General features: G+C 35.7%; 1 protein-coding gene across 1 annotated transcript; it reads right to left on the reverse strand.

Annotated features, from left to right (window-relative positions):
- Window positions 1–30472: 30472 nt before the first annotated feature.
- On the reverse strand, window positions 30473–117969 carry LOC149772473 (kinesin-like protein KIF11-B). The gene is made up of 25 exons (XM_089947778.1): window positions 117823–117969; window positions 113286–113513; window positions 111052–111193; window positions 103854–103973; window positions 102291–102415; window positions 99054–99144; window positions 95095–95240; window positions 94535–94631; window positions 93462–93557; window positions 91550–91638; window positions 84253–84340; window positions 80621–80830; window positions 70966–71173; window positions 67389–67561; window positions 66750–66878; window positions 62266–62433; window positions 61357–61434; window positions 56062–56123; window positions 55182–55281; window positions 52548–52631; window positions 51231–51326; window positions 49489–49711; window positions 46830–46987; window positions 42847–42987; window positions 30473–40651 (listed from the first exon to the last, which is right to left on the reverse strand). The coding sequence occupies exons 1-25, from the start codon at window positions 117876–117878 to the stop codon at window positions 40490–40492; spliced, it is 3270 nt and encodes a 1089-aa protein (XP_089803904.1). The 5' UTR covers window positions 117879–117969; the 3' UTR covers window positions 30473–40489.
- Window positions 117970–125481: the final 7512 nt, after the last annotated feature.

Below are 125481 nucleotides of genomic sequence, written 5' to 3' on the forward strand. Positions count from 1 at the left end.
TACCGATTTGTCCGTTGCGCTGCACGTTATTTACGGACGGTTCTACAGTTAAACTTCTAGCCGACAGCAATGCGGTATGTCCAGCAGACAACTGAGTCGACCGTCCAGCTGGCAGTCTAGCGTACTCTCCGGTCGTTTTTATTCGCAAGATAAGCCATGGCACATGCCAGCAAACAATTTAACAGGAGAATCACTTGGTTGCGGCTTATCTGTTAGACAGATATCGTGACACTTAGAAACGATTATAATACCTTTTCAATGCCTCCGGGAATGTTCTACGGAGATATGGAGGTAATGTCTAAATAGGACAAAGCCCCCACTAGGATATCCTCTGTGAATTAGCCCATTCAGATCCCACAATGGAACGGTCTGAGTTCAGTATTAATACGGATGGCAGGGAAATAAATCGCGTGTTGCCGACTTCCAAATGCCCACCACCACCAACAGTGAGCCAAGCCAATAACGTGAAGGCCTCGTTAGACTTGGAGGACCAGCACGAATATCACCTCCTTCCGTCTACTACCGCAGTCGGCGAAGATAAAGGCAATATCAGACCGTTTTTCAAATAAGATCCGTGATCCGGGCAATTGTAAGGCATTCTTTTCAGAAAGCCTGCTTGAGAGCAACATTTTCGTCATGCTGTTGTCGAATAAATTTACCTCTGAGTTTCTTACATGAAAAAAAAACAATTGCGGTGGTGACTCTGACAAGCCCACTGTTTAACAAACTGGTCAAGAAATTTTTTTATGCCATCTCTGAACTCGAGCTTAACATTGTGGTAAAATCTTCCATGTTAAATCTAGCATAGCTAGCAATTTCTTGACTTATTGAACAGTCAAACAGTGATAATTATCAAAAGACTGACGATATCAGACACTTTCAGGCATAATTTCAGAGGAGGTATTGGTCATAATGGACCTGATAGCCAATTTGTACATTAATGGACCAAAATGACTCTTTGTTTCCTAAACTGAATCTATCGTGGGTTTAGATCAGTGCAATACTCTAGCCAGATCCTTGCTGAAGATGCCATCATTCTACAAGACATGCCTTCTGATAGATTTTGCTTCGGCATGCAAAGTAAGTACATATCATGCCATTTCAATGAACCCGAACTATATCCAGTTCATGGTCGTAATGATCTAAAGAGTCTTTGGAGCTAAGAGCAGGTTGCCATCAGATGTCAATCAAATGAATAATACGCTCGGCGTACTCTGCAGTCTCAAAAGATCAGATACTCCTTAGGATGACTCCTGCTTGTGCGATTAGAGTGATCTCTGCATGCCTTGTGTTAGGGAGTAACATTTAAATCCCAGATATAATAACAGGTGTTGGCTGGCATGCACAGTCAACCTTCACGAACTTGTAACCACCCCGTGATCTAACTTCGTATAGACAATAATTTAATATAGTGGGTCCAGCAGCTCCGGTCCAGACGACAACCAGGTCAAGTTGGTGTCAGCACAACCTCCTCAAGGACATGGATTCATCGCTTTCTCTGGATTCGTCCTGAATAGTTATGGAGAAAAAGAATTAATTATTTTCTTCTTATCCGTATATTGTCTTCACAAGTTACGTGACCGTTGTTTGCGCTGCTCTAATTTGGGAGCGCGGATTATCCTTAATAAAGGGAATCCAGCCATTCTTCTCCAAGGGTACACGCGGTAGTGTACAGTTACACTTTTAGTTGAATCCACTATAAATCAAATTTGATGTATTGCATTAATCGAACAAAATCTCTGAGTCCTACCTCTCATTCGATGGTTTCATGACACCAAAATTTAGACTGATTCACTTTCGTTCCTGAATAATAACACAGTTTATTTCTTATGTACTTCAACCAACTGCTGAGTGCTGTTTTACAAAAGCTCAATCTTCAAAGAATTTGTCAGCTTTCTGCAACGTATTTCCGTGGCGATACAGCCCTTAGTCTATTCACTCACCACCCGAGTAAACATGGTGCAGGAATGCATATCATCAATGTATTTCAACCAACCTCCGATCTTGGATCACTTGCCTTTGGATCCCATTTTGACGTAAATTACCACTATAACCTTTTGTTTTGTTTTGATAGTCAAACTAAATGTTTAATTGTTTCTAAGATTCATACCAACGACACTAAGCAAATGAAGAGATGCTCTGTTAGGAATGCACTATTTAAAATGAAGTACTTTTATTGTTTATAGATTTAACCATCACAAGTTAAATTGAACATGTGGCAAAGATCATTAAAACCATTCAGGTCGAAAATGCTGTCAAAGAGACATCATTCATATGTTAAGACGATTTCTGAATATTTTGAAGTGGGCGAGTTTAACCTAGCTTTCAGGTTTGTAGCATGACTAAGTTCACAGAAACTAAATATCTGCTGATTCTTTGTATCTCAGTTACTAAACAATGTTAATAAATCAATGGAAGTCACTAAGCAATGTTAATAAATCAATGGAAGTCACTAAGCAATGTTCATAATTCAATAGAAGTCACTAAGCAATATTCAAATATCAATGGAAGTCACTAAGCAATGTTAAGAAATCAATGGAAGACACTATGCAATGTTCATAATTCAATGGAAATTACTAGGCAATGTTCAAATATCAATGGAAGTCACTAAGCAATGTTCAAATATCAATGGAAGTCACTAAGCAATGTTCATAATTCAATGGAAGTCACTAAGCAATGTTCATAATTCAATGGAAGTCACTAAGCAATGTTTATATATCGATGGAAGTCACTAAGCAATGTTCATAAATTAATGGAAGTCACTAAGCAATGTTCATTAATCAATGGAAGTTACTAAGCAATGTTCAAATATCAATAGAAGTCATTAAGGAATGTTTAATATTAGTGGAAGTCATTAAGCAATGTTAAATGTCAATGGAAGTCACTATGCAATTTTCATACATCAATGGAAGTCACTAAGCAATGTTTAAATATCAATGGAAGTCACTAAGCAATGTTTAAATATCAATGGAAGTCACTAAGCAATGTTCATATATCAGTGGAAGTCACTCACAGCAATGATCGCGTATCAGTGGAAGCTACTAAGCAATGTTCAGATTTCAGTGAAAGTCACTCAGCAATGATCAAATATCAGTGGAAAAATCATTCAGCAATGATCAAATATCGATGGAAGTCACTAAGAGATGTTCATATATCTACGGAAGTCACTTAGCAATGTTAATAAATCAATGGAAGTCACTATGCAATGTTAATAAATCAATGGAAGTCACTAAGCAATGTTCATAATTCAATAGAAGTCACTAAGCAATATTCAAATATCAATGGAAGTCACTAAGCAATGTTAAGAAATCAATGGAAGTCACTATGCAATGTTCATAATTCAATGGAAATTACTAGGCAATGTTCAAATATCAATGGAAGTCACTAAGCAATGTTCAAATATCAATGGAAGTCACTAAGCAATGTTCAAATATCAATGGAAGTCACTAAGCAATGTTCATAATTCAATGGAAGTCACTAAGCAATGCTTATATATCGATGGAAGTCACTAAGCAATGTTCATAAATGAATGGAAGTCACTAAGCAATGTTCATTAATTAATGGAAGTTATTAAGCAATGTTCATAATTCAATAGAATTCACTAAGCAATGTTCAAATATCAATAGAAGTCACTAAGCAATGTTTAATAGTAGTGGAAGTCATTAAGCAATGTTTAATGTCAACGGAAGTCACTATGCAATTTTCATACATCAATGGAAGTCACTAAGCAATGTTAAATATCAATGGAAGTCACTAAGCAATGTTCATATATCAGTGGAAGTCACTCAGCAATGATCAAATATTGATGGAAGTCACTAAGAGATGTTCATATATCTACCGAAGTCACTTAGCAATGTTCAAATATTAGTGGAAGTCACTAAGCAATGTTAAATATCAATGGAAGTCACTAACCAACGTTCATATATCAATGGAAGTACTCAGCAATGATCAAATATCAGTGGAAGTCATTCAGCAATGATCAAATATCAATGGACGTCAGAAAGCAATGTTCAGATATCAATGAAGTCACCAAGCAATTTGAAACCGATTCATTTCTGGATCAGAGCACAACATTTATTCGTTTCCTCCAAGAGGTTCAGACTAAAAACAAGGAATTTTTGTTCAATTGTTTTCTCGAACACAAACCGCTTTTATTAGATGGTTCTGCACAAGATATCCTGTAGTGCTACAAACAGTGGCGATCTGCTAATGGACCGACCATTAAATTTTAATGAAAACAAATATCCCGGACCATAAACATTTTACAAAAAGTAGTTTTTTCTGATTTATACTAGCAAAGAACTTTATAGATTATATTACTTTTTTCAGTAAAAATTATATTGAGGTTAAAGAAAGATGTTATGCACGAAAGAAAATCAGTCACATATTTCGTCTCCAGCCCCAAGAATCAAATGGTCTACCCCTTACACGTTACTGAATGAGAGTCAGATAGAAACAATTTCGTTTGCAGATGGAATTCGTCAAGTAGATAATGGGATCGTTCTAATTCTAATCAAATAACTTCGATAACGTGTTAGGAGAAGACGAAGAATAAATTAAACTTCGGTTCGGAAGAAACGTACGTCATCGGTAACGATGTTCTTATTCAGATCACTCAAAATGTGTTTCGCTAAAGTAAAGCACATCAGCTTCCACGCTCGTTATTTAATCTTATTCAAACGTTCACGAGATAAATCTGAACTCCCAGCAAAGACAAACCACGATAACTGACACGGACTGCTTCAATGGCAGGATTCAAACCAAAATTCCTTTGGTCGCGTGTCTGGCACACTATCCATTTGGTCACCACGGCTTTCGGATCCTCAGTACGAAGAAGTTTGATATGGAGAAACGTAAAGAGATGTCATCATTGTTAATAAATGTAGTTAACAAATTACTCCAACCATACTCCATTTCAGGGTCACCCTGTATACTATATACAGAATAAGAGTAATAGTGATTATTGCCAACTTCTATATTTTGCGTTTTGTGTGTTTATGTATTTTGTGTTTATGTATATTCACAAATAAACATCGCCCTCCCGCCACATCGTGGGGCTCCGAGTGGCCGAGTGGTCTAAAGCGCTCTCCGTTACGGATCACTTCCATCTCACCTCTGTCTGCGTGGGTTCGAGTCTTGGATTCGGCCAATGTGGGTATGTGAGAAAGCTTGCCAGTAGCTTCTCGTGGGTCGGTGGTTCTTTCCGGGGTTTTCCAGGGTTCTTCATCCACCATTTATACTGGCCGCCATGTATAGCCTATCGTGTGCTGAAAAATGGCGTTAAACCACACAACACCAACACCACCCGCCACATCGTAATGTGCGATTGTATGAATACAAGTCATATGGTCTGTACTCTTGGAAATAAGCCTTGTTGTTAGCCTTTTTACCTCACAAAAAAAAACTGGCGACAATTGTCTTCAGTAAATATACTATAATAAAAAGTATTAAATAATTAGTACAATCACTATTAAATTTGTCGTCAGTGAGAGTTCTCTAACATACTTAACTCCTTTTCACGATTCATCCATCAAATCAAATAATATATTTATTGACGATAAATTTTACGCCGATTCGAACTCTGTAGGATGAATCTCCATCACGATACAAATCACAAACGAGAGAGAGAGAGAGAGAGAGAGAGAGAGAATATGTTTTTTCATAGTCCTAAAAAGATTCTTACAACATTCCAGTGCGATCTATCCACTCAATTTCGTCCTGTAAACAGTATATATTGCATAACCAAGCTTTGCTTTTCCCAGAGAGAGACAGACAGACAAACAGAGAACGTTTAGTTAAGAATCAAAAGAAAACAAAAGCAACATATGAAAATTAGTTAAGAAATCCGTACGAGTCAAATTGATGGTTTCTTGGTGTCTATAGGCGAAGTAGAGAAAATTTAGTTTTGTTTACAATTAGTTTCTTTTCTATTCGTCGCCAACACACACACACACACTTCTTTTACCTTCAACCCTTATGTGAGTTGGTATAGTTGATGGTCAGTAGGTGTGGGTGGTGGTCAGTAACACTGAATTGATTAGTATGGGGGGGTCGTCAGTAGTTATGTGTGTTGGTCAGTATACATATGTTACGTGTTAGTTGGTAGGCATGTGTGCTGGACAGTCCAAGTGAATATATGACACTCGTATCTCTCCGATTGGACTATTGTTTCGTCTCAACGTATTATATGGGTCGATATCGACCGAAACTTTAAATGTCCTGAAGATTATTCAGATTTGTATATTGTATGAGTTGGCAGGTAGCGCCGTCGGGAACTTTTTTTCTTCTTTATTTTCCAGCTGAAATGTTCATAGTATTTTCACCTTCAGTTTACTGTAACGGGGACAATTCTTCACAAAACTGATATTTAGGAGCAATTAAGGATGGAGTTTGGCAAATAACATAACAGGTCCCATAACGGGTCTCTGTAGCAAAATAGGTGTGCCTCTAAAGAACTATTATTGAGCAGGTGATTAACATTCGTAGGGATTTTAAATACTTAGGCGATGTGTTTTCTAAGAACGTGTGTGTGTGTGTGTGTGTGTGTGTAATTTGGATTTTCAAATAGCTTTAACAATTTTTTCAGTCACATCACTAAGATGTTTGCAGTGTGGTAGTTCATAGTGATGTCTAGCAATGGGGTATCATGCCTCAGACATGCAGCATCATTCGAACCCGCGGCCTCACGCATCAGAGGTGGATGCTGTAACCACTTAGGCCACCTCTTTTCTAAGAAGGAAAGTTTTCAGAGGGCAGTAAAACACATTACTCAACAAGCCAGAAAAGCTAGACATTGCATCAAAGAATTTGAAATTGTATTATTTTGATAATACTGTTTTACCTATTTTATTATATAGGAGCTAGGTGTGCAGGTTTGAAAATACAACCAATTTTTTTAATTGCATAATAATCTTTTTCAGAATACAGTGGAGCCTCGTTAATCCGGACACATTTCTTCCCAGTGAATATGTCCGGATTAACAAGTTTTCCGGATAATTGAATTGGGTGAAAATGCTTCTTATTAGATCTCTGAGCTCACTTAATGGCATGTCATCTCCATTATCAATATCTTCGACAGTTGTGGTTGGTGTCGGTATGATCTGTACATGTCTAAAGCAGTTTGAGATTGTTGTTTGTGTCTCTGAACCCCACGCTGTCACTACCATGTGTATTGCCTGCCTAATGTCCAATGTTTGAACCTTGCCTTGCTCAGCACAATGTAATGTCTAACCAGTTGTTTCCTGTCCTAAGCCTTGAATGCATGTATTATGCCAACGTCCGTTGGCTGAATTATTTGCCGTTGTATCTGGCCAAGGGAAGTGTAGTTTTACTTTGCGTAATCGAATGTCCCCTTGTGTGCGGCTTGCAGCGTTGTCTACAAGTAAGATGACGTTGCGTTTGGCTTCCCTCATCTGTCAATCGAAGTCATTCATCCAGTCAATGAAAAGTTCTGCCATCATCCAAGCTTTGCGGCTGTGTCTGTATGTCACGTATGTGTCTGGACTATAAGTTTTGCCAAAACACCTAGGTCTGTTGACTTTAGTGATGACAAATGGCTTCAATTTGATGGTCTCTATTGCGTTCACAGTGAACGTCACGGTGATCCTATCCTTTGACATTTTGTTGCATTTAATATTGTGGGTTGCTAAACTGTAGTTTGGCCCCAGTTGGAAAAACAATCCAGTTTCTTCCAGGTTGAATATGTCTTGTGGGTCGTAGTCTTGCAGTAGTCACTGCAGTTCTTCTCTGCCGGCCTGCACTTTGTTCATGTCGGCACTCTCTGCTTCTCCCTCATACAATTTGCGTTTGATGCCCCGCCGATTCTTGAAGCGTTGTAGCCAACCACGAGAATAGGCAACTTCAGTGATGCCGAGTTGGTCTCCGAGTATCTTTGCCTTGGCAATGAGCATTTCATCGTTGACGACGGCCTGGTGGGCCGAAATATGTCTGAGAACCACATGACGACGGCATCATCGACTTGTTGATATTTGGCGTGGCGAGCGTGGGTTAGGTCTGCTGAGTTGGCAAGTACGGACAACCATTTGTCCTTGTTTTTTATGATCTCCACAACTGTCGACTTGCCGATGTCTAAAGATGAGTAAACAATAATATGCTGGCGAATATCTTGAATGGTAGCTTTTGGGTGATCTTCTTTGTGCTGGCAAATCTTTTTTATGCTAGCCATTATCTCTACTCGTCTACGCTTGCTTGATGGTGTCGCCATAATATATGTAAAAGGTACAACGAATACAAACTGATATCTCGCAGCTAAATGCGCTATGGTAAACTAATAAAATGCAGTCATTTTTATAAGTCGTATTTTACAGTTGTTACAACTACTAATGAGCTGATAACTGAAGGCTACATTTTATTCGGAAATGAAACCCTATACTGTCACACAGCTTAAATCAATCAACTGTATGCGTACAGCCATCAATAAACTGTGATTGTTACATACAATTGGTAAACAACAAAGAGGCTTAATGACACACTTAATTTATTTACCATATGTTATGTCAAAAAGCGTGGACGATTTTATCCCAGTGTCTTTATTTAATTATTAATACCCCCCATCGGCGATTAGTAAAACATACAATCGCTGGTGTGTGGCCACGCTACTTAGTTTTTCCACACACATGATCACGTGATCAATTGATAATTTTAACATACCACTAGAATTTGACCAATCTGAGATTGATACATTAACACCTCCAGATCTGCGTAGGTGAATCTGTATTATCCGACTGACTGTATTTTCTTATACGATTTTCGAATTTTCTTTTTTTTTGGACAGATTATTTCCAGATTATCGATACAAGTTTTAAAGTAATTTTACACTTTAGTCCCCGATTTTGATCTCCGTCCGGATCGCGGATTTCTTGATTAACGGAGCTAATGAACGTTTAGGAATTCCGTTCCCGTTGAATTATGCCCGGATAGCGAGGTTTCCGGATAAAAGGAAGCCGGTTTATCGAGGCTCCACTGTACTTACAAAACTGGTCAAAAGTATGCCGATCCATACGTTTTACCTAGTTGATAGGGAGGTAGCTAATATATAATTTTATCAAATCTGGAATAATAGGATCATGGATTTAGGTTATTAACGGCAAATATACTCAGTTATCTAGACTACTTTATCAAGCACATTCGTACGAGACTAATGTTCATTTCAAAACTTACGAATGGTTGAAAATGTATTTGTAATAAATACATTTTGGAATAGCAGATCAATTTAAATATGATTTTTATAAACAATCTTCAAGGAACAAAACGCGTGATTTCAAAAACTCTACACGACCTTTATATTCGAGAGTGGTATATAGTAACCTAATTTTCTAACTTGTATTAAAGTATAAATTTAAAAAACTGCCAGTTACTTGTTTCAAGAAATGTATCAATACAACTTATACATTTTATGACTTTACTAAGTTCACTGACTTCTCACTGAAACTGGTTAATGGTCGAATCAGGAAAAATGCAGACCGTTTTGAATGTTATTCGAATCTTTTAAAATCTAGCTTTTAAAATTATGCAAATTAAATCACCGAAGTAGTGAATAGGGTCACCCTAGCCTCAATGGAAATTAGCATTACAGGACCCCTTGGGTCACTCTAGCCTCGATGGAAATTTAACATGGGGAAAAATCATGGGTCACTCTAGCCTCAAGGGGAATTTAACATGGAAAAAAGTCTTGGGTCACTAGCCTCAAGGGAATTGAACATGGGGGATAGAGTTTGGGTCTGTCTAGGGACAAGGGGAATTTAACATGGGAATAAATCGTGGGACTGTCTAGCGTCAAGGGGAATTTAACATGGTGGGTCTGTATAGCGTCAAGGGCAATTGAACATGGTGGGATTGTCTAGGGACAATGATGGTAGAGGGTCAAACACAACAGAGACAGAGACATACATACACTAGTACAAGCGTGAGATTTATATATAAAGCATTACCAAGACCTGAAATCTTGCTGGGGTGTTCAAAAATTTGCATAATTGTAATGATGCTATAAATAGCTATAATCAAGGAAATGCTCAACGACAAAATGGATGTGACTAAAAGTAACGCTAAAATGACGAAATTGTCCCAGAATTTAAAGGAAAATAAACATATCCCGAAAATTAAGTTACAATGGTTTAGACTAAAATGGATAAAATTAGTAACTACTTACAATATCAACTTGTGTGACGATCGTGGATAAACACCCATGTATCTATTTATAGCTATAATCAGCTAAAATTCCTATGAAATCCCACTATCTATTTATACTACAACTTGTGGGTTATTCCTTTGGAAAACCCACTATCTTTTTATAGCCTCAGCTTGAGTGACGTTCCTGTTTATGAACTCTAGTAAATATGTATAGCTACAACCTGTGGAAATCCCCAAGTCCATATTTATAGTCTCGAAATTTCCAGCGTCAGTGACGTCACTGTACTGAACACTAGGGGATAAATGTCAACAGTGTTGCAAGTGGCTGACCTGAATACACGCTACTGCAGGTAGGTAGGTAGAGTGTATCTGATAGGGATAAAGTGAGTTTTATAGGGACAAACAGAGACCAATACACACACACACACACACACACACACACACACACACACACACACAACGTACGCGCGCAGACATACGCACACATACACACACACACACACACACACACACACACACACACAGAGGGAAGAGGAAAAAACAAACCCCAAATATACTATCAACACAGAAGGGAGATAATACAAACCCCAAATAAACTATCCACACAAACGTACGCGAACGCATACAAACCCCAAATATACTATCCACACAAACGTACGCAAACGCATACAAACCCCAAAATATACTATCCATACAAACGTACGCGAACGCATACAAACCCCAAATATGCTATCCACACAAACGTACGCAAACGCATACAAACCCCACATATACTATCCACACAACGTCGCTAACGCGTACAAACCCCAAATATACTATCCACACAAACGTACACGAACGCATACAAACCCCAAATATACTATCCACACAACGTCGCTAACGCATACAAACCCCAAATATACTATCCAGACAACGTCGCTAACGCGTACAAACCCCAAATATACTATCCACACAAATGGACGCGAACGCATACAAACCCCAAATATACTATCCACACAACGTCTCTAACACATACAAACCCCAAATATACTATCCACACAAACGTACGCGAACGCATACAAAACCCCAAATATACTATCCACACAACGTCGCTAACGCATACAAACCCCAAATATACTATCCACACAACGTCTCTAACGCATACAAACCCCAAATATACTATCCATACAAACGTACCCGAACGCATAAAATTCCCAAATATACTATCCACACAACGTCGCTAACGCGGACAAACCCCAAATATACTATCTACACTCGGGAGGAAGAAGAAAAAAACAACCAAATATACGATTTACATAACGTACGCGAATACACACACACACACACACACACACAGGGAAGAGGAAAAAAAAACAAATATACTATTCACACAGAAGGGAGATAATACTAACCCCAAATATACTATCTACACATGGAAGAGGAAGAATACAAATCCCATACCTACTATCCACACGGAGGTGAGATGTAAAAAAAATAAACCCCGTATCTACAATCTACGCAGAGGGAAGAAGAAACAAATAACCCAATATACGCTATCCTCAAAGAGGGAAGAGGAAAAAAGCCATAATATACTAACCACACAGAGGGAAGAAGAAAAGCATTATACACTATCCACACGGAGTGAAGAAATAACCCTTTATATATACTATCAACATAGAATGAAGAAAATAACCCATTATATTCCATTAACACAGAGTGAAGAAGAAAAAGTTTTTTGAAAGCACCTAAACCCTCACCTGCAATGACCAACTCTGCCAAGCACCTACACCCCACCCCACCCCCAACACTACAAAACCCATTTAACCCGTTATTTTATGGCATCAGTGTGTGATTTAGGAAACATCAAGACACAAAATGATGGATGAATAGACTGACTATTGTTTACCGACTTGCATGCCTAAAGAGCGTGCGTGAAGGAAAACATCCTTTCATTTCAATTCTAACTAAAACATGTTCCAGAGGGATAGAGATAGGTGAAAGAGCACAATTTCATAAAGTGTGAGTAAAAAACAAAACACGTCATCCTTATTATAGAATGTCAAGACTAAGAGACACTTACGTTTTCTTTCTGGTCTATTCTCTTTTAGAAGTTAGTGTGAAATTTCACATCAGGGCTAACGCATCGGCTCACATTGTCAATTTTTCCATGTCTTTACTGGCACAAGTTCTTCATCATCTTCAATTTCTTCTTCTTCTGAATCCCTCTTCTCTGTTTCGTTTTGTTTCTGTTTCTTCTCTTTACTCGTAGGGCACTCTGAATCCCAGTGTCCTTTCTCCCGACAGCGATATTAGGCATATTGACTTTTGTCTCTCTTTCTTAGACGAAGCAGGTATTCTGGAGACAAATACCCATTTACCTTTGCAGATATAGCAAACTTCATCAGCACTTACACACTTTCGTATGACTCTCATCAAATCAACGACCAAAAGAGTAAGTTTTGTTGCCACTTTCGCCCGTGAATTATGCTTACGTATGACTTTTAACAAATATTTGACCAGCAGGTCGATCTGTGCTGACTCTTCCATCTTCTTGATCGTTTGAGAGTGGAATGAATACTCCGACGCTAAGACACTCTCCCTATGTACAGGGACCTGCTGCGTATGAAGCCTAGTCAAATGTAATTTTGCAATAAGATGAAACGATTTCATTGATAAAGTAAAAGGCAATGACGTGCCGTGTCGCCTCACACAAGAGCTGAAGTGTTAGCTCAAATCCGTGTCAGCGATTTCGAAGACGACATAACTGAGCTTTCATCAATGTTCTCCACATATGCCACAAAACCACGAGTCCTGCTTCACGCCAAAAGAAATTTGGTTCAGTCCGTAAAATATAGTATCACATCTGAGAAACGCAAAAACGAACTTCCAGAAAACTGAGAACGACGACTTACACCTACAACGTAAATGTATGAGTTCAAGTAGTGCGTAAAACTTAGTCAAATTAAATTTTTATAGTCAAGACGAAACGATCTCTTTTCGAACAAGAAAGCAGACACCAAGCGACAATGGCGATCCGTGTCACATAACACTTTTCAAAATGTATATTATCAGAGGTTTGTTCTAGCGATCTACACGGTTAAATTAAATGTTGATGTATTTTGCAATAAGACGGACACAATTTCCATGGGATCGCCCATGGTACGATTGTTCGTGCATTAGTTTAATTTTTAAAAATATTTTTTTATATAAATCGCCTATAGGATAGACTCAGTAAAGCATGGCCATTCTCGTCACTGTCTGAATAGCTACTCAAGTCAATTCGAAGCGAACGCGGTAAGAAAATAAGTATAGCCAATGAAATGGCTTACAACGGGTGATGCATTGTTTTGTTCTAGGACTGTGTGGCATAATAATCCCTGTGTTCTTGCGTTGTTACCATTACAGTGCAGACAGACTGAAATGTGAACTTACAAGCATTCTTTGTGTGTGTTGTACCATTTCTTCTTACCACATCAAAATACTGAGCGTCACAGTATTGGTTCGCTTTTTCAAGCTGACCATTTTTTTTATATCTCACTTAAACATTTTAATATAAACACTCACACTCACATCGGTAGAGTCAGAGCAGACGTGTTACAGTATTGAGGGGCATGTTATCTTTTTTTTTCAAACTAATAAATTTGGGGTTTGTATGAAGTAAAGAACCGAAAGTACAGTGAAACTCAAGGATGATGACCCAATCTGTCTGTCTATTATTGTGTGTATTTACTTAAGAAGAAATATGACCTCTAAAACACAAAGAGATACGGCAAGCATGATTAGATTAAACACAACGATGTTTTCCTTCACGCCCGTGTAATTTAGAGTTTCAATCGTCTTTGAAGACAAACTTGGTCTCTTTTTGTAGGGCTTGAAATAATAAAAAAACTGAAAAATCTTAAGCACTTTGCTATAGATAATTTCATCAACAGACTAAACAACATAAATACCGTTACAACAATAGAAAGCCTTAAATCTTCTATCAAAAAGAAATGCATGAAAAAAATTAAAGATTAACGATAACTAACCAATGAAACCGAATTTAACAAAGGCAATGACATGTGAAGAAATGCCTCTCATTTTGGAAAGGTAGGCGAATGTACTCTGTCATGCACCATCAACTTGAAAAAAATTATAAACAGAGAGAAACCTGAACTCAAAATTCAGTTGTTTTATCTTCTTCAAAATTGTTTCGTTTCTTTTTTCTTTTTTTGGAACAAATCTAAGCACTAATATAGAGTGGAAAAGGGAAAATGCACATACAAGCTTTGATATTTCTGAAAAAAAGAGGGGATATTCCTAACGTTCATAACCACCTATATATGCTTGGACTTGTCTGTGACTTATCCACAAAACAAGATGTACATATTTCTGGTCAAGCTGCAAGTGTGTGCGTGTTTTTGAAAATGGTAAAAATTGGATATACAATTTTCTCGTGACGCTTATAAAGTGAAGAGTCTGTGCAAGTGTCAAAAACCAAAGTCATATAAGTTTTGTATTTTGTACGGCTTGTAAAGATTTCCACTTTAGAAAATGTGAAGTATCACAAGTTATTATCACAAACAGAAGTGGAACGTAGGGGGCTTGCAAGAAAGAAAATAACCCAGACAGTTGGTGTCATCAAGAGTGCTAGAGACGGTACCCGAACTTGCTTGCTTGCTTACTTGAATTAAAGTGATTTTCGCTCTAATGGAGCATGTATCACTGGTTTAATAACGCACCGCGTGATTTCCTGGGGAAGGAAAGAGAGCCTCATCCCCCAGGCTTTTATGTACTCACAGACTATTTTTAAATTTAGCCACTTAGGTGTAGGACTAACTAGTCCTTAACAACCTGACTGAAAGGCTTTAAACCTGAGTGGGAATTGTCTCACCACACTCTCATTTTTCTGTCCGAGCGTGGTAAAGGAGGAAAAAGGTGCTCAGCAAGACAGCCATGGATGTTAAGTACTCACCAAAACGCTAGCCCGTACTTATTTCAAATCAAGTCGTGTCACCAAAAGAGACGACGTGTACAACATCAAAGGCATTGTCAAACGCAGAAACCGTAAAGTGGGCAAACGACGTGTCAAAGACGTCAAATTACGTTGGAAAGGATATCCGCCCAGTTTTCATTCTTGGATCGACGCTTCGCACGTCATCGACTATAAAAGGAAGTGACCATCATTCCCTTTCACACAGATTCAGCTACTGCGATCACTCCTTCACCCAATTCTTCTCTGCAAGATTTAAAAAAACAACCCTTGTGGGTGTGGTATGGAGAACGTGTGCCTAAAACGCAAATCGTCTTTTTCTGCCAAATCTTCGTGGTGTATTGATCATCGGTGCAGCCATTGCCAATTTGAGTTTGCAACAAGGAGGCAGACAATTGTGGACCATTGTATTGAGCAGTTGCATCGGTTACCTGCTTCCTAATCCCTTCCTGAAATTCTCCTCGAACGGGAACAACGGGAACCTTGTGTCCAGTGTCAGTGCCAGTCACCACTCCAACAACAACCCCATTTTGGGCGGAGACACTCCTCTGACTTCCAGTAACACCTCGGAGAGCCACAAAACTCTGGAATTATGAGTAATAACAACCAATTTTACTTAACCTTACCCAGTGACAGTTCCATGGAGGTGTTTCCCAAGAACACGTTGTGCTGTTACACGGTCAAATTACCTCAGACCATCCAGTTAGATCAAGAAGCCCATTGGGAAGTGGCTTTAATGGAAATCATTCACCCAACACAAATCAAAAACATCACCGAAAAGCAAAACACTTTCGAGGTAGAAATCCCGAATGCCCATTTGGAGGAAGAAATCAATAAAATCGGGTTTTTAGGGGACACAAGACCAGCCAGCAATCCAGCCTTCATTATCTACACCTTGAAAATTCCTTCAGGTTCTTATTTTAGTGGTGAACATTTGGTGGACACTATTGCGGACAGGTTCAACTTTGCCTTTGGCAAAGCACTGAACAGAGCCAAAAAAAGTGTGAAGATTGAGTACCATAAAGTGGCTCATCGTCTCATGATCAAATTTCAAGATACGGACACATTGTCCCTCAGGTTCAATGGTAGTTTGTTTGAAATTCTGGGTGGACATGCAGAAATGGTCGCAAACAATTTGAGCCCCAAGATCAACAGTAATATGGATTTTTACAGAGCTTTTGGAAACCCGGTAGAACTGAACCAAGGACTTAATTTGATCTTTGTGTATTCCGATGTGGTGGAGTACAACGTGGTGGGACACACCTCTGTGCCGTTACTGCGCGTCATTCCTATCAAAGTGGATAGTACCACAAACAATGACCAGGAAGGTGCAAACACCTATCACGTACACCGTGAATTTGTACATCCTCACTATCTGCCCGTCAGTAAGTCGTATTTAGACACTGTCAACATTGCTATAAAAGGAGATCTGGGACAAAATATTCCATTCTCCAAAGGGAAAGTTACAGTGAAACTCCAATTTCGAAAACGGTTCTCTAACGAATTGTAAGTCAAGACAGCGACGAGTGACATTTTCACCCTGTAAAATCCGGCCAGATGCATATGGAATTTCAGTTTGCAGAAAATCTACGCGCAGATAATACGGTGAACGTCATCCTGTATGCTGAATTTGACAATACGATATAAACCAACAGTTTGAGAGAAGTCATTCTACACTATTAGAAGTCATGGAAGACTTTTATCAATGTTTATATAGTAGGGATTCTTTGGACATGGAATGTGAAGATCCTGAGGAAGGAGAACCCCAAGACAAAGACGAAGAAGTCATCATGATGAAGTTTAGATGGTCAGAACAAGACTCACATTTAGTTTCCTGTTATGCTATAGTCTTGACAGAAAAAAATTAAGGAATTGATCAAGAAAGGTTGCTGTGGATGTCATAACGATCATCCCAGTCAAATTCAACACGATAAATGCCTGATGCTGAGTCAAGAAGAAAAATTGGACGAATATCTGGACGAAGCTTGGAGTCTCATCTCGGAAGAAGACGTGTTACAACAGTGGAATAAAGGCTTGCGTGAACATTATTGTCCTCCATTAACAACTCAAGAGATCCATCGCATCGAAGCTCTCTTGGATCAGAGTTGGGAGACAAGGCGAAGAAACGGTTACTTTTCAGACATTTTCAAGCAAAAAGTCAGGATCGAATTGATGACTTATTATTACCTGTGAAGAATAAAACAACACACAAATGGATACCTGGGAACTTTATTACCTTTTGAACCACAGTTCGTACACTGCTTCTTGGAATCCTGTCGTCTGTGCTAAAGATGAACTCCCTCATCGCAAACCTCAAGGCCATCAAGCTTATGTGATCAACACGGACGACAGTCATCTCTCAGGAACCCACTGGGTAGCCGTCTACTTTCCTCAAGAAGGATGTGTGGAATATTTCGATTCCTATGGATTGCCCCCTTTGGAAGACGATATCATTGACTTTATGAGAAGAAATGCTCAGACCACACGATTCAATAATGTGAAATAACAAGGCACATATTCCTTGGTGTGTGGACAATATTGTGTGTATTTTCTGCATCATCGTAGTCTGGGCTATTCTTTAGAACATTTAGTGACTTATTTTGATCGTCATTCTTCTAGAAACGATGAGAAAGTAGATCGATGGTTTTGTGACCAGTATGCTTATCTTTTGTCTCTAACTAGGAAACGTAGTGTCCATCAATGGCCTAATGACTTACATCAGTGGAAATCACAATTTCATTCACAACGTTGTCAGCCCTGTCCAAAATAATGTGTAAGTTGAAAAAAAATGTTTGTGATTAGAAAAAAATGTTTGATGTTATATTGTTGGATTATTGTTAAAAAATGTTAGAGTTGTTTGTTAGTGTTAAGTAATTTGGAATAAAAATGTTGTGTTTTGAAGAAAACAAAATGCCTTTGTGGTTTGTTTAACTATAGGTATCCTGATTCATGCTCTTTGACTTCTCTCTATCCCTCCCATAACACTATTTGAACGGTTCGACTCGAAAACCGTGTAGTAATGATTTCCTTCACGTCCGCGCTTTGTAAATAAAAACGGGGCAGTCTCCAGTCTGCCCATCCATTGTCGACTCATCTTCCTACGAAGATGTGCTCAAGATTAGCCAAGTTGATCGAAGCCTATGTGAATTTGCATAGGGTCATGACAAGTCTGATACCGAGACCTGAAGAGAGAGACAATATCATAATGTTGAAAGTCACTGAAGACCTGAAAGAAGAGCTCTTCAAGGAGGAATTCAAAAAGGAGAAAGAATAATGGACGGAGAAGTACAGACTTCATAAACAGCAGAGAGAGCAGCAACAGCAGCAGCAGCATAAACCTGACAGAGGCTTTGTCGACTGTCGTATCGACACCAAAGAGTTCTTCTTCTCTTTACGAAGAAGCAGACCTTATCCTGTGAGAGAGCCTGTCGTCAGAGGAGGCCGCCATCTTATAACCTAAGCGAACGCCATAGCTTCAAGTTCCCAAAAAAAAAAAAAAAAAAAAAAAATTTTTTAGGGCTACCCCATACTCTCGAAAAGAAATAACATTCCATTGCCTATGATATGTTAGTCAGTTAGAAGAAAAAATACAGAAGTGAGTCTATCAGCACATGATTTCTTTATCTTGGTTAGAAAGTGTGACTCTAAGTTGTTCGTTTCCGTCGCTTATCAAAATTTTAAAAATAGTAATGTTCTGTAAAAAGTGAGTGAGTGTTTCTTTTAGGTCTGTGCGGGTTTTTTTTGCTGGTGATGATATGGATAATGTAAGATCGGGTACAACGAAATTAAAAGAATTAGACCCAGAACTCGGTGTGGAGGGAAGAAATATACGCAACAGCAGCGGGAGCAAGAAATGCAGACCTAGCCAGTTAGCACTCCACCCACCTCGAGAACACAAATAACATCTAGTCAACAGCCGACTATACCTAACAAACAACCCGCCCCGGAAAGAGTGGTGGCAAAACAAAGGGCCAATTATGTTAGACAAACGGTATGGCAAACTCAAATGTAATTATCGGAGGCACTACGTTCTTTTCTCACTCCGATACTACAGGCAATCTCAGCTGAAAGAACAACCACAACAACAATAACAAGCGACAGAAACCATAGCAGTGGATTTGAAACTATCTACCTCAACTGAAGTATTAGTATCAGAACCAGAAGAGGAAATTGAGGCGGTTGAGGAGGAGGAGGGGGACGCTGAACCTCGTTGAGAAGTACACCGAAATGGGGCTAGATCAAGCATTGTATGACGTCAACAAAGCAGGGCAGTTTATTAGAGCCATACAATACGTTGCCTACAAATCTCTAGACACCTTTAAACCAAGACCTTCTCAATGGGCATTAGGGGTCAGAGTTCTTCCCCAATTCTACAGACAAGCCTACACTGGATACCCCCTCAGTCAACTGGTAGAAGCCGCTGCTTACATTACCGCCCATCATGGCTACGCATTTCCTGATTTCAAGAATCATGAGACTAGGAGTGCGGGAAAGAACGTAAAAGCAAAAGAGAGACGTGTTACCTTCTAACAGAAAAACAGATTTTTTTAGGGCTCCAAAACATTGCTTATTATTAAATAGGGAACCATGTTTGGCTTGGTATCCCTCCTTGACTAAACTATTCTCGAAACAAACTTGACCCATTGGAACACCGCAACAAACTTAACTTTTTAAACCTAACAATGACCAAACTGGTATATGTCGCTTAGACATAATAATTTAAATAAGATCAGTATGGCTATTTTTATGTACACTAAGTACTAATATTAGACAGATATGTTAGGAAGTAGGAAATTTAACAGACTCGTTAGATTTGAACTAATTGCACAGGTGGTTAACACATTATTGGTACTTTTTATTGTCCATTAGCAAAAACGGGACTTGATTTGAAATATGTACGGGCTAGCGTTTTGGTGAGTACTTAACATCCATGGCTGTCTTGCTGAGCACCTTTTTCCTCCTTTACCACGCTCGGACAGAAAAATGAGAGTGTGGTGAGACAATTCCCACTCAGGTTTAAAGCCTTTCAGTCAGGTTGTTAAGGACTAGTTAGTCCTACACCTAAGTGGCTAAATTTAAAAATAGTCTGTGAGTACATAAAAGCCTGGGGGATGAGGCTCTCTTTCCTTCCCCAGGAAATCACGCGGTGCGTTATTAAACCAGTGATACATGCTCCATTAGAGCGAAAATCACTTTAATTCAAGTAAGCAAGCAAGCAAGTTCGGGTACCGTCTCTAGCACTCTTGATGACACCAACTGTCTGGGTTATTTTCTTTCTTGCAAGCCCCCTACGTTCCACTTCTGTTTGTGATAATAACTTGTGATACTTCACATTTTCTAAAGTGGAAATCTTTACAAGCCGTACAAAATACAAAACTTATATGACTTTGGTTTTTGACACTTGCACAGACTCTTCACTTTATAAGCGTCACGAGAAAATTGTATATCCAATTTTTACCATTTTCAAAAACACGCACACACTTGCAGCTTGACCAGAAATATGTACATCTTGTTTTGTGGATAAGTCACAGACAAGTCCAAGCATATATAGGTGGTTATGAACGTTAGGAATATCCCCTCTTTTTTTCAGAAATATCAAAGCTTGTATGTGCATTTTCCCTTTTCCACTCTATATTAGTGCTTAGATTTGTTCCAAAAAAAGAAAAAATAAACGAAACAATTTTGAAGAAGAAAAAACAACTGAATTTTGAGTTCAGGTTTCTCTCTGTTTATAATTTTTTTCAAGTTGATGGTGCATGACAGAGTACATTCGCCTACCTTTCCAAAATGAGAGGCATTTCTTCACATGTCATTGCCTTTGTTAAATTCGGTTTCATTGGTTAGTTATCGTTAATCTTTAATTTTTTTCATGCATTTCTTTTTGATAGAAGATTTAAGGCTTTCTATTGTTGTAACGGTATTTATGTTGTTTAGTCTGTTGATGAAATTATCTATAGCAAAGTGCTTAAGATTTTTCAGTTTTTTTTATTATTTCAAGCCCTACAAAAAGAAACCAAGTTTGTCTTCAAAGACGATTGAAACTCTAAATTACACGGGCGTGAAGGAAAACATCGTTGTGTTTAATCTAATCATGCTTGCCGTATCTCTTTGTGTTTTAGAGGTCATATTTCTTCTTAAGTAAATACACACAATAATAGACAGACAGATTGGGTCATCATCCTTGAGTTTCACTGTACTTTCGGTTCTTTACTTCATACAAACCCCAAATTTATTAGTTTGAAAAAAAAAAAGATAACATGCCCCTCAATACTGTAACACGTCTGTTCTGACTCTACCGATGTGAGTGTAAGTGTTTATGTTAAAATGTTTAAGTGAGATATAAAAAAATGGTCAGCTTGAAAACGCGATCCAATACTGTGACGCTCAGTATTTTGATGTGGTAAGAAGAAATGGTACAACACACACAAAGAGGGCTTGTAAGTTCACATTTCAGTCTGTCTGCACTGTAATGGTAACAACGCAAGAACACAGGGATTATTATGCCACACAGTCCTAGAACAAAACAATGCATCACCCGTTGTAAGCCATTTCATTGGCTATACTTATTTTCTTACCGCGTTCGCTTCGAATTGACTTGAGTAGCTATTCAGACAGTGACGAGAATGGCCATGCTTTACTGAGTCTATCCTATAGGCGATTTATATAAAAAAATATTTTTAAAAATTAAACTAATGCACGAACAATCGTACCATGGGCGATCCCATGGAAATTGTGTCCGTCTTATTGCAAAATACATCAACATTTAATTTAACCGTGCAGATCGCTAGAACAAACCTCTGATAATATACATTTTGAAAAGTGTTATGTGACACGGATCGCCATTGTCGCTTGGTGTCTGCTTTCTTGTTCGAAAAGAGATCGTTTCGTCTTGACTATAAAAATTTAATTTGACTAAGTTTTACGCACTACTTGAACTCATACATTTACGTTGTAGGTGTAAGTCGTCGTTCTCAGTTTTCTGGAAGTTCGTTTTTGCGTTTCTCAGATGTGATACTATATTTTACGGACTGAACCAAATTTCTTTTGGCGTGAAGCAGGACTCGTGGTTTTGTGGCATATGTGGAGAACATTGATGAAAGCTCAGTTATGTCGTCTTCGAAATCGCTGACACGGATTTGAGCTAACACTTCAGCTCTTGTGTGAGGCGACACGACACGTCATTGCCTTTTACTTTATCAATGAAATCGTTTCATCTTATTGCAAAATTACATTTGACTAGGCTTCATACGCAGCAGGTCCCTGTACATAGGGAGAGTGTCTTAGCGTCGGAGTATTCATTCCACTCTCAAACGATCAAGAAGATGGAAGAGTCAGCACAGATCGACCTGCTGGTCAAATATTTGTTAAAAGTCATACGTAAGCATAATTCACGGGCGAAAGTGGCAACAAAACTTACTCTTTTGGTCGTTGATTTGATGAGAGTCATACGAAAGTGTGTAAGTGCTGATGAAGTTTGCTATATCTGCAAAGGTAAATGGGTATTTGTCTCCAGAATACCTGCTTCGTCTAAGAAAGAGAGACAAAAGTCAATATGCCTAATATCGCTGTCGGGAGAAAGGACACTGGGATTCAGAGTGCCCTACGAGTAAAGAGAAGAAACAGAAACAAAACGAAACAGAGAAGAGGGATTCAGAAGAAGAAGAAATTGAAGATGATGAAGAACTTGTGCCAGTAAAGACATGGAAAAATTGACAATGTGAGCCGATGCGTTAGCCCTGATGTGAAATTTCACACTAACTTCTAAAAGAGAATAGACCAGAAAGAAAACGTAAGTGTCTCTTAGTCTTGACATTCTATAATAAGGATGACGTGTTTTGTTTTTTACTCACACTTTATGAAATTGTGCTCTTTCACCTATCTCTATCCCTCTGGAACATGTTTTAGTTAGAATTGAAATGAAAGGATGTTTTCCTTCACGCACGCTCTTTAGGCATTCAAGTCGGTAAACAATAGTCAGTCTATTCATCCATCATTTTGTGTCTTGATGTTTCCTAAATCACACACTGATGCCATAAAATAACGGGTTAAATGGGTTTTGTAGTGTTGGGAGTGGGGTGGGGTGTAGGTGCTTGGCAGAGTTGGTCATTGCAGGTGAGGGTTTAGGTGCTTTCAAAAAACTTTTTCTTCTTTACTCTGTGTTAATGGAATATAATGGGTTATTTTCTTCATTCTATGTTGATAGTATATATAAAGGGTTATTTCTTCACTCCGTGTGGATAGTGTATAATGCTTTTCTTCTTCCCTCTGTGTGGTTAGTATATTATGGCTTTTTTCCTCTTCCCTCTTTGAGGATAGCGTATATTGGGTTATTTGTTTCTTCTTCCCTCTGCGTAGATTGTAGATACGGGGTTTATTTTTTTTTTTACATCTCACCTCCGTGTGGATAGTAGGTATGGGATTTGTATTCTTCCTCTTCCATGTGTAGATAGTATATTTGGGGTTAGTATTATCTCCCTTCTGTGTCAATAGTATATTTGTTTTTTTTTTCCAATTCCCTGTGTGTGTGTGTGTGTGTGTGTGTGTGTATTCGCGTACGTTATGTAAATCGTATATTTGGTTGTTTTTTTCTTCTTCCTCCCGAGTGTAGATGGTATATTTGGGGTTTGTCCGCGTTAGCGACGTTGTGTGGATAGTATATTTGGGAATTTTATGCGTTCGGGTACGTTTGTATGGATAGTATATTTGGGGTTTGTATGCGTTAGAGACGTTGTGTGGATAGTATATTTGGGGTTTGTATGCGTTAGCGACGTTGTGTGGATAGTATATTTGGGGTTTTGTATGCGTTCGCGTACGTTTGTGTGGATAGTATATTTGGGGTTTGTATGTGTTAGAGACGTTGTGTGGATAGTATATTTGGGGTTTGTATGCGTTCGCGTCCATTTGTGTGGATAGTATATTTGGGGTTTGTACGCGTTAGCGACGTTGTCTGGATAGTATATTTGGGGTTTGTATGCGTTAGCGACGTTGTGTGGATAGTATATTTGGGGTTTGTATGCGTTCGTGTACGTTTGTGTGGATAGTATATTTGGGGTTTGTACGCGTTAGCGACGTTGTGTGGATAGTATATGTGGGGTTTGTATGCGTTTGCGTACGTTTGTGTGGATAGCATATTTGGGGTTTGTATGCGTTCGCGTACGTTTGTATGGATAGTATATTTTGGGGTTTGTATGCGTTTGCGTACGTTTGTGTGGATAGTATATTTGGGGTTTGTATGCGTTCGCGTACGTTTGTGTGGATAGTTTATTTGGGGTTTGTATTATCTCCCTTCTGTGTTGATAGTATATTTGGGGTTTGTTTTTTCCTCTTCCCTCTGTGTGTGTGTGTGTGTGTGTGTGTGTGTATGTGTGCGTATGTCTGCGCGCGTACGTTGTGTGTGTGTGTGTGTGTGTGTGTGTGTGTGTATTGGTCTCTGTTTGTCCCTATAAAACTCACTTTATCCCTATCAGATACACTCTACCTACCTACCTGCAGTAGCGTGTATTCAGGTCAGCCACTTGCAACACTGTCGACATTTATCCCCTAGTGTTCAGTACAGTGACGTCACTGACGCTGGAAATTTCGAGACTATAAATATGGACTTGGGGATTTCCACAGGTTGTAGCTATACATATTTACTAGAGTTCATAAACAGGAACGTCACTCAAGCTGAGGCTATAAAAAGATAGTGGGTTTTCCAAAGGAATAACCCACAAGTTGTAGTATAAATAGATAGTGGGATTTCATAGGAATTTTAGCTGATTATAGCTATAAATAGATACATGGGTGTTTATCCACGATCGCCACACAAGTTGATATTGTAAGTAGTTACTAATTTTATCCATTTTAGTCTAAACCATTGTAACTTAATTTTCGGGATATGTTTATTTTCCTTTAAATTCTGGGACAATTTCGTCATTTTAGCGTTACTTTTAGTCACATCCATTTTGTCGTTGAGCATTTCCTTGATTATAGCTATTTATAGCATCATTACAATTATGCAAATTTTTGAACACCCCAGCAAGATTTCAGGTCTTGGTAATGCTTTATATATAAATCTCACGCTTGTACTAGTGTATGTATGTCTCTGTCTCTGTTGTGTTTGACCCTCTACCATCATTGTCCCTAGACAATCCCACCGTGTTCAATTGCCCTTGACGCTATACAGACCCACCATGTTAAATTCCCCTTGACGCTAGACAGTCCCACGATTTATTCCCATGTTAAATTCCCCTTGTCCCTAGACAGATCCAAACTCTATTCCCCATGTTCAATTCCCTTGAGGCTAGAGTGACACAAGACTTTTTTCCATGTTAAATTCCCCTTGAGGCTAGAGTGACCCATGATTTTTCCCCATGTTAAATTTCCATTGAGGCTAGAGTGACCCAAGGGGTCCTGTAATGCTAATTTCCATTGAGGCTAGGGTGACCCTATTCACTACTCACCGATTTTGAATGCATACATTGAAATTTGTATATATAAAAAACATAAGGAATGTTGAACTATATTGATCATGAAGTTAGTAATTCCTCGTGTAACATCTTTATGTTACAGCAACTAGTGCCGATTTTAAGAACTGGCATTAACTCCAAATAAAAAGTTTGCTCCTGTTATATTTAAGTCGCGGGTATGGTTGGGAAAGGACAACTCCTTTAGGATAATTTTGCGGGTTTAAGTGTGGACGCTCAGATTGTTCTCACTTCTCTCCGAATTTTAATTGCATGCGGTAGAGTGGCAGTGACTCACTGGTTAAGAAATTGGACTCGTAGCAGGAAGGGTAAGGGCTCTATTTCAAACCTTAAGGAGACTAGAAATCAAAATTTTCCTTTTACGTATGTAATTCTCTACAGATTTTAATTCTACTGTCATGTTTATAAATTAAATATCGTAAGCGGGTAGTGATTTTATTGCATGGAAGATATCACGATTCCGTAAATTGCCGAGTTTTTCCGAGTTTTGATGAGACGACAGATCACGTGGTACCGTGACGCAATGCTAGCCAGTCCTCGAATACAAACATAAACATTGGCGAGCGAGGCAGACAGGACGAGACCACATGTGGGTTGCACATTCAAAACTTGAATCTGCAGTCTGATATAATAGTTTATGTACTGTACTGGTCAGTGCTAAAAGAAATTTTTAGGCACAGGCCCCGGGCTGGTGACTTAAATAAGCTCAAGCCCTGACTGAAATTTCACAAGCCCGGAGAGTTCATACCTGTCAACTCTCAAGCCGGGAGAAAAACCTCCCGATTTTATTTTTTTTTTATTTTTTTTTTTGGGGGGGGTATTTCCTCATCTACATCCCGATCTCGTATTATCTCTAAATTTTTCGCAGCGGAGTCCCGATTATTACATTATGTCTGTCAATTTTCATTTGTCAGAAGAAAAAAACCCAACCCCAAACCATTTATAAATAGATATAACGTATGCAATCAACAGTCTAAACTGCCACACTGCAGACATCGTAGTGATATGACTGAAAAATTGTTAAAGCTACGTTAAAAATTCAAATCACACGCACACAAGTCTAAATCCGGCACTGGAAGAAATAATTAATATCACACAACAGTTTTTTCTTTTTTTCTTCTTCAGTAAATAGAACGTGAAAATTAAACATTATTCAAGTAAATTTCAGATTTTTTAAACAACTACAACAGTACTATAGTATACAAAAATTAAAAGAATGATCACTGTGAAATTTTCTCTGCAAACAAAATCGCATCTCCATTTCCGCCAAAGAAACTCAGCCAGATAACACCTGACATTCCTCTACCATATATGTAAAGTTTAATTACCATGATTAAATTACAAGGAATAAAACAAAATATACCATGCAGTATATGTGGCCCTAAAGAACTAATTCTGAATAAAAATGTTGTTCAGCAAACAGTGTTACATGCATTAAGACTTAAACCTGAAGTCCATGGCATCGTAAGTAACAACAAAATAGGCATCGTTTATTTGGCAATCAATTGCTGGTGCTTACACATACACACACTGTCGAATATGGTTTCTTTGAAGTATGTCCGAAGGGCAGTCCTTTACACAAGGTCAATGCAAGGATAAGGAGTATGTTCATTAGTCACACCGGCTTTATTGTTTGCGTACTTAAATAAAAACTTTAGCTATTTTGCAATTTAGCCAGAGCTGACCAGAATATGCAAAATGGGCTTGTCCTGGGGGAATAATAAGGCGTATCACATGGAGAAAAGGTACGTCCCATGGGTGCTTGCACATTGGGGCAAGGGGTTGGGGGCTGGGTCAATAGAACCCCCCACTTTCTATTGTCAGCCATTTAATGTGAAACTTTGACCTCTTTTCTTTTAATCGCTGCTATTTAAACTGCCCAAGGAATAGTTTTATATCAGTTCCAATCATTACAGGTTACCGTTTATACATACTACATGTATACAATGATTTTTTTTTAAAATTTGTAATTTTTATAAGATTACTGAAAATTGTGTTTTCTTGAAACACGACAGGTTTAGAATCTCATTTTTGGCAAAGCCTCCATTTGATTAAAATTAAATCTAAATTTCACCTTGGACAGTAGTGATTTTATTTAGATTGTGCCGTGTTAAGGCATGTATGTCAACATCTTGAAAATACATTTACTCATTTCACCAGCGCGATCAAAGTTTCCTCAGGCAAACAATTTTTGTTTCGACAAGCCTGACGGGCACCTAACTTTGAATACAGGATGGGTCGGAACTAAAACCAGAGGGGCCCAGGGTGTCGGGCTATCAGATTTATTTTTTAGCACTGCTGGTATAGATAAAAGATCTGTGAATTGATTGTTGCATTTTGTGGTCACTTACTCGGCCTTCTGCCTATTTTCGTAACTCGCACGTTTAACACTTTTCCCAGGATTTAAAATAGTCAACGTTATGTCTGGAACAGCGCCAACTTTTAGTCTAGGCCTAGCATTTGCGTATCCTTGAGCTGCCATTTTTTCAGAATCCCTCTCGTAACAGTTCTTTGAGAAATGTAACGAGCACAGAGTGCTGTATGGTGTTGCTTTGAAATCGACTCCTTTGTAATAATGTATCCATTCTTTTGGAAAAGAAAAAAATGTGTGTCCACAGGCTTTTCTTAATGTTCTATTACACCCGTAAGCAACGTAAAACGGTATTGTCTTTTACTCTGGCAACTCCCACTTGGGCTGCTGGAGTCGCTACTATGACGTCACATCCCGCAAGTAACGGAATAGGCGTGGAAATTTTGCATACGAGGTCACGGAAATTCAGCTCCTAGAAGATAGGCCAATATTTTAATATTGGCATTACGGTCGCAGATGATACTTCAGAATAAGGTTTTCTACTATAGTACTTTTATTATTATTCTATATTTCCATTGGTTTCTGGTCTCCTGTAGGTAAAACAGGATCGGCTACCATTGTACATCGTTCGGCAAGGCACTCTACTCTACTTGTGGTGGTACATAACCTTCAAAGTGTAACTGGTACATAACCTTCAAAGTGTAACTGTCGTAAAACCGCCAGCATTAAAAAAGCTCGCATAGAGGACATACTGTCAACAATAAAAGACGATACTGCCATCTGAAATAATCTCTTTTCTGATGAGCAATGAGACAAGCTTAGAAGATTCCAATTAAATATCTATGGCATTTTGTCACTTGATACTGGCATTCAATAAAACGATAGGAAATGGCAAAACAATGAGCGGTCAAACTGTTATGTACAATTTCGAATGAATCCTTAGTTGCTGTTTTGATACATGGCGTTGTATTATTACATAATGGTAATGATAAGGAGTCACAGAGAATACCCTAAATTACAGTCTGTATACGTCACTGCGTTTTCGTGAACGTGGTAAATTCGGATATATTTTCGACGTTAGATGTTCGAAAATAACAAATAAAAATAATGTCCTACATAATTTTAAATAAACATGATTTCTCAAAAGTTAGCTTTCTTGAAGTAAAAATATCCCGAACATTGTGATTTTTTGAAAATAATTATAGTTCATTTTATTGGGATCTGCTAGATGGCTACTTCAATAATTAATACAATAAAAGTACTTAGGAAGCAGTTTCTTTTCAATCGTATTCAGATTTTTGTTGTAGAAATTTTGTTCCTTTGATAAAGTATTCTCCTGTCTGAACTCCCAGCAGGTTGAAAATTCATCGAGTAGTAGGAAAAACTAGTATGCGAGGCCAATAGCCTAGTTTTTAACATATTAATTGGTTTTGTGGTCGCTTCCTCAAAAGCTTGCCTAAAACACTTTTAGACTGAATTATATTATCTTATCCTAAACCATTAACTATTATCACGTTTCCAAATTTATCAGCTGACTTTGATCAATTTAAGAAAGCCCACACATTTTAAAGCAATATCACCTAATTTCAAACTTAAATGGTTCAATCCGAATTAATTTATAACATTTGATATAAGGGTGGTTTTTTCATCAAACAAGTTGCCAAAACAACAAAAACCTGGGAAAGTGGTCTTCAAACTTTACAAAAATGACCGAGGCCACTGATACTCAAATTTTACTAACAGAATAAAACTGGTTTTTTGTCGTCCAAATTTTACTATAAAAAAAAAACAAGGCTACTTGTCCCCAAAATGGATATAGCATCAAAACCTGACGCCACTGTCGTCAAAACGTTTGTAAAAAGATCTGAGCCTACCTAAGCTCTAACCTTTGTGTGAGGCCTATGGTCTTGAAAGAAGCCTCATCACTGGCCGAGGCCCCCGACCTTTTCTTATAACAGGGCCAACCCACACGCGAAAAGAACATGGGAAGAAAACATCCTTACAAAGGATATTATGTTACAGTAGACCATAAGTACTGGAGAAAATTTCACCTAAAGAAAATAATAAAACTGAGTCATCCTGCCACAAAATTGGATGGACTTATTTTTTTCTCTTAAAAAGCAAAGAACTAACGAATGAGTGAATGGTGTATCTAATTTAGCGAATTTGATCAAAGTTCTATTTTAGGTGTTGCGTAGAAACAGAACAAACTTTACATAAGACACCATAAATAGGTTATTTGACAAATTAATTTTAGGTTAACAAAATCATGATAAAACCATTATCATATTTCAAAAATATATCACACAATCATTAGTTAGGCAAGACTATGCGATAGGTGGTAAAGGAGTATTTTTATTGCCCGGTGACATGGTGATGAAAATTTAGTCCACAATGTTATAATAATTATTTTCTAAAGACAAAAGAATAATCTAAACTTGGAAATAACCTTACTGTAAAAAGCACATGAAAAGAAATTTAAAAAATACCCGCTGTAATAATTCCTTGAAAAAGAGAAAACAATGATGACATGGGTCATGAAGACTACAATACAAAAACTGAAAAGGCTAAAATACCAACAGACTATACTGAACATGAAATAAATAAGCATTTATTATTCTATATATGGTTGCAGGAGTTGGCAAATTTACATTTTAAATACATTAACAGATTAACTAGATTAGCTAGCCAGTTAATATATTAATCTATAATACTTTCTTTGCTGCTACAATAAACCAGTCAGCACAATTGCAAATAACAAACTAATGAATGAATTAAATAGCACTGTCAGCTATAAAGGAAATAATTTTTCCTGCTGATGTTAAACGTGGGCTCATTAAACTACTGGAGATACAAAGACTGCTTTTTTATCTAAATTAACCAAACATTCAGCAATATTTCTACACTTTTATAATTTATCAAGTTATCTCTGCTGCCACTTGTGTCATCCCAACCACCAGGCTGCCTTGTGCTTCTATTAATCCCCTATTACACAATTTGTTAAGGTTAAGTGAAGAGTTGTTACCATAGTATCAACTGCTACAACAAAATAAACATTTCTTTCTTCTTTTTATCTTGACAACCATTTTAGCCTTTTGCCTAAAGGTATCTTTTCTACAAATTTGAGGATTATTCCACCGATATTTTTTCCTGAAGTTACTTGCCATATTTGTTACACGTTCTACTAGTTGTAGTTTTATGGCCTTTTTTTAAAAGTTCTTCTGTGGAAGGAGTCTGAGATGTTTCTGATCCAAGAAGTGGTCAATTTTGCATGTCATGATTTATTTTGTTAAAAAATTACTGAAATATCTTAACGAGCTGATTGTGATTTTAGTTTTAAATTTATTACGAAAGAGAAGAAAGGTGAACTACCAAATCAAATACTAAACAACAGCTTACACTTTAACAACAATTACATTACAAGCCTATCAGTTTCTACAGAAGAAAATCTGATGCAAGTAATAAAGTTTTTGTATAAAAACGCATTGATGCCCAAATGCTTAAGAATCTAAAAAAAAAAGGAAAACATGGAGAAATAACCAAGAAATTGACAGCTGTGTGTCCAAGTCTCACAAAACAAAACACAAAACTCTTGGATGCACACACATAGAAAAATTCCAGATGCTAAATATTTATTTACCAAGAGATTAATTACTTTATAAGCTGCTTTATAAACCTCAAAAACTTAGTACAGAATCATCAAATATGATCTGTCGAAAACATACCGGTACATAAATTGTTACAACTATGCAAAGGATAAATACTGACATGAGCTTTTTGAGCGATGTGAAGGAAATTTTTAATAAGTCTAGAAAGTTAAAAACTATTATAATCACAACTTCAGCAGTTGCAAAAAGAATCTAGTGATGAGAATTTAATAATGAAGATATTTAAAAAGTTAGTTGAGATGACGTGAAATAGTTGAAATTTGGTGTCATCTGTAAACAAGTCTTGCACAGTAACAGAGAATGACTTCAAAGACATCAATAGAAGGAATAAGGACTTGAGGAATAAGGTTAACACGAGTGAAAATTTGATCATGTCCATGAAAACAACCTGTCATTTATCTGCTTCAGATTTTAGCAATAAATAAGAGTTAAAAGAACAGAACTTGGTGACTATCAAAAGTAAACTATCCACTGGAGTACAAACAGTTTCAACATATTGTAAAGGATATACAGATAAAGAACTTAATAATATTGGTGCAGTACAAGGAAGTATTAACTAATCTGATAAAAAGGTGAACTAAGAAAAAAGTTTTAACAGAACAAAAGAACACAGTCGAAACAGATGACATTAAAAAAGAAACTGAAATTAAAAATGAATAATAATTTAGATTTAAAAAAACTTTACAATTATGTCAAAGAATTGATACAACTCAATCAGAAATAGAGTGATCATTAAGTAAATTAAACATATGAGACTAAAGACTTTAAATTAATAATAATAAACACTCAATGATTATAATACAAGGTTTAATGATCACAGTACAAGGTTAAATAAAACTGATGAACTAATTGGAAGTATATTACTTCTCGATTTTCATTATACACAAAAAATGTAATTCTGTGGTTGAGTCATGAAAATAACCACCTGCTTATGCTAGAAGTGAAGAAGGTAAAAGATCAATTTTAAAGTTTTTCACAATTCCACAAATTGTGGCTACTACCTATTGATTTGATTATGCCACAACATGTTTTGTTAAATACTTCTTACAAGTTGTAGTGATCCCCTAAGAGCATTCTGTTGTTAAGAATGCCTGGTTTATATTCATTTTTAAAAAAATCCAACTTATATGGGATACAAAATTTCATACTGTATTAATGGCAAATATGTCTTTCTTGTGAAGTATATATGAATTAAGAAGCTGCAATATTAAATTTACCTGGAAGACTTCATAAAATAAAATATGATGGAATAAAAGAAGAAAATACATGTAAACAAAACATTTAAATACTCAAGGATAAAGAATATACTATAAATAACAATCGTGTTACAGAAATTAAGATATCTGGCAAAATAAACTGATGCATCTACTATTCAGTTTATGACATATTGACAGCTAAATGTGAGAGACTTGTAAGGATAAGTTAAAACGTGGGGGGGGGTTAAAAAGAAACAATCAGATATTAGTCAGAGTATGACAGATGAACACAAAATTAAAGACATTAAAAGTGATATAGATTTTTTTTTGACAAAGCAGACATTAAAGTATAAATTATTTAAATAGGACAGAAGATAGCAACAAAGCAGAAGAATTTAAGAATAAAATATAAAGGCATATTTTAGCATTGAGTGAAATAACTGGTTTATTTACAACATATTAAGAAAACAGAAATTAAAAAGTTGATTTTGTAAAACTTGATTTTAAATCTAATCCTGAAATGCCTAAGATTATATTAATTTTTTTTTATATTTCTTTTATTCTCAAGATGAAACATTTTGTTGTAACATAAGACATATTTTATAAGTATAATGTTGAGACAACACAAGAAACAAAAGTTGGTACTGGTGGATTTGGGTATAATCCATTACGTTTTTCTAGATACAAGTTATGTACAATGAAGACAAATTTACAAGAGAGGTGGGGGGAGAAGGGTTATGTTATTAAAATATATACAATTGGTTTAGATGCAATGCTTTTAAACTTTAACATCAAAATGCCTCCCCTGATATTTGTGTTTCAAAGATGACCCCAAAAACACAACACCCAGGGGAGGAATCTTACAATGTAGGACTAGAATGATAACCAAACATGTTTTATTCAGACAGGAATAACTTAGAAACATGGAGATTGCTCCTTATATCTGTCTTTATGGGGAAGCTGACTTCCTAAATAAAAAAGGGATACATACCACTATTGGAATTGGAGGGGGTCATTTTGTAAAACAAGGGGGAAACATGATCTTTCCTCCTCCCTCTGTAGATGCAGAAACTTTCCATTAAATCCCACACTTGATCTATAGCAGCAGGGAGGGCAAATGGACCAAATTTTGGAATTGGGGAAAGCTCATCTCGGATAAGCATTCTGCACTTCCCAATGGAGTCCACAAAAACCAAAGAGGTCTCGACATCATCTCTGGTCTGGTCCAACTAACCCCTGATGCCTTTAAATTGGGGGTTTCAAACTCAGATCACAAGGGCAAATGAGGACCACTAGACTGGCCTGAAGGCAGCATCACTGAAACCATTTCACACAGCGAAAGTGCCTCATATAAAAGGCAAAACGTGAAATTCTGGAATTACATTGGTACATTAAAATTTTTATCAAACTGGCTAACTGTTAAGAAAAAATTAGCATTATTACTTTTACAAATTCTGGGTGTCGTTGCAAGCCACAGAAAATAACTCCATGGGCCACATGTGGAATGCAGGCCATGTGTTTGAGACCCCTGCTTTAAATGTAGACTCGTACCAGCCAGTGATTAAGAGTGGGGGAGGACAGAAGGAGGGACTTAAACACTCTTTACCAGGAAAGCTAAGATCCCCACAAATAGCTGGCCCATACAGCATCATGTCCTGCAGCTTAAGGTCCATTAAGTTACTGATGTATTGCAGTAGATACACCTGCTCATCTGTGCTGTTTAGGCAGCCAAGAATTTCAAGCTTGTGAATCAAGCTCCACTCAGTTTTTATCTTTTGGGCAAAAGAGACAAAAAAAATTTTGGTCCCATCATGAGGATCATGTACCTCATTAGCAATCTTGCAAGTGGCCACAGATCCAGAATTTTTTTTAATTCATGCAGTCTACTCTAAGGCTCTTTAGTCAGACCCACTACTTGATGGATCACACAAGGTCAACAACAAAAATGTTTGTAGCAAAAGATGTTGTAAGCTTTCCAGAAATGTTTGTAGATTTCAGGTGCAGCATGTACATCGATAATAACGAATTTTTTTCATATGCCATCTGGTCAGAAGGTGGAGTATAAAAGTGTTGATTTGCTGCAGTCAGCCTCCTTCCCTCCCCCAGCCAAACATTATATGATCATATTTATTATACATTACCCAGTCCATAGCCTTCAAAAATGATCGAGTCAAGTCAGTTTGCCATAAATACAGACTCACATGATTAAATTTATATGGTTTAAACAGGGTCTATTTTAGGCTGTCTGCTAAACAATAACCCCCTCCCCCCAAGTAATTATTTAAGCTTTCTCTGTGCAAAATGTTAAAACCAGCATGTATGCATTTTCAAGCTTTATGACAAAAATATGTGGCATAGAACTACTGGCCAAGAGCATTTATGTTATCTGCGCAATATAATCAATTTATAAAGAATCTTCAACATAAGTAAATGCATCCATGTGTTGTCAGGTATATAAATGGTCTTTTCAGCACACGAGAAATTATCAATTTATAAGAAATCTTCAATCATGTCTATGAATGGTCTTTTCGGCACAAATCAGAAATTATCAATTTATAAGTAATCATCAACTTTAACACAATCAGCTTTGTGTTATGTGGTCTATGAATGGTCTTTTCAGCACAAAGAAATTAAGTACACAAACCTAAGAAGTATTATATATTTATACGTTACTGCATTTGTATGGGAAAATATGAATGAGTTTTTCAAATGGAAATACTGCACGACCTTGGGAGTGCAGTATATCCATCCGACAAAACTCGTTCATATTTTCCCATACAAAGGCAGTAACCTTTTTATTATATGCTAAAAACATTTATTCTACCTAATGCTTAATTATATTAACAAAATACACTACACAAAACAAACAGAATGTATGCCGCATTCCAAACTAAATACGCAAGTGCATATTCATCATTACACAATATTATTACTGCGCACATAACTCCGCCCCGATAAATTTGAACTCAGTCACACGCTCTACATAACTTTCAAAATAAAATGGCGTGTCTAGTTAAAAGTGAAATTTGGAGTCATATTGTGAATGAATGCGCATTGCAACAACTTTTCCATTTGATCTGGAATGAATAGATTTTTTTGGTATTTTTTTCGATTCTACGAAATTGTGTGATTATGGACTGGATTTATATGTGACAATTCCATATGAAATACATTGGACTGAAGAAGCGAGGGAGAAGCGTGTTGACATATGCAAATGTGTTTGTTTCTTATCAAAAAGACGCTATGGAATTTAATGTTTATTTCATTCTGAGTGCAGTAAGGAGGATGTAATTGCACTTAACATCGAAATTACAGTACAATTTCGAAATGTGTAATCAAGATTGAGAACCTATGACATGGCTCATGTAATTCGGATTTGCAGAACTAAGAAAGTACATTTTGAGAAAATTCAGGATGTAAAACTGTAAGTATATTTTGTTGCCATTCTTATCACCAGCTAAAGAAGACAGTATATGACTTGTCACTTGTATATTATTTGTAAGGTCCCTTTCTTGCGTCTGTTGTATACTGTAGCCAGCCTAAATCCGAAACATTGTATCAACAAAATTAATGCAGAATGTGCCAAAGCAGCTGGTATGTGGCAGTCCACAAAACATGTTTTAATTCATTCAGAAACAAATTAAAAAAACCACAATGTAAAGCGCCTCTTATGCAAGCATACATGATTTGTTTACAAATCAAAAGGGCTGGCATCTGTGTCCATTGTTTGTTTACAATAGAAAGTAGTTCCTTAATGCACATGAATGCAATATATGTATTTGCATGAGAGTTCAGTATCGGGTAATATTGCACGATTCTGACAATGTAAAGATAACGGAGAAAAAGAATGAGCATATAATAACTACTGAAACCTAATGTAAAGAAATTAGACCTTTCCCCAAGTGTGGGAAATAAATGTTCTGAAATAAGATGCTGATTTCCACACTGGGATAGATTATGACACTGAGAGGTTTTGCTAAAACTTGATAGTTTGTTCTTTGTACAGATACATTTGGAACTAATCGAAGCAGTTTTTGTTAGCAATGAAACATGTGCATCCCAAGTTGTTAGCTGAGGTGAAATATAAGTTGAAAACTGGATCTGAGAATTATAACCTACTGTGCAGTCAAACACCATTTAAGGAATTGTCTTTACTTATTTAATTATTTACTTTACTGATAGCTCATATCAATTGTTCCCTATTGTTGATCTTGAGATAAAACTGGTTACATACAAAGATATGCACAAGCATTTCTGCACTTTATCCTCTGGGGGGTAATTGCTGTATCTAGTTTGAATTACCAGCAGAATTGCTATTATTTCATGTCACAATAAGAATTCCAGTTGGTTCAATAGAAACATGTCAATGTGAATAGTTTGAATTACTGTGAAATGCATAGGCTCATTTCACCTGGAAACTCCATGGAGGTTGAATGCACATATCAGGCATACCTAACTACAACTAGTTAATTCAAAAGCTCCAAGTGGACCTCTGCCTTTACACAGGCAAACAATGTTTTTTCACACTTTGTTGTTGGTAAGAGAAGTGTGCATCTAATGTGTTGCAGGCTGTATTTCATTTTTTAAGGTTATATACTTGTCATACTTATCTAAAATGAGTTTAAACTTGCCATATTAAATGGTATGGTCTTGCAGGCAATACAAATATGAATTGCAGTTGTATTCAGTTTGTTTCCATTAGGATGCAGATTTCAAGTTAGGGCTTTTTTTGGCCTTTAAAGGCAGTAGCCAGCTGACAAGAGCTGCATCCTCAAGGGCAACCTTAATGGGAGTGACAGTGATGGCTGGCAGCACCCTGATGCCCAGTGACATTATTGTCAATGCCATCAACTACCTTTACTGCATAATGGAATCTTCTGAAAAGGCCACAGTGCTGTTCAGCATATGTTCATTTGACTTACTCAATCTTGAAGATCTTTTTCAGGCAAACATCTTGGGAGGTCTTGTAATTTTGGGTATGGGAGAGAGGTGGAATAGCTGTCCTGTGGGCACACACCTCTAACTAGTATCCAAATATCCAACTGAATCTGGTTTAGCTCAATAATTTTGTTACAATATGCTTACAAGACTACGTGTGACAGATGAGTTTCCAAAGCAAACCCAAACACATTACAGCATGGTTCTTCACATAACAAGGATACTGTATGGATCTATTTTTTATAATAAATAGTTATCGTATTCAGCCAAACTCATTACAGCATGGTCCTTCATATAACAAGCATGTCATTGATCTTATTTTCGGAATAAATAGTGATCATAATCAGCCAAACTCATTACAGCATGGTCCTTCATATAACAAGCATGTCATTGATCTTATTTTCGGAATAAATAGTGATCATAATCAGCCAAACTCATTACAGCATGGTCCTTCATATAACAAGCATGTCATTGATCTTATTTTCGGAATAAATAGTGATCATAATCAGCCAAACTCATTACAGCATGGTCCTTCATATAACAAGCATGTCATTGATCTTATTTTCGGAATAAATAGTGATCATAATCAGCCAAACTCATTACAGCATGGTCCTTCATATAACAAGCATGTCATTGATCTTATTTTCGGAATAAATAGTGATCATAATCAGCCAAACTCATTACAGCATGGTCCTTCATATAACAAGCATGTCATTGATCTTATTTTCGGAATAAATAGTGATCATAATCAGCCAAACTCATTACAGCATGATCTTTCATAAAATGAAGATGTGGTCATGGATCCCATTTTTGGAATGAATATATTTATCATATTCAACCAAAATCAGTATAGCATGACCTTGTTTATTAAATGGCACACTTTTATAGCTCGACTCAACAACATTATACTGGCAAGCACTGTATTGTTTGATGTGGAAAATTATACCCCCCAGAAATAACACAGTACACATGGGTGGAAGTGGATGCTGATAGCTCATTTATTTTTCGAGATCTCATATTTGTATTGACAAACCATTGTTGTGAATTCAATGTTTGCATTAACATTATAGTCTTGACAGATACCAATAAATTATTAATCCTATTAAACATTTCTTGCACAAAATTTATATTCACATGAGAACTATCTAAAAACACAAGTCTAGCTTGAAATTTACAGTTGTCCAATAGCCTTGTGCTAACACGTTTATGGACTTTAATTTCATGACTTAGTAGTCCTGACTTTTTATTGTTTTTTTTACAATTCCAAGATACCAATAAAACTCATCACCTCTCGAGGAAAGCACAAGTTATTACCAATTAATATGAATTTTGTTTCAGTGACACTGTAATTGTGGCTAATATCATTGTTTAGGATATTAAAAATTTCAGATGAAGACAAGATTTTATAAGTTACTGGTTCGACTGGTTATAAAACAAATTTAAAATTTAAATTTAACATTTAAAATTTGAATTTTTAACTTTAAATTTAAATTTCTGATAAATACAGAATACATTTTAAGTGATTCACAAGTGAATCCAAATCAGAATGATAGAAATTTGAAGAGTAAGAAGAGAATGATTATAAACAGAACAGAGTCAAATGATTGAAAAACATCCATTTTTATCTAGACAGAATTGTGAAAATTGTGAAGAATTTGTGTACTTGTTTTTATATGCATACAGCTAGACTCTAATGAAAATGGTTTGTTACTGTTTTGCATCCAGATGTACTGCTAGTTAGGTTTGCCTTGTTTAAGAGGCAATTAAGACTGCAGTATGATCTCTCTCTCTCTCTCTCTCTCTCTCTATATATGCAAAGCTAATGCTGGCATGTACAAAAACTGCTTGAAAATCAAAGGGATATTTAATAATTAGAAAGTAGAAAGGAGCTGCATTAGCACAGAAGGAAAAGTGTCAGATCAGACTTGTAATGTAGGATTGATACCCACCCAGACCTGTCTAGGTAAACTACCTCAGTGTGCCCTTGGGAATGTCACTTGGTTCCCACTTCCTTGGCATGATATAGCCAGTAACATGTAACAATCTGATGCAAACCAAAAAATATAAAGTAGGAAATTATCCTGTATAACTATAACCATAGTGTAAGTCCTACTAATTCATAAAAATAAAAAACATGGGCCCTGTAAAATTCGATTTTTTACGCTTTCTTTTGTAAAACAGAAAATAGTTATGCTGACAAACTTGTATAGAAGGTTCATGATAGCTACACTAGGCAATATGTTTTAAGAATGAGTGTTGTACAAGACACATATGTAAACTGAGTGTAATCTGGATAAAATCATCTGAAAGCTCTGTCATGCATCTGCATTACCAATTTATAATCTTAGAAGCCTCAAACAATTCAAATCTTATTTTACAGCTCTGGCATATAGAAATTAACATGTACATTTCACTAAATAGTACATCTACATCCTGTAACTGTGTGTAGACATAAAATATGCCTTTGGAAGAAAAGTATCAAATAAGGAAACATTCTGTTTGACCAGCTTCTACCACATACTGGAACAGGCATTCCTGTCTAGACAATATATAGAATCTCTTCAATATGGCTAAATGAGGAAAAATGTCTTCCATAAAAATAAGAATGCTGGATAAAAGTTTTCTACATTTATATAAAAGTAGATTACAAAACATGTTGTTGACAAAGATATATCCATTACAACAATTAAATAAAATAATGTTTCCTTTTGACTTCAAACATCTTTAAGCAAATGTTCCTGCATCTTGATGATAAATGTATCATTGGCCAAAAGTTCTGATTTACAAATCATGAATTTGAAGTTGAACCCTCAGTTGGCTTCAGCATTTGTGTTTGTGGCTTTCAGTGGAAGCTTGCTCTTCCCCCTGGGAGTAGTATTCACATTAGCAGCCTTTTGACTGGCTGTTTTTCCTTTCCGTAATGTTCCAATTGGTCGACCAGGTTTCTGTACATTTTCTTTTGTTTCTGAAGCCTATATGAAAAGAGTTAAATAAGGTTCAACAGATTTATAGCTACTTCAATTTCGTTTCTTCCTTAGGCAAAATTTAGCATGAAAGTTCAGTTTTTGAGATTAGGATTACAAAAAAAAGTAAAAAGGATGAAAAGATTCGGGCAATACTAATTCTTGGCATAACATTTTTTCTTCTCCAATATTAAATGAGATAAAGCCACATCCACAGTTCTGATGAAGAGTTAACTGAATATACTAGCCTTTATTTAGTTATCATAAATAAATAATGGACATAAGCAATGCAAGAGACTGATATTTTAACAAGCTGAAAATGGTCAGAATACTGAACTCAGTTCACAAGAATGACTTTCAGCAACTATGATGGACTGGGGTGAGTGGGTGAAAGGAGCAGATCGACCCTTACATTTATGGTTTCAAATGTTCCAAACTATATTTCTATTCAAATCATACAGAACTCAGTCCAAGGATACGGTTTTTGAAATCATTTCAGAGGAAGGTGGATTAAGTGAAATTTGTCACATGACATTATGGAAATCCAATGTGTCAAGTCTTTGGTTCTTTTTTTATACATAAACTCTTCATGAAACATCGATATATCACATATATAAACCAAACCTACACTGCAAAAATGGTACTGATTTCTAGATTGTATAACTTTATTAATCCTGAGAGATTAGGGTTCCATAACTTTCTGATGTAGTGCATCAAGTGTAATCCTATGGAGAAAATAACTGTACTGCGTGTCACTAACAAAGGTTTCATTTAAAGATCTAAATCAAACGGTTCTGTATCCGGTTCTAGCCACAACAAAAATATTTCCATAATTTTTTGCTTTTATGCCATAAGTCAGTACTTCAAGGGTAATTTCTGGAAGGATTACAGTCAAAAGATAAGAAGTGGCAGGTCAGCTGTACTTAATGACAAGGTCAGTCTTGCATTTTCTTGTGCTGATGTGATAATGTGAATATTTACTATCTGAGGCAAGTTTCGACAGACAAGGAATAAATTTAGGTTTTTTTGACAGACAAAGAATAAATATTTTTTTAAATTTTAACTTAGAGGTTAAATTTTAATCGTTATAACTGTATGTATCCAGGATTCACTTTTATCGGGTCCAAAGTTAACCTCAAGCATTTTGTCAGATTCCTGACTCTAACCAATCTGCTTTTCAACGATAATTTATATGCCAATTTTATGGTCAGTAGGTGTTGATTGTTTACAATACAATTAATGAAACTTCTTTAAAAGGTGTTTGAAATAAAAAGCACTTGTCTCTGGATTAACCACCAGGAAGATCTTGTTAAAATGTGACTGATGGTACAAAAATAAGGCAACAAGGGGTTTTCCTGGTATTTGCAGTAACAAATTTGACCTTTACATTCTGCTTCTTGCAGATGCTGCTATTAGTCATGAAATTTAATTTCCATTTACCAAGCCACATGTGTCATGTATGTACAGTAACACAACTCAGCGCTTTCTGGAGCATATGCAGATATTAATGGTTTTGAACTTGAAATATGTCAACATTGCTATATGTATTTATATACTAAAATATCTCTGGGTGGTCAGTGTTTTTTCACATATTAACAGAGACTTTTATTGGCTGTTCTAGGTTTTTTTAATGGTCTTGTATGGAAAGAAATGTCATTTGATTTAAATACATTGAATAAACTGATCAATTCTAATGAGAAAGTTACTCCACTTCGTTTCCAAAATTTAAGAGTGCTGTCTGCAGAGAAATTTATTCTACAACTGTCAAAATATTTGTGCATTCCAGACCAAACAGATGAAGGTCTAAAGTGACCTAATTTAAAACATACCTTTATGAAAAATGTTAAAATGATAAGGACAAATAGTTCTGGACATGACTGTAAGCTGCACCAGCTAAATTAGCTATCCCAATTCAAAGAACCCCTAAACAACATTTTGAATCAAATTTAATTGGCGGGCTACTTTTAAAATAAATACTGGTAACAAATGATTAGGAATGAGGCTATGACCTATCATTTTGGGCAGCACATTTGATACAATGGAAATAAATTTTCTTTAACTTGTTTCTGAAATGCATAATTCTGCTTGTTTTGAAACTTAACTTACTAAAATGATGAACTATTTCAATTATGATTGGAGTCAAGGTTCAACCCTTGTAGGTTCAGAGAACAAAACATCGAATAGTAATGTCAAAAAGAGATTACCTTGCTGAAATCACTCAAAGCTGAGTATCCGGACACTCCTGATGTGGCAGAGATTCCAGATGTTGTTGAACTGTAGGATTTTTCACTTCCAGCATCACTCCCATCATCTCTTTCTTCATCTGCTGAATGTATATTCTGCCTCTGTGTAAATTCAAGGTGAGTGAATGAATTGAAATGAATCATACAGTTTGGAACTGAAAGTGAATCATTATCTGACATCTCATTGCCAAAGTACCTAAAATGAAAGGGTCAAATACATAAATTTCTATAGATTTATCTGAATATCATTTAGGGAACCACAGTGGCTCAACTGGCTGTGTCAAACTCACAATCAAGCATTAACACATTTAACACCCACCCAGACCAACCTTGGTTGGCTGCCTCTTGGTTCCATGGTAAAAGCTCTTAACTCCCTATAATCTATTATAAGTGCCTTTAAAGCCAACAAGAACAGACATATCTTTTGAATACAATAAAAGCATTAATAACATTAAACAAAATTAAAGATTTGTCTTTGAAAAACAAATGTGCCCTAAGTCCAACAAAAGTATCACAAACAGCACAGGATATAATCCACCAGCTGACCTTTATCCTAACAATCTTGACCTTTGGACTAGTGACATGAATGTTGTACGACAAGGTGTGGACATGGGTAAGATTTCATCAAACTATCTGAAGGAGTTAAATAGGGGCAGACAGGACAAGAAAGCAGGGAATTACATTATCGCTTGCTGTGTCCCTGACCTTAAGGCAGGAGTATGACTGAAAATGCAATAAATGATCGAATCATGGTATTCAGAAGGTTAAAGTTTCATTTAAATATTTGTACTGGTTTAAAAATTATACCTGTATATGGAGAAAGATCATTGATTTATATTTTCCCCTGCCATGACCTTGGACTTGAACCAACTAGTCATAATTGCATTTTCGAAGCTGTGACCTAGACCATTTGGACAGGGGAATGGCTGCTGCATGCCCCCTGCCTCAATAATCTGATAACAGATAATCTGATAATAGATAAAGTTTCATTAAAATAATTCCAATATTTATGAACTGGCTCCATTTCTACAATCTGATTGGATGTAAACAGTCATTTGATACTGATCTGGAACTTTTTACACACTGATATATTCTGCGGACTACTTTTGGTTCCTTGTTTCCACGTAATTTTATGTTAAGTTTTATCTATATCAACACCTAACACATAATAATAATAACAAGCACCCCAGACCCCCCCCCCCGTGATTTCCTATCAAAATTGAAAAAACCCAGATTAAAACTGCTGATTAGAAGTTAAAACAATGTAATTGCACAAACTGTCCTGCACTCTAATACTCTCTCCTTTTGCCAAAGAAGGCATATTGCAGGCTTTACAAGCCAATCTTCAATCCTAGTCACAGGACCTTACAAGTTGCTATACCGACTGCACTACCATCACCGGTGACAAAGAGGTATATAAACCTCACACTGACAACAAAGTGATCACCTGAACAAAGGAATCAACCCATATTATTCACACTGATGAGTTACAATACTAACGAAACCAGTCAGGGACTGGGGGTGACTAGGACACGCCAGCGAATGGGAGGGTTCGCTTCCACATCCAAACAGTCATTACCTTCCCTATATGGTGTCCAGCAAGCAAGCAGTCAGGACAAATGGGACAATATTTAAAAAGCTCTAACAGTACAGAAGAATAAAATGGAATATTCAGATTGATGGGAAGGAAAGTCAGGAAGAGCAACAATTACATTTAGTGGATAATATCCAGAGGTCACGCTAGGATTTTAAAACTAGGAGTCCAGGACTCCCATTTCAGTAAAAATAGGAGTCCAACCAGCAAAAGTTGCAGTCCCCTCCCAGAAAATGTTGAACTTTGCAGATTAGAAGAACTGTTGGTTGCCATTGAGTTTAATTTCCACATTCTTTATAATAATGACATGTACAACTGTGTCAGCCTATTCTGTGTGTCTGGTAATTCTGCACAACGATAAGTCATTTCTGTAAACATTGGATCACGAGTTGTTTTGTTTGAAAATCCAATGTGTATCAAGAAAGAATGATCGTCCTTTAGTTAAGGAAAGTGATATTCATAAAGTATATAAAAATAACCCACATTTCTATTCTAAATGAGTATAAAAATGTGATTTCTAATCTATGACTTTCTCGAACTTTAACACAGAAAAACCAATTTAATATTTATTTTTTAGGATCATACAAATAAGTATATTATTTAAATGATAGAATTGTTTACCTTAGAACAATCTGTATCTTAATCCAAGTTTCTAATTTTGCAAGAAGTTGTCTCACAACTACTTTATCATCTGCTATCAAATTTGTCAACTTGCTTCTCCGACAGATTCGAGAAAATCCCAGGTGTATAGTCTGTTTCTAAAACTTTTTTAGTAATTTTTTAACCATAAACGAGACGTAAACACATTATATCATATTTATTGTTGTTTCTCTTCAACAGCTTACTTTTCTAAAATACAATAATTAACTTTTACTCATTTTTTTACAAGATCGGTTCAGTTTGCTTTAATAATAGCGCTTGCCATTTAGTGGCACTGTTACACTGAATTCTGTAAAACCAGTTATAAACATGACCTAGATCACTGGCTGAAATGCTGACAGAAAAAGTCTAAAGTAATATATTTCATTTCCAGAGCCTGATGCATAAACATTACATCTTTTCAAAGCCATGCGCAGAATAGGCCGCCATATCGTGAGTGTTGAAACATTGGGGTGGTATCTTGTTTGTCCAAAATTAGTATTATTTTAAACAGAATATTCTGGTGGCAAATGCCGCTTTTCAATTGGTAAGCACTGCAGAATTTTATTTTCATCAATCAGTCAAATTAGTTATTCCTTTTGCACCATTATTGGTGACCTTAGATGCGCAGAATAGCCCTACTGTGGTGAAACTCTGCTGTGTCCCTCAGGGTTAGACTTAGTCCTACAAAGACATAGCACATGTTGTTTTTGATTAAGTGCATCACCACCCACAACAAAAATATCGGGTGGTAAGTCTTATGGATATGATCCTTAAAATATGGACTTATGAAATAAAACAGAAGTTACAGAAATATGATTGTTGCAGTAAAAGCTATGGAAATATGATTGTTGAAGTAAACTCTGGATACTGGCATGTGTCTGTGTTTGATTCAGATCCAGGTTTTATATTAGATTCAGTGAAGTTGATAATGGAACCAGATTATCTTAACAGGAGTGCTTCAGATGCCTTAAACTGCATGTTTTTTCATGCAAGATGTCTGCATGATCCCTATATTTGCTTATAGAACTTTCTAAAAATGGTATCCATCAACAGATGCACATTCAAGGCAAAAAGGGCAATAAGCCTCTTAAAAACCCATAATAATCCTTACAGAAGAATAAAAAGAATTATTCCAACTCTTTGCAGGGGAGCAGGAAGGGCAACAATTATCTTTACTGGACATCATGTGCTGATTTGAGAATATCTGGTGGTGGGAAAGACGATTACCATGGCCAGATGAAATTAAATAAAATATTCAAGGATTACATCAAGTTGAGAGATAGCAAAAATCCATTAGGCTACATAAGGTTTGGAATGACAGTTTGCACTGGCCTTAATACCAATGTAACTAGCCACATAACATCATGTTATGTAGTATCTGGGATATAAATGGGTTGTCAGATTTAAGATTCTGCAAGGCTTTGAATGTCAAAAGGCAATGCAAGAGAATGATAAAATTTGTTCTTGAGAGGTTCAACATACTTCAAAACTTTGAGCATGACTAATTTCTACAGTAACTATTAGGTTTAACTGGCTTGAGATAATGCCATAGGATGCTGCAATGACTACTCTTAAAATAGGGCATAAAAAATATAACAATGCCACTGAAAAAACGAAACTTTACCTCTTGGTTTTTCCAGGTATGATTAAATTTCTTAAATTGACCATAGACAAAACAGGTGCATATTCCTCATATACAAAATTTTACCCGTGGAATTGAAAACAGATCTCTTCTCTCCATCTCCTCATCAGCCTCTTCTATGGCTTCCTTCATTAGCTCTCGATACTGGTTCAGCAAGATGCTATGGTCATCTGTTTGTGTCAACTTCTGAGGGTACAAAACCTCTTTTGACACAGGGGTAAGACCTATCAAATAAAAATTGTGGAGAAATAATATTTTTTATGGTCCAAAAAATACATGTTTTACAAGGTTAGTACATCACGTACACTAACCCAAAAGCTCTTAAAAATAATAAAACAAATACAGACACAAAATCTTCAAATCAGAAATCATGTTCTGAGTAGATCTAGAGTGAAGAAATTTGAGTTCAAACAATTGTTAATTTGATGCAAAATTTACAAAATGATTCAGCTAATATGCCATAAACGTTTTGAAAAATATAGTATTCTAGGTACTCTCTCATATGCATTATCCAAAGCAATGATGTACCAACATTGTACCAAGTAACTACTGGGTAACTGGCTCCATGTCCCCCAATCTGCAACTCTGGAGGGCACAAAACAATTTCAAAGCAACAAATAATTATTTTATTATGAAATAAAGGATGAAAAACACCCAAGGGTTTAAGATTTTGGGGGCATGGAGTCAAAAAATGCAATTAAACCCACAATCCTGGGCTCAGACTGTATCACTGCAGTGTAACCATGACTCCTAAATTTTTTGTTTGGAAAAAAACCTGTTTGAAAAGGAGCTATTATTGATCTTAAGTGTTGTATTAAGCAAACACATTTCTTGATCCATTAACCTCTCAGCATTTATGTGTGCACTACCTGCTTGTTGTAAATGTACAGCTATTCAAACCTTTCAGTTGAATAATTTCATCAGTGTCCAGTGGCATGATTGGTTTCACTTCTCATCTCCTGATAGGTTAACAGTTCCCGCAAAAAGATTTCACACATTATCATAATTAACTGTGATCAATCAAATGACACCTGTATTCACTGATAAAAGCAAACAATGCCATAAAAACAATATAGTGAAGTAGATATGCCAAACTCTACCAAAATGGAATAACAATATCAGTTTTTTTTTACAAATATGAAAATAATCAAACATAACAAATAGGAACACTTAAAGGTCAGGGCTTGGACGAAATAGGGCTCCAGTTGAGTGTAACCTTCACCACCTACCCCTGCCCCATACAACTATGTCTCTGGTAAATGGCACCTTGATTTCATTAACAAGCCCACAATTAATGACTGCTTCCTCAATGACAGCCATTCTGACACAGGTATGGTGACATGACACAAGGTGTACAGCAGCAGAAATGTACTCCTGATAAAATTTAAATCATTTAGCACTATTCAAAATTACCTTTATACAATATGAGTGCATTTGCAGTACCCTCTTCAAACAAACTCACAACAAGGGATTATAGAAAATAAACCATATTACCAAGTAAACAGCATTAGAACTTTATATACAGAGATCAGAGAGCCTTAAATATTTCAGAGGAGTTCAACTGGACATTTTCATGTACTTTTTAGATACACATGAATCTGCTGTTTGTAATATATGCAACCCAGTGATCCATACAGCAATTAAATCTCAACTGACTGACAAATTTTGCAACCTCCAAATATTCTGGTAGAACCTCAATAAATCAAACCCACATTCTGTTCAGTTATGACTCAAATATATATTCATTTTTTTAAATTGAGTGAAAATTCCCAGCTTTCCCCAACTTTGATAACTATTTGCAAATTCAAATACCTTCCCCAGCTGGGTGTGTGTGTGATTTGGATTTTTACAGTAGTTTAAAAAAATTTTTTTTAGACATATCGCTACAATGTCTGCAGTGTGGCAGTTTATAGTGATGTCCAGCACTGTGGCAGCATGCCGCAGACATGTAGCATGATGTACCACCCAGCCACATTATCCTGACACCAGGCAAAGCAGCCCTAACACTAACCTCTTAATGCAGAGCAGCTTTTAGTACCAATTTTTTAAGTCTCTGTTACGACTCATTTGGGGTTCAAACCAACAACCTCTCATATCCAAGGTGGACGCTATAACATCTAGGCCACCGGAGCGGTCCTTTCCCAGCTGAGAACAAATTGATTCTTTCTTCCAACTTTTTCCCAATTTCCCGATAGTGTGGGAACATTGCAACCATGGGTTTTGTGTTCTGAAGCTTGTTTTGTGATTTTCAATGTGAAAATTTTGTGGAGTAAACAGAAACAAAATTTGAACAATATTTAAAGTAGCAATATGGAATCTTCGAGTTGGAAACAGGTAACTGCCCCAAGACAGCCAAAGTTGTCAACCCATCCTAGTGTGGATAGAACTTGAACATTTGCTGGTCACTTGTACTTCATATAAACTATCGAGTCATTGTAGCTCTAATGGGAGGCAAGATGAACATGTTTGTGTTATAACAAATCTGCGCATCAGGGGGAACATGTATATAGTCTGGTTAAACTAAAAAAAAAACAGGTGAACAAGCACCAGATATGTTAAGTTCAACTGTGTAATGTTGCGTAAAAAGTGAAATCTAATCAGATTAGCATATTTCACTTTCCTTTCTTTCTAATGTCAATGGATTATATAGTGATATGATAATGACTTCAGAATATAGAAATGGATAACATGAACTTATCACAACAAAGATAATGACCCCACCTACCTGTAGGAATATCTTTTTTCAATTCATCTTCAATGAATTTCTCAACATCTGCACTCCTTTCTACTAAAGCAGAAGAGAAGACTGCTGCCATGGACTCGGTGGACTGAAGCCTTTCCTCCAATGATTGTTCTATGCCTGCTACATCCTCTTCAAATACCGACTTGTTTTCTCTGAAGGTGGCAACCATCGAATCAAATCGCTTGACACACTCTTCAGATAGACCCTAATATTATAGTCAAACAATACAAATATTTACTTAACATCCAACAAAAAGCTTCGTTTTGCTGCCAAAAAAGTTTAACAATTGTATGCACTTCCAATTTCTCATCTCAAAAGAACCAGAAAAGAATTCATGTTCATAGCCCATACTGAGCCAGAGCCAATTCACAACATGTCATGAGCTTTAATGAAGTTCCAACCAAAAACAATGAAGTATGCATCATGGTTTTTCTCCTGTAGATCATGAGACATATTAGTAAGGGTTCCAGGCTATAACTAAACATGATGAACTCATTACTTTTGTAAACACTGGGCATTTTTTACAGCTAGGTAGACAAGGGAGTTTATTGAAATAGCTACAACTTGGTTTCAAAGTTTTATGGTTGCCAATAAAGGAACAAGTTCTTACATAAAGTGTAAAACATCATTTAAAAGGAAAAGTGAAAGCAATTCAGCTAACCGAAATGAGGGAGATATTGAATGTGAATCTAATGCCAGAAAGCTTCAAACTCATCAATATACATTCTGCTGCAGTAAAAAATTTGGAATGGCTGGGAGATACCTATGATTGTGTACCCTCAAACAGGATAGAGAATAGTTACAGTCATGGTTATAACCTAGTTCTACTGAAAAGGTCTCTAAATAGTTTTGTACTGTGATTCATGGCTATTCATATTTTTTTAAAAAACATTAATAATGTTTTTTTCACATTAATTCCACGATTGACAAGTGATCTCTAAATGAAAAGATGAAATAATTAAAAATTTGGCCTTTTATAACTTTATATGTTCATGTTGCTCATTATCTGTTATCCACTTCTTTATAGGCACTCCTCTTATAAGAACACTTTCCTGGCACAGATGGGGTGGCCTTATGAGAGGGGGAGCTCAATGACCATACCCAAGTTATAAGCAAGAAAGCAATATGAGGGGATTTTATACTGAGGTACCTTTGTATATTGTTCAAACAATTTCCTAATTACTTTATCCATAGCTGAATGTTTGTGTAAACTCCCCAACATTGCTTCCAAAGAATTCATTAACATCAACCATGACATACCAGACACAAAACTTTCTGGTCTTCTGGGAGGTAAAGTTATCCTCCCCTGTAAAAGATTTCAATAAAAATTTTAACTGAGGACTGTCTTTCAAACATTTTCCTTTCATTTTCACATCACTGATATAAAATGCAAAGGAGCTCACATACAGAATTTAACTTTTGTTACCACTAAATCTGAAGACCAGAGCAACTAACTGAATGGAATGTTTTTCCTACATGTACTGTTCATCATTTTCAGGTTAAAAGATCAAAGAGAACTAACTTTTGACTAAAGGAATGTCTTTTTCAGGCAAACATTTGTTACAATGACCATATTGGATTATAAAGATATGCAATTTACATTTTAGACCACCCCACCCTACCCCCTCTTAATACAGCTAGTTAAAGTCATACAACCACAATGTGTATGTGACCATAGAGCCTGATCAGTACTTTTGGTAACAGAACAAGATACATGTACTTACATCTGTGCAGCTTTGGTGAATATCTAGGTCTGTTTTGATATCAGAATGATACTTCTTAAATTTTTCCTGTAAATCTGTGCTGTGGGTCTCCCAAGCCTGTGAATCATTTGAAATTTACAGATTACATTCTAGTTGGAAAAATATGAATGCCATTTTTAAAAAATCCTTAGAGTAGCAAAAATGATTATAACTTTGAACAATGGAAATATCTCTATCTCTCTGTCTTTCTCTCCCTCTCTCTCTCTCTCTCTCTCTCTCTATATATATATATATACACACATGCAACTTAGTTTTTAAATTTCAAATTTGATGCAGACCTGCCAACCCTGACGAGTCCATCTCAGTAAGGCAACTGATTTTTTTTCTGTAAGTTTGACCAGTTTTCAGTAAGGTATAACAAAATATCATAAACTGCTATTTTAAAGCTGGAAAAAGTTATTAAAAGTTCAGTATTTGAAATATGTAGCGACGATAAACATTATGTTCAACTGAAAAGTTGGTAAAGTATGCATAGATTTTATTTACCACTAGTACACTTGCACAAACTTAAGCTCCAAAAACTATGCAGCTCAATGGCTTGCTGCTATCTCTCAACCTGATGTAATTCTTGGAAATTCCTTTTTCATTTCACATGATGGCAATCATATCTACTGCCATGAGACATACTCAAACTGGCATGTGTTGTCCAGTAAATGTAACTGTGTCCCTTCCAGCTTTTATTCACAAGAATCTAAATATTCCTTTTGATTCTTCTGTGTTGATTAATAACACTTTTAAGGAGACTTATTTTCCCTTTCGTCTTAAACAATGCATTGCTTGCTGTAGGCCATTTAAAAAAAAACTGTAATCAACAGTTTGATTATGCAAACGATTCACATGAACACATAGGTGCAGTTCAAAGCTTCTGAGGTGCTGCTGTAAATATAGCCTGATTCCCTGATGAAATTCACTAATTCTAATATGAAGCCTGGATCCAAATCAAACACAGATGAACCAATTATCTGGAATTTTTGGCAACAATCATTTTTCTGTAGTGTTTGTCTTTATGCTGTAAGTCCATGTTTTAAGGGTAATTTTCATAAGACAAAATCATAAGGGTTGACAGGTCTATTGATGGTATAATGGCAGCATATCATTAAGGGCAATCATCATAAATAAAATTCTTCATCTTACCATATATATATTTATTTATACTACGATTAAATTTCAAAACACTTGTACTAGCTCAAATATTCTACATATTACACAGAGTTTAAGTTATAAAACATTATCTGGCTAATCTTTGATGGATAAAAACAAAAGCATCAGTATACAGACCTTTTTGGCAGCATGATGATACTCTTTGGCTTGACTGAGTGAGCTGTCACATAAGGAATGGCAGCCATTCACAAGGTTATCAGCCTGTAAAATAGATCATAAATGAATGACTTGTCAAAGATTTTTATTATTCAATCTACTTATATTTGAAACAAATTTTGGACTTTGTAAAAGGCACTCCAATGAATATTGGAAATTCACAAAACATAATGGGTAAAAAGACTATTAAACTCAAAATGACAGTTTTTCTGTCCTCAAATGTGCACATTGTGATAGCTTTCCAAATAATAGCCTCAACTATCATACCGATATCTGCCTCGATGGCTGATGAAGATGTCTTAAAAAAAAAAATTTAAATATGAAAACTGGATAAGCGTAAATTAGTTAATAAACTGTTGCCTCTAGAATACCATAGATAAACAAAGGGAAGAAACTTTCACCACTTAAATCCCCTTCCCACTCCAATGAAGCTAGTCATACAAAAAATGTTTACCAATTTAGGCTGAGCAATACATTAACAAGTATGCTTACATTTGAGGGGTGGTATGGGAGGTATGTGATAGGCTAACTTAAGTTAAATCCGTTCTCCAATCACATTGATGTTAGGAGACTACAAAATAGGAGGGAATGAATGACAGGCCAGCATCTGTTTTTCTAGACAGCTCCAGTGGCCTAGTGGTTAGAGTATCTGCCTCAGATGTGGGAGGTTGTGGGTGCAAGCCCCAGTCGAGTCATACCAAAGACTTATAAAAATGGTACTAACTGCTACTTTGATTGGCACTCAGCATTAAGAGGTTAGTGTTAGGACTGGTTAACTTGGTGTTAGGATAATGTGTCTGTGTGGGATATGATGCTATATGTCTGCATCATGATGCCCCAGTACAATACATCCATATAAACTGCCACACTGCAAAATCCGTAGTGATATTGCTAAACATTTTTTAATGCTACATAAAAAAAACCACACAAACATACTCAAACATCGTCCAAGGGAAATAATGCAGATAAACTGTTCAAGTAAGGAAAGGAATCACAACCAATGGCCAGGAGATATGTGACATGAATATATCAATAATGAGAAAAGAATGATATTTTCTTTCCAAGAATAAAATATGGGTGAACCCAGAGAAAGCTATACACCCAAGAGAAGATTGTGCTATCATTAACCTGGTCTGATGGTTGTCAGAGCTAAAGCCACTGTACCCACCAAGTTAAATTCCATCCTCTGCAATGCTAATCTCAAAGCTGAAAGCTTGAGTGCATATGCAAGCCAATGGTCTCAATCACGTCTTGGATCAAAACACTGCACCAGAATGCAGAGCTCACAAAGGTATTTCAGATTTCATGAATTTTCATGTAACCTATCTGGTCAAGAGCCAATTCAGAATATGTTTGGTATATTATCCACTTATGCCAAGATGCCAGGGCTTCAGGGGCTATGTTGTGTTTCCTACTATTTACCAGAGAAATGAAGCATTTCTGTGTCCAAGTGAATTTTACATAATGCCTAACAGCAAGGACCTGATCTTCTATCATCATCTCTATTGATGACTTCTCTCAACATGTCAAAATAAGTTAATGCCATCAAAAAACATGTTTTGTAAAAGCAAAATGAAAAGGCATCTCAAGCTATCCACAATGTTTGGTCAATGTAGGTAATAAAGAAGTCAAGATATTGTGTAAAAAAACATTTTCTTCCCAGTCAATATGGCCCTGACCATTGATTTTTTGATCCCCCAATCAATAGATGTATTTCTTACCTCAAATTAAGTTTGGTCAAGGTATCTGTTATGCAAATAAAGTAATAAGTGCAAATATTTCCTTTCAGTCTGTGACTTTCAGCTTTGGCCGTGCAACAGATGTCAACAGGTTTTTCCTAACCTCAAATGCAAGCTACTAATAAAGTTTGGTAAGTATCATGTTGGAGAACTTGAGTTAATGTGTAGAAATTAAATAGGGAACAGACAGATAACATCATAACATGGTATGTAACACTTTACAGCAGGCATATAAAAAATGTATGGTTTTAGACTATTTTATTCAATTATCTCTTAAAAAGATTATTAAAACTTAAGCAGAGCTATAGAAAAGTTTATAACAAATTGGGTATTTACTCCTTGGATTTGAAACAACTGCAGCTTTTTAAATTCAGTATGGTATTTTGTGAATGCCACAAAACAAACTTGTAATATCAGACTGAATCTAAATTATCAAAATGCTAATAAAGGTGAAGAATGCCTCAAACAGCTTATTGTCCAAAACTAATTCAAGGTTATGTTCAATTATCTAGCTCCATTTGACTGAATGTTATCACAGTAATTGTGTACTATCATCTCAAACATGTACAGATCCACCAAAACTTGTCCAGATAGTAAAGCTTATATTGATCAAAAGCGCCATCATTAAACATGGAGTGTGCTTAAGGCATAGGCTATGCATGCTGACAACTTAGAACAAATTTATTAAAATTAAACTGTCTTTCAGTCATTTGAACACAGAAAATTCTTTAATATGTTTTAGTAGATACTTATCTCGAGCTCTAATTAAGTTATAAACTATTATCAAGTAATCTTGTGACTACTGAAATATAAATATCTAGCAAATGCTATACAAAGTGAGAAAAGAGTGGCTCACCTTATCCATTTCCTTCTTACTCTGCGCACATGTGCATCTGGAGGAGTCTGTTATGGACTGAGAGTGAGTCTGGGAAAGTGACTTCATCTCCTCTACTTGACTAGGAAAAAAATACAGAAATCCTCCAAATAAGTTAAGCTTGTAAATGAGGGATATTCCATTTAAACATACATGGCACCCAAAGAAGGCAAAAAAAAAAAAAATATGCTAGGTCACTCTGATTACTCAAACAGTTCATATGAAAATGAGACAAAAATCTAAGCTGCATCTAAGGGTGACTACTCCACAACGAAAGTTCCTTCCCTGGGTCCAATGTATGTTTCACGCGAACAGCCCAGACACCCACAAAACTAAAAGTAACTTGGTTGGTGTCTTATTCACAGACATCCACAACCATGTCAGTCTGCCTTTAAATATCCCATCTTTATGTTAAGCATTTATTTGTGGCATACTACAACATTAACAATTGTTAATGAACACACTTGAACAAAGATTCAAGATGAATGGAGGCTTAAAACCTGCAATCTACAATCATCTTCAGCAATTTAAACATTTAAAAATCTGTGATGGATTTAGGTTTGAAATGAAAAGAAAAATGTTTCTCTGAATGTGACATATTTCTCTTTTGTTTTTGCTTTAATGTCTAGTGATACTGATGCATCTACCCTAATCTAAATGTAAGAAAGCTATATAAATTGTACAAGCAAGGGCTCCACGGAGAATGGTCTCACCTATAAATTGTGCACAAGATGCTTAAGACTTTCAGAAACTTTTTTAAAAAAACATGACGCTGATAATAACACTGCTGACATGTCTGCTAAATGTAGGCTTATGAAAATAGCGTACTCCTCAGTTGGTATACAAAGCAAAAGAACCCCACCTGCTGAACTGACACTGCATGGCTGAAGCTGAGGTGAGCCTATCTTGGCCATGATCCATCGTCTGAAGAAAAGAAAAAAATAAGACATGTTGTTTTTGAAAATTAACCACCATTCAGAAGGAATGCTGTCAATAAAGAGTGGCTGTTATGCCAAGTTATGTATTGGGTTTAATGGCATGTCAGCACAATACTGATTACAGACCTGCAAACCCTGACAAGACTGTCTCAGTAAGGCAGTTTATTTTTTCCCATAAGTTTCACCAGTTTTCAGTATTGTGTAACAAAATACTATGAACTGCTATTGTAAAGCTGGAAAACGTATTTAAAAGTTTGGTATTCGAAACATGCATTGATGGTAAACATTATCTCCAACTGAAAAGTTTCTAAAGTACATGTAGAACTTATTTACCAAGACTGAAACGATTTATCAATATATTGATACTTTTGCTGTAACAATACACATATCGATACATGAGACGGAGAATCGCTACAAAACGATACTTACCATATGCAAGTTATTTTAGTCCTCAGCAGTAAAGAATAACTTTTATTAATTTGCCTTATTATTCTTTAACATTAGAATACATCTGAAACAACATCTGCAGTCACGGGCACTCGATTTTGTTAGTAAAAACGAAAAAACAATTAAAATACTTGCTCGCCATCTATAAATTAACACCAAGTGACATGATTCATACTTTGCCCACCCCCCACCTGATGCTAATTATCTTAACCCAGCAGCATGTTCAACATATGATATACATTCCAAAAGTGTTCCACATGTATAATGAAGTACTTTAATTTTTTAATAACCACTTTTACGTGAAGTTTCAACATTGACTTGTACTGTCTATTTTTTTCCATTTGAAAGCTACACCATATTTGTGTCACACAGTTAAATATGTTACACTGAATTCTCATTGGTGCTTATTACTTGTTCTGGTCCAGGTTGAACAATAACCACTAATCAGGAATTGGTGTATATATTCCCTGCATGACAAACAGGAAGTACTGGAAACATAAAAGAGAAACTTTGCACAATTATCATTAGTTGATATGTAAAGTACTTAAACAGTGATGATGTCAGAAAGTGTGATTGCATGAATCGTGCAAAATTTATATGAATTTGCAAACTTGGTGAACAGTGATGCATGAGAACTCCAGAAAATTTGTTCAAAATGTTCTCTGTGAATTATGCAATTTTTATTTAACTATTCTCGTCTTGTTTTTCTGATAGGTAACTTGACACATCTGCGTTGTTCAAACATTTCATGAGTGGTTCCAAAACCAAATTTGATTAGCACATGGTACCTAGAAATAAGCAATATTATGGCAAAATTTTAACCTTGCGTGAAGGGTTTTATAAATGCATGTTTAAAATACAAGCTATCTAGAAAATCCAAAATGTCTGATTCACTGTGTGGTTCATTAAGCTTTCGTTCTGCAAATACTTGCTGGTTGTAGTGCTGATGACAATAATTTTTAAAGTTATGAAGTATATTGGATTACTGGAGCTGGGAAAATGTTAGTGGAGATATTACTGAGTGATTTTGAGCCCAAAAATGGTATTGAATACAAGTCAGATGTTCATGTTGGATAGACAACAATAGATGGCATGATGGTCAATCTCCCTCTCAGAGGTATTTCAAAATTAAATGTAGAAAGGGTAGAATGTTGGGCCTAATTAAAATACAGAAAATTGAAATCTATAACGCAATGTTCATCTTTGTATCAATCAATTTTTCTTACCAGATCATATGCTGCAAAACAATATATCCATATCAGGGTTAAGATGAACTGAATAAATAAGGGTTAAATAAAAGAAAATTAGTAAATATATATATTTGAATAACTCTGTTTGCACAAGCAGACTGTGGCACTGACGGACTAAACACCCATATGTAGCAGTATGGAACAAATAAGAAATCTGACATAGCAGTCAGTAAACCACTGATTCAACTAAAGATCTTTTGGTGAAAAATCCTATTCTGGAGCAGATTTATCGAAAAGATAATCTCTGTGAGTCATAAAGATCAGTTTCCCTGCATATTCAAGCTGGCAAAGCTAGCTATGTATATGCACCTTCAGAAAGAAACACATAACAATATTCATACACAGATAAGGAACAGAGTATGCTCAGAAATATTAACAGATTAATGCTTATACCACCAGGGGTGATATCTTTTAAAGCCGCTGATTTCAGTACAGCTTGAAGAAAGTGGAACAGGAAGAAAGAGAAACAGACACTGAAGTATTAGGTAAATATGGAACTGTAGCCGTTTCTTCCTCTCCCTCCTTTTAATCCACTCCCTCATCTTTATATGGCAAAGGGGGAGGTCTCCCTTAAGATAAAATCCTGGCAGTATCTCTCCTTAAATTGTACATGGGAAACAAATTTGGAATTTCTCTTTTTATGCAGAGATATTTAACCAGTGAATGAACGTCTCAATAGGATAAATAAAATTAGCACACAATCAGCGATGAAGCAGATTTTAATTGGCTCAAGTGTATCACCTTGTGTAAGTTTTAAAAAATATAGGTCTTTTTGTTATCAATAGGTTTCTTTCTTCACAAACAGATACAAGTACCAATGCCTGCAGCAGTCTTTTGCATCAGCAGGAAGTACAATGTGAGAGATTTTGTTGGCATTCCTATTCATTCCCATGCCCCGATTTCTTAAGGATTATTATTGTACGAGAAAGCTGCATTGTTTCTTCTGTTTTAAGATGACATCGTAATGCATCCTGAGTTTAACTGAGACATGACATTGGTAATAAGAGGTTTTCAAAGTATACATGCTGCAAAAACCAAAGTGGCTGTTGGCTAAAGTGAGTTAACAGAAGCCATGATTTAATGGCCTGTAACGTTGAATGAAACTCTCTGACAACCACTAGGTAGTCTGTTTGAAAGTGTTTCTGTTATCTTGTCAACACTGAGAATAGCAAATAAATGTATGATAACTATATGTATATCTGTATCTGTAATCTGCATGCTGGAAATACAACCATTATGTCAATATACATAAAAGGGCACCACCTACCTTTCAAAGATTGAAAGACCTTCAAGTTAATATGTGCATCGACTTGTATCGTATCGCAGGCTGTGTATTGTGAATTGTATTGATACGAGGCACATGTGTATCATTTCACCCCTATTATTTACCACTACTACAGTTGCACAAACTTCAGTTCCAAACCCTATGCAACTCAATGGCTTGTTGCTATCTCTCAACCTGACATAATTCTTGGAAATTCTTTCCCATTTCACATGATGATGGCAATCAAATCTCCCGCCATGAGACATATTTAAATTGGCAAATGATGTCCAATAAACATAATTGTATCCTTTTCAGCTTTTATTCACAAGAATCTGAATACTCCTTTTATTCTTCTGTGTTGATTATTAACACTTTTCTAGAAGCTTATTTTCCCTTTCGTCTTAAACATGTATCACTTTCTGGATGCCTTTTAAAAAATTCTATAATCAACAGTTTGATCATACAGACACTTCGCATGAACAAATAGGTACAGTTTAAAGTGTCTGGGGTGCTGCTGTAAAGTTAGTCTGATTCCCTGACTGATTTCACTAATTATAAGAGGAAACTCGGATCCAAATAAAACACGGATGAACTAAAAATCTGGATCTTTCAGCAACAATCATTTTCCTGTAGTTTTTGCTAGTATGCCGCAAGTCTGTATTTTAAGGGTAATTTTCGTAAGACTTACAGCAAAATCGTAAGAGTTGGCAGGTCTGGGGTTGGGGGCATAAGCATGTTGTGCCTAAGAATTTAATTTTCTAATCATGGATTCTGAAGCAAGTCTGGTATATAATAAAAAGACAATTTTCATTACCATACTAGATATATTTCATCTTGTAGTATCAAAAACTATATATTTTAACTCATGGCTTCACCACCCATTACAATATGTTTATGGTACCACACAATGAAATATATCCAGAATTAACACAGGAAAAGAAAATACCCTCTGTGTGTGTGTGTGTGTATATATGTGTGTGTGTGTGTGTGTGTGTGTATATATATATATATATATATATATATATATATATATATATATATAATTGAGTTATATATTTACACAGGCTGTGTATTGTGAATTGTATTGATACGAGGCACATGTGTATCATTTCACCCTATTATTTACCACTACTACAGTTGCACAAACTTCAGTTCCAAACCCTCAACGGCTTGCTGCTATCTCTCAACTTTATATCATTCTTGGAATTTTGTTCCCATTTCACATGATGACGTTAATCATATCTCCTGCCATAAGACATACTCAAATTGACATGATGTCCAACAAACATAATTGTGTCCCTTCCTGCTTTTATTCACAAGAATCTGAATATTCCTTTTGATTCTTCTGTTCTAATTATTAAAACTTTTTAAGAGGCCTAATTTCTGTTTCGTCTTCCACATATATTGCTTGTGTCTGCCTCGGATATGGGAGGTCGTGGGTTCAATCCCCGGCCGAGTCATACCAAAGACTTACAAAAATGGTACTAACAGCTGCCTCGCTTGGCGTGCAGCATCAAGAGGTTAGTGTTAGGACTGGTCGGACTGGTGTCAGGATAATGTGACTGGGTGGGACATCGTGCTACGTCTACAGCATGATGCCCCAGTGCTAGACATCACTAGCAATATGACTGAAAAATTGTTAAAGCTACATTAAAAATCCGAATCACACACACATACACGAATTGCTTGCTGGACGACATTTTTAATCTTTTTTTATAATCAACAGTTTGATCATGCAGATGTTTTGCATGAAAAAATATTTTCAGTTTAAAGCATATGAGGTACTGCTGTGGAGTTGGACTAATTCCCTAAGTCTACTAATTCTAATACATAACCCGGATCCAAAATCAATCACGGATGAACCGATCATCCTGAATGTTCAGCAATAATCGTTTTTCCATAGTTTTTGCTTTCATTCTTAAATCCATATTTTAAGGGTCATTTTTGTAAGACTTGTGGCAAAATCATAAGGGTTGGCAGGTCTGTGATTATACGGTGCCAAATAAAAGTTCACAAAATGTAAATATAAATACTGCAAAATCACTAGGAAGATAAACCCTAACAAATAAATTTAGACAAGTACTAAAAGATATATACAAAATGACTGAACAATTTTCAGACAATTGAAAACTACTTTTTTTAAAACTAACACCATATAAAGAGTAATCAATAAAAATAGAGCACACAAAAGTCATGGAAAATAAACCTATATAGACTGATAGAGAAAGAGCAAGAGACTGAGTGTTGAAATAGCGTACCTGTTGAACTATTTGTGTAAATAAAGAATTCCTCTTTGTAAATATCTGTTGTAATTCAGCAAACTTCACCTCCGCTTCCTGAAAGATACATAATAAAATGCATGTAAATGCTGTACATTACAAAACTTACAATGATAAACAGACTGTCAGTTTCAGATATCCTGTAAACCATGGAGATATTGGATCTATGCAAATTTGGTACGGAAAATGATTTTCGCAGTTTTAAGTTATTATTATTATTATAGTTACTAAAGTACATGAGAAAACATTATTTTAAGGTGTCATTTTTAAAATTATTCTAATAGAAAACAAGTACATTACTGATCCTTCTGAGAACTGTTCAATCAAAACATATATGAGAGCCATGGAAGGCACTTGTAAAGTGGGGTACCCACCCACAGATGCAATTTTGAACTTCATCATTTTAATATGAACTGTACGAATCACAGTACCCTAGCATATATTTTTTTTTAAATGCCTTTCCTGGGTACCATGTATGCTTTAATAGAAAATCAGTACTTGAGCTACTTCCATTAGCAAAACTAGTCTTATAGAACCATTCAATTCTGATCTGACAGAAAAGGGCAAGAATACCACTGAAATATTGTTCTCTGGCAAATATTATAAAATCATTTTGTCTGAGGTTATATTTCTTGTGGGTTTTGAAAACATGGCGATTTCTTGGAAGGTTAGTTTTATGGATGTGTCTCTTCCAAAAATGGTACTGATGGCAATTACATTTTCTGTTTGGTCATGAAATTTGTATTTTATAACAACACTGAAATACACAAATAAATGAGTACCCTATAAATAAAAGAAAGCACACCTTAGCATGAGACCAATCAGTATCTAAATAAGAAACAAATTAACAGTAACCAAAAAGAGTAAGCTCGGAGAGTTAAATCTAACCTTGTTCAGCTGATTGCTGGTCTGATGGGCTTCTTGAAGCTGCTGTTGCAGTTGGGTAATTTTCTTCTCTTGCTCATCTCTGTACTGTAAGACCAGCTTACTCAACCTGTCATAGAGCAGCTGCTGCTGTTCACACCAGGCCTGTTCTTGTAAGGCTACCTCTTCTGCCTAAGAGTAAATTTATCTTAATTTTACAACTTACAGAGACAAACAATACAAGACTAACCAAGTGAGATTTCCAATATTTTATCTAAGTGTTCCCCATCCTATTGCACACAAAGTTTCACACTGCATAAACACAATGTTTAATATCAATAAACAAACTTGGTGGAGTTATGAAATATTCACTAGATAATAAGTACTCCAACATCTTATTTGACATGAGTCAGCATTTTCATAGCAATATTCAATTAAACAAACAAGGTTGGTAAATAATATTGAGTTATGTCATACTAAAAAGATTCATCACAAGTGGCACTCACATGGTGATTTTTGTGGTAACCGGCTAAAAAAAAGTACTGGAATGAGACCCTTGACATAACTATGCTTTATAAACCCTCGAAAGTAAGTCATTGCAACCCTATTTAGGTATGCAGTATATCTATTCCAATATGCACCTACATCAGATGTATCAAGAAAAATGATAGCCAGAATAGGGAAGAACAAATGTCAAGACAATAAGTGAATTATATTGCTCCATTCTGAAAGCAAAATGCCTGCATCACAATGTTTTATCTCCTGATTGTTTCCATTTCAATTAGAATAAGGTAAACTATAAAATTAACTTTCAAAAATGAATTAAACATTGTTGACAATTATTTAAGTCTTTTCTTGTGATTGAAAACTAAAAGAAAGTTTGTATTCTCTTTTTATTTACTCTTCAATGATTTTTATTTTTTTTTGCATTTTAGATGAAGGAAAAAAATTACAAAGGTGTAGTAAGTAACAACTTTTTTCACAAGTCTGCATTTGAATCCAAACACAGATCCTCAGAAAAGCAGGGTTAATCCTTTACCTCTATGATTAATGTGAACTTCAAGGAAACTAAGCGAAACTTACATAATGTTGAATATAGCAACAATGTTCATGCATTTTAATAACGTGGCACAGCAAGTGACTGAATATACATTTTTGTTGAGTGAGACTGGGCCTCTCTTGTCCTGTGAAGGAAGGGCACAATAATATGATTATTAATACACTAAAACAATGAATTTGTGTTTATAATCATGTATGAACCCATTGCTGGCTAACAAATTTAAATCAGTGTTTCCCTTTACCCTCATTTGCATATCAGAGACCCCCAAATTTTTAATTTGACCCCCAGTTGTGATACCAAAGTTTGTTTTTTACTCAGTCTGACCCCCCAGTTTTGACACCAAGGAGTGTTTTGACTCTCAGTCTTGCACCCTAGGGGATACACTGTTTAAATCCAACAAGTTTTAAAAATGAAAAAAAAAAAGGTTCTAAAGGTAATAAACAACAAATGAGGTCATCTATATATGCATAAAAACATGACAACCAAATTTCATTTGTCTAAGTAATATTGTCTTTGCTTGATCACGATAATAAGGTTACAGGCCCCAAAAGGGATACAATTGGGTTTTTTTTATATATGTATAAAAATATGGAAAACTGCAATAATGAAAACATCCACACCAAAATTTCATTGTCTACCTCAAAATAGTCCAAACTCCAAAATAGTTTTTAAACATGTATTAAAGATACAGTGAAAAATTACTCTAATGACATAAAAATCTAATCAGGTCATCTATATTTAGATACAAATATGACAGGAAAGAAAATACATGTCAACCCTAGAGAGGAAAGCATAATCTAAGTGGCAAAAGGCATAATCTGAGCATACAAAAGTTTAATTAATACCTTATATAATTACAATCAATTGACTGAAAAATACACATTTATCTTTGCTACTAATATGAATCTGCAACCAATTAAGCTCTTGTCACAAAATGGCAAAATCCATGTAGATCAGTATCACCATACAAACACAAAACATACTGACAGATTATATGTACAACACAAACTTCCACTAGTCTACATGTCTAGCTTTCCACTGACTGATTGTCCTGCAACAAGCATAATGATGTGTTCAACCTGAGTGCTGTATTACTTCACTTTTTTTCTTCAAAACTGACAAAGCTTTATTGATTTGCACTTTTTCTGATCCAACATGTTTTGAAACTAAAAAAGATCCCTCTCAACTAATATTTAATTCTTTAACATCTCTAAGTCACATCAATAAATCCTGATTCACTAGACATATTGTGCCATTACTTTTACAGGACAGACTGATCCTCTGTTATATTCCCCTCATTAGTATCATTGATCTGCAAGCCAGGTTTTCAGATTGAATAAACCATAGTTTTCTTGGAAATTTGTTATATACAGCTGCTATAAATAAACATAATGATAAGTGTAGGACAATGATGAACTCTTAGGCTAGCAAGTTTTTCACAGTTGTTATGTATACTTGATTTACTTGTATCTGATTCAATATATATTTATTTCAATTTAATTGTGTCAGTTTTAAAAAAAATTATTTTTCATTACATGGTATTCTAATGCAAATTTATTCTCTAGAGATACCTTTTTCAGAAAATAGTTTGACCTTGACTGTTTTATAAACACCAGGTGTTGATCTTAATCCTGACCATGTTTCAAAATTTGTAGCAACCATTGTAAACAAGTTCTATTTTATTTTAAAATGTTTCATTGTTGTCGAGGTCATGATGGGATTTCGAGTTCAAGATGTAAACAATTTTTTATTTTATTTCTTAGAGTAAAATGATTGGATTTTGTCAGGGTCACACTGGTACTTGCTTTCTATAAGCTTCCAGAAGATGATCACGTGATCATTGTTTACGTTTAGATCAAGATTTAAACCATGTTTTGGAGAATTAATCTCAGTAGAAGCTGGGCTGTTAAACTGTTAGTTGTATGTTGTGTTGTTTGGAGTTATTTCAAATTACTTGGTTTAGAGTTATTTCAAATTATTTGGTTAGGAGTTGTTTCAAATTACTTGGATTCAAAAGGATTAATTCTTTTATTTTTCTGGAAAATATGTGTGCTCATGTAATATTGTGGAACAAGGAGTTTTTTATAAAAATTTATTCAGCTAACAAAAACCAGAGTGATAATTCATGTTTCTACGAGGAACTGTAGAATTCAACACTACATATTTCATCACACGTCATCATCTTCCATCTTGGATTCTTCGTCAGGATTCGAGCTCGATATCAGTAGAACATTCTATTATTAGGACTTCAAAAAATTTATTCTTGGATAATTCTTGGATTATTTTGGATTTGATTGTTAAAACCTTAAGTTTATATTTTTTCAATTTTACAGAATTTTTCCAGCGAAATAAATTATTGTATTTTTTCAAAGCTTGTTGTTTTCACTCTTTCTTGTGTTACTGTTTATTCAAGCCTTCATTTTGTGGAGACTATTTCCTTTCTTGGACTCAATCTGACCTTGATATTTGACTTTTTATCCTAAAGTCAATAAATGTCTTTTCTCTATCAAATGCAAGCCATCTATCAAATTTAATACTGTAATGTGCTACAGAAGTAGTTTTGTGGAAATTCTTTTTCCTTCTCAGTTCATGTGACATTGAACTCTTACCCCACATTAACAGATGTCATAATCTGAAATGGAAGCCATCTGCAAGGGTTGGTCAAAGTATGTAATAAAGAACAAGACATGAAGCAGAGGCCATTTTCATTCTTAAAGTCAATGACTTTGATCATCATCATTTTAACCCCCAATCAAAATGTGTCTTTTATATCTTAAATGCAAGCAATTTACAAAAGATTAATCATGGTATCTGGTGTACAAGTCATGTTACTTAGTGCAAACAGTTTTCCTTCTTTCAGTCCCTGTGACCTTGATCTTTCACCTTGAGTCAAAATTACAGGGTTTCTTCGTGCCCAAAATGCAAAAGACTTATACAGTTTGGTAATAGTAGATGATGGAGAATTCCAGTCATTGCATGGAAATAAAAGAGGGACAGTTGCTTAATTGTTGACCACTGACACAAATCAATAGATGTCTTTCTCATCTAAAATAAAAGTCATTTACAATGATTTGTCAAGGTATATAGCATACAAGTCATGTTATTTGGTTCAAAGTTTTCCTTTTCTCCATGCTCCATCTAATATCAAATGTTAAAAAGGCACACATCACTATGAAACAGTTCTATGATAAAATACTGCACATCTTAATTGCACCACTTATTTTTTAAAAAGTACCCCCTATATTTATGACCAATGCTCTTAATCAGCTTCCATTAAAAAATCACACTGGCAGTAATATTAAGTTTAATCTAAGAACAATTAAAGTGACAACTGAAAAACGTCTTTCAGAAACTCAGTATGTGGACAGAAGAACAGAATAAAAACTGGCAGTCATTCCAGTTTTTCTCTTATACTAATGTATGCAACAACTTCACTTCCAAAACTAACCTGTTTCTCCACAATCTGCATAGCACTGTTATGTGTCTCCAGAAGAGTGTTCAAAGAACTCTTAATAGAGGTTACCATTGTCTGGATTGTGTTGCCATGAAAGATGTCAAGACGTTCTACTTCTTCTGCCTACAAAATTTGACAAGTAAAATTAACTCTACATAATTAGGAATGTGTTATAAGAAGGAAAGGTGACAATTATTTATTTGGATGCAAAATACCATGCTTTATAATATTACCTTTATGATGAAAAAATATAAACAAATACACATCCAATATTAAAAGCAAATATATATCTATCATCCTCCCTATTAAATAAATAACAAACAACCTGTTCTTCTTAGAACAAGCCCATCCTCAACATTTTTTAAAAGATTTAAATTAATGGCAAAAATTATTTGAAGAAAGCTTTGTGAATAAAAACCTGTCCCCCTTACTTCCCCTCTCATTAATTAAATATGCCCATTCTATGAGAAAAGTTGCATTCAACAAACTGAAATTAGCATTTACAAGATGAAACTGTTAAAAAAACATACAAAAGGTAAAGTATTCGAAAAATAAAAGGTTTTATTTAAAACCATAAATCCAGAACAGTGAGAAGAAATAAAAATACATCAAAAGTTCTGAAAAAATGTGCACCTTGCAAATGTTTGCTGCATCAAGCACTTGTGTGGCCCAGGAGGTTACAGCATCGTGACATTCCTCCTGCTGGTGATGAAGTGATCGTAGCTGTCCAGTCAAATGTGTCTGGAGCCCCTCAACACTGTCTATCAATGATTTCACTGCCTGCTCACTCTTCTGCTTTGTGTCCACTAGAATAAAACAAAATGCCTTGCAAGGGTTTCTTTGGAAAATTAGTTTTGCTCGTATGGATGTTATCAAGTATTACTGTATAAGTTTGTGAAAAAGATATCTGGTGTAACAATATCAGCCAGAAAGGTATCAAAGATATGTCAAAGATTTGAAACCACCCACATTCCCCAGGTCTTACATAAATACATTTAAAACTTCACTGCAATACAGAGCACTGATGCAGGGAAGCATGTTTACTATAACCAGCACAAGAACATATCAATCAGATATATAAACAGCAATCAACAAACCACTAGAATTTCTGCATGCATTAACCCTGGCCTTGGCCAGACATGTCTTCAGTGAGTACTATAGAGAAATTATAAAAACTTGATATTAACAGGATGATACTGTACAATATGTGGCAGTACTGAATCATGATGTGTGTGTGATTAGGATTTTTAACCTAGTTTTAACAATTTTTCAGTCATATCGCTACAATGTCTGCAGTGTAGCAGCTTACAGTGATGTCTAGCACTGGGGCATCATGCTGCAGACATGTAGCATGATGTCCCACCTAGTCACATTATTCTGACACCAGGATGACCAGTCCTAACACTAACCTCTTAATGCCGAGCGCCTAACGAGGCAGCTGTTAGTACCATTTTTTAAAGTCTTTGGCATGACTCAGTTGGTGTTAGAACCCACAACCTCTCAGCAAAGGAGGTTCCAATCTTCCACGCACAGAGAATGAGCAGTGACTCCTTATTTTGTCAACACACCTCTAAAGGGCTAAAAACAACCCACATTTTCAAACTGCAAAGGGTAGTTTCTTTCCAGGATTACAAACCCTGAAGAACCAGCCAATTTTGCTCCCAGTAAGTACCATACGGCAAATATGTCATGTCTGTGAACAAATAGGAGGGAAGTTCAGGTCATGCACGGAAACTCCAGTCAGAAACCAGTCTGACTTTACCCACCAACTCAAATGGTACAGAAAATCTGGTTCCAGAGAAATCTGAGCTGCCCCAGGATCCCTGTGCATTTTCCAATCTGCCAGGTGAACTGGATGGGTTGCAGAAAAGATAGATATAGATAAGCCAAAGAGGTCTTTGCTCTCAGCACCTCTATCAGGGCCAGGATTATGTCTATTGTCTTATGGGACACACATTAAGCCTCTGTTATTGAGTAAATTTATCTCCAAGTGCACAAAATCCTGAGAAGGAACAAGTTTAGATTTCTCTAGGTTGGGTAAAATACACATACTATGGACCATCTCTGAGACAGATCATATCTGGCACACTCTAAGTGGTCCAACCACTCATCAAAATACTGGATAGAGATCTTCACTGATCTTATGTGGATGTTGGATGGCAACTACTCCCTTTACTATATTAGAAGCTCTTGGTTCTGATATTAGGCCAAACAGCAGAGCACTGACTGAAAAACATTTGCAATACCAAAATTACCAATTCTAGCGATTGGGGCCCTTGTTGGAATCACTTCTAATACTCTAACTTCCAGTTGGAGCTTTTACAAACAAATGCTTGTTGCACCACTGACACTGGAATAACACTACTTTGGTCATAATAATAACTAGCTAATCAAGCTGACAGGAAAAGGGTCAGCAGGGCCATCTGCAATGGGTGCAAGAAAAGGTGACTAAGAAAAATCGCATCCACTACCTCAATGACCAAACTGGAAAGTTGTAAAAACTATCACTACAATCCACTCCCTGTTCAAAAATGGACTCAGCAAGTTAGAAATTTCATTCTATGTGTAGGTGAGGGAGAATGACTAGCTGAATGTTGGTCAGAAACTATACCCAGGTGGACAAACTCCTGGAATGGGTTCAGATAATATTTTCTGCAGTTCACTAAAACGCCTAGATGACCTAAATGGGATGGAAGATCATTCCTACCATTTATCCAGGTTGAACACAACATGTGTTTTTGGAGGACACTGTCCAGATACACTCAGCTGCTGTTATTAAAAGTCATCAAGAAAAAGAGTGACAAAACATTTGACAGTTTTTGTAAATGTTCATGGAGTGATATTCAGACCAAGTAAGAAAGCATAAAATTGGTATATTTTTTTCTTCATAGGCAAATCAAAGGAACATGTATGAAGCTGGTAAATAGGGAATTGAAAATATGCATCAATTTGACTGACTCCAAATTTGCCTCTTTTTAAAGACAGCTTGATTGATCATCATTTCCATTCTGAACTTTGGCATGGCAATGCATTTGTAGAGCTGGCTGATATCTATGACTGACAAGCATTTTCCAATTATGTTTGGCACTAGAGAGTTTGGTTTATGAACCATCTCCACTACCTCTTATCAAGTAACAACCAGATCTACAGAATATTGGCTTTCTTCAAATCTGATGGCATGTTTATCGTGAATGGGGAAGACAAAAGGGAAGGGGGATGGATAAATTAAATCCTAAGTCATACTGAAATGACTTGATTTGCCCACTCCTGTTGCTAAAATAGTGTAATCCATCACTGGAGAAAACGAAGGAAGTTGGTACCAACACCAAGGATGTCTGCCGGCAAATTTGAGTAGCAAGTCAAATTGGGAGTCTTAAGCAAAGAGAAACCCTTTTCTTATCTCCTTTATTTAACTGCCTCGTGCCACCTGAAATTGGATTAAAGATGAAAATGTTGTTGGACAGTATTGTAGCTTCTGATCGCTTTGCTGACAATCATCTCTCTGTTGAGGCTGTCACTGATTCAACCTGAACAATGGTGCAAGCAAGGTTAGTTCAAGAAGAATTTCTTGTACTGCCTGTTCCAGAAGCACAGCCAATACATGTCATAGCTTGAGTGACAATGAGTGGTGACTGTTTTTCATGCCACAAAACATAATTTAGCTGAAAGCATCAGGGCATGTCACAGTATGGTGTGCAGCTCTGATAATGACCTTGCCAATCTTGGCCATATACTCCAATGTATAATCAGTGCCTGATTTTTCATAAAGTCAAGTAATGGCAAGTGATGCTAGGTCCAATATGGAGGTATGCACAAGATAAGAGGTGGCGTGAAAAACCTTCTTGTCCACCTTGTAAAGCATTGGGATAGTCATATTAACTGCCGCAGTTTTTATATAATGCAATCAAATTCTAAAAAAGTACATTCATTATTGAAATAGTCTCTTCTGAATGCCTACATGACCTTGATGACTTTCACTACAGCAGTGTAAGGGGAAGTAATTGGTAAGAAATTCTACCATGGGACTATATGGTATAGTAGACATAAAAAAAATATTTAAAAAATTCATCTTTTCTGAAGGACTGATTTCCTAACATTAATGTGATCTGGGGAATGTATTCAAAGGAGAAACAATGACCATACACCAACACAGCGGGCTAATCCACACCTATCTTGAGTTACTACAGTAAAAAATGTATTTCTATTTTACTTAGACTGTCTGAATTTTTCGAATGGTGAGCTTTCTGGGTATTCAGGTACTGATTCAGCTGGTTGTCCATCATATCCATCTCTGACCTGAACCTCTCCCTGAAGGACTGCTGGCACTGCTCATTGTGGGACTCAACCTTCTTCTTGCGGTCAATCTTAGCAAACAGACCCTCATTGTCCTTGTGAAGTATCTGAACTGTACCCAGCAGCTGCAAAGACAGATTCACGTATTTTATGAAAAAACATATAAGTTTTGTACTATCTCATCGTCAGGTCATTTAAACTACAAATAATAATAATAATAATAATAATAATAATAATAGTAATATTTGAGGCCCTCACCTGAGTATAACAGTTCATAAAAAAAAAGCTGACTATGGCCTGCATGTTGTCCAAAAGCTCTTGTAAATTGTTGGTGTTCTATGCATCAAGATATGTACACAAAGTATCTTTGTTACCAAGTGAACCTGAGAAAATGGCCACATCAAAAAATATAATACATAGTTAATCTTGAGTGTGGATAGATAGATATGAATGACATGCATGCCAAGGTGATGACTGTTTTGATCTTTCATGTGAAAGTTAATTCCACCAAAAAGAAAATACAGATGCAAAACATGCATGAATTGGTCTCAAATTAGAATAAATGTAAACTTTATTCAAAAAGCTACAGTTGGCATTTATTTTCTAGTCAGGATGGGCAGTTTGCATGAATTGACTGATGCAAGATCAAATTCCTTGGTGCATGTTTTCATTTTCTAGACTTTCTCATCTATTACTCAAAGTGATCATAAATCACGTCTTTAATTTACCTATCAACAACTCATCACAATATCCAACTCAGACTCTACCTCACTCATAATCCTACAAACATTCATGCAGTAAAACATTCTCAAATGTTTCATTGACCTAACCTCAAAAATGCATAGAAACTATGGGATGCTCCATTTTTTGGGGGAAAAAAGAATTTGTTAATAAAGTAGATACCTTTGAACATAACAATACTTTTGTAAAAATTTTACACAGAAACTACAGAGAAAATATAACAGTAAACAACTCTGCAACAAATATCTTCTGTTTAAAGGCGAACTAGCAAATTTCACATTTTGGACATTAATTTTGCTTGATGTTCATATTGGTTGATCTGCAGTTCCAGTTCAGTTTTGTAGGTGTTCCCATGGGAGAAGGCAATAATAGATTTAGTAATTCACATGACAATAATGTGACAGCATATTATATGAGCACACTGCAACACTGCCCACAGAAATAGGGGTATGTGTGTGATTTGGATTTTTAATGTAATTTTAACAATTTTTCAGTCATACTGCCACAATGTCTGCAGTGTGGCAGTTTAAAGTGATGTCCAGCACTAATGCATCATGCCACAGACATGTAGTATGATATCCCACCCAGTCCCATTATTGTGACACCAGGCTGACCAGTCCCAGCACTAACTTCTTAATGCTGAGTACCTAGCAAGGCATCTATTAGTACCATTTTTATAATTCGTTCATAATAACTTGGTTGGGGTTCAAAGCCGAGACTTCCTGTATCCGAGGTCAAAAATAGATGTAATGACGGGTAAAGTAATCTCAAGTCAATATGAAATGTGTTATGTCTTAAAATAAATTTCTAAAGCTAGCCAGTCATGACACTCTCTGAAATATATCCACCCTCTTCCCCCACTGTACCCAGATGTTTCAATGTAAGGAGTTTTGTTACTGACAAAATAATTAAACAGCAATTTTCCACATCTGGTTAGTTAAAGCTCATATGTCCAATAACAGCAATAATGAAGATACTTTACATGTTTTTCTTTTGTAAAAAAAAAGGTTAATTTATTTTCCTTATTTAAAATCACATCAAAAATTAAGAAATTATTAAAAATAGTCTGAATTAGTACAGATATTATTTTATTGGGATGGGAGGGGCAATGTTCCATTTAAATATACATGGTATCCAGGAAAAAGAGTTTTCTTTAAAAAAAACAACAAAAAAAACATGCCAGGTGTTACAACCTAGGGGCTTAATCTAAATAACAAGAAAGATCTAAAACTAACAAGTCTTGTATAATTGAAAATATAAGTTTATTTCCCAAAAATGCAAAGTGAAAAATTTTTAAAAAATTAAAGTAGTTAATACACTCCTTAAATCCTAAAAGTTCTATCAATTCCAAGTAATATGTTCCAAAGGTATTCTGAATGATAACTGTCATGTCCTTATGTGCTAACACTACAGAAAAAGTTATTTTAAATCGAAATTTCCTTTCATCAAATTCATGGTAAATCCAAAAGAAATAAAAATCCAAAACGTCCTGTAATGTTTAACAGTAAATCCAAATAGCTATTAATCTATCCAAGTGTCTTTGAATGTTACTGTGCTATTCCAAACTACTCATTTGCAGTAAACAAAAGCTGCTCCAGTTCTAGCTATTTAGGAATTAAGCCAGTCTGGCCTTTTAAACAGTGGCATCACTTGGGTTCGTGTCACCCAGTGCGGTAGCTCATGGTGTCACCCCCATGGTCCTCCTTCCGTAACAGACCATACAGAATCCTTAGTAATGTCATTTTGGTGTCACCCCCTCTGATGTTGTCACCCGGTGCAGTCCGCACCCCCCGCATCCCCCTAGCGACACCACTGCTGTGCCTGCTAGTCATGTATTTAACTATGATCAGTTATTCGCTTATGAAATCCGACTAGACCGAGCAGTGTGTGCTCTGTAAAATTTGCAATTTTTCATTTTGGTGTCACCCCTCTGAGATGGTGTCACCCGGTGCGGTCCACACCCCCCACACACCCTTAGCGACGCCACTCCTTTTCAACAGTATGACATGGAAATTAATCTTTGATAAAGAAATTTGACCAAATACTATTCACGTCTCTCCAAAGTTATTTCCACTTACTTCCTTGACCATCATACAAGCCAACCCCTGGTGATGAAAAAGTGTAATCCAAGTGGAGAAAAAGAGTAATCCAAGTGGAGGAAAAGTGTAATCCACATATAACATTAAAAAAATTCAATAAGCATATGTACAAAATGATTTATTAATCCCTCTGGACTTTCAACATCAATTACTACTTCAAGTTTTCATATATAACATTTTGAGCTTTAAAAAGCAACAGACTCTCATATTGCATTTCAAAACACTTTGTACCAGCTGAGACTATGAATGTTTTGCACACCAGTAGAGCACTAAGTGCTCGGTTACAGAGCCTGGATCTGACAAAGAAGAGGAAATTTATATCTTCCAGTTAATGGTTCTTTTAGTTGGGAAATAAGATCAAAAAAAATCAACTCTGTCTGCATGAATATATTGTCAGGTAGAATGCCAACTTGATACTTAAGGAGTTCTTCTAATTTATCAGCAGCCTTTCCTGCAGCATGGTGAATCATATGACAGAGACAACCTGATATGTACAATGATGGAGACATTTTTCAAAATAAAGAATGCAACTCCTTTATGAATTCCAGTCATCAATGATGCAGTATCAGCTGAAAACCCCATACAGTTCTGCCAACTTATGTTTATAACAAGCATTATTAAGCAAATAAAAAAAAAAATATTTTCTCCAGTGGAATCTACTGTTAAGAATTAACAGAATGGTAATGAAAGAAGAGCACTATGACTTTGCCCTTTTCGTTGTCAAAGTCTCTTACACAGACTGGGTAAAACTTTTTGTCATCATAATCTCTACTCCCATCTATTGAAATACTAAACCGCCCAATTTTCATGACTTCTGCAATTTTAAGTGAAGTATCTTCTGCTAAACACCTAACAATATTAGATGATTTTATTCTTGTACATGCATATTTTCTGCAATTTTGTAATCAGGAAACATCAGCTATAACAAAGTAACAATGTAGTCTTCTACCACTAGGGGATAGTCCATGTTCTATTAAGAACTCAGTAGATAACGCCTCTGCACTTATAAAATTCATGTCGACAATTTAGTTCTGCTGTAGAAAAAGTTACCTTAGTACTTGAGTTAGTAAAACGAGCTAATTCAAGGTTTCTTTGTTTTACCATCATCACCAATATTAAAATCCTTTCCACACAGCCTGCAAGGGGTGTGAAGCTGCCCTAGAATGGAACGCTGTATTGTGTAATTCATGTATTCATCTCTGAATCGGTTTTTCATTCTTTCCCAATCCATCTGTGAAACTATTTGAAAAATAATTTTCCTCCAACATATGCAACAACTAGTATAAATCTGACTTGACTTTTAGCACCAAATACCTACAGACTGGTTTTGTACCAGATATAAACTAGAACAAAGAATCTGCAAGCAAAGATTAAAAGTTAGAAAACAATCTGTTCTCTCCTAACTAAGCCATACTGCTGCTATAAATACAAAATAGGGTTAAAAGTTGAAAGTAGAAACCAGCATGTTTCTTGGAAATAAGGCAGCTGCTATAAATAGAACATAATACTGTTAGGAAAGTGCATGCAAGTCTACGGACAACCATACTCTTATGTCGTAGTAACACAGCAGTCTTTTCTAGAAAACAGTCTGTGGGATTAATGGGTTGTTAATAAAAATGAGAAAACAAATTATTAGGTTTTTGGAGGGTATATATCGAAAACGCATAATCCAAATACATTTACGTGTAAGACATAATTCAGTGAAAAAAAGCATAATGATTACACCAAAAGTGTAATGGTTGGCACATATGGACCATGACAACCCCACTGTGGTGCACTGCTGATTGGGATTTGCTTTGTTCTTAGATAGAGTCAAATGGTTTACAAAATGTAATTTACTGCAACAAATTAGGTCAACCATATCCTACCACTTTCTTAACACATATTTCTAAGATCAGGCTATGAAGTGAAGTGAATTTACAAAAATGGGCTGCAGACCTGCCAACGCTGACTCAGTAAGGCCGTTGATTTTTTTCCGTAAGATTGATCAATTTTCAGTCAGGTGTAACAAAATATCAATAACTGCTATTGCAAAGCTGGAAAATGTAATTAAAAGTTTGACGCATCAATGATAAACATTATGTTCAACTGAAAAGTTTGTAAAGTGCATGTAGACTTTATTTACCACTAGTACAGATGCACAAACTTTAGTTCCAAACCCTATGCAGCTCAATGGCTTGTTGCTATCTCTCAACCTGACATAATTCTTGGAAATTCTTTCCCATTTCACATGATGATGGCAATCAAATCTCCCGCCATGAGACATATTTAAATTGGCACATGATGTCCAATAAACATAATTGTATCCTTTTCAGCTTTTATTCACAAGAATCTGAATACTCCTTTTATTCTTCTGTGTTGATTATTAACACTTTTCTAGAAGCTTATTTTCCCTTTCGTCTTAAACATGTATCACATTCTGGACGCCATTTTAAAAAATTTTATAATCAACAGTTTGATCATACAGACACTTTGCATGAACAAATAGGTGCAGTTTAAAGTGTCTGGGGTGCTGCTGTAAAGTTAGTCTGATTCCTTGACTAATTTCACTAATTCTAAGAGGAAACTCGGATCCAAATAAAACACGGATGAGCTAAAAATCTGGATTTTTCAGCAACAATCATTTTTCCATAGTTTTTGCTAGTATGCTGCTAGCCTGTATTTTAATGGTAATTTTCGTAAGACTTACAGCAAAATCGTAAGAGTTGGGGGCACGAGCATGTTGTGCCTAAGAATTTAATTTTCTAATCATGGATTCTGAAGCAAGTCTGGTATATAATAAAAAGACAATTTTCATTTCCATACTAGATATATTTCATCTTGTAGTATCAAAGACTATATATTTTAACTCATGACTTCACCACCCATTACAATGTTTTTGGTACCATACAATGAAATATATCCAGAATTAACATAGGAAAAGAAAATACCCTGTGTGTGTGTGTGTGTGTGTGTATATATATATATATACACACACACACACACCACTCCCTCAATAACTCGTGAACCCGCTTATAACGCGGTGTCAGGCGTGGATCCCATTTTTTAAACCTGAAAATACCCTAAAGTTTATCCCTATTTGTTGAACTTGAAGAAAATCGTGATCAAAATTGGTAACGGAAGCTTTGATGTATCGCTCGTTTTATCGTTGAAAACGGTAGATAGGACCTGGAAATTTTAATCAACACTATGAAATATTAAATTTAAAAATAGCTCATACAATTTTTTACATTTTCTTTCCAAACGACAGCCCTAGTACACCGCAACGATATGTAAGGAAATTTCGATCAATGAAAATGTCACTTACACCGTGTGGAGGCAGTACTTTAATAAATAAATACAAATTTAATAATTTTTTTTATCAAAGGAAATTTGTGTTCTAGATCCATCATTTAGTTCCTTTTTAAGTGTAATCGTCATAAATGCAATGTGTCCTCTTGTAATTAAATGTAAAATGTGTCAACCTACCGTAACAGCTATGTCCACGAGCATTTATCTGAGAACATAATTAAGTGCCGGCTGTGTTTTGATAACTGACTTGCGGAAGTATGTTGTATTGCTGCACTGAATTTAAAGCTGGCCTTCTTTGTATTATCACGTTAATTATGTCTTTTGAATAGAAAAAAAGGAGGTGGACTAAAAGAAAAGTTAAAAGGCACAAAAATCAAACTAGCTTAAAATCTAGCGGCCTCGGTCGTATGTTAGGTGAACTGACTTCATTTGATCAATCGAACACTGTAATAAACGTTATTGTGTATGAAACAGAAACTACCTTAAATTCACCGACTCTTTCATAACTGTGATAAAAAATAACAAGGCAGCCAAGCGAAAAATTAATACTTCGTAAAATATAGAGCTTAGTTTCACAGATACGGACCATTGTGGGCAAGCGAGTTTCAAAGAATTCTTGAACTGGCATTTAGAGATATCCTCAGGGATGATAAGCAATTTCATTATTACTTCCACTGAAATCATGACATTAACATTGTACTAACTGAACAATAAAAAATTGAGTTTCGATGTAGACATGTCATGAAATAAATGTCGCGTGTTTTTAAGAAAAAAAAAAGGAATCTTGTTTAGTGGTGTATCAACAGTTAGTCTGGTTCTCAAATTATGGACTACCGATTTGGCAAGATACTATTAAACAGCATTACGGGAACCAGACTCATCAAGAAAACAAAAAGCAGTGACGTAATACACAGATTTTTCGCATAGAGGTAGTAGTTCAAACCAGTTCCCTAATGTGCACCCCCCCCCATGGTTTTCTCAATGTCAAAGCGAATTTTTTTTTTCAATTTTTGGAGATCCCTCAGTAACTTGCACCTCGCTTATAGTGCAGTCTATGTTTGTGGACTCCGTTGTGCGCGAGTTATCGCGGGAGAGGTATATATATATATATATATATATATATATATATATATATATATATATATATATATACATTAACTTATCACACAATTTCAAAAGAAACATTTTCTCCATTGAGTTATATATTTACGCAGTGTATGCTTAAATTTATCAACTATTACTGAAATGAGTTGCAGCTTCTATGGATACAACCAATAGAAGCAGACAGTACTGGTTTAGGCAATATCTTTTGATGGTTACATCACAATGAATTTCACTGGCTGGAAGATAAGACTTCCCCAATTACTCCTTTTAAAATCATTATACATGACTAGCTTCTGATCAGTATTCCCTTCATTCAACAATTAATGTGGACTGATGTGTTTGTGACGGTTTAAACTTTTTCAGAGTTGATTTTCTCCTTATTTTAATTACCAACACACTGACTCAAAAAGAAAAAAATCCAACAAAATTACTTTAAGGTTTGCGTAAACTTAATTGTTTTTCTCATGTCTGTAGTCCAAGAACACCTTTACAGCAAAAAATAAGACATTTTGAAATATCCAGTATATTTTACATCACAGATCCATACTGACTGCATTTAAATGGTGAGGCTTAATAAAAGTATTTTATCAGTCCTGTCTTCCAATATTCTTTTTAACTATGAAAATATGCGACAGTGGATCATTTATATGGCCAAGCAAACTTCTTAATTTATCTGTTCATGGACAACTTGATTTTAACAACATTTCTGCACCCCTGAGGCTGCTCCATTCGAAAAGGTACCGGGCTCATCTTGGTCATGACTCTCTTTGTTTTGCACTGCATGAATACTTTAAAACATTTTATCACCAAGATCATGTCTTCACTTAAATTTGGAAGGAGTTAGGCTGTATTTTATTATGCTAAGAAAATCTGATAAATGACAAGTCCAAGTATGTGAGTGGAGATAACCAACAACCAAATCCTTCACGTTGTACCTCCTGCTTCCTTGAAATTATATTAAAATACAAATTAACAAGTAACTATAACTCCTGCGGTTTGGAATCTGCCTGCTTTTTTAAAAACCCCATCAGCATGTTCAGTCACTGATTACATATATCAGTGCAAAAAGGAGACATTTCAAACTTGTTCACAATTTATGTACTGAAAAGATCATTCAATTAACGACTTTTGCTCAAAGTGTCTCAGTTTTTCGTATCTATATCTATTGAGTTTGGATGCCAATATTTGGAATGTCACACAGTTCTGATTTGTGGTTATTGTTTTAGTCTTGACTTGAACAAACAATAACCACTAATCATAACTGAATACAACACATTTCATTGAAAGACAAATAGTAAGTGTTGCCCACATATTCAATGTGTGTACCAAATGTGAAATAACTGTGAACCTTTGAGTAAAAGTGGTTATAAAATATCAGTCAAGTACTTAAATCACAATGGGGAACAAATCTAGAATGTCTTCTTTACGTTGATATTTGTTATCAGTGGCCAAGCATACTGATGGGATAAAATAATCATCATGGAATTGGAGGGGGAGGGCAGATCTTAAATGCAATTTAGTCACCTTGTGTTTGCTAATTTGAAGGTGAGTGGGTGTTGTCAATAGCTTTACAATGTAACATAAATAAATGCATGTCCCTGCTACAGCCATCTCAGATGATTTCTCAATTGAAAGAATAAAAGGTAAATGTCTAGTAATTATTCATGACTGATGAAGATCAATTTAACCTCTATCATTTTGCATCAATTCTTCATAAATTGTATCAGTATGGGTATAAACATAGAAAAAAATATTGATACATCGATATATCAATCTATCACTTCACTCCAAGTACCTATTTAAATTTCATGAATGATGGGCATTATGTTCCCTGCCCTCAATATTTCTAGAAAAAGGCCCTTATCATCACATTTTTTGAATAATCCTTAACGTATAAATAGATCCTTTTTTGGTGTGTGTGTGTGTGTGATATCAGGATTTTTATTGTAGCGTTTATAAAAATATCAGTCATATCACTATGATGTCTGCAGTGTGGCAGTTTATAGTGATGTCTAGCACTTGGGCATCATGCTGCAGACATGTAGCATGATGTCCCACCCAGTCACATTATCCTGAAATCAGGATGACCAGTCCTAACATTAACCTCTTAATGCTGAGCGCCTAACAAGGCAGCTGTTAATACCATTTTTGTATGTCTTTGGTATGACTCGGCCAGGGTTCGAACCCACAACCTCCTGCTACCGAGGCAGATGCTCTAACCACTAGGCCACCGGACCGGTATCCCCCCCCCTTTGGTAGAAAATAAAAACTGCAGTCTACCGAAGATACTATAAACATCCATCTTATGTCATTCTCAAAGATACACTTAAAGCATACCATTGAGGCTTCTCCGTACAAGTTGGTTTCATTCTTCACATGCTCATCTACAAGGAACTTGTGTTCATTCCTGTCTTTTTGTGTTTCTCTCAGAATTTGTTTTGTTGCATGAAGAGATTCTGAAGTCCTGATCAAGTTTTCTGTTGTAACAGTCAGCTGTTCTGTAGTCACTTCCAGGTTCTTTTCTGTCTCTTTGAAGATCTCCAGCAGCTGGATAAAGGGAATAAATGAGCCCTGTCATGTCTTGTCTTGTTTAGAGCATTGTAAAACATAAAAACATACAACACAAAAAACTTTATAATCAATAAACCTTGATACACATGATCAACTTTCTAACTTTAATAAAACATACATGAACTATAAATTCATCTTTGCGGTCCATAATACATTTTGTGAAAGATATCTACCAAAGTAGAATTTTCCTTTAGTGATGAATGAAGTATTTGATTTCCTTGCTATGAAATCAATACTGGTTTGTAAAATATTTGTATATTATAACCAAATGTCTTTTTTAAATAATAACTTTCCATCCTCATTCATATAATTTCAGAGTCTATACCTTATCAAGAAAGTTCAATTAGCAAGGGTCCGTACCTCTATTGACTGATGTATTACAATAAGACTTTAAGCACAATCATGGTTAAAGCATACTGTTTTAAAAAAAGTACGTTTCTCTGAGAATATTTATCTGATCTAATCACATTAATGTTAGGAAAATAAACTATGCCACCTCCTGAATAAAGCCCTTCTGAAAAGTTGGACATTTCTCTTTTCTGTTTATATATAGACCAATGGAAGATATTCTTACCCATTACCATCCCCTTACCACTGGTAAATGGTTCCAGTTTAAAGCTGACTAATTCATTGACTAGGATGCTTGCATTTGCCAGCAGGTTGGGAAAGTTTCATATTAACGTGATCATGTAAATATTTGTGGAGAAACACAAATTACTAAAGCTTTTGCATTCTCCTTTGAATACATCACCTGATTACATTAAGTTCGACATTCATAAAAATAGCTGCTTGTTACAGTCTGTAAATTTCCATTACGACTGAGCAATGGATCAGTGTTATACCCCTCTAGGAGACCATTAAATCTGAACTCCAGTATAGTTTCTGAGAAAACTGCAGCATATCTGTCATACAGATGACTGTTTGCAATTCCTAAATCTACCGTAGCATAACTTGACTGAGATCACTGGCAAAATGGACAACCCAAAATAAAGAACATTGGGCACAGTAAATTGTGGGGACTGCAAATAATTTGCATGATCTTTATCCCATTGCTTTTGAGAAGTTGCATAACTAGTAATTGTTCTTGCAAGAAATCCGCAATCCCACAGCCTGGTAGCATCTATATAATGTATAACAATATTGCTCAAATGGATAAACCATGAACAAATGACTCACTCGCTGAGTTGGCCAGGCAAATCTTGCCAGTATGGACAGAGTAGAATGGATGGATGGTTGGCTCAATTGCCAGCTGGAAAGTATGCATGGCTGTCAGCTGCCCAATTGCCAGCTGGGAGATATGTATAGCTGTCAGCTGGATGGTTAGCTCTGGAGGAGTCAATATGGAAGAGTTGATAAAAAGAACAGATCTGTCAATCTCATTCCTGTATGGTTCCAGAGACCAAAAGCACTACTGAAGATCTCCAGCACTATTGGCCAGAATATGATATTGCTCACCGTAGTGATAGATCTTTGAATACTGGACCATAGGTTCAACCTGGACCTCTGGAATGCCTATCAGCAACTTGACAGACTTCAGCATGAAAGAATGTTGAAATGTATCAAGCTCCATTTGGTTTTACAGGCCCAAAGCCATGCCTGGATATGCAGGGGGATATAAAACACGTGGGCTGCCTAAATAATGGTGGACACTCCCCTATTAGATCCAAAGAATCCATGGATATTTGTAATAGATGTGGAGCAAAACCCATCCCAAGGTCAGCAACTGTACCAGCTGACATATATGCACCTTAACGGGAAGAATGTTAGGATGACAATATGTTGGTACACCAGGCTGGATGTAATCATTACAGCCAGCATCACATACCTCCCACCAATGGTATGAGGAGGTAATGGGCAAGAGTTTCTTTCTTTGGTACATAGATGGAGACAACGAAATTGTCATCTTTTCAGGATGGCTGTATCCTGCAAATGGCATAGTTTATTTTCCTAACATTAATGTTATCTGGAAATATATTCAAAGGAAAAAATACCAAATAGAAAGCTACTTTGAAGACTACATCCTCCAAACATACATACACAAAGACACACTCCCATCTGCACCACCCTTTCCATTTTGTAAGACACTTTCAACACTTAGGAAGTCTCATATTTAGATTCACATTATTCCAGAACACAAGTTTAAATCATAATATATTTTATTCTTAAAGGTCCCCTCTATTATGCAATCACCTATCTAAAATGGGGATATCTTCAAAACAACTTAAGAAAAATATGAACCTGTAATCTTCTTTTATTTGCTTCTCCGAGATGACTGCATAAAATATGTTTAATTGTACTTATATTTTGGCAAATTTTATTCTCTGAAATTAGGTGACATAAAATGCTTGTTTAAGTCAATTCACTGTTTTTACAAATGTTCTTTTGATGAACAAATACTATAAGCCCATGGTGCTTCATTACAGATGAATGCAAAGTTTAACTCAATGTCAGGTCTTCAACTATTAATCCTATCACTCATAAATAAAGAATTTGTATATTCTGACTCTTTGTACTTTAATGTCAACAACAGCAATCCTTACTACAGTACCTGCACACTTTCCCATGTGTTTGTAGCCCCTGCTGATTTTAAAAATAAAAAGCATCAAGGATATATATAAATGCACAAAACTTAGCAATTTCATTGAATTTATAATTTCTATTCTGACTGTCGCCAGAAGCGCCCTAACACTGTCAAATTGTTTTCATTTTCGGATCAAATAGGAGTTTCTTAAGTAACACTGTTGCCATATTTTCATGGGCAAGTCTTTGTTTTAAAACAACAGATGTGATGTAGTTCACCCTCTTTGATTATTTATGTAATTCTGTAAATGCAGGAGCTGCATCTCTTTGAACACATGTACAGAATTATTTGTTAATTTTTTTATAGAAACTTTGAAAGAAAACATTGCAAATATTGGATCCCAATGAGTTTTTACAAAAATGGACTGTTCTAGAAACCAGAAAATAACAGCAGCCTGTATGCTTGTCTACTTCAAGAGTTTCCATCTGGTCTGAAACGCAAATAAGTTGTATTATAGACCCCCTGGCAACAAGCAGGTTATAAATTATAGTGTGATGAATGAAAGGACTATGTTTTGTGCATTTTTCATTTCCTTGATGCTTTTCCTTTTAAAATCAGTAGGGTGTGCAAATATTATATCTATGTAGATATTAACCTATTTATCTATGCTCCTTAAACTTATTTTAAAATGTTTACCATGACTTCTAAAATTTGGGGAAAAATCTCTAAAAAAATATGCTTTGACATATGAAGTCTAAAAAGAAATTACCGTTTGTATTTGTGTCACATAAACTTGATGAATTATCAAATTTTGAACACAATCATACCCGATCAGTAAAGGTTTCATTAAAACACCTCTATTTGGATTTTTTTTTACCTTGTTCAATTCTTCTGACATGGCAGTTATTTTTTCTGTCATATCATTGATACTTTCCTCTTGCTGGGTTAATTTGGTATGCATGGCACTGAAAAAAAAGATGGGTAGACAATTAATAAATGCAATAAAAGTTTAAACCCTACAGTTCTACTAAATAATTGGATACAGCATTCATGGAAACAAAAATCTACTGTAATAATATTAGAGTAATAATACTAATTGACAATGTTTGTTATTGACAGTTTTGTTGTCACAAAACTTGACAAATTAACATTAATGTCTGATTCTATTGCAAGTTTCCACCAATATATCATGTACAAATTTAACTGATCTCAATTTCTTCTAATTCTAGTTATTTCTAAAATTATTTAAAAATCAACTTAAATGTAGCCATGAATGTTTTCAACTGTATAACGGGTAGATCAAATCGTATAGACAAGTAAAACTTTCCAAGGCATTAGTATGGATTGAGTGCCTTTTGCATTTTTGAAAACAAGTTGGGCAAAAGATAATTTTCATATTTTAATTACTTTATCTACTTTCACATGGCAGTACATTCCCTCTGAGGATGCCAAACACTGTTATCCACCTCCATTTATTTATTGACATCATGTGATACCACAGCGAGCAGTCATTAACAACTGATACATGTGTAGAAGTTTTATTACAACTTGACTGAATAGTGGACCAAGAAACCAAACTATCAGCCAATCAAAACACTTAAAATAAAACAAATCCAGCATGATTAATTAGCAGTGCTTGAAACAAACATGTAATACTGTGTTTGCTCAACTCAGATACTCATGAGTATATCGCCATTTGATTTCAATCCAAAGAGTAAATACAATGATTCCTTTATGAACTGACATTAATTAACCTAATTGTTTCTTTATTTGATTATATAGAGGATCAACTTCAATCAGCAATATTGGTTTGAAGAGAACAATTACATTAACTAAGAAATGGTTTGTGTATCCATTTAAATGACAAAATGTATATTATAATCATTTTAGATAAGTAGATGTCAAATAAAATGATTTTTTTCTATTTGGATAAAATGAGTTTAGCAAATAATGTTCACAAGGAAGGTCATAAGAAAGGTTGAGATAAGAGAATTTCATTTAAATGTAGAGGAATACAATGGAAGATTGCCACTGAGTCTGAGGTAACTATTTCTTTAATATGTAAGCAAGACTCTGTTGCAGCAAAAAATGACATTTACAACACAACTATGAGATAGAAATTTTCAGGTTGTTGTTGTTGTTGTAGGGTTTAATGCCATTTTTTTCAGAAAGATAGGCTATACATGGCAGCCAGTATAAATGGTGGAGGAAGAATCCAGGAAAACCCCAGAAAGAACCACCAACCCACGTGAAGCTACTGGCAAGCTTTCTCATATACCCACACAGAGGTGAGATGGCAGTGATCCATAATGGCGAGCACTGCAGACCAATCGGGCACTCGGGACCCCCAAATTTTCAGGTACACTGTAAAAATATCATTGGCTCTGAAGGAAATATGTTCTGCAGTTATTATAAACAATATCCTAACTGGCATGGATGCAAATGGAATGACAAATTCAGGGTTTAATCATCCAATTTTCATGACAGTTTCAAACCTCATAAAGCCTGTGCAGCAAAGTATATGTATGATACAAGTCAGATGTGCAGAAAATCCATAGTTAGATATACTAACACTCCACTATGAAACAACAGTTTAAAACAAAATGAGAATGAAATCAAATTTAAAATGAGAGCTCATTTAAACTCAGCCTACACACAAGCCCAATATGGAAAACCATTTACTGAGGTGGAAATGATGTGTGTGTGATTCAGGTGAAGATTTTAAAATTTGGTGCTAATTATAAGAATAGATACAGGGCAAGCTGTTTTTGTTCTGTCAATTGATAAAGTCTTGAGACATTTCAGAAAGTCTGAATTTTAGTAAATCACTTTCCATTCTTGCAAGTACTGATGCTACTAAGTCAGAGTTAGAAAACATGTATATAAGATTCCTTTTCAATAACTCTATCTCACTGAATCAATGCAAGAGATGAAATTTTTGGGACAATGAAAATGTAGGTGGGAAAAATGAATTTTATGAAACCTTGATCAGCCCTGGACTAATACATGTAGTTATGAAATTTCTAAACCAGAGTAAAACTTCACAAGCTTTGAGTGGCTCAGAGTGAATGCTGACTTCCAAGTTCTTGGTCAATTCAAATTTCTAAGATCATTCACTTTTTTGTACAAGTGAACCACAATAAATTTTAAACTTTTCTGAATAATAAGCTATTGTGTGGGTAACTATTCTTCTTTCAGCCACAATGACTGTTGCCTTTGACCTTCTGACCCTGCAAATCAATAGCCTTCTACCCATCTGAAGTGTTTGCAAACCACAAAGTTTGGTTCAGTTCTTTTATGTCGAATTAATGTCATTGTGTGAAGTCCTTTTAATCCATCAGTCACATTGAACTTTCACCTTCTGACCCTAAAATCAACAGGTTTCTTCCTTACCCCAAGTGCAAGTTATCTACAAAGTTTGGTCCTGGTACGCAATGTAAAAGTAATATTATTGCATGGAAAGTTTTTATTTATTCTTTCAATCACAGTGTCCTTGACATTTGACCTTTTGACACCAAAATCACCTGGTTCTTTCTTACTACAAGTGCAAGCCATCTGCAAAGTTTGGTAACCACAGATGATGGGGAACTCAAGTTGTTGTGTGGAAACAATTTTTCTTCATTCACAGTGACCTTTGCCATTGATATTTTGACCCCAAAATTGAACGCCTTTCTTCCTATCCTATCATAGCTGCCAACCCCCCAATAAAAAAATACTGACTTCTTGTGACAAAAATACTGATTTTCAGGAACAAATACTGATTTTTAAAATTTTAATGCATATGTAACTCTTTACAACATATACAACCATCAGTAAAGTAGGACAGTGCTTTACATAATTATTTAATGTCAAAGATGCATGTGTTGTACCATATTCCATTCAGAAGGTGCAAGAGACTCAGACACAGACTTTCTATAGTAGCCTTTTCCACACCTTATTTTTTCCAATCATTATCAATTTGAATGTATCAACTTTCATTGATGATTACAATTCTGTGTGATTTTCTTATTGAACTGTTTTCGTTCTAGCATATGAGTAATCCTTTGCAATTTTACTGTCTGGAAAACATGTGCGAAATAAATCTCCAGCAACACTAGTAACTGAAAGAGGAAGGATAATTTCCAAAAGAAATTTAATAAACCGAATTTCGATCAAATTACATCAAGGTTCTCTCTGGTTGAGTTGTGTATGATGAAGCAGCAAGCTAATGTTTATTAGCTTTTTCGTGCTCTTTATTTCATAGGCACCCAATAGCGAAATCACGTAACACAATTTGCAAAACGTACAGTTTTCTCCTTTACTAGATAGCTTCACAAATCTAAACAAGACGACACAATTGTCCTTCTAGTTCTGTTTTCTTCTCTTTCCTGGAGAAAATTCTGAATATTCTGCTTTCCTATTCAACATGATTAGAACTTGAATATTATGAAAATGAGATACAGTGACAGCGGTAACTGTTTGCAAAATCCAATATGGTGGATAAAGACAGGCAATGTAGCCTCGATTTCGAATGAACCAATCATATTGTAGAACTGTATTCCTATATACATGCAATACATTTCTATCAGAATGGAACTGAGTGCCCGTTCTAAACTGAAAATTGCAAGGAATTTCTAAAATATTTTTTAAAAATAAAAAACGTATTTTTTGCCAAGAAAAACATACACCCATACACAGGACAAATAAGGAAAAAACGAGACACTTGGCAGCCATGTCCTATGTGCAAGCCATCCACAAAGTTTGACCTAGATCTGTCATGCTGAACTAAGGAAATTTTTTAAAAAAAGACATGTTTCTGGTCAGACAAATGTCCTTTTCTCACTGCCAACCCTATCACCACCACCCACACCCACACCCCCCAGTAAAAGAAACCCATTAATTATGTATAATGTTTAAAAGAAAAACAGACCTGCCTACCCTAGTTTTAAACCAGTGCAATAGGAAACACAAGGTGGGGGGGGGGGCTAATGTCACTGTGCAAAACCCATTTCTCTTCCAGTTACAGTGACCATTGACCTCAAATCAATAGACTTCTTTCACAACCAAAGTGCAAGCCATACATAAAGCTTGGTCCCAATAGGTATGCAGAACTAAAGTTACTATGCAGAAACATTTAAATTCTTTCAGTCAATGTGACTAATATTTGACCTTTAGACTACAAAATCAATTGGTTCTTCTTTAATACACATGCAAGTCATCTACAAAAATTGGTAACTATAAACAATGGGTAACTCAGTTTTAACGTATTTCTTATTTTGGTCACAGTGATCATGATCCTTACCCCATGTGTAAGCCATGCACAAAGTTTGCTATGTGCAGATGGTGGACAGTTATTGTGTGGAAATGAAATTGGTTATCGACGGATATCATAATATGCTCGACTATATTTTACATCCACTGCAGATATTCTCTGTACCTCAGAGCATGTACAGGATCCTGCAGCCTCAATTCTCTCAACAGATCAATCAAGGAGAATAAATATTTATTTTTCAAGTTAGAAACAAAACCAGGATGCATCATTAAAACTGAGCCATCTTAAACGAAATTTAAATAGTAGTTATACAGACAGCACATGTAGCTCATTCACAATGCATGCAGAAGCTAGTGTTATCGGGCAAAAGTCTAGAATGGTAACTGTTCAAGCAAGATGGAAGACAGGCTCCAGACTTAAATTTGTTATGGGCAACATGCATATCACATGACCCAATCTTAAAGAGACAGCATAGTCTTCCAGAGTTTTCATGCTCATATGATCAAAGAATTTCCAATTCATGTTTGGGCCATTCACCATATGCTTTGAGTTCAAAAACTTGTGATGCCATTATTAAAATGTTCAAACACATCTACTGCCGTTGCATGGTCCTGAAACTAAGAACCGAAGTATGGACTCTTTAGTGCCTCCATACCAATACCTTACATGAAAATACATTTTCTTGCAATAAGACATTTTTATTCAAAGTTCCATCAACAATACAACAAAATAACTGAATCTCTTGTCAAACTAGACAATACCAAAAATACAAAAATCACTCAGCAATGTTGATATCAGGAAACAAACTTGAAAGCCTTTGTGTTGGTCTCACTGGATTTATGATATAGGCCACAATTGTTTGTACTGTCCAAAAAATACGCTTTCTGTATAAAAATTTGTTCAACAAAGCCCACTGTAACTATCACATGGCAATTATTTTACTTGACCTCTCAGACCTTTCCAATCCTGCCTCGAAAATATATTGACAAAAAAGCAACCAAGCGTGTATAATATGATATCCAATTAAAAGTGTGGATACAGTGGTACCCATTTTACACAAGCATTTCAATAGATTAGTTCTATGCCTAAAAGTGTGCATAACTTCATCAATTTTTTTTCTGTATTGGTTAAACTAATTCTAACATAATTCTTTTTGTGGAATGTAGTTCTGATCATGTGAAAATTCAGGACTTTTAAAAGCCATTGGTTGAAATTCAAGAACTTTTCAAGGCTGTGTGAACCATGCATGCAATTGTCATATGCACAATACCCAATGTTTTGACTTAATATACCACTGAAAGTAAATGGTGAATGGTCAAAATTAAGTACAAGTTTTTAATGGATTCTGGAAAGAACTGCTGAAAGTTGAAAGCAGGTTAAACAGGTAACATTCAGTACACCAATGATCACCTGGCAGGAACCAGGGGAGTTAGCCTGTAAGAGTTGTTTCCATTTGCCTTTATGAACAATAAACACATTTCTTTTACTCCAGCTTGCAGGGAGGGCTGGATTTTGAGGCAGCACAGAGTAATCTTAATATTAATGTGATCTGGTAATGTTTTTGAATGAGAAATGCGTTACAAAACCAGTTAATAAAAAACTGAATTGATCAAATCCTTTTCTAGAATTTCAGACAGATCACTTAATTAAAAGTATTTAAATGGAATCTTTGATAATAACTCATCTTTGCAAGCCAAGTTTTCAATATATTAACCTATCTACACCTTGGAAGATCGATCAGCTATTTCAGTGCTTCAGGTCTGTGAATTTCATTGAATGCAGTGGCTAGCCACCACATCCAATCCAAATCAAGCTGTTCAAATCTGAATACTACTACATGATCAAGACAAAGGAAGCACACAATTAGAATAGACTCAAAAAGAAAACAATTTTCTACTGCCAATCAGTGTTTGCATAAATATATACTTTCCCTCAAATACATCTGTAATGGCTTCTCTCTGGTGTATAGTCACACTTTCGATGTTAAACTTACAAAGTATCCTTTTAAAGTCAATTGCCTCTGTCATTTTTGGCTGCTGTCCAATACATCGATGCTACACATTCTTGGTTAGCTGGCATTACATCTTAAGGGAGACAACTCAAGAAATCCAATAGATGTTGCTAATACAAAGCACTGAAACATCTGATCAATCTGCCAATTTGTAGATATGTCAACAAATCAGATGCTTGGCAAGCAAATGATAATAACTAGGCTCATACGTTGGGCTTATTATTGAATTCTTATAGTGCAAACATCATTGCAAATTTTTTTTTTACACTTTTATATTTGTATCTTAGATTCTGACATTAAATTTAAATTACAGACTTGGAACGTTTACACAGTGTCACTGTACCAGACAGAAAGTACACTTTACAGTGTACCATATAATTTAATTTTAGTACCAACAAGTTTTCTATTGTATCAAGTTAAAAAAGTATCAAGGAACAATGTATTTGTCATTGTGCCAATTATTCTATTCTCACAGGTGCCTCTGCAAAAGATCTGAACATATTTGTACAATATATTAGCAGCTGACGTTATCATGTCCTAAATGATCATATTTCAGGTTAATAAAGATAGCTGGGCATTAAAAAAAATTGTAAGGACCACTGAGACGGCAAAATGACCCCATACCAGCCTAATCCAAAATAGCCTATTAATCTTCTTTTTTTTAAAAATTTGTCTCCAGCCATAGGAGTCAAACTCTCCGCATGCTGACACATCAGACATCTTGTGTTGGACTTCTCACCATTTTCATTGCAAACAAAAGAGGTTCAGCCACTTGTTTAAAACAAAGGAAAGTCAAGACCCTCCCAGCACTCCCACCTGTTATCTGAGCTGAGGATATTATCCCAATTTCCCCAGAAAGACCCCTCTGCAGAAAAGCTAGATACAAAGCAACCAATAACAATACAAGCTTACTTGTAATTTTCCTCTGCCAGGTAAATTCCATTTTTCTCCCTGGCTGCATGAAGGTCTTTTCTCAACTTCTCTATTTCTTCTGTGTACTCCTATAAACATATATACTTTCAGAACTGCAAAATCTTTATAAAAATCATAATTAAACAATTTATATTCTAATCTACAGATATGAACAAATGTCAACAGCTCCCTTACTACATATACAGAAAAAAGATTCAGAAGAGAAAAAAATTATATTAACTTGGCAAACTAGAATCAATGAATGTCTTGCAATAAAAATAATAGCATATGAGTACATAATAGCAATGGTTTTTAGCCTGTCTTGATAAAGAAATGTGAACAACTACATTCATTTACCTGTCATAGCAAAGAATTCAAAGATTTGAACAATTACATAATATATTATTCAAAAGCCAAAGAGATGTCCAAATTTACAACTTAATGCATACCTATCAGCCCCTGGCAAGGAAAAAGCATCAATCCAAGTGAACAAAAAAAAAAGTAACCCACATATAGCATGACAAAAATTCAATGAGCATATGAACAAAATGATTTATTTATCCCTCTGGACTTTTAACATCAATTACTGCTTCAAGTTTTTGTATATAACACCTTGAGCATTTCAAAACACTTTGTACCTGCTGAGACTAAAAATGTTACACATCAGTAGAGCACTAAGTGCTGGGCTACAGAGCCCGTATCTGAATTCAGTTTTAATTTTGTTAACAATACTGAACAAACTCTCACAGTCTGCATTAGAATGGTAAAGAACCAAAATTACTTTCATAACCTGACAAAGAAGAGGAAATTTATATCTTCCAGTTACTGGGTCTCTTTTAGCTGGGAAATAAGATGAAAAGAATCAACTCTGTTCACATGAAGTACATTGTCAGGTAGAGTGCCAGCTTGATACTTCAGGAGTTCTTCTAATTTATCAGCAGCCTTTCCTGCAGCATGTTGCATCATATGACAGACACAACCTGATATGCACAATGATGTAGACATTTTTCAAAATATAGAATGCAACTCCTTTATGAATTCCAGTCATTACTGATGCAGTATCAGCTGAAAACCCCATAGTTCTGCCAATTTGTTTATTCGAAGCATTATCAAGCAAATAAAAAAATGTTTTCTCCATTGGAATCTACTGTTAATTCTGGTAATGAAAGAAGAGCACTATGACTTTGCCCTTTTCGTTGTCAAAGTCTCTTACACAGACTGGGTACAACTTTTTGTCATCATAATCTCTACTCCCATCTGTTGAAATACTAAACCACCCAATTTTCATGGCATCTGCAATTTTAAGTGAAGTATCTTCTGCTAAACACCTAACAATATTAGATGATTTTGTTCTTGCACATGCATATTTTCTGCAGGAAGCATCCAGTTGAACAAAGGATCAATGTATTCTTCTACCGCTAGGGGTAGTCTGTGTTCTATTAAGAACGCCTCTGCATTCATAAAATTCATGTCCACAATTGAGTTCTGCTGTAAAAAAGAAGTTACTTTAATACTGGACATTTGCGGCCCGTTGGCTGATTTTAAATGGTTGGCCAGAGCTCGAGCAGCTATAGTGTCGTTGCTTTTCAGTTTTCTGCTGCGGCCCTCAGCTTAAATAAAAACATTTTTCAGTGGCCCATGGTGTCAAAAAGGTTGGAACAGCACTGCTCTACTGACTAAGCTACTGTAGTTCCCTCCTATTGTTATAGAATAAACCTTTGTAGTTAGCCAACCAGAACTGGGAATGTGTCATGTGATGTAGATACTTTGATCTCTGAATAATGACTTTATTACTGCTTAAAATAAATATTCAGAAATACTGTACAAATCATGCCACTTTATATATGACAATTTAAACTAGGAGAGACATGATAGAAAGAAAGAAAAGCAAAGAACAAAATTAAGAAATTACTCGAATGAGAGCTTTTTTTGTAAGTTTCTGGTTAATCTCTGGTCTGTTTGTGATGTTCTTGGCACGGAAGGCATAATCAAGGGTGCTTAGAGTTTCCTGTAAAATGAATATAACACAGTAATTTATAAGGTAAGATATTTTAATATACAAAAACACATTTTAACTAAGACTTTTCATCAGTAAATTCTGTTGTGGTAAAAAGTATGTAGTTCTTGGTTACTGTATGGTTTTAATCCTAATATTCTTAAAATTTCCAATGAAGAAAGTTGATCCATTGTTCTTTCATAGTAATAACTGACTGACTATGCTTAAATTTATCACAAAATCTGTCATGTATTGAAATGGACAGTTACAAAAACCCATGATACTTAATTGATATAGCAAGTTAAGATATGTGAAATATGCCAGGGCGACACATCACTGACATTTTAACAAAATGTTATTGATTGCAAAACTATCATATATATTTCAATCATGCACATTCCCAGAAATTAGTCTTTCTGAAAATGAAGCCCCCAAAAGGGTCTTAATTTAACCACAGAATTCCAGGATGAACAAGTGAACTCCAGGAACTGATATCCTGTTTTTAATGGCCTCATCAATATCAAGCTGCATACCAAATATAGTTTTAATCCAATAGTTAAGGACTTACTGTGCAGAAACCAAAGTGGGTTGGTCTTACAGAAGCAATAGATGTACTAAATGAGATAATATCAAACATCATAAAAATCTGACTGAAACCATACAAATAGCAAGGAATTTATTATGCAGAAAAAAATGGGTGGGTCTGACAATCAGGTGGAAAAACTCTGATGACATAGAAGGCAAGGACTCATTAATATCTACCTGCATTCCAAATATTTATTGAAATTCAAAAAGCAAGGGAGTTATTGTGCAAAAACAGATGGATAGACAATCACAATTTAATGTCCCCACACCAACCAGAGAACAATAATCAAATAAACTAACAGGACTTTAAGGTATAGACAGCTGACCATCTACTTTGGGTAAAATGTGATAATTATGCAAGTGTTTATTCATTTGAGTACACTAAATTTTAACTGCATGCATACCTCTAGGCAGGATGAAGCTGGAGATATTGTAGCAATTATGGAAGTCTTTGTTCTGCCACCCAACGAGTCTTGCAGTAGTCGAGTCAGTTTGCTCTCCCTAGGAAACAAAAAAGGGGATGTTCAAAATCTAATTTAATAAGCAAAGTCATCAAGATTAATAGCAGCATAATCTAGAAAAAAGGAGTTCACAGACTGTTTTGAGTGCAAGTCAAGAGTTAATAACTTACTCTATTATAGTATATTTATTAGCATAATTGCCTTAAAATTTATTGTACTGTTGATGAAAAAAAAACTATATCTTCCCTGCCAATAAGTTAGCCAGTATGACACAAACTCTCTCACATATGTGACTTGACAAAAGCTCCAAGTAAATTAGTTTAAATTTAAGCAGCTCAGTGAACAATTGCTTATTGAAGTTGATTAAGTTGAATCCCTTAAAATTACGCAATCCTTTAAGACAAAAAATGGAACATATAGTGAAATTCCTGGACCAAATTTTATTGCCCTAATATGCTGAATCAAAGATGCTGCACCCCACATCCTTTAACTACCATACCTACCTATATGGAACATGTGGTGCATGTTCCACAAGAGCAGTGATAACACGACCAAGGGTGAGGAGGCTCTGATTAATATTGCCAGCTTCCCTAGCTCGCTTGTCTACAGCTCCTGAACGGCCAATATTCTCACTTCCTGCTAAGTCCACCTACGAAACATAGACATTCAAATATTAAACATGTGTAGATATTCCTGAAGTGGTTGCACGTACATAAATATCCTGGCTCTGAACACAACATCTTAATTGCTGCTGAAAAACTGACAAAATAACAAGGGTGTTTTTGTTGTATCCTACATTCGATGATGCCAAATGAGCTCTGACAAACTGCATATTTGAATATTTTATAAAACCTGTCTAAAAATGCATGAAAAAAAACGTGTAACACTGTCAAATGAAACAAAATTTTAAATTTTAAACATTTTGTCCAAGGTTGCAATATATTGCTCCTGCCATAAGTAGAATCCATGTTTTATGATGTCATGTTCAATTAATGTCAACTATGCTGAGAACAAATTATAGATGTCACATACATGGTTGAAACAAATATATTTAACCACTGTGAGAAGACTCACTTAAAAAGATACAGATAATCATAGACATAAACATACATTGAAATTTTGATCACAATTGGATTAGGAATATGACCTACACAAGGGTAATATAATCAGCAAATCTGATGAAAGAACATAGCACATATTGTTTAATTATCAATCTCACCAGAGATCTTAAAGATATAAGATCATATTCCAAATCAGATCAAACACACAGCCTCCAGAGATCTTAATGATATAAGAATATATTCCAAATCAGATCAAACACAGCCTCCAGAGATCTTAATGATATAAGAATATATTCCAAATTGGATCAAACACAGCCTCCAGAGATCTTAATGATATAAGAATATATTCCAAATTGGATCAAACACAGCCTCCAGAGATCTTAATGATATAAGAATATATTCCAAATTGGATCAAACACATAGCCTCCAGAGATCTTAATGATATAAGAATATATTCCAAATCAGATCAAACACATAGCCTCCAGAGATCTTAATGATATAAGAATATATTCCAAATTGGATCAAACACAGCCTCCAGAGATCTTAATAAGAATATATTCCAAATTGGATCAAACACATAGCCTCCAGAGATCTTAATGATATAAGAATATATTCCAAAGCAGATCAAACACAGCCTCCAGAGATCTTAATGATATAAAAATATATTCCAAATCAGATCAAACACACAGCCTCCAGAGATCTTAATGATATAAGAATATATTCCAAATCAGATCAAACACACAGCCTCCAGAGATCTTAATGATATAAGAATATATTCCAAATTGGATCAAACACAGCCTCCAGAGATCTTAATGATATAAGAATATATTCCAAATTGGATCAAACACAGCCTCCAGAGATCTTAATGATATAAGAATATATTCCAAAGCAGATCAAACACAGCCTCCAGAGATCTTAATGATATAAGAATATATTCCAAATTGGATCAAACACAGCCTCCAGAGATCTTAATGATATAAGAATATATTCCAAATCAGATCAAACACAGCCTCCAGAGATCTTAATGATATAAGAATATATTCCAAATCAGATCAAACACAGCCTCCAGAGATCTTAATGATATAAGAATATATTCCAAATCAGATCAAACACACAGGCTCCAGAGATCTTAATGATATAAGAATATATTCCAAATCAGATCAAACACACAGGCTCCAGAGATCTTAATGATATAAGAATATATTCCAAATTGGATCAAACACAGCCTCCAGAGATCTTAATGATATAAGAATATATTCCAAATTGGATCAAACACAGCCTCCAGAGATCTTAATGATATAAGAATATATTCCAAATCAGATCAAACACACAGGCTCCAGAGATCTTAATGATATAAGAATATATTCCAAATCAGATCAAACACACAGGCTCCAGAGATCTTAATGATATAAGAATATATTCCAAATTGGATCAAACACAGCCTCCAGAGATCTTAATGATATAAGAATATATTCCAAATTGGATCAAACACAGCCTCCAGAGATCTTAATGATATAAGAATATATTCCAAATCAGATCAAACACAGCCTCCAGAGATCTTAATGATATAAGAATATATTCCAAATTGGATCAAACACAGCCTCCAGAGATCTTAATGATATAAGAATATATTCCAAATCAGATCAAACACAGCCTCCAGAGATCTTAATGATATAAGAATATATTCCAAATCAGATCAAACACAGCCTCCAGAGATCTTAATGATATAAGAATATATTCCAAATCAGATCAAACACACAGGCTCCAGAGATCTTAATGATATAAGAATATATTCCAAATCAGATCAAACACACAGGCTCCAGAGATCTTAATGATATAAGAATATATTCCAAATCAGATCAAACACAGCCTCCAGAGATCTTAATGATATAAGAATATATTCCAAATTGGATCAAACACAGCCTCCAGAGATCTTAATGATATAAGAATATATTCCAAATCAGATCAAACACACAGGCTCCAGAGATCTTAATGATATAAGAATATATTCCAAATCAGATCAAACACATAGCCTCCAGAGATCTTAATGATATAAGAATATATTCCAAATCAGATCAAACACACAGCCTCCAGAGATCTTAATGATATAAGAATATATTCCAAATCAGATCAAACACACAGGCTCCAGAGATCTTAATGATATAAGAATATATTCCAAATCAGATCAAACACAGCCTCCAGAGATCTTAATGATATAAAAATATATTCCAAATCAGATCAAACACATAGCCTCCAGAGATCTTAATGATATAAAAATATATTCCAAATCAGATCAAACACATAGCCTCCAGAGATCTTAATGATATAAGAATATATTCCAAATCAGATCAAACACATAGCCTCCAGAGATCTTAATGATATAAGAATATATTCCAAATCAGATCAAACACACAGGCTCCAGAGATCTTAATGATATAAGAATATATTCCAAATCAGATCAAACACAGCCTCCAGAGATCTTAATGATATAAAAATATATTCCAAATCAGATCAAACACATAGCCTCCAGAGATCTTAATGATATAAAAATATATTCCAAATCAGATCAAACACAGCCTCCAGAGATCTTAATGATATAAGAATATATTCCAAATCAGATCAAACACACAGGCTCCAGAGCAGTAGCAAGCTCAGTCATCAGACACAAGATCACCACATCAGTATGTGTGGATTTCACTCATTATCAAACTCTTCCAAGATCGTAATGATATAAACAAACACTGTGGGTTTAATTTGTAACAGATTAGGAATACGGCCTGTAGAGTGGTCATAAGGTTAATCAATCATATGCAAGATCACCTTAGTAATATGCATAGATCTTGCCATTATCAAATTTATCTGAGATTTTGATGACATAAATCCACATTTCAAGTTGACTGAAATAAAATCAGAAACGTTCTCAACTGGTAATGGACACAAACATGACCTTACCGTAAATTCACTTGGCTTTATGGACAAATGAGCTAAAAACACAACTGGTTCCAAACAAGTTTTAAACAAAAACAATTAAAAAATGTGTTTTATAAACTCTGATGCTGCAGTTTGTTACCACATGGTAAGTCACAGGTATATAATAAATTTTGTACTTATGTTTCAACTGATTAAAACACTTAATGTCAATATGAATTAAAAAATATGCAATAAAGAATTGTATTGCTGAAACAGCTGCTGGGAAAAAAATTCTATGTATGATTTTCATCGGGTAAATACAGGCTCAACAGGTGTCTTAGTAAGCTAACTCACAAGATGGCCAAAGGTATAGAATAGTGCTACTATCAACTATAATTTTTACAACTACTGATTTTAATAGGATTCCTTGCTTAATTGGGTCATCATTTTGGTTTTACACATTAATAATTGTGAATACATAGCTAACTTACCAAATATAGTTTTCCTGTCTTCAGCAATTCTTCTCCCTCCATTGTATTTTCCTTGATGTGTATGGTGACAGAAAAAACTGAGTGGGATCGACTGCAGGGGAAGCAAATGACAAATGATTCAAAAGGACAAACAAATGATTAGTCAGTCAAGTATGTCTGAAAAGGTCATGTGACGAATTTGTTTAAAGATACAAAAACCTCTCTTTCAAATCAAGGGTTCCACATAATCCAGTATCACATCTGTGAATGATATTATTATGAAAGTGAAACAGAAATATCTTGCATATCCTAATAAAACTTAATCATTCTAGTTATTATTATATAATACCAATATAAAAATAATACAGTTAAGCCCAAAAGGATGTCATAATAATTGTAAACCATAGGAAGGACAAAAGTACTATAAACAGTAAATATTACTGCAAATTTAAATGGCAAAAAAGCATAATCTATTTATTACCATAATCACTGCATGAAATATGTAAGTTTATTTTTGCTACTAACATGGATCTGCTGCTGATTAAAATTCTTGTAAAAAATGGACAAAATCCATGTGCCATAATACAAACACAAAACATACTTACAAATTATTTATATACATCACTCGCTTGAACAAGACTACATGTCTAATTTTGCCGCCCACCTATTACATGCATACAGAGGACTCTCACCTAAGTGATTTTCTGCATCCCCAATATAAAAAACTGACATCCAAATAGGCATTTCCGAGACCTGAGTTTTCACTAACATGAACTCTGCCAAAGATTCACTTCCTTGAATCAGTGCTTTGCTGCCTCTTATGCCAGATTTTTTCTCTTCCATAATGCTGTATTAGGGTTTTAAGTCAAACATTTCCTTTGTCTGCTTGTTCAGATATGGGTATCTTGAATAAATATAACCAGCATGTTGTCCATCCAACACGTACTCAGACTAGCACTCAACATCAATTTTGGGCTCAAAATCACACACTGGTATTTCCAGTGACATTTTCCCAATGTCCAACAGACCAATATTCATGAAATTCTTTGTCATCATAGCTATCACCAGCCAGTATTTGCAGACTGAAAACATTGTCTGAAGACAAACGCTGTTGTGATTCAGCCATTTTGGTTTCCCGTGTGGCCCTTATTCGAAACACGCATTTGTAAAACTTCCATGATGAAAATAAGTTTAAAACTACCATAAAATGTTTGTTCCAGGGCCAATGAACCAATCAAATTTAGTTTAACAGCCATTCATGTTGAACCTAAGTATCCGGCTGTCTAGTGCTGCAAGACCACTACTGGCAGCGCAAATTACGTTGAGAAATGCACTTTTAAAGGTAAAAGTTTTTTAAAAAATTGCATACTGTGCAATTCATACAAATTATGTGCAGTCACGTGTACTGGAATCATTTTCTGACCCAAAGTTTTATTCACGTAAGACAACTAGAAGGGGAGTAGATGCAACTTTAAATATATATTCATTTTTTTTCTTCTGACAACCCCACCAGCGATTTCTCATTTTCTTAACAGTACCCACAACAGAAGTGATTTTCCTAACCAATCTTCCAATGTTAGAATCCAAATAGTTTGAAACACAACCTCCTGTAGAAATTGTTTTTGAAGTGCCGTCCCTGGGGGAGATATATGTTTTACTGGAACAGCCCTTACTGTTATTGTCAAGCTGGAAAATGTTGTATTTACAAGTGCATAAGTGTGACTCAAGACTGCTGCAACAGTAGTAAACATTGTCAAAAAATTTAAAAGTTAATTTGAAGCTTAATTACCTCCAGTTCTGATTCACAAACTGCAGAACCAAACCCTACGTAGCTTAATGGTTTCTTGCTGTGTCTCAATGTAATGTAATCCTTAAAAATTTTAATTTCACATGAGACATGGCAATGGCAACCATCTTTCACACCATGTACCATGCACAAATCAATGCACTGTTGTCCTTCTTGCTTTTCTTGCCCAAGAATCTGAATATTCCATTTTATTCTTATGTACTATTAAAACCATTTAAGCGGTTTATTGTTCTTTTCAGTTTGAAAAAGTATCACTTGATGGACACCACTTCTATTCTTCTATGCTGACTATTAAAACCTTTTAAGAGGTTTACTGTCCCATTCATTCTGAAAATGTATAGCTTTAAAACAATTAAGCAACAGCTTGATCAAGCAGATGTTTTGCATCATAAAATACATGCAGTTTAAAGCATCTGAGATAGTCCAGTAAAGTTCCTCTGGTTCCCTGACCAATTACACTGAATCTAGTATGAAAGCCAGATCTGAAGCAAACATGGACACACCAGTATCCAGATTTTACGACAATCATATTTCACATTTTTTGCTTTTATTCTGTAAATCCATTTTTAAGCACAATTTCTGCAACACGTACAGAAAAATCATAAAGGTTGGTAGGTCTGCCATAGAAACCATGAAATTATCTCAAAAGCTCTCTGGAGTAGGCGAGACTTAACTTGAAACTGCAACAAAATGCACAAAGAAATTCCCATATGCACAGTTAACATCCAATATACTGTCTTGGAGTATTGATACTTTCTTTCCCCTTGAATTATATCCATGAAAAAAATACAAAATTTAAAACAAAAATGGAAAAAGCCCACCAGAAATATTAACACAAAGAAAAGGAAAACATGGACTAAAACCAAATATAGGTCCCATCCCTGTAGAATGACAGGCACAAAAAAATGCTTCATTCTTGTTTCCTTCATGGCCAGTCTTATAAGAAACCATTTACAGGATTCTAAATATCAAGAATTTCAAAGTAATTCTAAAAAATTTAAACTTTTCACAAGGATTAAGATTGATATGACTGTTTTTGTGGAAATGATTATTTCCTCACCAGAGATTAACAAATTATATTTAGCATTTTGAAACTTCACAATTTCCTTCCATCAAAATGATGAACCAAATGCACAGGAAGTTTGGGAGGAGGCATAATTGCAACAGACCCTCGTTGGCCATTGCACAGTGCACCAGCAGATTAGGATCTATGTTGCTTTTTCTATTAATTAGACCAAACAAACTGCATTCACCCAGAACTGCAAGCATATTATAACATGGGAGATCTAGGTCTGTGGAGTTTGCAGTTGGATCCAAATTATTTACAAGTATATACAGCAAGTATGCTGTAATGTGATCAAGATACATATGTAAATTCTAAATGTCTATAGTGATAAGATTTCCAGTTCACAAGATGATATTTCAACTAAAAAAATCCCTGAAAAAATCACCTGGAGTGAGCATTCATGAGTGTGGCAGCAGTCTGTCTTCTGGCAGCTCCACGCTCCAATATTTCATATACCTCTTCTTTGCTGCGAACTACTATCTCTTCTAGACCTTGGATAATCACTGATCCCTAAAAAGTAGGTAAGTTCAAGCAGTATTGCATAACATTATAGTAAAAGTCATATAAGTCATGTATGTGCATTTATTAAAATTAAATATACATTGTTGTTTTCAAATGTAATACTAGTTATCTTTAACCAAAGTATATTCCATCCTGATTATTGAATATTCTGCACTTTAACCATCATCAAGAACTTCCAGACAAAAATTATACACCGCTCTGGACATGTACAAAAGAGCATTTTGATTCATATCGTCACAATATAAGGTAGTACATTTTTTTTTTTATCAATATGCATAGCTTTCACTCTGACATCACAATGCACAACATTCAATACGGATTGTACTGGATTACACCTGTACGTTGATCTTGTCCAAAAATGTCCATGTACTTAAACATTGACTTTGCTGTACATACTTCTTGCGGCGTGTAAATAACGACCTTCCAAAGGAATATGGATGTATGAGGATCTAAATAAAGTGAGTAATTGCCATCTGAAGGTTTGTATACTCAAATTCTAAAAAATGACACCCAATGCTGAAGACATAATGACCTGAATGACTTTTACTATAGTGGTTTAACTTTTAATCTAGAGCTGATGCCTGTTCCATTTAAACATACATAATACCCAGAGAATGCAGATTTTTTAAAATATATGACAGGGTACTTTGATTTCAGAGTTCATATTAAAATCATAAGAAATTTCTAAATTGCATCTAAGGGTGAGTAACCCACCTTAAAAGTGCTTCCCCTGGGTCTGATGTATGTTTTAATGGAACAGCCCTGACAAAACATCAAAGGCATGGTAGAATTTAAAGGTAATATGTGTGTATGAATACTTATTACGTGGTATGTTCAAAAGTTTTATAACTATTGTGTTTTGCCATTAATAATGACTTGGTCATACAAATTACATATAATTGGCCAAATAGTGATGATGTTATCAAATGAAATAATGGAGCTGAGCCCCTACTACAGACAGGGGGCCTATCTCTATACCAAATATAGTTTATATGAATTGGCTCAGGCAAGGTCACAATTCATGAATGTATTTTTATTTCTATTGTGACAATGTTATCTGTGACAAAGAGTGATCCTAGTCCTGTTGTTTTCTTTTACTTGTTAACAGTTCATCAAAACCTCAAACTCACGGGCTTGACATGTAATGCCCTCACTTGTGATCATACACGTGCTTGAATTTGGTAGAATACAACACTCACAAATGCTTCAGTGACTGAAATGAAGGGCCTAAACCTTGAAAAGAACACTGACATACTTCATATTTGCAGGAAAAAAAACTTTCCCTATATTATTCCTTGACAAATAGCCAACAAACAATAGTGAAATTGTATCAGGAAACAGCTCCATTATACATCTCTCATCATCCAGATGTAAATCCTGACTTTTAAGAGTATTTAAACCAAAGAGAAGAAAGAAAAATACCAACCTTTCTGGCATTATCCTCATAGATTTTCAATCTCAAGGTGTCCTCTAATGATCCCAGCAAGTCAAACAGCTCCTCATTATAAAGTTCTATAAATGACACTCGGATTGAAAACTCCACTTCCTGGAAAGAAAAAAGATGAAATAATAACTGGATTTTGGTATCATATTAGCAATACTAATTTCCCATCCAAAGATTCAGATGGAAAGAAAAAAAAAAAATACCAGTGTACCACAGAATATTAACTGGAGCTATTTTCACAATGCACCATGGCAACCACCATCCTCTAAAGTCTGACAGTTGAATTCAAAGAAACTGGCATATTCATGCCTGAGTTTAAGACTGTGCTTTCAAGAATGTTGCATGGTCACTGTCTTTGCAGCTACCAATAGCCCAACAAGATTAAATGATCTCCTTAACAAGTTGTTGTTGTTGTTCTAGGGTTTAACGCCATTTTTCAGCACAATATAGGCTATACATGGTGGCCAGTATAACTGGTGGAGGAAGAACCCTGGAAAACCCAGGGGAGAACCACTGACCCACGATAAGCTACTGGCAGGCTTTCCCACGTACCCACGCTAGCCGAGCCTTGGACTCAAACCCACGCAGACAGAGGTGAGATGGCAGTGATCCGGAACGGTGAGCACTTTAGACCATTCGGGGCCCCCTCCTTAACAAGGCCATGTCACACAAATGAAACCATGAGAAGGTAGACAGCCTGCCAGACAACTTACTCCACTACATCCCAAATTAAGACATGTTTAATGCCAGGTTCACAAAAGTTCATAAGCTGAAATCTTCATTAGTTGTACCTGATCCTGTGAGATTTCATAGTATGCAGAGTTAATAACTCACTTTAGCCAAGTGGCCAGCACTTGTGTGATTATGTCTTGCTTTCCTGTCTTGAGCAGTAGGATTAGCCTTTTACAGTTGATGATGATACTGCCTGCATCTCAGGAATATACAGACCCCTGCAGGTTTGCTTCTCTCAACAAACTGATTGAAGAACAGGAGCAAATAGTTACTGGAAAGGGAGCAAATAGTTATTTGTTGGTTGACTAGTGACAGTAACCTGTTCTTAGAAAGTAAACCAGGTCATGCCCATAGAATGAGTAAACTGTCAGAACAAACAGCATGTAGTTTAGATCAACAGCTATCATATTTAGCTCTCTCTCTGTGCATGGAGAAGTTAGCATTATTTTAAGTTGCAAGTTGAATATGATAAGCTGCTTTGGTGAGGTGGACAAATGTGGTTCAATCTTAGATAACTTTGGCTATGTCAGAGTCAAGGACAGATTCCATTTGGGAATAATGTTAACGTGGCCCCTGATATGTCAAAATTGGACTGCAAGTTGAACTGGAAATTTCCTAGTTGCAGCCAATATCGTCCCTTCCATGAAGTATCAGAACATGGAATTCTATCCCAATTTTGATAGGGTCCAATTTCTTGTCCTATAGAAAACCATAATAATAATAATAATAATGAGGACTTTGAAAAGTGCCTAACCTTTAGAAGCTCTAAGCGCTTTACAACATCAGACATTAGACAATACCCCTATAAGATAAAAAGCATAATGATATGATTACAGAAACAAACACCATGAAATTAGAAAGCATTAAAAAACATGCTGAGAATATTTAAGGTAGGAAACATTATTAGGTCTTTAAGTTTGTTCTTGCAGTCCAAATAAGTGAGTTTTCAAAGCCCTCTTGAATGTGATCACTGTCTTTGTGTCTAAGTTCAGTGGGCAATTCATTCCACGTTGCTGGGCCCTGGTATGCAAAAGAACGCTGTCTACATGACTTTGTTTTCATAGTGGGAATAATGAATATACGATTGTCAGAACGTAGCACAGAGAACAAATTTTGTGTTTGATTCTGGATCGAATGGATAGCCAGTGTAGGGTACAGAGCAGCGGAGAGGTGTGCTCTGATCGTGGTACTCTAAGTATGATCCAAGCAGCTATGTTTTTAACTTTTTGAAGCTTCTGGAGCAGATATTGAGATGAACCAGACAGATTTGAGTTACAATAGTCCAGTCTTGAAAGTACTAAAGAACACACAAGTGTTTTTGTGGCATCAACTGAAAGATATTTGCGAATTGAGCTGATGCGTCTCAGCTCAAGATATGCAGCCTTGCATATGTTCATGACATGTTGGTGAAATGTGAGAGTACTGTTCAGAGTAACATCTAGGTTTTGAACTGATTGTGTGAATTTAATGTTGGTGTTGCTGATATTTATTGTTTGAGGTAAAGGATGTGAATAAGAAAGTCTTTGTGTTGTGATCAGAATGGCAGTTCGTTACATGTCATCCATGATTTCACATCTGAAATGCATCTCTCTACACCTTGGATGGTGGCATCAACTTCAGTTGGGTGGCTAGATTTGTATATTTGGGTGTCATCAGCATACAATTGGTGAGACACTGGAAAATGATCTATGACACTTGAGAGCGAGTGAGTGTACAGAATGAAGAGACCCCTGTGGAACACCACAACATATCAACTGGGCTGGAGTGTATTCCATTTGCAGATATAATTTGTGTCCTGTTGACCAAGTAGGACTTGAACCACAGTAAGGCTGTATCATGAATGTCAAATACATGCTGGAGATGGTGAAGTAATATATCATGGTCTATTGTGTCAAATGCTGCAGACAAATCAAGGAGGGTGGAGACTGTAATCTTTCCACTATCCAATGCAGAGAGAATGTCATTAACTACTTTTAGAAGAGTAGTTTCAGTCCTGTGGCAAGGGCGATACTGTTTGAATTTAGATGAGATACAAGCTGGGACAGAACAACCTTTTCTAAGATTTTTTATATGAATGGGAGATTAGAAATTGGGCGGTAGTTCTTTAAATCGTTATGGTCTAGTGTTGGTTTCTTCAGCAAAGGCTTTACAATGGCAGTTTTGAAAAATGATGGGAATTCCCTGGATGAGAGAGAGGTATTAATAACATCAGTTAGTGAAGGCAATACTAGATCTAAGCACTCAAGCAGCAGTGATGTTGGAATTGGATCAAGTTCACATGACTTTGGTGCACTCTTCATCACTATTGTATGTACAAAATCCATAGAGACAGGTTCAAATGCTGCTAATGAAAAAGGAAAAAGAAGTTTGCCATCATGAAATGACTTATGCTGCAATATCAGGATGTCCCTGAAAGGGACCAGGCATGATGGAGGAGTTTCTCTGCACATGGATGGAACAATAACAATGTTGACTGCTTGAAGGTGTGTATGTTGCTCTGACCTGTCTGTTGCCAATTCAAGCATATCCTCCATAGCTGCCAACCTCCCAGGCTTGCAATTTGTGAAAATAGGGATAAAAAGTAGTGAATCTGGACAAGAATTAGTGAAAAATACCATGACAATAACTCCATCCACTCTGACTGTCAATACCACACTATATCAAGATCGCAACATGAAACTAAAACACTACTAAAACATGCAGAAATATATCTGCATCTCTGTTTATTATGGTATTCATAAAGTTCACATGTTCTTGTGGTTATTTATCAAGACATGATACTGTGACAGACTTGAACTTCCTCAACTGCTTGATCGTAAATTTGTTTTGTAAGCAGACTTCTTGCCTGCTGGTTGATCTTGGTGACTAAAATTGCTGACAAATTTTCTGTAGCTAAGGAGGCCGTAAAGTCTGTCTTATATTTCCTCATTAGAGAAAATACTCTTTCGCTGTCACAGTTGCCTGTGAGGAATCCACAGGAGCTGCAGCACTTTTGGTTCTTCCACAGAAAAATTTGGAAATGATTTTCAAGCCCGGGAACATTTGTCGAAATAAATGTTTAGCATGGTCTCCAGCTGATAAAGTTAGATGGTGGCTTAAAATATTCCAGCGCTGAAATCTGCAAATTCTTAATTTTCCCAAACTCTACGTGTTATTGCAACCCATCTGCTTCCTCACATCGTCTCTGCCACCATGCCCAATACTAAAATTTGTGGCACACTGTGTGCAAAAAGCATGATGTATATCAATGTTTAATGGCATAATGCACAACCAATTTTTGATATATTCCAAATGAAACTTCACTTTTTGAGCAATAAATTTCATTTTCCTTGGTGGTGAAGACATTCTCAAGATCTTACATGCGATGCCGAACGGTAACTCAAATCAGTGTTGGTGACACATGTGCAGAACAAAATTCCGGTTAGGCCCCAGTTTCTCTCAAAAGCATTTGTAAAACTACTCTTATACATACAGATTAATATAGACTAAAATGCTTGCTACCGGGCCATCTGTACTAATCAGCTGTAGTTCTACCAACATCGTGAGCAGCAGTACCGGACAGTTTCGGCAACTGCGAATATCACGACTAGCGCTCAACGGGAAATCGGTTATTTTATTAAAGACTTAAAATAATTGAAAATTGGAGAATTCGTGAGGGTTGGCAGCTATGTATCCTCGCTAGCCAAGGTTCCTATAACCCTATCTACTCCTTGGCATATCAAGCAGAAATTTCTGAGCTTTGAGTCTGTGAATTTCATTGGTTGTAGTGGCAAGCCACCGCATCCAATCAAAATTAAGTTGTTCAAATCTGATTAATCCTACATGATCAAGACAAGAGAAGCACACAATTTGAATGGACTGATAAATAAGCAATTTTCCAGTGTCAGTCCGTGTCTGCACAAATACCTTTCACTCATATACGCCTGTAATGGCTTCCCTCTGGTACATAGTCATACTTTCGACATTAAACTTCCTAAGTATCCTTAGGCCAATTGCAACCACCATTTTTGGCAGATGTACAATGCACCATGGTACTGGTTAGTTGACATTATATACTAATGGGAGTTAACACATGAAATCCAACAGACAATGCACCAATATAGCTATTTGATCTGCCAAAGTGTAGATAGGGTTATCAGAACCTTGGCTAGCGAAGACGATTCGAGCAGACCTTTGATCCAAGATGTTTGAGTTTAGTGGGGCAATCAGAACTATTTGCAGTCTGTTACCCAATATTATTAAAATCAGATATCCAATGTCCTATTAGAAGATCCAACAACGACCACTTTGGGATCATGTTCTGGTAACCTTTGAGTTAGAAAATGGAAATTAATGTTCTTCAACCATACTGCCCAGTCTAAAAAAATCAAAGGTATAAGACTTCACCTGACTGTAGGTAAAATTAGTGATTATTGTAATAATATAGCATAAGAATATGATCCTAAGTAGTCACTGTCAAGTCTTCAATAGGACAGTGGAGATCTGATTTTAATCAGATCAGTCTGTGAATATCATTTGTTACAACTCTAGGTCTTAAAATATGTTATAGAAATGTAACTGACAATTTAAGTAAAATCAACAAGGAATTTATCTTCATAAAATACGTGGAAATTCAAGAGACAGTTAAAATATTGTGAATTAAATTCCAAATGAATTTCCTGATATCTGAAGCACTAATGAAGGTATTCCCAAACCATAATGCAAACATCTGATGATTGTTACCCCTACCTTTCGACTTTGGACATTGCCAGCCCGAAGAGAGACATCGACGGACACTTAATAATTAAAAGTTGTAGGTATATTTTCCACTTTTCTGCTGATGAAAAAGCACATTCAGGAGGATGCAACGAGTTAAAGATCTGGATAACATGGGACAAGAATGGGAGAAACCTGCAAGCATGCACTCTGTGCAACACTATAATACATATACATGTATGATAATTGAGTATTATACATATCCACTGTGTGTGTGATTTGGATTTTTAACGTAGCTTTAACAGTTTTTCAGTCATATCTCTACAATGTCTGCAGTGAGGCAGTTTATAGTTATGTCTAGCACTGGGGCATCATGCTGCAGACATGTAGCATGATGTTCCATCCAGTCACATTATCCTGACACCAGGCTGACCAGTCCTAACACTAACCTCCTAATGTTGAATGCCAAGCGAGGCAGCTGTTAGTACCATTTTTGTAAGTCTTTGGTATGACTCAGCCAGGGATCGAACCCACAACCTCCCACATACGAGGCACATGTTCTAACCACTAGGCCACCGGAGCGGCTTTTATATCCACTGTAAAGGCCATGTATTAAAAGTGTCCAAACTCTGTTGCTCTGTTGTCTTTACTCGATACATAATATATTCAGAATAAAGTTTATGCAGCATACTCTCACCACTTTATTCAGACATCACAGACATTATGTGTTTTTACTTTGATCATTTATTTCTGTCCTGGAAGACAACCATTTCCCTATTACAAATATGAGGCCATTTCAATGGCACAGCATCAAACAATGACAAAAACAATAAAAAAGATTATCAATGTCATGATGATAATAATCTGCGATGTATACAACAAACCACATAAGCATGAAAATCATTGGCATCGAGCATATTTTATATGTGTCGAGTCAATGGGCCACTTCATGTGATATTTACTTGTCTTCAAACATTTTTCTCATTTTTAAACAACAGTTTTCTGACTTTCTTTTTAACAAACCCACTTCTTGTAAAATTATTGCCATTAACTTAATCAATAACAGGCTTATCGAAAGGCAAGTCAATAACTAGATTAGCAACAAACAATAAACCAAATGCACTTTTAATTATTACTCACTGTTTTGATCAACAGGCATCATGATTCAAGGAATCAAATACGCCTCTTACAATAGCTTTGTCACTCTGGTTAATGAGCTGTGATTTAAATGGGATAATTTCAATAGGATAAGATTTCAAATCGCTAAATTATTTAGATTATGAGGAGGAAAGGGATACCTAAAAAAAATGATGTTCAGATAAATATGATATAAATAAAAAACATAACAATATAATAAAATTTAAGTTGGACGAGATAAATAGTGTGATTAATAACAGGTTTTCAGAAAATAGGAGTTTGAATAACAGTTTACTTTGTGATTTAGTTGACTGGACAAAATGGTTAAGGAAACTTGCATATTCCCAAGTAACCTATTGTGCAACTGTTCATCAACTGTTTGAGCTTCTGAAAACTCTAGCAATTAAACACATCATGTTAAAAGGACAATCAGTAAAATTGGGACTTTTGACATCTTTTTAATTTTTTATATTACAAAAACCAACATGGCTAAAGTGGCAGCTGAAAATTTCTATTTTTTTTCTGACCACGATCGCATTTGCAAAATGGGCTTCCCAGATTGGAAAAAAAACCTATTCCCATTCACAAGACTAAGAACATTGCATTAGACCCTTACCTGACCCTGAAGGGTATCAAATATGTTGGCCATTGCTCGAGGGATGATTCCAGATAGTGGATCGTCTTCCCATGTCATCATGGGATCATCTGTCCTCTCCCCTTCCATTGTGAATGTCTTTCCTGTACCTGTTTGGCCATACCTATGTATTAAAAAACCATAAGTGTCCAAAGCATCAATACACATTAGAAATATAATGATCAAACAAATCTTAAGTGAAGAGTTGTACCAAAGAAAAGTATTTCTATTATGTGGACACAAACTTTTATAACTATTATTTTCTATTACAACTCTTGCCAGTAGCTTGGCACTTAAAAACTGAAACGTCCTTCTAATGCTCTTTCTTCAACATCTCTCATAGATGCTTAAATTACATTATATTCTCAGCTCAACAACATCATTCCACTACTGCAAGCCCGCCAATCCAACAGACCTGTCAACCCTGACGAGTCCGTCTCAGTAAGGCAGTTTTTTTTTCCATGTAAGATTGACCAGTTTTCAGTAAGGTGTAACAAAATGTAAATAACTGCTATTGTAAAGATGGAAAACATAATTAAAAGTTTGACGCATCGACAATAAACAATATGTTCAACTGAAAAGTTTGTAAAGTACACAGATTTTATTTACCACTAGTACAGTTGTACAAAATCTAGTTCCGAACCCTGTGCAGCTAAATGGCTTGTTTTTATCACTCAACTTGACACAATTCTTGGAAATTCTTTTCATTTCACATGATGATGGCAATCATATCTCCCACGAGACATGCTCAAATTGGAAAGTGATGTCCAAGAAACATAACTGTCCTTTCCAGCATTTATTCACAAGAATCTGAATACTTCTTTTTATTCTTCTGTGTTGATTATTAACATTTATCTAGAAGCTATATTTCCCTTTCGTCTTAAACATGAACCTGAATCGCTTTCTTGGCGCCATTTTTTAAAATTCTAAAATCAACAGTTTTATCATACAGATGCTTCTCATGAACAAATACGTAGCTACCAACCTTCCATGCTAGCAATTGGTGAAAATAAGGATTACAATTAGTGAATTTTGACAAGAATTCGCAAAGTGATCTTCGTGTCTGGGAATATTTGTCGAAACAAATGTTTAACATGGTCTCCAGCTGATAAAGGTAGATTGTGTTCAAAAAGAAAACCCACAAACAATGCTTTAGTGTTGGTAGCTTGCAAGTCTTCATCAAGAGCTGAAATCTGCTGCAAGTTCTTAATTTTCCCAACATCTATTTGCTTTTATGCTACCAATGTGCTTCCTCACATCATCTCTGCCAACATGCACAATGCTAAAATTTGTGGCACACTGCATGCAAAAAGCATGATGTATATCAGTGTTTAATGGCTGAATGCACAGCCAATTTTTGGTATATTCCAAACTAAACTTCACTTTTTGTGCAATACTTATCTTTTTCCTTGTTGGCGAAGACATTTTCAAAATGCAGTGCTGAATGGTAATTCAAATCAGCGTTTGTAGCGCATGTGCAGAGCAAAATTCCGGTTAGACACCAGTTTCTCTCAAAAGCATATAAACTACTCTTATACATATAAGATCAAAATATGCTAAAATGCTTGCTACCAGGCAAACTGTATCAATCAGCTCTAGTTCCACTAATAACGCAACCAACAGTACCGGACCGTTTCAGCAACTGCTGATATAGCGATTAACGGGAAATCAGCTATTTTATTAAAGATTTTAAATAACTGAGAATTTGGGATTTCATGATTTTCTTGTGTATGCGGTATAAATCTGAATTGCTGAAAAAGTCATAAAATTTATGCCTAAATCGTTGGCAGCTATGCAAATAGGTGCAGTTTAAAGTGTAGCATATGGGTGCTGCTGTAAAGTTAGCCTGGTTCCCTGACTAATTTCACTAATTCTAAGTTGAAACCCAGATCCAAATAAAACACGGATGAACCAATTATCCAGATTTTTCGACAACCATCATTTTTTTCTGTAGTTTTTGATAGTATGATGTAAGTCTGTATTTTAAGGGTAATTTTCGTAAGATGGCAAAATCATAAGAGTTGGCAGGTCTGATCCAATGGCAGTTAATTTCACGGCTGACTAGGCAACAAACGAGTAGCCAGTCTGTCTGGCCAGTTGGATTTTCACTATATGAATTTTCACATAGCTTAAAGTTTTACCAGTTTTATTCTATATTTTTACTGGAATAAAAGTTTAATAAAACATAGCCACTGATGAATTTCTAAAATACTTACGCAAATATAGTGCAATTGTATCCCATTAAAACTTCTTCAATGATGGGTGTTACTATGGTCTTGTAGAGATCGATCTGTTTAGCATATGGTGGGAAGACATGGTCAAAATTGAAAGTTCTCGTGTTTGGATTAACTCCAAGTCTCTCTTTTATTACCACTTCTTTCTTCTCGCCATTGCTGTCAACTACTGAGTATGAACCTTGCTTTCTCTCTATGGAGTTGATGGGCCTGCAATGAAAGAGTTACTTTGATACTGTGAATTATTTTTCTGGATCTACAAAAAGATGACATTTCCATCAATACTTAAATTCATGGACTGGGGAAAAAGTCCTACTATATCTACTTGCTTTTAATTTTAGTCAAATTGTGTGTGTGTGTGATCTGGATTTTTAACGTAGCTTTATAAAAAATTCAGTCATATTGCCATGATGTCTGCAGTGTGGCAGTTTATAGAGATGTCTAGCACTGGGGCATCATGCCGCAGACATGTAGCATGATGTCCCACCCAGTCACAATATCCTGACACCAGGTTGACCAGTCCTAACATTAACCTCTTAATGCTGAGCGCCAAGCGAGGCAGCTGTTAGTACCATTTTTGTAAGTCACTGGTATGACTGGTATGACTCAGCTGTGGAACGAACCCACAACATACCGCCTCCAAGGTGGACGCTCTAACCACTAGGCCACCGGAGCAGTCCACCTAGAAGATGAAACCATGAGTCAAATTGTAATTGGACTAAACTTAAATGCAAGTATATACAGTATTGTTTCCAGCAGAGACAGTAAGTTAGTTCTGATAAACTGAAAACATTATCCATTATTCAGGACTGTCACCAATATCATCACAAGCCAGATCTGTAGTCTACTGTTTTGCTTAATTGCACAGATGTATCAATTTTTAAAGTTTGGGTGCACATCCATTATTTAACTTGAACCCATGGAATATGGCCTGAAAAACGGCAACAGGGCATGTGTAACCATGCATTCTCAACCAAAACAAGTTAAAACTTTGTTTCCCATACAAGTTAGTATCATAAAACCTGAAGCAGACCTAAGTTATAAACTACATACAGATGTGTGTCTTGAAAATAAAGGACATTAACTTTGCCTCAAGATCACAAACAATTCTTAAATTGAAGCTCAGACGTGACCCAAAATTTTGCCATATTATTGTCCAATGACTGGCTAATCATGTTAGTTCCAACTATGACAATACAATTATGAAGCATGCTTTGCCATATCAGTGCAGAAGTCAGTTGTAATATGAACAACAGGCATTTGTTTGGACCTACAAAATTGGCCTTAGCAATGGCTTCAATAATACATCACAAGAAGCATGCTTCATCAAAGAAGGTAGACTATCATTTTCAACACACAAAAAAACATCTTTCATAAAAAATGAAGTCTGCACCAAACTTGCATAAAAGCAATAGAATTGACTGCTGCATTTTCCAAAGTGAACTGAAGATATTTATTGTGCCATGAAAGTTTCCTTTGTGCAGGTATGCTTATTAAAGCTACTTTAATTTTTTGAAGCTATAGATATCTGGCCATCAACATGACTGAAGGTGAGTCAAGTTGCAAAGATGTTTGATAAACTGTTTATTCATGTTTTCATTTTCCCTATGAATAGCATCATCCCTGTGGTGGGGCCCCGAGTGGCCAAAAGCACACTCCGTTATAGATCACTGCCATCTCACCTCTGTGTGCGTGGGTTCGAGTCTAGGATTTGGCCAATGTGGGTATGTGAGAAAGCTTGCCAGTAGCTTCTCGTGGGTCTGTGGTTCTTCCTCCACCATTAATACTGGCTGTCATGTATACAGTATAGCCTATTGTGTGCTGAAAAATGACGTTAAACCCTATAACATCCCTGTGGTGGCCTTGTCAAGATGATAGTTGTCTCAGGCTGGCCAATTTAAGTACATGTACATGATGTAGCTTGTAAGCAACAACTCTGCAGCCATGTGGTACTGAGGACATATATATTGGAGTTAAGTGTTTAGTGACGTGTTTGTTGACAATCGGATATAAATCAAGAAAAGACCACCTTGTTTATGTGTTATTTGTTTTCTAAATGGATGTGACTTGTGCATGTACAGTACTTAACACATTATGGATTATACTACATAAATGTAAGTTGTCAATATACAAGTCTATTTTCAACTAGTTTTGTCTTCATTTAATCAACATTTCTATTGCTTATTTTCTCTCAATGTCAATCCTACTCACTGATGACACTTATGTAGAAGGGTACTTGAATTTAGAGGTCAAATAGCACTGGCTCACAAACCTTTAGATATACTTTGTTGCAATGAGTATCGTGTACACCCCAGAAGTGTTAATAGGCTTGAGTAACATTAATTGTAATTAATTTTACATATCTATTTGTTGACACTTTAAGCTCAGCTTAAGGAACAATTCTGATATTACAGAGCAATTCTTTTAATTTCCAATTTTCTGAAATGTGGGAGGTCTGACAGACTATTGACAAGTTTATCTCTTGGGTCTTATTGGGAAAACTGCAGGCTGTGGACCTCAGACCACCACTACTTCCAAATAATAAAATCTTACATTTACCAGTTCTATATCACCAGTAAGTAATTTTCAAACAGCAACTAAACGACACAAAGGACAGTTAATGAAAACCCTGTATACATGTAGATGCACCAGTTTGATCCCCATGGTTATTACATCTGCATGAAAGTTTGTGCTTTGATATTTTTCATTAAAACTATTTTGCTTATTTAAGAATCTTTCAAACAATAAATGTTAACTGAAAGCTGTGTGAGCATTGACTTAAATTACACATTTATTGGCCAATTTTCGCAAATAATGCTTATTATAAAAATAGCACTAGTAATGGAAAGCAGTTACATGATTTTAAGTTTATCATTTTTCAAACATCAAGGCATACAAGACGTCTTTTATTCCACTTAAGACAAGAATTACATATTTACATAACTTGCTTGACTAACATTAAAGTTATCTTGGTTGGAAAGAAATTGCAACCCCACCTCCCACTGAAAATTAAACGGTTAGTCCATAATTTCCATAATAAATTTCCACATTTCCAGCATTAAATACTTTGAATCATTGTACAATTAGACTACAGTATGGATTTCCATAATTTCATTGTCCATTAAATGTTTTAGTAAAAAAGGAAATCAAGGCAAACAATCCAAATGGACTGATTCAAAGTATGAATTACAAAGCAAGCCAAATTAAAAATTAATTAATCAGAAAGAGAAAATATAATCTAATAATCATGTGTGAGTAGATCATTAATTTTCAACTTGTGACGACAATTGGTACTGACTCTCCCATAAAGTTCAACACCAACACCGTTTTAATCAACGGTCCCCACTAGTCCTACATGTAAGACCTTGACACTGATATTTGTTTTGGGTGTCAGAGTCTTGCTGCCTAACTAACAGCACTGTGTAGTGTGTTTTGATATCGACTAACATCGTAACAAAAGTCTAATTTTCAGGAATATCTCACACAACTGGCAACTAAAATAATGGTGCTTTTCTACAAAGTAAAGTCATAATGTTTTAGTCAGACTTTACTTAATATGATGTCTTTTCTCTAAATTCTCACAAAAGAAATGGACCTGTTTTCAAGTTTCGTTGGCCTACATTTCAGTTGACTGGAAAGCAATGAAAGCCAGAAATGCCAAAATCAAATTAAGTTAAAATATTATTCTTTAACAAAATGAATAAAAATACAGTATGCCTATTGGAAATGTAAAGCAATGTTTCGTTTCGTTCAAGAAACATATCCGCCACATGAACCTACTTCGGCATACCTCGACTACTGTCGCATTGCAACAAATTCATATGTATGTCAACAGAACATGAATACGCATCCATTTGCTAGTGTCATATTTTCATTCTGCCAGGATAAAGACAACACAGTAAGGATATTAATTACACATAAATTAGTGGAAGAGTGTCAATATATGCTGCCAAATGTGCGATATTCCTTAACTTTTGACTACTCGTTCTGATGTCAACGACATCAGAATACGTTATACAAGGCCGTTATTTGGATAGTGAGACAAAGCACTAAAACAAAACCAACGTGCTACTGAGCATGTCTTACATTGTTGAACTATGGTCCCCATGTAACCGTTCATGTTGCTGATTTCACATTTAACACGTGGGAAAATATTGTTAAAGGCCCTGCTTTTATGTATTCTACTGCCAAGGAGCAAGTTCATGTCGGTAGTGGATGATTAAAAAAAAAACATGAAAAAGTGACGAGAATTGGTCTCCAACCAGTGTAACTTTACTTTGTAGGAAAGCGTCGTTACTGGTTGCCAGTTGTGATATTTCTGAAAATCTGACTTTCGTTATACTCTTAGTCGACATAAAAACACGCTACACAGTGCCGTCAGTTAGGCGGTAAGACTCATCACCCCCTAGAACAAAAATATCGGGTGATGTTATATTACGTTGTAAGACTAGTTCCCCCCCCCCCCCGCCCCCATGCATCCGGAAATCATTTTCAAACCTAGACCTTGGCTTTGTCTTACCTAAGTCGAACTGCGACTTGAATATTTTGATTGTTGTTCACTTTTGGCTGAGGCATTTTTGTTAATAACAGTTTCTTGTCTGTTTAGTGGCTAGAATGATACATTGACAAAATTAATCACCGCAATCCCATTCGAAAATGGCTCCGAATTTCGAAGCTATCCAATCAAATTTATTATTGTATTAGCGGTGAAAGAGAAAAGATGATTGGCTGCTTTAAACCATGGTCAATCAGACGCTTACTATAAAAATGATTTTCAAAGTCATTTTGTACTGAATAACATCCGGGTATCCTGTGTCGTCAGATACGACACTATTTTAACCGACAACCCCGGAAGGGCCGAACGATTAATTAATACACACAAATGTACACAAATACGCCTAACTATACCACAACGCAAGAATGAAATTGGTGCTTTACGAAAAAAAAGACCAAAGAAAGTTCGCGAGTAAAACATATGAAATAATGCTTTTGTAAACTAAATCTTTTTCAGGACGGGACAACTTGTCGCACTACTCATTCAAGTTAAACAGATGATTCGTTGCGGCGTGGTAATTTTTTTTTTTTTTTAAGTGTTATAAAACAAATCCAAATTAAAGATTTGCTACTTCTTTCATGCTTACAACTTTATTTTAAAAAAAGCAAAAAGTATGTGCTAAAAATGAGCCTGCCGGAAATTCTATAGAACAGTACTTATCTTAAAATTAAACACAGTTTAGCACGTAGGACGCTGTAACCTCAATTTGCTTGTTATCGGCGTTAGCATGAACGAAAAAGATTAATGTAAACATCAAATTTTATTATCATCCATGCAACAATGTCAGAATGAGCGACGTGTAAATGTAAAGAATGATAATATTCAATGGAGTACCGCTCCGGTGGCCTAGTTGGTAGAGCATCCGCCTCAGATGCGGGAGGTCGTTGGTTCGACCGAGTCATACCAAAGACTTATCAAATTGTAATAACAACTGCCTCGCTTGGCAGGTTAGTGTTATGACTGGTCGGCCTGGTGTCAGGATAATGTGACTGGGTGGGATATCATGCTACATGTCTGCGGCATGATGTCCCAGTGTTAAACATCACTATACACTGCCATATTGCAGACATCGTAGCGATATGACTGAAACATTGCTAAAGCTACGTTAAAAATCCAAATCCCATCACATATTTGATGGAGTATGAAAAAGTAAGGCCTTCGTGTATGTACCTTCTACTTGGATGTTCTTGACAATCGAGGGTTATTGATTGTCACCATTCCACATGTTACATGGATGTTAATCGAGGTGGATTGATAGTCCATTGCGAGAGACATTGCTGTGGTGATTATATTTATGTTCATTTGACCCTAAAAAGTCTTGCTCACGTATGGGGAACAAGTATTTATTTCATACCTGTAAAAAATATATATTTTCATATATCTGTAAAAATTATGTCTGCATTTGTGAAAATCTAGCTCATATATGTTCAAAACAAATTTTGACATGTGAAAACTTTTTTAATTTAAATGTGTCAATAAGCATTTAAAATATCTATATCTGGGTAAAATCGTATACGTTTAAACGAAATGTTACGCACATAAAAAAGATTATTTATTTCACTTGTGTCAACAATAATTTCTTATACTTTGAAACTGAATTTGACATATCTGATAAATAATCCCATGTATGTAATCGGAATCAGAATGTGTACAGTGAAGGGCCAGTTACGGCAAAATTTGCACCGGAATCTGAATGTACAGTGAAGGGCCAGTTACGGCAAAATTTGCACCGGAAGAGAGAGCCAACTAGAAAGTAGTATTGTTCATGAATTGTCTTTCTGCTCTCCACTGATTGCGCGCACACAACAGTGTATTTCAGATGATTGCATTCCACACTTGTTATTACGAAGAAATAATTTTTTAATTGTTCTGTTCTACATTGCTCAACTACAAAACATATACTATTATTTGATACTAGTTTTTCTAAAATGTTTATGCTTTCAAAATTTGGAAAAGACTTGGCTTTAATCTGGCGTGTTTGTCTTAATGGTTTTAAAAGATATATTTGACGAGAGAGCTGGCACTAACCCTTCCACTATTTTATATAGATTGGTCAAACGAATCCTGCTGTCTTGGAGTGCAGGTAGACCCATTTCAGTAAACATTTTGGTGACGCATCCTGTTTCTCTTGCTTTGTTGTCACCAGATACAAATCTTGCAGCCTGGTGTTGAATCTTCTCGATTCTATCAACATCCTTAATGTAGTACGGATCTACGGATCTCAGACAACACAATCATTCTAACTCGGATCTGACTAGTGCAATCTAGATAGGTAGTTTGCCTACATGTCTGCGGACAGTGTCTGAGGTTTCTATTTAGAAATGCAGGTGTAGTGCTTGCGTTCTTGGTCGATTTGATAATATACGATTCCCACTTGAAGTCCTCAGATAGTGTCTGGCCAAGATAGGGGTTTTCACGGACTTGTTGTAGCATGTGGTTATTTAAGGTGTAGAAGTGATATATATGTATATAACTTTTACATAAAGGAAGTATAATACATACATAACTAAAAGCAAAAATGTTCGTATGTATTTCCGTGATAACACATACACCACCTGAAAAATATAATTGTCAATTTAACTCAAAGTGGTGTAATGGTGATGTAAAGACGTTCTTCGGATATGTTCGAATAAAACAGATATACACTAATTTCATGAATTGCAGATTCATTTTAGATTTCCATGCTATGTCAATTTTAGGCTGATAAATCAGCTCTTCGCCCGTGATGATATTGATTTTCCGGTGAGGGGCTGATATAACATATTCATTAAAAGCTGCAATTAGCTGCATCCAAATCTGACTGCACACATCGGTGTACATGTTATACACTTACCGGTATAACCGGTGTGCAGCTAGCGTCAGCTGAAGGGTTCTTTTGGTGACATGTAGATTATATTTCCTGAACAAATCATATGTTTGGTGACATCTACATCCACCTGGAATAGCACAACCATCTGTCCTATGGCCATTTTTGAATTTCGCGCTTGATACGACTGTTACCAATTACCGGTATGTGTCTAAAGTGTACGCGGGTTTGTTCCAGAATCATTTGCATGCAGCAAAATTGCAGATTTTAACGAACAGGTGACACCAGACCCACAACATCGTCCATCAGTATCAACACAGATTTGTGGGGTTGATTTATCGGACTATGTCAGTTTTTTTGTCTTTGATCATCCTTGTCCTTAGGGTGTGCGTCCGCCTTACAAGGGAAGATAAGCACAATTTAAAATTTAGAGAAGTGATAGGCATATGGTATAAATTGTACACAGAAGATAAAAAATAGTGCGTAAACATTAGTGAAATCCAAAGCGCGTTTTTTGTTGTTGACACAGTTTGTCATATTTTGATCACTGTGCCATACTTACTCGCCTTTCTTTATTCTGTTATTCTTGATAAGTTTTTTTTTAAACCTGCTTTTTAAGTGCCAGCTGTACTTTTGGGGAACTGCAGTAGCTCAGATGGTACAGTTTTGGATTCTAATCCAAAGGTCGATTGTTTGATACCAGTCCAGTCCATTCCGGTTGAACTGACTCCCTGTGTTTCGCAGAAAGACAAATAGTTGCAATTTATTTAGCATGACATAGCCAGTATGTGTTAAAAGTACTAGTGAATGACAACCAACATTATGTATAGTTTGTGCATGTTTTGTGTCAGCGTGGGTGTGGGCGGGGATGTATAAATTTACGGTGTACATGAGGCATTTTAATTTATGTTTAGGTAAAGGTCTCTAAGAATAACAGAAAAAAATGGGTTCTTAGTCGTCTCCTAGTATTTTTTTTTCCTCCACCCACTTGACCACAGTCATGCTGTATCAACCTCTTTATTCATAATTAACGTCATTGGTGATTAACATTCGCCCTTTTATATCGATCCCTCTAATATTTTTGTCATGAAAACATATTCGGGCCTGCCTAAGTTCAGTCTGTAATTCTATGAGTAATTTGTTTTCATGCACGTTAAGTGGCAAGAGTTCGAATTGCATATAAATATAACTATTGAGGTTTAAAGTGTTGCCTGTCATTAAAAATTTTTTAGTGAGAACTACCTATTCTTTTTTTTCTAATCACATGGAAAAAATAAACGTTCATTCTAAAATATACCCTGCTCTGTGGCTACTCGTCCTTTTTTAAGGACAACCCGTCATGTTTCAAAGCGGATGAGAAATTACGCGAGAAGTAAAGTTACACTGTACTGTCTGTCGAAAATATGTTATATTAGTGGCAGCACAATATATATCGAAAATAAATCTGACTCCAAGAAACCAAATAATTAAATTAGAATTCTGTCGGTTTCCTGAATAGTGACTTTTATTAGGTCAAATAAACGAATGAATCTTGACATCACAATTTCGTTAAAAAAATAAATGATCTTATGTTCGAGACTACTATTGCATGCAGTTTACCCAAAAGTAAGCTTCTTGAAATAAAAATACATTATTGTTTGTTAATAATTATTTTCAGCCAGTCAGCTACCGTAATTAATTGAAAAAAAAAGTATTTGTTATGTTACCTAAAATCATCAGTTTTCAGAGAGTGATCATGTAACCTTGTTTGTGTTTCGGTTTTCTGAGGTGAGACAAATATAGAAGATAATGCAACATTTTTAGGGAGCTATACAAAATGTGCATTTTTCTTCTCTAACCTTTATTACTTGCAAAGTTTGGTTTCACTTTTGAAAGACAAGATTTGTTAACCTGCATATTGACGTTCGAATTTAAGACAGAGTTTTGGCGACACACGTTATCAAAGCCACATATAAAGACTGTGAACTAGAAATTGCTACTGAAATTAAAAAATGTATAAAACTTATACAACAGAGAACTAATATCTAAAATTACAAAGTCACCTAAATGGCGGATAAAACAGATGAAAAGGGGAATTGGCATAATTTATTTGTGTCATTTTCCACCTGGTATACTGGTTGCTATAGGGCACAGACAACCAATGAAATTCCAATGACCGCAATGTTAATATTTGGCCAACTTACCACACTTATATGCTAAGACCGTTAAAAGAGGCCAGTGTTATATCGAAGAGCAACTTTTTGAAATTGCTATGTTGCAGCATCCAATGGAACCTTAGCACAATAGTGGTAATATGGTGTCAACTAAAAACACAGTTCGAAAAAGGTGAAAATCAAGTATTGTACAAAATTACAATGAAGATAAATCCTTCCAAATCAATATAAACCGAAGTACAGCAAAATAGAATATGACGGGTAAATATGCTAAACTTCTGTAAAAGGTATATAGAGCAACAGATGAAGGTGACGCATGTAAAATCCTTCAAATATTTTGTCAACATCTGTTATAAAAATTACATTCCCTCCTAAAGTTTAATTTTTTCGGGTAGTATATTATCATATGAGTTCGTCTTTGAGTACGCATTAAAATACTTCGGTTTCACTTGGTGTAAGTCGATACATTTGTTGTCTCGATATATATTCTTTCTAATAAAGGTTTCGAGATTGACAAGATGGGCTGTTGTGCTACTCTGGCATTTGTATCCACACCGAACATCTGATAGTAGTTTGTGTGATTCAAGATACCGGACTACTATATCGTATCATCCATTCCACTGGGCTCTTTTTATTTTCTTTTTTTACACATAGCTTGTTAATTACATGCGATGAACGTTTGTTCTTTCCAGTTTTCGGACTGGTATCAAGACTGCGAAAGGTCACGAGTTTACCAGATTCTATTAGAAATGTTGTACATCGGATGTTCAAAAGCTGATGGCAGAGATCATCTTTTCCTGAAAGTCGATCTCTTTTCGAGAAATGTGGGTGGCCCTGAAAAGGGCCATTGGGTTTATATATGCCCTTAACATGAAGGGCATCTGTGACTTCTTCTTGTCCTTAGGCTTCGTCTCACTGTAGGACCGTAAATCAGGACTCTTTTGAGGCATCCTTGCCTCTCCACGTAAATCCTACGTATCCATAGGTTGCTGGCGGTCCTATGGACAACTGTCCATTCGGATCGGACATACATCGGTATGTCCGTCCTGAACATCATTGTTGACACAAGGGTGGAAGATTCAACGTCAGTCCACATGCTGAAGCGACGAGAACAGGTAAATCAATGCAGTGAACTGCGCTTATTTATAGGTAGAGGAAGGATTGAAACGGATTGAGTTCATTGACCAATCCAAACACGAGTTACAAAATTCAGTCAGTTCGCATCCAATCCGAAGAGAACAGTCTGTGACGTCACGTGGTCTATATAGATTCGCTACCGCCTGTGTGCAGTCAATCGATGCGAGACAGCGATTCAACATGACGGAAACCCAGAAAACGATCCATTGGGGTGCACCAGCAGTGGAGACTACACAAGGGAACCCGGACTTACTTTCAGAAGAGGTACATTGGGATTTTGTGGATTTTCTTACCTCGCAAGAATTTGTTCCGGAACCTTCGTCACCTTCATTACCACACGTGGAGAATTTTAGACAGACAGAAAGAAGAACTGGAGAAATTTATACAACGACAAAAGGAAGCGGAACAAGCTTTTCTTTTACAGCAACAACAGCAAGAAGAGGTAAGAAAAAAGCAACAACAACAACAACAAGCAGCAGCAAAGAAACAAGAGGGTGAAAATCAAACGGTCACGGTACTGTTAGACATTTTAGCGGAGTTAAGAAGTCTGAAACAAATGTATCAGACTTCTTTATCACGACCGAAGAGAATACGACCTTCCGGAGCTAAACACACCAACCCTGTGACTAAGCCTACCGTAACACCCTTAGTGATTTCAACCCAATCATCATCATCAGAAGTAGGCCTCGGCCGTGGCAAAGGCTTAAGGCAGTTAAAGTTGATTGCTTAAACTCACCCCTACACCAAAAACCAAAGGCCCTTTTCAGGGCCACCCACTTCTCTCGAAAAGAGATAGACTTTCAATTGCCAATAACTCAAAAAAAACCCCAAAAAAAACATTTTACCCCTATAGTACGTGTACATGAGTGCGTGAGTGTAGCTTCTTATTTAAAATCAAAACTCAAAGACACTTACCTTTTTATACCTAATTTATTCTTTTATCAATAGTTACAATCCAATTCACAATTCACAACAGAGCACTTTAAAAAGTACATTCACTTCTTCTGTCTCACTGTTTAGTCTCTCTGTTTTTTAAATTTCTTCACCGTCACAGTCTTTTCCTCCTCTTTCTCCTCACTTTCTTCCCTTCTTCTTTTCTTCTCCTGTTTCTTTTTCTTCACCTGTCTGCTATCTTCCTCCTCTTCTTCCTCTGAAGAATCCCTCTCTTCTTCTGACTCCTCTTGTTTCTTTTTCGGGCAATCTGGAGACCAATGTCCTTTTTCTTGACAATAATAACAGTTATCTTGACTTTTGTCTCTTTTAACCCCAGTTTTGCTTTTTTGACGGTCTGGACACTCTGAAGACTAATGCCCTTTCTTCTGACAGATAGAGCAAGTATCTTCACTTTTATCTCGAAAGGAAGGAGAATAGTTCGTCGGCTGGTCTGAAGAAAATTTTCTAATGACCCCTCGCAAAGCTCTGATGAAACGTTCCATCTGGGTAGTCTCTTCCATCGTTGTGCTCGGTTTGAGAGTGAAATGAATAGTGAAAGGACAAGACACATACCCTTTATATACACTGGTCTGC

Source organism: Sinohyriopsis cumingii, unplaced genomic scaffold, assembly GCF_028554795.1.
Source record: "Sinohyriopsis cumingii isolate HCF-2022 unplaced genomic scaffold, ASM2855479v2 utg001460l, whole genome shotgun sequence".
Taxonomy (NCBI): Eukaryota; Metazoa; Mollusca; class Bivalvia; order Unionida; family Unionidae; genus Sinohyriopsis; species Sinohyriopsis cumingii.

Coding starts and splice junctions, on each gene's coding strand:
- LOC149772473 (XM_089947778.1), bottom strand. CDS start 117,878: ATGCCTCAGCCAAAAGTGAACAACAATCAAAATATTCAAGTCGCAGTT. Junction 102,416..103,853: donor ATGAGGATAATGCCAGAAAG/GTTGGTATTTTT, acceptor CCTACTTTTTAG/GGATCAGTGATTATCCAAGG. Junction 84,341..91,549: donor CTGGCAGAGGAAAATTACAA/GTAAGCTTGTAT, acceptor CTTTTTTTTCAG/TGCCATGCATACCAAATTAA.